A 114,816-nucleotide genomic window follows, 5' to 3' on the forward strand; every position below is an offset into this window, starting at 1 on the left:
CTTCAAGCAGTAGCTCTTCTATTGTAGTAGTAGCTGACGGAACGGGTTGTGTGCTGTGTGTTATCTTCCAGATAATCAGCCAATTGCAATGTAAACATGCGAAACACCCTCTTAGTTCATCATATGTACCAAGAATATAGAATGATTCAGCAAACGTGGAATGAAAACTATTAATACTGAAACAGGCATTACAAAAGCTAAATAAATGCATGAGTAAAGTTGCAAACTATTTTAAAGGTATTGATAATTAATTGATAACGCATGAGATGAATATGAAAACAAAGAAACGCAAAGAAACTCAACAAGAAATTTAGCTTATACAGTCTTGTTGAATATTAAAAAGTAAGCAAATAAAGGGCGGTTTTATAAGAACAATACTGGCTAAATAATAACTATAGTATAGAAAGAGCTGTGGTGAGTAAGGTTATTGATGAAACCTTTTTACTTTCAAAATCCCCATCCTCCGAAGAAAGTGAGTGTCAAGATATTTTTGGTCGTTTCGAATAACATATATAAATTCAGCCTAGCCGCGCTCTCTATAGGATGAGCTGAGTTTTTTCGTTTGACTTTATGGAAGATTACGTATCTGAGAAAGTATTTAAAAAGAAGTTTCACCTTGTGAGTTTCTGACTTGGACAATAATTGCCAATTCTAAGTATGGTCTAATTTTGATAGAATTTGGTACATACTTGTCACTTATGAATATCACAATCAGTTATGAATTTAATGTTGTGTGAATGACTAAATACCATGAAATTCGTCATGAAGCTTTAAGTTGTGGTCTATGGCTGTTACTGAAACAATAGTTTGACTTTGCCAAAATCGTAAGTTTTGTCAATGAGAGCTCTTTAGACTTTAACAAACATTTCACCACAAAAATAGTAATAAAACAACCCAAAATCCCGATAGAATCATTCATTATAAAATGGAAATATTTATATGTTGTCTAAAATTTAATTCATACATATTCAGACTTATATTACCCTCCAAACAGAAGTAAAAAGTAATTAATTCTTCTGAAATATTTAGTAAGAGCGCTTTTATTAACAACTTTGGTAGTATTCGTAGAATGTATACATATCATGCGTTTTCAGTTTAAAAAATACAACTAAATATAAAGCTATTTCATAGTGACAATTGGTTTTATGAGTTCAACGTTGGAAGGCAGTTTGCCTATTTAGACTCTTCCATTTAATCATTTAAACATTTTACTTATAAACATATTTAAACAAAATATCATATAAATATGTAAAAATGCAATAATTGTAAGTTAAATTTTAAATAAGGCGTTATCCATTTCTTGTTATATTAATGCATGATTATCTCGAAGAGGTCTTTTTTACGATCAATGTAATGGATTTAAAAATTTCAGTTTTCACTTCTTATACTTTTTTGTTCGCTGTGTCATTCAAAGTGTACATTTTTTACTACATTCTTTTACAAAGAATGTGGATGACGAGGGCACTCCCCGAAGAAAAAAGAATTTCACATGGTTGAAATCACGTCTCGGCCATTGTTGTTCCTCACGGCTCTCTAAACACCCTTAGGGCTCACCCCCACGTTAGTCTACCATTGTCGGCAACCTGTCAGTCCTTGCACGTGCAGCTACATCATCTCCTGTGTCACAAATAGCGAACTTTCAGGTGATACTGATCTGTACAGGTGTCGTAGAAACAAATATTTTCTTTATTCACACTGCGCGCGTCTTCAACGATGGTGTGTCGTGAAAAATCACTATAGTTCAGCAATTACACTTAACGACATTTTGCGAGTATTTTATCGCAGACTCATGATAATATTTATCGTTTTCTATCGCAGTTTATATGGAAGACGATATGATAAGCTCGCGATACTAATACGTTGTTATCAATTCGGAAAACTACCACGACACCAATGAAGAAAATGAACCAGCATTTCTTACGAATTTGCACCAGGGACGATTGGAGTAAATTTTAATTTAGATAATCACTCAAGTTCCATATTATATATTGTTGAAGTCATCGTTCAATATGATACACATAATTCCTAACCTATTATATGACATGACCTCGATAATGAGAGACGTAAAAGTCACTTTTGAATACTTTGCCAATGTTGTTTCTTGCGTCCTTTTCACCTTTTTAATTCTGATTCTCGAAAGCACTTTTCATTTTCATAAACAAGAGTACTGGTAACAGAATACTTTAGAGTCCTTACGATATTTCACGGGCGAATATTAGTCAAATATAAGGTGGTAGCTTTTCATTTCATAAAAATGGTGGTCAGTCAACGATTGGAGCTGCGAGATAAGATTTGAGCGCTAGCCACACACAGACATGCGCAATGATCAAAGTAATCAACACCGAGCAACCAGAATGTTGTTTGTTACTGTACAAACAAGGTGCAGCTACCGAAATGTTCTTTTTAATATCAAAACAGATCCCCACTCGATCACACTTCACGATGAACTACTTCATGTCCGCTTATCTTTATAATGAATCTCTATAAATATTAGACACCACGCCTTCTATTGTCAGGGGTGTAATTATGTGGTAGTCATAAAATGTGATACTGTAGTTCTGAACAGTCTTTAGTCACAGCCAGTGGTGCAGCTAAGGTAACTGACACTCTTCGCCAGACTTAAAAGTGGCCTTTTGATTAAAAGAGACGGGAAATTCAGCAACTTAAAAAATGTAAATCTGGCCAAACTGATTTTTATTGTCGAATAAATTAACTGTAAATAAAATAAGGATTGAAACTGTGTTTAAGACTTTACAAGCACAAGACGTGTAGCATTCTTAAGTTAGGTTCTAGGTACCTATATTTTTATTTAAGAATCCTTCGCAGATGGTTACAAATACGGGTACTCGAATTAAATAAAATCAGATTTATAAAAAAATAAGCACATCTACAGTTAATATATATGACTTGAAATTTAACTTCATAAATTTCAATGTGTACGAGAATGCTTTGGATTTGTATAGTCTCAAACAAATATTGATGGGGAAAAAGCCAGTAAAATTGATTAGTTCTGCTTGAAAAATCACATTCCTACATAAAATAATGAGAAAACACACTGAATGTAAAATGTTATATATTACACAGCAGCTGCAGAAATTTAACTAAAAGTTCACAAGAAAAAGAAACTTACACATTTTGCTAAGACACATATAATAAAGAACAGCATATATTTTTGTGTAACATCAAATATTCACTTAACTATATTTTATCTGGCTTTAACTGACGCGAAATCATTGACTAGCACATATAAGTCCAATTTTCTTACTTATCCCTGTTCAGTCGCGAATATCTCAAGATTTCTCCAACGATCTTGTCCCATTAAAGATATCAAATAATGTTTTATCAATTTTAATTTGCTGAAATTAGTTCACTGTAACCGAAGATAATGACTGTTCAATTTAAACATGGGGAAAGAGTTTAGCAAGCTGTGCTTCCCACAGTACGTAAATTACAGCTGGAAGTTGATTACTGTAAGGATAAAGCTGTTGACAACATTGTTATTCCTACTCCTCCACATACCACTGATAAAAACTTACCGGATGAGAATCCAATTCTAGAATTTTTTTATCAATTCTATAACAATTATTTATATAAAAATATCTCCAATCACATCTTCTATTGCATCTTTAAAATAAACATTTTAAAAACAAAATTATTTAATATTTTATAAATAATTAAGGAATTAGTTTAAACCAAAATTTAATCATTTACACCGCATTAGACATATTTAAATCTGCGTAATACTTAGATTCAGTGTTCTGCACTACAATATAATGAAAACCAAGTCATTTATAATGATAACTAAGAGAAACCCCTTTATTAATAAAATTATGAAAATGTGAGGCAAAATATTTACTTTACAAAAAAATGCTACGGTTCGGCTGGTAAAGGCATAATTACCAACGAGTTTTTAACAACCGAAAGTATAACATTTCAATAAAATATGTTTATTGTTCAGTAACAAATTATAAGAAGACAAGGTTTACAGATTGCCTCTTTTGTTAGACTTAATGAGGTATTATTAAGAATTTAATTGGCCATGAATTACTTATAAAATGTCAGTTAACAAATCATTTAAACTCGCATAATCAATTACAATATTATCAAACTGAATGGTAAGATTAACTGATAACGAACAGAACGTGCGTGTACGTATTGCGTACAACTTTCCACTAGATTGAAATGTGAAATTTGGAACTCGGGTGAGCTTTGGATTAGAGCCATGGGATGGTAAAATTGTGTCTATTTTATTTGTGAAGCTGAAATACAAAATATGTGATTACTATATAAAAAAGTAAAAAATGCGCCCAATGCTTGGAAAAACGTACTGAAATATGGTATATCAAATCACATAGAAAACATAACTTCTGAATTTGAATTTGCCTTTATTAAAATAAGACTCAAAAAGTGCGTTTCCACGGTTCAAATATGTAAAATAATATTGAAAACAAGTCGTGCACAATTTAATATGGAGGAAAATAACATTTATCAGTTAATCAAGGCGTAGACAGGAAAACATATCTGGCTGACTATCTTGTAAGCTTTAATATTTTCTATTCTGTTAAGAACAATTGTAAATTTGTTTACCAATCGAAGTGGTTCCTTTTATTTATTATTAACACGAGGCCCTAGATCGTGTTATTATTGGATACAAATACTTTTGAGATTGTAAATAGACTTTGAATATTGGTGAAAAACTCAACAACAATGCAATGAAATAAAATTTTAAAGAATTTATTACCGAATATTTAGTCCCTTTGTGTGGTACCGGGCGTTGCCGTGAAGCTAGCAAATAGAAGTGAGAATCACGAGTTAACAAGCGTGCTAGTATTCGCTTTTATTTGTAACGCCCTTCTTCCGATCCCAGTCCCAAATAGCAGTATGCCACGGCCGGATACTAAAGATTTAAGTAGCGCATTATACCAAAAGTAAACAAGGAAATTGAATGGACAGAGAGAGGAAGATCGTTCTCTTTGTGTTTAAAACTATTGTCGGATGTCGTACCAGGACTTATAAAGCATTTAGTTATAGTTTGGTGTGATTCCAACCACTTACCGAAGACTGCGAGATGTCGAAGTGCTGTACGAGAAAGGAAGCTCACACAGTCGAACGGGAAACTTTCACTATTCTGCGGAGAGAGGAAGTGTGGTCCGCTCGCCTAGACCAACGTACTGGGACTGACAGCTCTGTAGTCTGTACAGTGTTCACCGTTGGTCGGCCCGACACGTCACACAAAGAGGTTCACTCGACAGTACCTGCCCAGGTGTGAGGAGCAAAGAGGTCTCGTCTACACCAGCGCGCTCTAGCGGCAACACGACTCTGAGTCAACGACCGCGCTTCACGCATTTCCCATCCAAATGGGTACTTTGTATGAGTAAAATGATTCCATCACTGCTACTGCTATCCGGGTGTACGATGAATATGCTATTGTTTTGAACATTGTTTAGAAGAGATTCTTAAATTTGTCAGGGATATGTTTAAAAGAAAGCATAAGTGGTGTGTTGTATACTAAACAAACTATGTTCACTGAACATTTTGATTTCTTTCTACATGTTTACAAAAGTTTTCCCAGATACACTACTCATTTATTTTATATAACTATTACCTGTGGATGTATTCACATTAAATTCATGTTACCCATGAAATTTAAACTATAAACTGAAATAATAAAAACAACATTTTGCTATCAAACTGCATGGTTCTTGCATTCCCCCCTGGGTTGTAAAAATTCCATTAAAATCAGGAAAAAATATGTAAAATTTTAATACATAACTTATTGCTGTTTAGTAACCTTTATTGCAGATATGGTCAACAACAAACGAGCATTTAGTTTTGTTTGGTTTAGTCCACAAACTTCAATCTCCTCCTCAGCTGTTATTTAAATTTCTTGATTTCTAGTTGAATAGTTTGTATTTTCCTTCACCCTCATGAAGTTGACTGAATAGTACAAAAGTACAAACAAAAAGGTACTGCTATCTATATTGAAAGTGCATTTTAAGGAATAAAATAAAATTTCATTTTCAGACGTCAGATGTCCTAAACTTTCCAAGGTACCCCTGAACCTCTATTTTCTATTCCACACTCCCAACCCCCAGTATTTTGTAGGCTGTATCGTTTTTTGGTGGTATCATTGTCCATCTTGTATCCAAAAAAGAAGTCCTATATTGTCCTTGATCCATTATATTCAAATAAGTTTATCAAGGATTTTGTATGTTATTTGAAAACTACACGAATATTAATATAAATGGCTGTGAATTAATAGTCTATCACATGAGGGGATGAAAAACATTTTATTTTTGTTTGTCTGTTCACATGATATCTCGAGAACAAACTGGCCTATAGACTAGAAATTTTGCGTGATGTTTCATATCTATATAGGTAACATTAAATTCAATGATAGTGTATGTCACTCCATCGGATGGGATTTAGCTGAGTATTAGCAAACATGTTTATATTTACATTATGGGTAAACAGTAACCACTATGGCAATGGAAAAATCATTGAATAAACAAATTTATAAACAGAGTATAGTAATTTAACATTTTAACATGTGACTTAGAAACGTATGTAGCTTAAGTATCCAAAAAATATTTCGAGAAAAATTTCATCTGTAGACTTTGCATAAAACTTCATTTCTACATAAACAAAAATGAGTTAATACTTACTGGTGTAATGTTCATCCATGGGATTTTGCTGAGAGTCATTGAAGCCTTATGCATGCAACTTCAGTGAAGCCTGTTATGCAACATGTGGTATGGTGTACTCCTACTTTGTTAATAATAATTATCAAAACAAAAGATAAACTATCCTTTCCGATGAAAGAAAGCCAGATTTCATATATGGCTGCCAGTTCCAAATATCAAACTGACAATGCATTATTAGTTTTGAAGGTCCAATAATTTTTACTCTAAATCGTTGGCATTTTTCAATGTAGCTTTCTTGCTGAGCTTTTTATTATTTCAAAACAAAACAAAATTCTGGTGGACTTCTTAAGAAATGTACTGTATTTCCTTTTTATTTTAACAATGTTTATCTATGTTAATAAAAGGAAACTTAACAACCATGCTCTTAACGATGTGCTACATTTCCCATGAAATTCAAGGCAGACATTATGATAATACCATAATTATACTTTACATAGGAAAATCCTCCAATATGCAGGGACATCAGATTTTGATAAATATTTAAGGGACCTTTTACCAGGTTTCCCCAGTACAGTTAGGGAATTACCAGCAAAGATAAAACAGTGTTGGTTTGATAAAATGTGGTTAACATTATTTATGACCTAATATACTCAATTAAAATAACACTGCGTTACATATCCTCTACACCTTGAAAACCTTATAATATTTTTCAAATATACTAGTATTACATGATTTATTGAAATTTATGACGATTTTATTCAACCAATATAAAATATTAATGTAATTAGTTAATTTTTTTCAGTCAGGATGTAATTACTGTACTAAATCTTATTCATCACCAATCTATGATCCATTACCAAAAACAGTACATGAATATCGCATAAAACTTAGCATTAAACTAAACACTGACAATGGATATCATTATGCAGTTCTTAAATTAATGTTTCCAATCTTATATTTTGAGATCCCAATGGCCACATATAGGTCCTAAATCCTTAATACTCAAATTTCAATATTTCTAATCCAGCCAAACCCTGTGTTCCTATATGGTTTATTGTTCTTAAAAGCTGTGTTAATGTTCGAGGAAAAGTGGAGCAAAATATTATTATTATTTCAAAGCAGCTTTTATAGCAATATCATGAGGGGCTTTTGACTACCCTAAAACCAAAATACAAAAATAGAACATGTATTCCTCCTTTGTTTGAAGGTTATTTTTGACGATGGAAGGATTGTGAAGGAAACAGGATTTTTCCGGACATTTGCCATTGTTCAGTGAAACAAGAAATCAGTAACACTACGTTTTGAGTTCTGCTGTCTGATTTCTTCTTCAGGTAAAGAATTAAGCTAATACATAATTACAAACTAGGTTAAAATAAACAAATCATACCAAAGTGTTGTGGTACGCCTAAGTCAGGAATCACAACCACCATGTTTTTTGTTAACTTCACTATAACTCTAAAAACATGTATTTCTGTATGTTACTGTTACAAGTCTAGTTCAGAACTCCTCTCGGCTGGATGATCTTGGTTCTTTAATGAATGAATTTGGACACTAACAATGACCAAGGGACATTACTTTCTGCTTTAATCACCGACCATGGCTCTCTCTTTTAATCAAATTTTGGCAATCCAAATTTTATTTACTTAAAGTCCTGTAAGCAATATCTAATTTGAAGTGTCTTAAACATCTCCAACAATGATATTAAAGTTCAAGGTTCATATCTAGATTTGGAATTAAACTGCAAGATATGTGATTGTACAGTTAAAACTTCTTTTCAGTAAATATAAACCCAAAATCTTGATTTTCAAATGTCCTTCAATTATTAAATAAGAGAAAATGAAGATAGGTGATTTTGATAACAACAAAGTAAACAATGTGTCCCTGTAGTAAGACTACTTTTCTAGGGTTACTTTTTCATGGCCTTGCCATGGGAGTACAAAATCAAGGGAGGGTTCATTTTGGCTGGTTTATACCCGACTCTGGGTGCAACAAAACCAATGTTGCTTACATTTGGGCAACCCAATGAATGTTCAGGAGTGGCACATCATTAACCTTAATGTTAAGAAATCAAAATAAAAGAGTTGATCGATAGGATGACTGTTGTATAGGGTTGAGCTCCCTCAGTGTTAAAGGTTTACTGCAAAAGTAAACATGAGGGACTACTGACCCTTGCTCACATTGATGAGGAGAGGTTGGATTAGAGCTAGTATCCCCTTCTTCCAAGAGAACATATATAACATGGGATCTTGACAGGAGATGATCTCAACCCCCAACCTTACCCATCCTGTCTCTCTGGAAGCAGAAAATACAAGGATTAGGGGATTGTTGATACCATGAGTTTAAAACAAACATAACAATATTATTGTCAAGATAGAACCGTCATAAGACCCTTTTCTTGAGTCATTTGCCCAAAGCCTTGACATGGGAGTACATTTGAAAAAAAAAAAAAGTTCCATGCTTATGCGATGATCTAAGTTTACACTTTAAAAGAAAGATTAGATGGGAGCCTGGCCAAGTAATTTAGTCCAGACATGTTAAAGCTTCTGCTCTCCTGTATCAAAGTAAGTTTCATGGTTTTTAAGAACAATTAAATTGGTTTCTTGAATTCTCCATTTCATTACATATTGTTACAAAGTTAGCCTATTAATAGGGTTCGGGCCAAACTAATACCAATGGGTTTCGGTTGCATTCTCAATCAGGAGCTTGAAATTTATCTTGGGTGAAGTTGTGATAATTTATTCCTAGAAGTCTGTTACTAGATTCTAACTATTCATAGAATGTAAATGGCATGATTAAGAGTGATGCCTCAAAACTGTGTGTAATTCAGTCTGTAAACTTTTAAAAGTAATAAGTGTCCATATTGCAAGGAGATTAATTGTATATTATTTTTTTCTAGAATTATGCAGTAAGAAAAAGTATCAGGAGATGGTTAAAAATGCAACTTTTGGATTTCACTGGAAATATTTGTTTGGGACTCTTTCTCCCTGAAGTAAAGGAGTCTATTTTGTAAAATATTTGTTTGTGTCTACTCACAAGTATGAATGTTGAAGGGGCTTCTAGCCTGGATTACAAATAGCAAGGAAATCTTTTGTAAATTAATGACTGAAAGTGCTTTTAGAGTATTTAGGCATATTAGAGTAACTGACGTTAAATTTAAATAAATTACTTCTATGTGTGAAAAATCTTATTGATGATTACAATATGATAAAAAGGTTTTCTGTTTGAGTTTATACATTTCAAGCATACTGCATTTGTTAAGTATCCTTACTGTATTAAACTATTACTTAGGTACTATTTAATTCAAATAAATCGTTTTGGTAAATGAATTAAAAGTATTGTACGTACAATAAGTTATTTTCCCAAACATATATTTTTCTATTACATTATTAGCTTGCATGTAGCTATTCAGGGCCAATTCAGAATACAGCATTAATTGCATTAATATTTACACTCTAAAACTGGCACAGCGAAATAAACACATATGTTCCTACCGATTGTACCTTAAGTATAATAATACTATCAAAAGTTGCACTACCAGTCAACCGTGCATGCTGCATATACATATTTTGCTCAGTTCTGTTCAAAATAATGCTAGTGAGGTTTTTGTCCCAAACTCATATAACAAAAGCATAGGAGTTATTTGCCTCACCCTCATTGTTCAAGAGCTATTGCCATTTATTTACATTGAAGCCTTGGGGCTACTCTGAGAGCATCCATCAACATTGTAATGGAAACGCTGACTTTAAATGTTTTGCTATTGACATTTTGTTGATTGGAATTGATTCTTATAGACTCTTTTTCATTTTATAAAGTTGGTTTATTATTAATAGTTTTATTTATTGTTTTTACTGGAAGAGGAGGGCTTTGCTCCTGGAGCCCTTATAAACAAGCTGCCACTGATTTGTATGCAGGTGACTTTTAATTCCTACAAGTCCCAGGATATATAACACAATATTGTAAGGGGCACGTTTCTCGTCTTTTTGTAATATTTCACTGCAAGACATAATCTCCTATACATAGTTAGTGTATGCTGTGCATTACTCAGTTATTTTTTAAAATTCAGTTTGTTTATCAGGACTATTTTCACATCAATGGCATTTGTGAACTATTTTGAAGGGGGGAATGTCTACAGTCAAAAGGAATTTAAATGGATCAACTAACTTATTGATAAGAGTCATCTTCAAAGTGGAAACAACATTTTTGTAATATTAGTTACAGTACAAATGATTTTGAGTTGTTACTGAATCTGACTGGATCTTGGATTATAAAAAAAACCATTACATTTTGAGGACCACTTCTACTTTAGAAATGATGGTGGCACCCAACTGTTTCCTGGCAGTGATGACAGCTAGAGTTCTATAATATACCTAACAGTGTTCCTATATAAAGTCACCTGTCTCAATGTTCATACCCGTGGTATGTTTTCTGTATTGGTCGGGTACGTTTTAATGTAACATTTTTATTCATACAACACTTTTGTATACAAAAGAATCAATTTTCAATTTTCCAAAAAAATTATAAACAGTGAGTGCACATATTTTTTTTAAGATTGGGTAACAATTTGGAAGTACTAATTTTCAAGCAACATTTTGATTAGTTTATAAAAAAAAACATTTTGTATGATGGAAGCTTACTGACTGAAGTGTGATGAAACATACAATATTTAGATTTAAAATTGCTGACAATTCAACAACATGCTTAGGAACATGAAAATCACAAGTGTGAAAATTAATTAAAAAATTCAAAATTTTATTTAGAAAAACAAAAGGCTAGAACTAAAAAATAACATGGTGTTGAAATAAGGGGACCAAGTTAAACCTTTAACATTGTGAAAGGTGTATGGTTAAAACATGGGGTATGACAAATTGCACCCAAACGTTGTTAAAGTGTATTTAACATGTTGCCTGCAGCAGAGCCAGGTTTATAGTAGCCAGTCTCACTCAGTATACACCAGCTGTGAAGGTGTCTATTCAATTTAATTAACACAGCTTGAAATGTATTAACACTGTATAACTAATTAGACAGATATAGGGGGGGGGAGGGTTACAACTACAAATTTGGAATATTTTAAATGCTAATAACATTAAAAATGGTAAGTTTAACAGCTGTTTGATATTATATTATTCTTATTTAGGTTAGAATCCTAAAGAGTAGAGGATGTTTTTTAGTGGGTAAACCCGTTTTTAGGGGAGTCCCATACTACAGGCTGGCCACCTGCATGCGTAATTGCATTTTTCCTGCCTCTCCCTCAAAAAAAAAAAAATTTGTGCTATACATAAAACGGCTGTAACTTAAAAATAAATTTAACGTTTTGAAGAATGCCCAATAACACAAAATAATTTCAAGAAAACAACGCTTTAATAAAGAGAATAACAAAGGCTCGGGAAAATAGCTATAATCTTTAAGAACAAAAAGACACATCTGCCACCTTTTACCTAGAATTTATACATTCTAAAATGGGCTTCCAGGATATATATCCTTTACTTGAAAATTATAGGCATAAATTTGTATTACTTAAGTAATAAGTATTTCACATTTTAATGCTTCTTAATTTCAAACCATGTCATTCTTGATAAAAAATGTTGGGATATAAATCAACAAGTATTTTTATTGAGGATATATTTACCATGTATATCACTACACAAATTTTGAAACATGAAATTAGTAATTGTATTTTTATCGCCACTGAGCTGTAGATGTCCACTGCGTGCATTGCGCAGAGACGCAGCAAACGCTCGGTGGTAAACAAAATATATCAACTTCAAGTTACTTATTATTTAAAAAATATATTTGTTTACTTTTGTTATCTAATTTTTTATTTACATATACAACATGTGGCAGAAACACGTTATAGTGGTCGGTAAAAACTTATCGTAGTAATTAATGAATATAAATTGACAAAAAGTAAATCTATTTTGTTTGTTGGGAATTTTAATGTCATCCTACTAGTCATAACATAGGCTCTAATGCCATATTAGATTTGTTTTTGGTTACAGTTTTAGACAAACTGTTACAGGCATCAATAAGAGATCTGATAGGAGTGGCATGGTATACAAACATTTTTCTTAATCTTTCACATAAAAAATTAGCTTTTTATTTAGCAGTTTCTTAGAAGCAAGTATGCGTTAAACCTGAAAAAACTGATAATTTTTAGTAAGAAAACTATGGAAAAATATTGAAATATGGAAATTGGAGGAGTGTTTTTAACTAAAGAGATGTTAAATGACAGTTCATTAGTTTTTTAAAGATACTTTTAGAGACTATTCAAACAAAGCATTTCCTTTAATTCACTAAACAAAATCAGTTTATAAGATGCCAAAGTAGTTTAATCATAAAATTAGAAACAACAGACAAGAACTTCAAGATGCCGGACAATTATTAGTCATTTTAATTTATAATCTAATTTTATTTACAACACTGGTACATTAAAATCTAAATCCTTTATTTACAATGAACCACTTTTAACCTAAATCTTCACACTTTCCTATTATAAATATATTTAATTAAATTTTACTTCCACAAATTACAGTTATTTTAATATCTAGATGCATTCAGCTCTCTTAAAAAGTATATTACAAATGATTTTTTTTTCTTTCTCAATAGTCAAACAATGTTTTAGAATTATTCTCTTACTTGAATGTTTTGTTCAAACTATAAACAAATATTTGAGAAAATGGTACATGTCTGCATAACGTAAAATCAACTGTACATTACTTAAGTTCATTACCGTACTATACTACTTTCTTGAAACAAATAATACAATATGTTCATCTCAATCACAATCTCTCCACAATTTCTGACGTTTCTTTATTTGTTTGGAAAGCAGTGACATCTAATGAGTAAATGAGCACAATTTTATTATCTTTTTTGATTTAATTACGTCTTTTGACATTGTTGACCACGGGCTGTCAGTGTAGCTTATTTGAATCTAGGCATTCTCTTCAGAATTTAGGTTTCACATGGATTTGCACTGCAGTCTCAGATTGCAAAAGAGATTCAGAGAATATTTTCTGTCAAATAGCATCTTAAAACTCCTTAATTTATAATTTATAATAGCATTGATTTAGTTTTGAATAACGACAATTTGTTTAAAATTCCAGAACATCGCTCCAGCAATAGAAATTAAAATTAGTTAAACATAGAGAAATCAATGTTACACATTTATAAAAATTCAGTTCTTGACTTAGGTCCTTAATTATTTATTTAACTCTTCAAAATTAGGATGTTATCTGGTCTAACAATAGAATGCATTTTACTGTTTGCATGAGGTTTTTGAGTTTATTTTAATATGAGCTTAACATTTACTATTTAATAATATTTTATTATTATTATTATTATTTATTTCTATTTTATTTGTGAAACTGATGTAACAAAACATGTTCTAGTGTATAAAATAAAACATAAAAAAATAACATTGAATCATATGCCAATTAAAAGACCACAATATTTCTTTCCTTTCGCATTGGACTTACAGTTTTTGTGAACATTTTACTAAAATATGTTATAAAATAAATTAAATGGGTTATTTCATAATCTCATATCATAAGTTCACCACCAAAGGGTTCAAAGTTAATTATTTTATTTTTATAGTTAGGTCAACTATAAAACATGTTTTGATAAGCATCTAATTTTGTATGCGTCTTACACAATTTTGGTTGTAACAACCGGAGAAGGGTAACAGTAACAGCGAGTGAAATTTAATCACTTTAAAGAAATAAAATACTTTCAAGCAATAAAACCAGTAAAATGTTACTGGTATTATTCATTATTAACACAAGTCACAAACACAATAACAAAAGCGATGAGAACTATGTTAAGACTATTATAAATTAGCAGGTCAAAGAGAAGAGCGGTAGGTATTCATGGCCATTACGCGCGGTCTCTTTCGCCCGAAGTGCAGGAAGTGTGGAACAGTGGCTGTATTATATTTGTCAACCCCTACATGTCACAAACGGACTCATCATTCTGAAAAATTACTAGGCATGAGTCGTGTGTTTTACTATATGCCAGCAGTTATAGTTAAAATATAAACAATTAAAAACAAAACTGAACCATGATACATGGTTCGACCACAAGTATACTTTCCATTTAACGGAAGTTAAAATATACCTTGAATATTTGGATCAATGGGCGGGTTACAACCTCCTGGATATGCCTATGTATTTACTTGAAATATTGTATGAACCTTAATTTCTATATAGGCAACATCTGAGAGTTTTATGATGTTGTATATCACACTCTATGTGAATGTTTTCAAGTTGCTTAAACAGGTAACAATGATGGCAATGATAAAATCACAGAATAAGTAAATTTGTAAACAAACTGACATTTTAATATGTGACATACTAACACATAAGCTATAGACTTAAAGTTTTGCATGCCACTTCAGAGAAGCCTGTTACATGACAAATAGTGTGGTATACTCCTGCCTTGTAAATTACATAGTACGTTATTGTATAGCAAACAATAGGATTAGCATTTGAATAATGTTTGGTTAATGTTCTTTATATCCATTATTCCCAGAAATAAAATAATGCTTCAAGTTGAAACTATCTTCTGTGAGGAGCAGCTTACTTATGTTTGCAATAAACAATATGAAAACTGATCAATACTTTGGGGGGAAGTAGGATATACTTACTGTGTGAGTAAAATCAACAGCCGAGGACTGAAAGACTTACGTCTGAATGAAGTTTTGTACAACTGATTTGAAGGAATCAGAAGACAGTCTTATAAACTAGAGATGCTAAAGTAATATTTTTACTAAGTTGAAAAGAATAATAAATAACATTTTGGACATTTATCATTGTTATATGTTATGGAACAGAAATAAAACACTGTTTTGAGGGCTGGAATCTAAACTCTTCTTCATGTGTCGATAAAACTTACGACATGAAGTTACAAAGCAGTGAAATTACCTTGCCTTTTGTTTAATAAGAGCAATGTTTAGTCTGCATCTGTTAAACTCTAACTATTGATTATAGATTCATAGGAAATGTCTCATTTAAAAGATATGACTAACACACATACAAACGCTTTGAGATTTACTTTAACGAATATCTAAAATGAATATGGAAAAATCTGAAAGTGATGGGGTGTGGGATAATTATATCATTATAATGAGAAATCAATAACAATATGACCAAAAATATGAGTTAGAACTGTCTGAAGTTTAATTTTTCTTTCAATGGGGCTAAAATCAAGATGACAACTAGTACAGCTGTCTCTCATATAAGCAGTAATCAATATATAACAGTGAAATTGTCTAACAACAGAACACGTTTACACTAAAAAATTCAGTATATAACTTTAGAATACAGAGCGATCAGAGGAAGCACAATAATCATATTTTCTTACATTTACATGTACTTTCAATGGCCTGAGTAGTAAAAATGCGTATTATTGGACACCTCAAAAAGAAATAGTAGTATGTAGCTTGTCAAGTCTGTACAGACGCCAAATTAGGATAAGTGAATTTTTTTAAATTTGGAGATAAATCATACAAGGTTTTGTTGCACTACACCTACTTGTTTCGTACAAAAGTTCTTGTTTTCATTTCATTATTTCAAAAGGAACTAGATGAGTTGGCCTTGTAACCAATGGTTAATTAGGGCTTATGCTAAGACATAATAATTTAGGTATATCCTTGAAATTAATTCTATACATTTTCAAAGCATTAGGTAAGAAAAATATCAGGTCTGTATGGGATTTCTCCCTTTTCCTTACACCAGTCCAGGAAGTTCCATTCCTTTATTTTCCATTTTCTTTTTATAGCATTGTCATTGTCATACTCTGAAAGAAAACCTTTAGCAGAAGAGTGCACGATTAATGGAGATGTTTTCTTTTAAAAAATTGTGTGTATAAGTATAAATTAATGTAGGTGAGATTTAACCAGAGAATATTATACAATACTTATGAGATATAATAATTTATTTTATAAGACACAAATTTATTGTAAAAAATTTAGAATCTTTAGGTGTGAGAGGTTTCACAAAACATGGTTCAAAAGCTATCTAAAGGAGAGAAAAAAACGTATCGAACTTAGGTATGTAATAAAACAAGTCACCACAGAAATAAGACCAAATTTTCACCAATTTAGAGAGTAGAGCGACAAGTCTGTTGTAGGATCAGTTATTTTTATTTAGTTTACAAATAACATGCACTAACACCTACAAGATAGTTGTATTTCCATAATGTATACAGATTATACCATCCTGCTGCTGTATGAGAAACCAGAAGATAGGCTAGTAATGACGACTGTCTAAATTATAGTAGAGAATTTATAGCATGACCGGTGACTTCGAGATGCGCCGTAGGCAAAGACGGAACTAAAGTGGTGGGGGGTGGAGCGGCTCAGTCTCTTGCCGTATTTAGCCTTGTGAACTTCGGTCTCCAGTCTTCTATACATGCCGCCCAAAAAACATTCGCTTGTGCCAATTCACAAGTTGTAATACAATTTGTGAATTAATTGCGTTGTGCTCATAACGTTTTAAGTAAAGAGTTTGAGATGGATCATAATGTAAAAAGTAAAATTGGAGGTAGAAAGGTTATACACGGCCAAGCAATAGAAGTGCTTCCCATTTTATGAAACGGGAAGCAGAAACCAACACACTTCTAAATTTGAAGAAAGTTCAACAGCGTGTCGTAGAGGCAACTGGAATTTCTAAAAGTACGCTGAGACGAATTTTGAAGGAGGAAAAAAATAAGTCCAATTGGCAATTCTTTTAGTACGCCCAACAAAGTAAGAAAACGCAAACATACTAAACTTAATCTGGACAATCTAGATTTGGGTGTAGTTCGAAGAACAATAAATAATTTTCATTGACAACGGGGTTTTGTTATGTTAACTATTGCGTGTGGATCGTTGGCGTTATTGTTATTTTAAGTATACATCATTAAATTAACTTGATACAAGTTAGTAGATAAAACTGAGTTTTTTCTTATTCTACTGTGTATATTGACAAATTAGTTTAACCAGTTTTATATTAATTTTTAATTTAGCAGCTAGGCTATGTCAGTTGAAAATTTTGTAGTGTATAATTGTATTTACTATCGTAAATCCTGAAGCTTACACGGTTAGTATATGATAAATTGAATTTTAATGGCTAACAAAGCGTAACAATTACAATTCTGAACTGTTGTCGTCGTTGGAGATCAAGAATAATATAAATTCCTACCCTTTCCCAATTTATGAGAACCCTTTCTTACCACCAGGTACCTCTACTGCGAACTCATTAAGAAGGGTGAGCTATGAATTTCGGCAGAACATAGTCATTGTTAAGATCACGTACATCCGGTCCCAATATTTCCAAGATTTCCTGTATTGAATTCCCCATCATAAAAGTCCGTCGCCGTAACTTCAAAAGAGTCTAGAAATGTTCAAATATTCTCAAGGTCTCCTATATTAAATTGCTCATCATAAAAGACCACCGTGGTAAGAACATAAGGGTCTAGAAATATTGGCAAACACTACAATATTCGGCTCCCGCCACCACTATGAGCCGGGAGCCGAAAACTCTCAGTAGGGTTAGTAGCACCGTACTCACTCCCCTACTTTAGATTGTGCCCCCACGCGCTCAACTCCTCCACTCCTCACGCGCATCCCACCGGTCATGCTATAACTTCCCTAGAGTACCTTTACACAACATTTTAATTCTGACATGGAAATGACCTGGAAGTAAATCTATCAAGAACTGGCCAGGTAGCATTTGGAAGAAGAGCTACATAGTTTCCTGTCATTCCAGAAATCGATATGGAATGAAAGCCAAATTTCTGGGCATTACAATTGATCAAGATATTATATGAACTTTGCATATTAACAAACAGTAAAAAAATCTAGTCTAATAAAATAAATTTAATCACTCAGTAACAAAAAAAGAGCATACTTTGCCTTCTTTCAGTCTCATCTTAAATATTGCATGTGTGGGATAGACATACAATGATAGTACATTTATTGTAAAAACTCCTGTAAGGATTTTGGCTAATTTTTGGAGTGCTGTAGAAAAGCTTTCATGAACATAATATTCACAGTATTTCACTCTACATCCAAGAAGCTATAATATATATTGATGGTCATATTCAGACGAATATATATATATATATATATATATATATATATATATATACATATCAGCATAATAAATCGTGTATTAGTCTCTAAAACCTGCCAACTCACCATCTGAGGATTAATAAGAAAAAAATTGGCAAGAAATTCATACGATGACTTAAACTACAACAAAGACTGGAAAATGAGGACAGCACTGAATTACAGGCTCACTGCTTATTTTTTGTACTATCTTGAGGAATTCAGAAAACTCTATAAATATAACAGTTAAATTACACTTAAATTTTTGTATGTTAAAAATATATGTATTTAATATGGTATTCCACTTCTGCTAATACAATGTGTCACTGTAATACATAAAAATGATATTTATTTCATTTGAGTAAAAATTAAATAGGTTAATTGTAATTTTAAGCATTTGACAGCAACATAAAAAAATTTTTAATTCCTTCATCAAATTTAATTTTTATGGCAATTTAAGTTAACTTAGTGTTGCAGCATGCTGAAATGCAAGTAGACCCTACGAGATATAACAACTACACTAATATATAGTAATCTTCATCCTGCCCTAGAGTTTGTCTTTAGGTCTAAATCTCTTAACTGGCATTGATAATAGATTCACACACACAAGTGCTAAACCAGGAAAAATAAATAATCCATTTGAATCTATAATTCGTTTTATTATTTACATTATTACTTTTTAACATACCTAAGTACCAACAAGTAAGCTCACCAAGTCATGTGCTAACTTACACTTAAAAAACTGTTTTTTTAGCAAAAGATATAAAATTACAGGAACCACAATTCCTTTGCATGTTAACTAGTTATTTGTAAAGCGAACTATTGAAATACACAAAAGAACTGATCTGGCAGGACAGATGTCAATCTTGGTGCGACTTTCGCGACGGGGGAGCGGGAAAGACATCCTCTGCTAGCTGCTTGGCCAAGAAGTATATTTCTGCTAGGGCGATGATGAGAGCACACATGACTCCAAGCAAGAGCCGGAACCCAAAATCCAGGTCACCAACGATAAGTTCTACTCCGATGAAACCAAAAGCAAACCCTGCACCGACTGACACAACAAACTGTAGCACAGCAATCATTTGCCTATTGATCTCTTTCACTGTAACAGAAATATACACGTGTAAGCTCTAAATATTCCACATTACAAGAGATCTCATAAAATGAACTAACATTATAATGTTATATTTAAAATTTTGCTTTTACAGATTCTTTGATCTAGTTTTAATCATTATAAAAATTACATTAATATGCAAATACATATAGTTACGATTTATTACAAGTATCTTATCTGTAACTAAGTGCCAGAGACAACCATTTTACTGCTCTACATACACATGTCATGGCACTGAGATGGCTAAAATATTACTAAAACTTCTACATTACTCTGTTAATAATATAGAAGGAAAAAAATTCCTCTCAATGGTAAGTTTACTTATCAAATTGACAACTTCAATGTATAATCATTGTATCAATATTTAATTCTTCAATAAGTTTTCCAAATATTTAGGAAAATACGTACAAGGGAGTACAAAGAACTGGAATAGTTTTTTAAAAGACTTATCACGTTACATTAAGGGTCACGTGAATAATATTCACGTTGCAACATATGTCGGACTGAGTTCGTCCTTAGACCGGAACAGCTGAGAAAGTGATGTTGGACTGAGTTTGCCTATGGACCCCAAAAGTTAATAATATTTTGTAAAGTGTGTACAAAATTACAATGAGGATACCAGGTTTTTTTTATGTTTGAGGTTGCAAAACATTACTCTGTTTGCATGGTTATACTCGCTGTTGTTAGTTTTAATAACAGCGGAACCGGATAAGAATGCACCTATTAGTTGCATCCGGGTACTGTCATATTTACTTATTATCCAATGAAAACATTGAGGAGTGGTTGAATGCAGTCCACATTACCAGATTATAGACGAGGATATTACTGATATGGTTAACATCAACAAAATGAAGAAGACAGATGATATCGTTCCTAATATTTTTCAAAATGGCAAAAACAGTTCATAGGCCATGACAAAGTGTTTTTCAGTATTTTTGCTAACTTTATGATGAAGACTTTTTGGGCATGTACAAATTGTGTTTATGATTTGTATTCTATGTAAAAGACAGTAATACAATAGTTTATTATATAAATAAAACATTTTTATTTATCATCGTTGATATTTTGTAAATTAAGATAATATATTGCAATCTCTGTATTATCCTAATTTTTCCGTATCTGAGATAGTTCTGGTGATGTTTAGCTCGTTTGATCGGATTTCTAAAGTAATAAAAAATATACATACATATAATTGTTACCTTGTGAGGCTATAGATTCATCCGGATATCTGGACCGTATTGTATCGACATTCCTGGTCATGTTTTGATAGTCCCGTTCTTGCTGCTCCAGCTTGAGCCGTTGTATTCTTGCCTCCAGTTCTGGACTGCGTGGGATCACTGGAGGTTCTGGAAGCTCAATCTTACACTTCTCCAGCCACTCATGCAGAGGAATATCTAACTCTACGTTCTCTCTGACCCATCGAACTTCACTCACTGTCAGTTTTAACACATCTTTACTTTCCTTTAACTTCTTCCATAAACTATCTGAGATTTTTTCTTTTGTTATTGCTTTTATCTTTCTTTTCAAAATGCCAACCTCGTGTCGAGGCACACAAATAAAGATTTCTGGTTCTTCAATGGAACCAAGCATCTTGAATAATTATTATTCTATCCTGGAAATGGGTGTATCGTCAAGGTGTAACTTTTTCTTCAAATCACTGTAGAATTCAGATAATTCTTCCTCCTTCTCATTAAAAGTGTGATCTACATTGGAATATTTCACTTTCATTTCAGATTGGAACCTCTCCCAGTCACCTTCTCGAATTTCTCTTTTTAATTCCAAATTTGCATCCTGCAAAATTAATATCGGTTAAGACACTATAACCACAGTAACTCAACTGTTTTTAAAATCTCATGTAACATATTTGCCATTCAACAATACATATTATAGAGAGAGAACTATCCTAAGTAATTAAAGAAACTAAACAATCTGTTTCCCTAAAAAGGAACAGTTAAACTTTTATACAAGATATTGTTATTTTACTTTGTCAATTGTAAAGAGCAAAAACTTGCCCAATTTCATGATTCTTATTTTTGTATTCAAATTTTTATTGTAAATCCTATATTGTTGTTTTTTTTTACTATAGGTTGTTAATTTCACCTGACAATGCCTTTTAACAAGTACAGACCGTAGCACCGTGCTTGGCGCGTAGGGAGGGAAGCGAGCGAGAGACTCAGACTTCTCCCCCTACATTTCCCCTCCCGTGCCGTCGCGGTAAGACGTATGTACAGTCCACTCTGTTCTTTGCCCGTTCCAAACTCCTTATAGTCAAGCTTATGCATGAATTCTGACAACTGCGATAATTTAATATAATTTGACGTTATACTGTTGTTTACTCCACATACTATTAGATACGGGGATTTACAGCCATAATTCTAGAAATAGTTTCAATTACATAAAAGGTTTTTTTTTTAGCCTACCGGTTTTCATTAGCAAACCCTTGTAATTATTTAAAGTTTTAACCATGTATTTTACAGCACATTTAATGATTTTAAATTTATTTAAATGTGATTAAATGTGATATTTAAAAACAATAAAACATCAAACAAAAACTTATAAAAGTGTAAATTAAGCGTTTTACTTAATCGCTTACATTTACAGTTATTTATGTGATACAATAATAAAATCATACCATGTAATGTAATCGCCCAGCTCTTCGATTCCGGACATATTTCCATCTGCGGCATTGCTGTCCTCAGATTCCAGGAAGTCGTCTTCTTCACTTGAATCCTCACCAAGATTGATAACGAAAGAATTCGATAACATTTTCAATTGGTCCTTGATTCCCTATAAATTCTAATTCCTTTTGCTTTACATGTTCACATATTTTTTTCCATGTATCAACCGTTATAGACTCAAACTTATCATTTTACCAATTTTATGACTTCATCCATTTTAAAACGTACATTGTGAGCACCAACCCAATTTTTTACTTCAGCCCAGATACATTCGATGGCATTTAGTTCTGGATGATAAGGAGGTAGTCTAAGGACTACATGTCCTTTTTCACACCTAAAAGCTCGTCAATAACAAATATCTTTTGTAGGCTGGTTTGTTAGCTTTTATAATCTCATAAAGTTCCTTTAACATAGTGTGTGAATATGGAATATTTTTTTTTCAAGTAACCATGCTTGCATATCACATTTCCTTGAATTTGAAGTAGGACTTTTGTCAATTTCCACGTTGTGATAGGAAGCGTTGTCAATTATTAGAACGCTCCTAGGCGGTAAGTTTGGAATTAATTTTTCTGTCACCATTTTATACAATTTTTCATGATTCATATTATCATGGTAGTCTCCTTTTTTGTGATTTGCCTGCCGCAAAACTAAGCAGTCTTTTATAAAACCCATCTCACCCCCGGCATGTAAAAATATCAGGCGGTTTCCTTTGCTTAACGGGACAGCTAAACCCCGCTGTGGAATCATCCGACCAGCCTTTTTTGGAGACGTGTGTTGAATCAATATATGATTCATCTGTATAAATAATTGCACGTTCCTCAGCTCTGTATTGAGAAATCTCTTTCAAAAACACAAATCTTTTGTAAGAAATATCTTGAGTCTCCATTAATATCTTTTTGTTTGTTTTGCTTTTCCTCCACTTGTAGCCCATTCGTCGCAAGATGCGGCTTACACTGCTTTTAGATCCTGTAAAATTAATTTCTGAGCGCATTTTTTTTCTTGTATACCTTTTAAAGTAGGAAGTTGTTTTTCAATGAGGTAAAAATTATCCACAATACGCCTGACAACACCCAAATTAAAGTCGTCTAACCCCCGTCACTCTTTTAGGTAAGATTCTATTTTTATTTGGCGTTTCGAAAGATGTGCCAGATTCTTCTGAAACTCCAGTGGCAGCACTTACTCTCGCATTAACTTTCTTAACGTCAATCAAAAAACCGGTCAGCATCGGCTTCGGCTTTCATAAATTTTGCTACATTAGGCACTATTTCTCGAGTTTAGCTCTTTTTAACCTTATTCACTAATTTTGAACTAAATAGTTCGTTGCCTTGATCAGCCATCACTAATTGCTAAAATAATACAAACGTACTGTCGCACATAAACAAAACAATCACAATTGTCAGATACTACTAAACAGAACGAGCATCAGAAGACTGAACGAAACGAATGCGACCTGTGACTGTACTGCACCACGTGGCCCGGGCAAAGAGGGGGATATGCTTCTCTGCGCATGCGTCAGCCGCACGCCATCCACCAAGCGGCTATCTATAATATTCCAGATCAACCAGCTTAAACTGCTTAAGGCAAGCAATGCCTTCATTTACACTGTCACAGCACCACTAGCCTATGTATATAAAACACATCCATCATAAAGTCGTGGAGGAGTGAGCTCAGTTAATCAAAATGAGTGTTTGATAAACACATATTTAATTGCAACAACTTAATTGTTTGAGCTCATTTTCAGGATATAGTAGTAATTTTTCACCCCCATTACATAGTTAGGTGTTCTTGGGTATTGCAACGTTTGGGTTGTAATTGCAGATACAGAATAATAAATAAAACTGTAATGGCCAGTAAAATTAGTGTACAATTTGAATTACATGAATATCATAAAACTAAAATAAGACTCATGTCTACTTACAATGTTGTATTTTTGTTCTTCATTCAATATGGTTTCACAACTGGACAGAGCAGCTGAGAGTTTTGTTTGACAACCAGATAGATCAGTCTCACTCAAAGTCTTCACTTTATCAATCTGAGAGTCTCGTATCTCTGTTACATACTCTAACACTTCAAACAATTTTGTTATCTCACGATCACTTCGCTTTACCTGAAAAAATTTTTTTTAACAACAATTAACAAAGAAAAAACAATAAAGTAACAATAATAGAATCAAGAAACTCTACAGCTGAATTAAAGTTCAGGTTCGATCATAGACGTATCCAGGGGGGTTTTGGGGGTTGAGAAATACAGACCTCACCTCCTGCGCTTCAGGCAAGAGAGACAACGAGCAGTGAACATCTACAGTCTTAACGCAATTCTCATTGCTTTCGTTGTTGGTGCTAGTAGTTTATTAGTAACTTGTGTTATTAATGAATACCGATAGCGATAGTACTAAAACAATAAAATAAAAGTACAAAACCTCTAGATTGCTGAATTTATCATTTAAAAATATTATAATTCTTAAAGGTGATTAAATTTTACTCAATGTTACTGTTATGCTTCTCTGATATTGTTTCAACCAAAATTGTGTAAGACGTATAAAAACTTAGATGCTTATCAAACATTTTTTATAGTTGACTTAACTATGAAAATAAAATAATGAACTTTCAACCCTTTGGTGGTGAATTTATGATATATGTGAGCTTATGGAATAATCCAGTTAATTTATTTTATAACATATTTTAATCAAATTTTCACCAAAACTGTAAGTTCGCAATCAAAGTAAGTAAATATCGTGGCCATTTAAATAATATCTAACTTGAAGTTCGTAACTTTTTAATGTTTAATTTTACACACTATAACATGTTTCGTTTACATCAATTTCAGAAATAAAATATAGATAATAATAACAAACTAGTATTGGTGATAATTTTCTAGGTTGCCAACAACAATGAAACTCCTGGCATGGTCAAATTGCACTATTAGCAATCAGTTTTACATTCAAACTTCTTTAATTTATAATAACTATTAATTTCTGGTGGGCCATTAATATATAAAATAGAAGTCTCTTAAAGTTCTTATCTGTTAATTTCTAATTTTTATATTAAAAAACTTTGGCTATAAAAAATTATTGATTTGTCTGTCAACATTTCTTTCATTGGATACTTTATTCTAATGTTTCATGTTGTTTTTAAATACTTTTAATACAAAACATTATTAGTTTTATTTTTTCAGGTTCACCATTCTTGCTTCTAAGAAACTGCTAAATAACAGGCTAATTTACTATGTAAAAGGTTTAACAAAAATGTTGCCTATACTGTGCCTCCCCAATCAGATTTCAGGTTGACGTCTGTAATAGTTGATCTAAAACTCTAACCTAAAAGAATGTCTAATATAGCAATAGTCTTTGTTATCATGCGTATGATGACATTAAAATCTCAAAAAAACCAAAACAGGTTTATTTTCTGTTGATTTATTCATGTACGCTCATTAATTATTACATTAGATATTAACCGCTCACTATAACATGTTTCTGTCAAACTTTGTTTTTTAAAAATTCAAAATTATACAACCAAAGTAACCTTTTCTTTGTAAACAATATTTAACTTTAAAGTTCATATTTTGCATGTCTATATTTGTTCATTGCCAAGCGTCATCCGCATATATGCGCAATGCACACAATGGATGTCAACTGCTCAGCGATGGTAAACAATTTTTCATGCTTTGTTATGACATCATTACTTTATTGCAATATTGCACTTTCACTCACTTATTCTATACACTATTCTAACCAGGAATTTCCAGTAGATTTTTGCCTTTTCTCAGGTTATGGCTCCCACAACTTGTGGCTTTGTTTTGTGCTTTTGGTACCTGATATTCTCATACAATGTTTGCATGTGCAAGTACCATTATCATTTTATAAGTGTACTTGAATCCATCTCAACAGTTATTCCAAAAATTCATATAAGTCATAATAAATTTATTTAAAGATTTTGTTGCGATTAAATTAGTAAACATTTTTTATTTGGTCTTTGCTTTTAAAGTAACATTGTAAACTTAAATACTATTACATCACAGAATACTGATTTGGAAGCTCTATTTCAGAGTCCTATCATTTTTACACGTTGTGAAAAATAGTAACCAGATGTATGTTTCAGGGATGTCTTATACTAAGTTCACTATATACTTTTATGGACTGAAAATCAAATATACATAAAAAATACGACATTAACTAGTATATGTAAAAATAGACTACTATACCTCAAACTCCTCTTGGAAGTACAAAATCTCACCATTTAAAAATGGCCTGTGATCAAACAATCTATTCCAAATCTCTCCACAATCTGAAAAGTATAAAAATGGCTTTTAGCTTTAATAGAAAGTAAATATAATTGAGGACAATCTTTTAAAGCTTCCAACTACTGGGTGTATTACCCCAGCCTTGTTTGATATCTAATAATACTTGGTTTAGAACCTTTAAATCCTGCATTCATCAGAAAACAAAAATTTATAAAAATTACAAAGTAAAAATAGCAGGATTTTTTTGGAAATTTGCCATCGTTCAGTGATACAAAAAATCATATTCATTGATTTTATTGATATATTGATCTTCTGAATCACTGAATGATGGCAAATGTCCGGATAATTCCTGTTTCCTTCGCTGTTTTAACCTTCACAAAAAAAAAAAAACTTCACCATAGAGGAATAAACTATGGATAAAATTATGAAACATGAGAGAGTAAAGAAAATTAAAAAAATAACCCTCAAATGCAGTTGATAGACCTAGGCTAATTTGCCCGTTCTTATTTAACAAAATTGTTGATAGCCCTGTTATCTCCTCTCTTATACCTACCCCTCCTTAGTTTGTTATCCCCCTACCAAGAAATCCTAATTACCACCGGTCTTCTAACTTGATGGACTAGCCTATTTGGAATATAACATTTTAAACACGTTAATAATTTTTGTACAATACATGGTTTGTCAGTTTCTAAAACTTACTTGTGGAGATAAATGTATACTATTTTAATTCTTTGAAAACTGGACCAATATATTCATGCTAAGAAAAATATGATGTTCATTTATGAGCTAAGTTTGTCTATAAACCACAGGTAACAGGATAAAAATGATGATTTTCTGACGTTTAAAAAATCCATATCTTAAGTTCCATAAAAGATATTATAAAGTTTTTGGTGTAAAAACGTTTGGAATAGATCCCTATCATAAGAAAAAATTATAAAAATAAACTTACAATACCTGGGCAGAGTAAGATAAGGGGACCTGCTTTTACATAATATTCCTATATCAAATACGAAACTATCTATAAATATAATAATTATCGTGTTTGAAATTAAAATAATTAGTTTTTAATAAAAACAGTGACAATATCATATATAATAAAGGAAGCATGATGATCAATCAAACAATTAGAACAGAAGATATAAAAGTTGCACACTATTTAAATATGTGTTCTTCTGAGAAGAAATGATTAACCATTTTCAAGAAGTCTGGAAGAAGAACCAACTAAAATTGATGTAATTACTAATTTCTCAACCGATCTGAACAAATTTGGTAATTTTTTAGTTTTGCAATAAATAGTTATTTTTGTAATTATTACGTGGGATTAACAGTTTTTGGGATATCAAAGTTTGAAAATTTGTAATGCCACCATTTTGAAAATAAAAAAAAACATATGGATAGACACCAAACGAAGCGATATAAGACATATGTTCAGAGAACTTTTTTAATTGTTTTTGTAATTACTATCACAGTCTAAAGTTGTGCCAACCTCTCGCAAAACACCCTGTACATTAATATTATACTATATAACATCAAAATAATGAATGCATACACGTGAACACATGAACAAAATCAATAGTTCTGTTGCAAAATACAATACAAGCTAATACCTTGTAAACAAACAATTGGAATTACAAGCAAACTCTGAAAAAATATAGAAGAAACCCACTAAGTGAACGTCATGATAACAATCCATAGAGTATAAATTTTGTTCAATCTATGTTGCCTAGATACAGTGTGCAAGATTTGATTGTGTTTGGCCGAAAATTATAATTACGCAATAAGAAAAACCAGACGTGCTCCTGGAGTGCATGTCGGCATTACTCTGTCTGTGTACTCGCGGCGTACATTGACATTAATACTAATGCCTCTGGCCATTACTGCTTTATAATAAATGCTGCTTGAAAAAAATCAACAAATATTGTAAGTACACCTAACCATAACTTCATCTTGCAAGAAAAGTAGTTCCACTTTTAATGATCTAAAATTCATTACTTGTCTTTTTCACATCCTAAAACTTTATACTATTTTGTTCAGTAGGACAATAGCAATAAGATGAGATGTGAAAATCTCATTTCCGGTGTTGTTAAAATAAATTTGAAAATAAAACATAGAATTTGAACTATATGAATAAATAGCGTAAAAAACAAACAAGTTTAATAAATACTAAAAACTAGCATAACTAACGTAAACACTGTTTGGTATGTAAGTACTATCTGCTTACGTACCAGTGGTATCTTATGATCACATAAAAATAGCCTTACTTGTATAAAAATAACACACGATTACACAATGAACTCTTCTCTTACTCTGAAAAAAACACTATGACCAATTAAAAAGGAATAAATTAATTTACTAATATTTAAATGCTCATGTAATCCACAAACACGTCAATAAATTAAAAAAAACTAATTGATGGTATTAAAGCAGCACAAGTAATGAACACCATTGTAATCTAAGAGGCAGTGAAGGCTACTGCATTGGACTCTTGTTGATGCTCTACTGAGCTGTTCTGACCACTAAACACTTGGATAAACTATCTGGAGCAGATAATGCTGAAAATTATAGATAACAAGAAGTACAGCATATAAATATAACCACAAATTGACATTTACATTTTAATTATTAAAAAGCAAAGTTATTTGTGGTTTCTATCCCTTAAACAATATATATATTATATTATATATTATTGTTCAGGAGGAAGAGCCTAATATGTTAATAAAGTTGAAATTTTGATTGGCTACTTCAGCCGTTAACCTCACTGATACCCAAAATATATATTTTACATACAATATTTTTTACCATGGAGACATTCTTTTTTGAAATCTATGTATTATAAAACAGAAGTACATAAAGTTTCAGACAAATTGAACAAAAATAATGTTTCTATGGATTTTTCCATAGCACGTCAGCAGATGAATCCGCGTGCTCCGCCAGGAGTGAGTGAACTTCAAACAAAGAGAAATAAAGATTCACTAGCCATCCATAAACTTTATTTGCACAAAGAATACATTATCGAACTTATAATAAATTGTCGAACTTCACGGCCTGAAACATAAACAAGACATGATATATGTATCATTTCATTATACATCATGTTAACTAGGCTACATAAAGCCAGCTGGTCTTTTTCACATGGAAATCGATCAACTATACATAGATGGCCAGTTTTTTCACGTAATTACCTAACGGCAATATACAGTCGGCTGGTATCCAAAGGATTAAGAAATTGTTAAAAATGATTTTAGACTGATGTATGTAGGTAATGTGGATATAGTAAATAAGACACCATCCAAATTCTTATATACTCTTCTAGTGCTAATAAAATAGAACGGCTGATAATATCTATAATTCAGATGTTTTTGTATTCAATAATTATATATTTGAAATTGATTATTTGGTTTAATGATCAGGTAGACTTTAATATGCGGCCTACACTCGTTATTCGGTTGTTTTAACGAATTGTTCGTTGTTTTAATCCGAAGGCATAATTCAATATTACAATTTATTTAACTTAGCATATGAATTCACCTTATTACTTATAGCAGTTTTAATGTAAACAATAAACAGCAAGAAGTAACTAATATTTTAAGACAGAAAATAGTGATGAATATGAGGGAAATATGTGAGATATTTCTCACAAGTGATGCGATTTGTTTAAGTGGCTTTAATATGTACGTTTGGCTCCTGGTAACCCATGGGGAGTATTCTTTCCTCTATTTCACAAAAGCTGTTAGTTATTGCTATCAAGCTCAAGTTATAAATAGTGTAAGGTTTCTTTGAACTGTAAGTCTAGGCCTTAGTTGGTTTTGATGTTTTGTAATGTTAGTGTTAAATTTATGTTTTTAAAATTGTAATTAAATGAGATTCTTCTTGTTACGTAATTTATTATATCTCTTGTGTACTTTTTTCATATCGAAGTTGGATAATATATCGAACAGTTCGATAAAAACAACCGAATAATGAGTGTAGGCCGTGTCTTAACATCTCCCCTAATGATTTGATTGTTTTGGTGGCCGTTTATTATACTGCGGCCTTTAACATTATGAGATCAATAATTTCATTGATACCAAAGTAATTGAATGTACATATTTTGACAGGTACAACTTGGAAGAGATTATGGACATAACTTGACCCCGTTTTGGAAATTGTCTCGTATTTTGACTGAAACCTGAACAGAAAGTTATCTAACATTCTTATGTAGTAGTGAAGAATATAATATACAAATTTAAAGTAATAGGTTCAGAAAAGAGAAGGGTTGTTAGTATTTTAGCTTACCTCTGATAATGTTGTTCATTAGTACAGTTCATGGACAATCTAACTGATCATTTCTCACCTTCTTCTGATTCTTATTTGATTTAATGTCTTTTTGTAGTCTCAAAATGAATAATTAAAAGTTTTACAATTTATATAAAAATTACTATAATATTAAAAGGTTAGGGCGAGCACTAAATATCAGAATTCAGAACGCCAGGATGAGAACAGACGTCCAGTCACATGATAAAGTAATTATTATCTCTGTATTCAGAGGAGTATAATCTGTGACCAGACAAGTTGCAAAGATCTTGCATTCGTGAGATTTTTTAAAACAATATTTTAATTACAATACGTTACAACAAACATTAAGTAAACACTTTTATAGCTAAATTATTACATGACGTTATAAAAAGTTAACAATCTTGATGCACAATAGCATAAATGATTAAATTATGTCGGTTGTTTGTATCAAAACCGGTTAGTGATTGGAGAATCGAATATTATTCGAATACTGAGTATTGCTTGTGTATTCACGTATTCGAAAATTAGTTCGAATACTTTTGAAATGAATACAATTTCTCTGGAGGAATTGAATTCAACCATTCGTTTATTCGGACTAGTGGAATTGAAATAAAATAATATTCAAGAACTGTATTCGACAGAATGTCCCATGGGTAACCCGACAACCTCTCATCATAATAATGAAAAAGTTCATATAAGCATATATGTCCGGAACCGTTTTGTTAGCGAGCTAAGGCTAGCAAAATATTTCGCCCGATTTTTTTTTTTGAAAAGACTGAAATAAAGCGAAACAGCTAATGTTTTAATGGTGCAAAGATAGTTGTTAAATTTATTGGATTTTGTGTAAAATGAACTAGCAAACTGAATAAAATACACCTCAGTAACACTACCCATTTCTAAGATACCAGACAAAATATGCAAAGTTCGGTCCTAAAAACATGCTTTGTTTGGATTTGAAGTTCATTAACTTCATGAAATGGGTAATAAACATGCAAACTTTTTAACCAAAACTGTTAGAGAATTTAATTCCCAAGAGAATATTGTAAAATAGGCAAAAAATAAAAAAAAACACAAAGTTAAAAAAATAATGCTTGATGAATTGGGATTTTTTGCCAAGAAGCCAGTTCAACTTACGAGATTTTAGATTTAGTTTATGTCTTTTGGTCCATACGTGATAATGCAAATTCAGTCTTCTATGAAGGTACAGTCCTCCTCCTAGATATTTAATACTATGAGCTTTTGGAATTACAACTCTATTGAGGCTGACTTGTAGACACTTTTCATGTCTTAACAAGAATGTAGCATGGGTTTATTTATTTTTACATATAATCTTCGCTATTTGAACCACAAGGCAATAACATCAAGAACATTTTGTAGATTTTTAGAAGCAGTTGCAGCATGTGTATGGCATAAAAGTATAGCAGTGTCGTCTGCAAAAGTAGCCGTCATTGTCTTAATCGAAGTTGGTACGTCTGCTGTAAATAAGGAATAAAGAAACAGGCCTAAAACGCTTCGTTGAAGAAAGCCGAACTCAATTTAGCTTTTTATGGTCCTCCAAATTCATGCTAACCCCATCAAATTTAATTTTAAAATGTCTGTCACTTATATATGATTTCAGAATGGCATACATTGAGTGTGGTGAAAAGCGTTTCAATTTAAATAGTGTGCTAGGGTGTCACACCTTATTAAAAGCTTGACTTATGTCAAAAAGCTGACGAACAAAATCACTTCAAGTGTTTTCCTGGTATGTAATAAATTCTACGGATTTATTCTAAAGTAGAATGCTACTTTCGGAAATCAAACCGGTGATCCGGAAAAAACACTGGTATTGACTAATGTATTAATAAAAAGCTTCTCTAATAAGTTTGAAAAAATTGGCTAAAGGTTATTGGCATGTACGATGATACAATATTGGCAGGTTTACCTGGTTTAGTTAACACTACAATTTGTGCCAATTTCTATAATTTTGGAAAATATTCAAGATGTAATATTGTATTGAGTATCAAGGTAATGAAAACACCCGTTCTAGGGAGTTCGTTGTAATTGTAATCATACACAAGAGTCTTTTGTGGATATATCCCGAATTATCCAATCTCTGACTTTAGCTGGCGTAAAAGATAGAACAGGTAATGTCATATGATGAGGTAGTCTAAAAACTCAAATATTTCATTGTCATTATTTTGAAGGTCTAATTTTGGGCATGGTTTAAACACATTGTCAAAGTGACGTAAAAAGGTACACGCTTTTACATTGCTGTGTTTTGCCTATGAGACATCTCCACTCGTATAGTTATTGGTATTTTTAAGTAATTGGTGGCTTTCTACAGAGAATAGTCAGTCGCGTTACCTAGTCGCACCAAGATCATTAGTATATTGGTTAAACCAATCATTCCTTGAGCTTATGAAGTTTTGAGTAAGATTCCATGAAACTTGGTTATGCCATGTACTCTGACTTCATGTACTCTGCCAAAGGCCCCTAAGCCTCTACTTTTATAATACAAGTCTCCTTATGTAAACAGGATAAATTATAATATTGGCCAGTTGTTTCTAAGATACTTCAGGTGTTGATACCCAAGTGTCGTTCTGAATAATTTTGTTGAGTTGATTAACTGCTTCTTCCAAGTCACCAGGAGATTTCAATGGAATATGCAGTTTAATATTGAATTAATTTCTTCATAAAGTTGTTCTAATCTGGACATATTATATAAAACATGTGGTCTTAGGTTAGTTAGGGCTTGAGCACTTAGACTTAATAACTGGAGAAAGACCAGAAGACAAATCTAAAGCAAGGATATACTGACAGATTTCGTAGCGAAGTACCTTTCACAATGATAATGTCCAAAAGGTTAGGTATTTTATTCTTGCCAGTTAGCCTCACAAGAAGGCTCACCACTTGACAGCCACCTAACAGGTTCTCATATAGCTTCATACAATTCTCGACCTCTTGATGTCGATAATATGGAACTATAGGCGTGTGCAGGACTTAAGTAGTGGTGGTGTAATTAAGATAAATTGAGTCTTTTGATGTATACTTAGTATACTTAATCAAGTATAATGATATTAGGCTTACTAACCAGTTTGCATAATAAATGTAAACAACTTTGGATTTTAGGCTTTTATTTACATCCAAGTACAACAAAACAATATTAGTAGAAACACATTGTAAATTTCATCAATGTGTACTGTAAACAGATCAAGATAAAAAATCAGAGTTTATTATTTTATTTTTTAGTTTTAGTTTAACATTTCTAAGTTTATTATCTGAGCTTGGATTTCATGGTGCGGAGTTTTGAGAAGACTTTGTAAACCTCGTTGAACTTCAATAACCAGTCAATCCATTTCGGAACACTTTTAAACGGAAAATATGTACAAGTTTTTCCACGCTTCTTTGATTTCAACAACTTAAATTCTCCCGCTATACCTGCAATATTGGCATTGAGTTGTTTGAAAGAATTTCAAAATCTTCATTTTCACACTTGAAAAAGTAGTTAAGATGTAGTTCCATCAATTTTCCTAAAACACGGTAATAAGTAAATATGTGCAATTCTTATTTTTGTGTGTGTACAAAAGGGGAAGAAGAGAAACTAGTGTCTTCTAACAGAAATCATAATTTCCTTTACTGAAAATTTGCAATGTTCATATCTAGTGTCTTACACATTTGCTTTGTTTTGATAAAGATGTCCTCAAACTGTGTCTCATTTCTACCAAAGCATCATCTAGACTTTCAACATCATGAACTGATCGAAAAAGGTCTATATTATGGCTTTCCAGACCTTTACTCACTTTAGCAACAAGCTAAAATACGGGATGCATAATTTGCAAAGATGAAATAAAATTAAAAGATTTCACTTGTATCAAAAACCTTTACCGGTGTCTCTATTACAGCTTTTGAACTGGTACTAGACTCCATACGCTCTTCAATACCTTTTACAATTTCATTTATGTGAACATAAATTACAGACATCGCCTCTGAACGACAGGCCAGTCTAGTGTCTGAAAGGGATTTCAGAGGCTTAGTTTAATATTACAGGTTGCTTGATGATGTCCACTGAGACTGCATGCCTCTTTGTTCTATCTTCAATAAGTTAAAAATAACAATACTTGGAAGCCTGCATATATCTCTGTTGCAAGTTCGGAAGTTTATAATATTTAATTTCTTTATTGATTAGAACAGCTGGCCTCCACGTGCTCTATCGTTCGGATGGTTTTTAGAGTATAGAATACAGTTTGAACATTGAAATAACTTCTAGAAGTAAAATGTGGTTCAGAAATTAGCAAAATATCTATTCTATGTCGAGTTAGAGAGAATTTGGTATCTTGTTAATGTCTAATTAAACAGATAGTATTACACAAACCAATTTTAAACGTTCAATTCATTAGCTGTTTGGAATTTGGAAATGGGTGTTCTTATCATTTTCCGCTATTTCTAGTGAATTACAATTGAAAACCTATCCGCATCACTTCAATCCTCAAAGTAACCAAACCCTCATCCAATATATTTTATCCCCAATGAGTGTTGATACGTTTACAAGAATGCCAATTTGCTATGACTATTGCATGAGCATATCTTCAAATATATCAAAGGAAACTGACTATTAGGGGTTTGAGGGGTCACTTGGTTTGCAGTAGCATTAGTATAGCTTTTGACTTAGTATAGCAGTACTTGACAGTTTGTCTTATACTCAGGTATTATGTGCTGTGCTCTAACTGGTTGTTGAGTAAGAGTGCTGACGGTTTTGGTCACAGAATGATTAATATTACCAGGTTGATGTAGTTTCTTTTGTCTAGGTTGAGGGAATTCCTATTCTTGTACACGGAACACCCTCTGAAGTTAGCAGCATGACTGCCAGAGCAAAGAGCACAAGTTGCAGATGTTTTATTAGGCTTGGCACACATACCTGAGTCACGGCTTTGTCCACAGTTGACACAACGAAACGGCTGTTAACGGGTAAATAGGTTACGTTTTTGTGGGCCCATATTGTCAACAGTGCTTGCATTAAACGATTTCTTTTTTTGAAATGTGGAGGCTCAAAATTCAATTGAAGATTAAGCAAATTTTGGACTTAAAAATTTCTTTGTTGGACATGTTAGGCTCATGATCTCTGCAGAACAACGACAATGATTCTTTAGTCTTAAAATGTCTACCATTGCCAATATTTATAGCTTTAAATCCAATATTTTTAGTGAATAATTAATACCAGTGATGTCAGTAGAGAGATGGAAATTGTTAGTACTACCCTCTGGGCCTTATCTTGTTTTAATTGATAGGTATGAAAGTCTACCTGTTTATAATTGAAGAATTTCACAACGCGTCTTTTATAAATCTTTATAAATCCGGGGATTTGGGAAGAATTTTGATTATGTTCTGATTAATGCATTGTAAGAGTCTTCGATGATTCAATTTTCAATAAATTGCTCCATAGACTTTATGCTCTTAACATTGGGGGTAAATATTGGATGAGGGTTTGGTTACTTTGAGGTTTGAAGTGATGCAAATCGGTTTTCAATTGCAATTCACTAGAAATAGAGGAAAATGATAAGAATTACATTAATAATGTAAGGTAATAATAATAATGAAGAAAAATATCGTACACGATCTCCAAGAAATTTTTACAGAATTACTTTATCGACATCAATTCTAGAACATTAAATCTAAATCATCTTCTTCCAGAAAACAGCCAAGTCTAACCACCGTTAAATTTATAAGAATCTGAGTTTGAAAAATGTACCATTATTAATTAATATACTGCATTAAATTTATTTTCACAAAGTCCAGTTCTTTGAACATATGGACGTGTTTTATACTCTTAAAAAGAAAATATTAGAACAGATTTTATTAATTTCATGTGAATGTATAAGCTCTTAAATAGTCACAATATCAACAGTTTAAACACAATCATACTCTAAATGTTATGTTGGATGGACACTGGACAGTGTGCTGTTTTCAGTCAGATAAATTTTCTTAGACTATTTTATTGGAGCAAAAATCTATGTAAAATCTGTGTAAAAACGTAACAGATTAATGTAAAAGACTTTAAAACATTCAAGAATGCAAACCCATTCGTGAACAGTTATAATTTTGACTATGGAAATCTTTGCTACATTTTAGACTCAAAACTTGTTTTTCAACTGTAATAAATTAAAACAACTATAAACCTTACACATTTTTATATACATCTCATTGTTTTTCTTTAGAGAAATCTTTCTCTCATCACTTACTCTATTTCCATTCCCCTTTTTCAAAAATTGGTAGCTGTCATAAGACTTTCATTTGTTTGGGATATTTCCATCTTAACATTTCTGGACAATAGTATCTTGATTTTGCGGCCTAGACAAAAGAAATTCTATGAACAGCTGAATTACCTAATTCAGGTTTGTCAAAAGTTCAGTTCAATTCTGTAAACAAGACTAGATTGAAAACAATTTATTGTTGACTCAAGTTTTAAATTTCAAAGCCAGCTATAACCAAAGGATTAACTAAAAAGTCAACAGACAACCAATAACATTGTTAAATACGGGCTATAAAAGTGTTAAAACTGCATTCCACTGCCAAGAGTAACACCGTTAAGTAAAGGACCTTAGCGGCAAGAACCTTACCGCTAGTTACCAAATCCCAGACAAAGGACAACAGGAAAAATCACTTCTGCAATCAAGATCTGGGAATGTCCTTTATTACGTCACGTCGGTAGCAAAGCCTGTTACGCGACGCTGGGTCTGCTTTATTTACACTGTGTTCAATGATTCTGTTTTCCATAACTTTTACTAACTAATTATACTATACAATATTTACCGTAATATATATATATATATATATATATATATATATATATATATATATATATATATATATATATATATATATATATATATATATATATATAAAACACTATGTTGTTAACCAAGTTATAAAAATCAAACGGACTAAGCTGATGTAAATTATACAATCATCAACAGAACATTAAATGTTACCTTAATACCACTTTTTCCTGGCCGACTTTTAAAGTTTTATCCAAGTCGGTGCAATAATTTGCCTAGCCTTCATCTGTTGTTGTCTATCTGCCCTGTTATTAATGTGACAAGTAAAACCAGTAAATTTTCAAATAAAAAAAATCACCATATAATTGTATATAAACTGCATTCAGAACACATCGATTAATAGTATTGTACTTTTCAATATTAATACAGTTGGTATAATAAGACTATAAGGCAATTCATCTATAATTTGAATCTTACAATGAAATTTATTTCTTATCTCTACAATAAGAATATCTATGGAAACTAATGAAAAGAAATTAAAAGGAAATTGTAACATGACAATTTGTATCCAAGGATACGAGTGTCTTTTTATTAAAGAACTTGCTGTGCACTGACGTACTTAGTCAAGTTCTCTCAAGTTATCTCAGTTTTCAAGCTTTCAGAAGAGCAACTGCATTTTGTATTCAACTCATATCCAGTAAATCTCTCAGTTTACGAGCAATCAGATCGAATAAACGAGTAAAGGAAGATCTACCTGTTTTAGTTAGAGAAAATCAAAAAGTTCTAGTTCACTTTTCCGAAGAAGTTACGTACTACCACTCGACCACTCGAGAGCGAAGGCAGCAGAAACATCGTCAGTAGAAGACGACCATTTCTAAACACCTATCAGCTCTTCACCTTAGATTGACAGAAGAATGTCCGAAGCTGCGGTTTCCAAAGTGATGCTCGGAGTGTTGAAATTAATAATCAACGCGTATTTTGACATGGTATTCTTATACGACATATTCCATTTAAGACTTTAATGAAAAATAACCCTAAATAGTCATCAATCATTCATGTAAAATACATCTAAAGTTGCAAATTATAGTATGGGAATAATACAACGAATTTGTGTTTATAACATGATAACTTTAGTATACTTTTAAGTCATTTGTGATTTTAATGAATCAATCAATTATTAATTTGGACACGTTTTTATTGAACATCTAAATAATTTTCCTCTCCAAGAAAAAAGAGGGTGAGGAAAGTCAACAATTGGAAAGGGATAATACGATGAGTTACTTCAAATTAATGGTTCAGATGAGAAAATCCAACAACTTACAGATACGGCAGGTCCTGAGCACACTGTTAAGAATGGGTACAGTTTAGACTATAGGGTCAATTCTAAATTATATATACACTTTGTTGGATGAAGACATTAAAATTCAACGACCTCTAGTTTTTTAAAGTTGTTCTTTTATGAAGACCATTATAATAAAGTGCCACATGACCATGTTACCGTGTAAAACGATTAAGCCCTCATTAAAAAACAAATGTTTTGCAGTTGAAAATAAAACGTTTTAGGTGGTTATAGGTGGGACCTAAAGTACTCTACATCTCACCCCCCCCCCTACAAATAGTAGCTTTTCCATATGATTTGGACAGAAATAAATCTCACTAGATATATTTAACCTATTACTCGAAAAGCAATGCCCATATCCAGCATGTTTAATATAATTTTAATTCGATTTATGAAACTCAATTCTAAAAAGTATAAATGTTCATTACAAAATATGTTGATACTGAAATTTTGGGTATGTCTCACATTATATCATGAATGCGCATTTAAGATGAACTTCATTGGTTATTAATGCAACTAATCGCCCTCACTCACCATCACTTGGTTATCATGCACTTTGCAGTCCATGTACTTTGCACTGTGTAAAGTACATGTAGGTTTACACAGCATTATAACTTGCAGCTAATCAATGTTTCACAGGTAATTATTTGCATAGTAAGGACATGTTTGAATTTTCTCGGAAAGAGGACATAAAATGTCAATAAAGTAAAGACTGAGGCTTAACGTACGATGCAAAGTATTAGCCAAAGCCAAGGTTTTTCGCATAGAAACATACATAAGAACGGTGTTATTAAATCTTTATACTATAGCTAAGTTAATATATATTTGTAATTATAATGCAATTAATACAATTGAACATTAAAAACGTATTCGAGTCTTTTATTATAAATATCTTTAAAATATGCTTGTGCTTATATCACTTACTATCAATTGTTTACAGTATTCTTTTTTTGAAAAATAATTATTGTAATTCGATTCTTAGTTTGATAAAATATTTCATTTTAAGGCCACTGTGCATGCAGCTGTAGTATATTTATTTGTGAAACCCAAAAATGAACATTTGATATATTTTTTGGATTGACACGTGCAACTAAATCACAAAATCACTGCTAATTTACATGGGATTGTATACTGAGATTGTTGCTGACAAAACATTTTCTCAAAAAGGTTTTAACATATTATTCTAAACAACTTTCAGTTTTTCATATTTACAAAGATACTGTAATGCAAACTATCTTGGATACATATTTAAAAAATAATTTTCACAATGCTGTTACCTTTTTTTACTTGTATTCGCTGTTACTTCAACAAAATAATTCATATATTATCAAAATTAATAAATACCTGAACTTGCTATAATATAAAATACCTGCAGAATTATTTATTTGGAAGATGCTATACCAAATCAAGATATTAGCCAAAATACAACCTGGGTTATCTACACTTAATTCGATTTATCTCAATCACAAGGTCAACGGAGGATTTAAGGTCACTTGCTGCAATTTTTGCACACCTAGAATTTCTAGAGGAACATCCAAACATATGTTGACCTTCGATCGATCCCGGTTACAAAATCTAATGTTCTCGTAGTAGTCTTCTGCTATTTGGATCTAGCAACAAGTTGCTGGTTAACCAGAATTCATATTACGAGCTTTCATTAGTGTGAAAAAACATCATTTGTGTTTTTCTTGATAAATATTGAGTAGTGCATTTATATTTGATGTTGCATTTAATAGAAATATTTACAATTTGGTTAACAGTTACAATTCATTATTAATCCCTCAGGTATCATAGCTTCATTAACATTGCTACAACTTATTCATAGTATTATTTATTAGTTGAACATGGCTTATCAACAATGAAGGTTAAATAAAATCATCCATTAAAATTTCTCCCTTCATAGGAATATATCCTATACGGTAAAGAAGTTACTAGATTTTATATTATTCTATCAATATCATACACTTTAATTACAAGATACATTATCATACAATTTCTAGCTAACAGTCAATAATCAGTACACTAATGAAAACATGCCAAATCTCAACGCAAAATTATTGAGAGGACAATATTAATGCAAATAATGAAATAAATGTTTTTTTTTACACAGTTAAATAATTATTGTCATTTATATTGTTCTTACAACTGTTAAACCTGTAATGACTTAATTAGTACATGTAATAATCCTTAAAAATATTTTTAATTACCGGTAAATTATGTATTGAAATCATCAAATTTTATATAAAGTGTTTACCAACAATAACCGATAATTTTTTACGATTATCACATAAATATATTATGAAATGTTTCATTACACTATCATGTATCACCCCTTCAAGATTACAATAACTGCAAAGTACCCTGATAAGTCTTCCTGGGTTCAGATGTTAATTATTAACTTACTATACTCCACATCAAATATTAGCCCTCCAGTCCACATTCTCCACGATCGTGGCTGCTACACACCGTACCTCGACTGCGACTCACTGACCTGACTCTGAGGGGTCACACAGTCACCCTCCTCTCTACTTCAGACGCTGCGGAAGATGGGCCCCGTAGTCACACACCTATGAGACATGGTCCGGCTACGAGTATAATTACAGTTTAAAACAATTACAAATATTCTTAGAATATTTTTATAAATGGTGGGGGGGGTTGCTCCCCCGACCCCCGCTGGATACGCCTATGCGTGTAGATGTCAAGAGAAATAAATATTTATTAATACTAGCACATACCTTCGGCTTCGACTGCAATTTATATACAACATTTCATGTATTTGATTAAATAGCTCCCACGATTTCAGTAACAGTTGAACTATTTTAGACCAACATACAGGAACTCCAAAGGCGAAGTTCATACCTTTTTAAGTGATAGGACTTATGATTTAATACGATAGGGTCCTATGATATTTTTGAAATAGAATTAGTCATATACATATACATACAGTCATATACATCAGGTTGCTAATGTTTAAGAAGACCAGAGGGCAAAAGCACGAGTAGGTACAGTAATTCTTGTTACAGGTTTTGCGCTTCTAGTTAAAATTAATGACATTTCCAACACAAAGTTGGAGTTTGCTATTTTTCCCCAAGAAACTAGATATACAGGGTGTATATTATGTCTGGAAACACCCAAATATATCCTTTAATAATTTAAATATAAATTTGAAACCTCTTACAATCGTGATAGAGATTGGGCATCTACTTTTTGGAACAATGTTTTGTTATGTCACACCAACGGGGGACGTCCTGCCGAGGGTATCGTGAATATTCTTAATGGAAGCCTATACCTTGTGATACATAATTTTAAAGGTAATAGCTTACTGAATTGAATGCCACAAACCGCATCTCAAGGGAATTATTCTATCAGAAAATAGAGCATTTTTTAGTATTGAAAATTTACTAATGTTCAACAATGTAATTTTAACATGGTTCTTGCCACAAAATGTGTTACACTAATTTTTTAGCATTTTTTAAATGTTCAATTAAAATAAAATAAACAATTTATTTTTAAGCTGGTTTCATTAGTACAAATTTACCAGTTTTTATTACAATGAATAAAACTTATGAGTCACTTTTCTCTGATTACTTATGAATCTGTACTTGGTGTTTTCCAGTCAGCAGGAAGGTTTAAAGAGACAAAGGTCACTAGCCTATGAGAAACATTATTGTGTTTATTAATCATCTGGTCTACAGGTTTCAGTTTGTTGAGCATGGAGCTTTCACTAGACAGGTCTAAGCTTGGGAATTACAAATGGACAAAGGTCATATCATTCCTGTCGAGTTAATCAGTGTCTCTGAAGCATTGCTGTCAACAAGTTATCTAATTACAGTAGTTCAGTTTTTATTTGGCATTTTAATGGAATTGTCTGAAAGAGAACGAATTACTCTGTTGATGATGCTAGGATATGGCGATCGTCAAAGATCTTATCGGGAAGTTTGTTATTTGTTTTAATGACACTTTCCCAGAAAGGAATCCCATAAGTGTTTCAACAATATCAAAAACTATTGAGCGTTTTGAAATGACAGGGAGTGTACGTAATCGGCCAAAGTCGGGTAGGATACAATCTGCAACAGATGAAGAACATGCACTAGATGTTTTGCAAACATTTATTGAAGACCCACATACATCGCTCAGAAAAGCTGCACAGCAACATGATATGCACCCTATGTCTGTGAGTAAGATTTTGAAAATTAATAAATACAAACCATTTAAAGTTCATTTAGTCCAACAGTTAAGTGAGGATGATTACGACAGAAGAGTTGAGTTTTTGTGAACTTGTGATGCGCAAATGTGATGACAATAGAGATTTTCTGACCAACATACTATTTTCTGATGAGGCAAACTTTTTTTCCTAAATGGCAATGTTAACAGGCACAATTGCCGTTACTGGGCTAGTGAAAACCCACATTGGATTACTGAGTCCCATTCACAGCAACCACAAAAACTGAACGTATGGTGTGGAATTTTAGGTAAACAAAATTGTTGGGACCCTTTTTCATCAATGGAAATTTAAATGCCGAACTTTACTACAATATGCTCCAAAATGAAATAATCCCAGCTATTCAAATTGAATCAGGAGAATACTTTGATAATGTATGGTTTTCAGCAGGATGGTGCTCCACCCCATTATGGGAGACAGGTAAGAGAGTATTTGGATTTAAGGTTTCCTCATAAATGGATTGGCCGAAGAGGAGAAATCGAATGGCCTCCAAGATCTCCGGATTTGTCACCAATCGATTATTTCCTATGGGGTCATTTAAAATCCAATGTTTATAGAAGAAATCCTCATAATTTGGAAGACCTAAGAAACAGGATTATAGAGGAGATTGCTTTGATAACTGAAGAAATGTCAGGCAACTCTGTCGAATCATTTTACACAAGATTGGCTCATTGTCAAACCGTAGAAGGAACACAGTTCGAACAATTGCTTTGACACCAAATGCAGGTAAAACGTTTGTTGTAAGACTTTTCTAACAGCATGCATTATTTTTTTATTTGTAATCAAGAAATCAATAACATAAGTATTTCCATAGTTGTACTGTAATAAAAACTGGCAAATTTGTGCTAATAGAACCAGCTTAAAAATAAATTGTTTATTTTATTTTAATTGAACATTTAAAAAAAAATGCTAAAAAATTAGTGTAACACATTTTGTGGCAAGAACCATGTTAAAATTACATTGTTGAACATCAGTAAATTTTCAATACTAAAAATGCTCTATTTTCTGATAGAATAATTCCCCTTGAGATGCGGTTTGTGGCATTCAATTCAGTAAGCTATTACCTTTAAAATTATGTATCACAAGGTATAGGCTTCCATTAAGAATATTCACGATACCCTCCGGCAGGACGTCCCCCCGTTGGTGTGACATAACAAAACATTGTTCCAAAAGTAGATGCCCAATCTCTATCACGATTGTAAGAGGTTTCAAATTTATATTTAAATTATTAAAGGATATATTTGGGTGTTTCCAGACATAATATACACCCTGTATATATTATAATTATATATATGTATATACCTATATATACTTTTATAGTGAGATTGGATTCAAAAGAGTACAGTTTTCTGAATTGTATGGATATAGACTTTGTTATTGAAAATTAAAAACTAAAACCACCATCAATAAATAGTACTAATACATTCAATATAACAGGTTTACATCCATACTACGATGAAGTATTTAAGTGTTCAAAGTAACCAGTTACAATAATAATAAACGAATGGATAGCATAAACAATAAAACTATAGCTGTTATGTATAATATTTTAAAGTCTTCTCTAAGAAATAACATTTTAGAGGAGGAAACAGATTTACCTGTTATTTAAACCATCTGATTGCCTAGATTTTAAAATTAGCTGATGTACGATTACGACGAGCTGATTGGCTTATTCCATGATAAGCCTAGGCTTAAACTAAATTTTGTAATATTTTTCTTATTGGTTTGACTGAATATGTTTCTTCGAAATTTAAATTATGCATCAGGCTATGTGGATAATCGGTGCTACGTTTGTATATGCCTTTCATTCTCGTTCTTAAAGAATTTAATATAAAGCTAATTTATTCTTTGCATTGAATATGATAAATCATGTTTTTTTTATATTCACAGGATGTCTTTAAATATTCTGTAGGACTTGCGTGTAAGACTACGGGTACTTAACATCGGGGTGTGTTGCAAGGACGTGATCCGAGTGTTTTCAGGTAATATTGGACGTGATAAAATATCTCTCAAAATTGGTATTTTATAAATATTATTTTTTAAGTATATTTGAAAATGGTCTTAGTTGAAACAGAGCTTTCAATAAACTGTATGCTACTCTAAGAATATTTCACATTCATAAGGTCCTGGGTGGAAAGTTGTTAAAATCTTTGGATCTCTTGTGTTAAGTGATAGGTATTAGAAGGAAATACTATGTTTGCACTTTATGCTATCACATTGTTCCAGGACGAACAATAGTTAACCTCCAAAATGGAGGTCACTGTGAACCACACACAAATAATAATAAAATACTTTTCCTTACGTAATTTTTTGAATTTTATTGAAACATATCCATCTATGGGGAGAAACCCCGGACCTGAAAGTATTAAAGCTAAATGTTTCCTAGCATATATAATTTATGGGATGGACGATGGTCCATCTGGGAAAATTTCATAAAATCTAAAATGTTTCTTAGCATCTGGTAGTAATTGACAGACAGTGCAAGAAAACACCTCCACCCAATGGTGGTCACTTGGGCGTAACATACCTTGTGAATAATGTTCTACTATCCGAAAGAGAATTTTTTAAATGATATAGAAAGACCCGTCTTCATAATCCATTCTATATTACTGTTTTAAGATGTATTACACCTTGACTTCATAAGATAGGTTTCCGGGAGCCATAAAATTAACAGCGAAATGTTTTTCCTAGCATACCTATGGTAAGTAAGGAACATTGTAAAAAGTTCATCTTGGTACTTGCGTGCACATAGACTCTCATTACTTATCTCTGTGCTTATTTACGGAATACAGTCTTCAAAAGTAGGCTATCCTGAAATTCTATCTTAAAGTAGGCTATCCTATTGTTTCTGTATCAAACATAACTATAGATAGTGTTTTGTTTTGCATAGGATTTGTTACGGAATGCTTTGTAAATATGATTTTTTGTAGTACCAACATGATTTTTTTTCTACAAATTAAAATTATAAATATCTGTCTTACGTATTATAAAGTATATCCTATTATGTTGAACAGTTTGTATGTTACATTATAAATAAATACAATATAATTGTATAAAGGAAACATATTTTGGAGTAAACTTGTGTCATTGATATGTAATTCAATGTACCTCTCACGTTTTAATACAGTGGTAAGAGGTAATCGTAAAAATTTAGTTAGTACGATTTAGGCTGTAATATTTTCTGAAGAGATGAGGCCCAAGGACGACTGGAACGACCATGAATTTCTGATGATTTAGAAGAGATTTTAATCTAAAAAATTAGATAAGGAAAATTAACTAGGAATTTTAATTGGATAAAATGTACGTTTAGGATGGACTCTAAATAATAATCAATTTTATCATTGTTTAAGTTGCGTTTATTTTGTGAAATATATACAGTACCATAATCTTGCATTTCTGTTTAAGTAGAAAAAAATAAAAAACGTCTTACAGAATTTATGGTTTGCAATATTGCATATTTACGACTGTATACAATCATATTTTGCTCGGTCATATAGTCTCTTTTATTAAATTCCTACAGATATAATGGACAAACAAAATTAGATCTATTATTAGTAGTTTTATCTCTGATTTTACTTATCAAGCATATTCTTAGGAACGTAGGCTATATTGAATGTTTATAGTTACATCAAATTCATTTCACAATGTTGCAAAATTATCATTCTGTTATTCACTTAAAGTTACAATTATTGCTATACATAACGTTTTTCGCATTCATATACAATATTAAGGCACGTATTAATGAGATAATTCTAGAAGTGCACATCTACAAACTTATGCTGGCTGAACTGGTATACCTATAGTATTGAAAAAGGGTACAAGAATAGGTCCAAAAAGATCTCTTAATCCTCCTAACTCAACGTCTTCATCAGGAACTGGTAGAGCGGATGATACCTGCAATTAAAGGTTTTATCAGTTAAATAAATGGCTCTTTAGTATGAATTCAAACCCTCAAAAAGAACTTAGCGCACAAACGCAAATGAATAAACAAGTTCAAAAGGTCCTTCACATTTAGTCCTACTATCAGAAATACCAAAGTTTAGATGTTTAGACCTCTATAGCTCAAAACTAGTTAAGTGGGAAGTTCTAATGGACTTCATTTAATAACTGAAAAAAACAAGTAGGCCGTTTTGGTTTAACTCCGACCAAGTCTTGTTCTATCTGTCATACAAGATAAATGGGAGCACTCACAATGTTCGGTTTTGTTTAAACATACTACTGTTTTTACAACGATTAAAATAATTTTGTTTATTCATATGAAAGTTAAATGTTATTTATTTTTTCAGAGGTGACATATTTTTCTAAATGTAACCGATTTCCTTTTAAATTGTGCATTAGAAACTCAAAACTTATTTATTTAAACAATTAAAACACATTACATGAAGATTATATCTATAGCTACTCTTTCATGTGTATAAGTTAAAAATAGATTTTTTACATTAAAATTTTTAAGTTTAATTTATTTTGCTTTGTAATACATTTTATGCAATATTTAACAAACAGTAAAAACAATGTAAACAAAAATACACCGTATAGATAAAATTTGATTTTTTTTAACAAATGATCCGTCCTTTGGTTTCACCAGCTTCTAAAAAAATCTGTCTATTATGAAACAGAATTATTCATTCCTTCATCAGAATCAGGTATGAATAATCATTAGTAAATTTTGTCTTGGTTTGTAATATGCCACTAAATTACACGTGGTGATAAATTTGGTAGTACAACTACTATGCATTTGTGGAAAAGTAACAGAGTAAGATGAGCAACAAATGGTAAAGTAATAAAAAACTGTATCAGCCAACGGCCGATTTTTTTTAGTACTACATTATCTTGACACTGCAACAGCTGACTGGTGAGTATTGTATACGTAATGATCCCTTATTGCATGATTCATCAAGCCAATAGCCATCTTTACACAATTCATATACTCGTATTACTAAATTGGATTCTGATGGTATTTTTAAAACAGATTTTATAGTATCGATATATTGTTACATCAAGAAAACCGTCAAGAAATGTAAAACATTTATTTTACATAATATACTGTATATTCTTTGGGTAATTAAATTAAAGGAAATAATTGTAAATAACAATACCATACCAAGTTACTACTTGTTATATACCTGTTAATATGTTTTATATTTGTATTGGGAAATGGTGGGCCTCTCTAAGGATGTATTCAATCTTATACAGTTGCGGAGCTGAAAATTTTATACGAACTGAGACTGGAAAAGTTACGATTTTGTAGTCAATGATAATTGCGCCACCTAAGATGTTGTTTTGGACGTTCTCGAGGTTACATTTTCTTACATCATGAATACGTTGTGGACGTTGAATTAAGGATTAGGACTGCACATAGTGCCTGTGATACAGTCTTCGAATGGGCAGATCTCTGGCAGGTGTAAAAGAAAAATTATTGCTGAGTGGCAATATTTTTTCTTTTCCCTTTGTACCATCATTATATGTATACTGTTTATTATATTTGTATTTGTTATTATAATATTTATTTGTTGTTATTGTTTTGTCTAGTTATTTACTTACTGTTATATTTAATTATTGTCAGACTGATATTATACATAGTTCTTTTACTACTTCATTTTAAGATTTATTTTTGTAATATTTATTGTTTTGTATTCAATATTTAAATTTATACTCAAGTCCTACTTTATTGTTGTTATACGTATACGATTTAGGGTTAACCATTTAAGGTTTATAATTAAAAGTATTATTATATAATTTGTATTCACGTTGTTCTCATATGTTCAGAAGAAGCAACGTCTTGGCTGAGGTTTGTCTCCGCAAAGATAATTATGTCAGGTTCATCGTTGGCTCTTCTGTGAGAACCTGGGTATGGGTCATGTCTTGTCTGCTCTAATACTCAGTTATTTATTATTCAATTTAAATAATTTCGATGTCGTTAACTCTGTAAATAAAATCCACAAAAAATTTACTCTTATAATTTTTTAGTAAATTACTGGTTTTAAGATATAAAAAGTTACAAAGTTTTAATAGCCGCCATTATAATATGTTTGTAGTAACTGACCTTCAGAGGTACTCGCATTCATACGGCTTCACTCCCAGATTTCAGCGTCCCACCTTCAACTTAAAACTAAATGCGTTCAAGAGATTGGAATGACTTTTAGTGCCTATGATTCATCAGGATTGTTTGAAATGACATTTAAAAATAACATGCTCATGGTGTCCCTGTTTTTCAAAATGAAATTGCGTGCGATGCCGCGGGTAAACTGCTAGTATATAACAGTTGTTTCAACCTGTTAGTAACTAGTAACTTTATCTCTTTTAAAACATCCACATTACTATTTTAATAGTAGAAAATAAGTGAGAATTTATTTATATAAAGTGAATATTCATACCTTTAGTAAGACACTTACAGACACCAGAAGCATATACACTGAAGCAAACGGTACATTGAATCATTACGAGGAAGTGAAAGTGAAATACAAATACGGTTCATTGATACGATATGGTGCTCGACAGTGGTAGATGTACGAGTAACTCAATGGTACCTTTGCAAACTCAGGTCACGGCGAAGCCGTATTTACCAACTATTGGTTATCAGTACTGATATATTTTACTTTTCTTACATCTGAATTTATTGTTAGCACTTCTTCGATACAACACGGTGTTTTATGACAGTAGTACAACATACTTACTCTTGTTCAATGTACTGTTTAATAGAAATAATAGTTGTAAAGATCATTAAACTTAAACAAATTACTTTTATTTTTATGTTTAATACACTACATGAATGTGTATCAATTGAAAATATTACATAAATTAAGATAATTAAATAATAAAGGCTTGAGTTTTCAATAATAAATTAATTGGCGAAAAGAACACACGTATTTGCGCCTTAGGCGATGCTCATAAACGCAAAGAAGAAAGTACACCAATATGACAATCCTTACTTTATTAGAAAAATTACGGTTTTTGTATACATCAAATATAACTTTTTGTAACAATCATTTCCCATGACTGTACTGCATTTCACATGGTCATTCTTAGAATTTCTGGTTAACATATAGGCCTATTCCTATTTCGCCAATCCCTCCGGACAACGCCTCACCGTTCTTCGCCTCTAATAAAGTCATTTTTCATATAATAATCATTTCCCATGACTGTACTGCATTTCACATGGTCATTCTTAGAATTTCTGGTTAACATGTAGGCCTATTCCTATTTCGCCAATCCCTCCGGACAACGCCTCACCGTTCTTCGCCTCTAATAAAGTCATTTTTCATTTAATTTCTGGACAACTTCCCTTTGGCTTAATCAGCAGATAATGTGCTTAATGTGCCAGAGTTATTATATGTATATACTCATATATATATATATATATATATATATATATATATATATATATATATAAATATAATAACTCTGGCTCTTTATTCTAGATATACGCTAGACCAGTTAAGTGAAACCTGATTAACTAAATTTAAATTTATAAATTTGGCAAATGTATCCTGAAAAATAATTTGTAATTCACTTACACAACTAAATAATGACCTTACAATAAAATGTAGCCTCGTGCGCTGCTGACACAAATTGATGACTCCAAGGCTAGTTAGCCTCTCACACAGGCCCTAGTCCTTTTTGAGTGGCCACGGCCACTGAGGTGGTGACCGCCGCTTGATAGTACAAGTAAATGAGACTTTATGAAAATTGTCTTATAAATTTAGTTTGTTTTAAATTATTTGCTATATTATTTCTGTACACAGCAATGTAAAGGCCGATTATATAGGTGAGCAAAGTAGGAATTAAAATTTTCAATTAAAATTTAATCGCAACGTGAGTAGTTTTCATTTACCTGAAAAAAACCTTTAGAAGTTCAGATTTTATTTAATAAAGTGTGTTTAGTGAAGTTCACACATCCAACAATGAGTTTCGTACATTTTCTTTCTAATCAGCATCGTTCATGTCTTTATATTTCATCCCCGGTGTCGTTGCCCCCAGGGACAATGGTACGTATTCTTCGCAGGGTTCGCATGTCATAAGAGTGTAGAATTGTCAAGTTTATGTTCATCTGATGTGATGGGCTTTTATTAGTATTTCCTCTGTAGTTTATCGTGTTTTTAATTTAAGGCTTTGTTATAAAATATTGTGTATAAATTGTCTAATTTTTGTCCATGATGTTAATATTACTCTGGCTGAAGAATATTACATATTACGACCAACGTTACAGCAGTCCTCCTCCGTAGACTAATGGTTATAGTCTCGGCTCTCTAACCGAGAGATCACGGGTTCAAATCCCGGGGAGGTCCAATCATGTACTTTGTACTTTAATAAAAAGCCAGTGCACTTCGAAGCCGGAAAAGCTGACGCTGAGGTTTAAATGAGATAAAAAAAAATAAACACGTTACAGCATATTCATAAAGAGTCAGTCATAATAATTTGCCTGTTTAACTACAACCGCATCGATGAAAACAGCATCGAAGGTAAAAGGAAATAAATATTTATAGTACTACCAGCTGATTTACCATGCACAAATCCCTGTCATGTAACAATCACCTGTTTGTTAATCATAAAACAAGGCAATATGGTTATTGTAGCAGTTTTCAACTGATTTTAACTTTGAAATCTGCTTTTAAACTGTATAATAATATAATTTGTTATAATAGAAGCATATAATTTATTTCATTTCTTTTTAGTAACATTACTATACACAACTGTATTATACAGCCTATTTCAAAAGGAATCGTAAAATCGGAGCTTAACTGAAGATGCGTTTGGACAAATATAGCCTAAGTATCAAATCGTTTGAGACGAGGTGCAATTTTCTAAGTTTTAACTAAGTAACTTAAACAAATTTTTATAGTAATGGTTTAACTGATTTAACTAAATTAATTCAGTGTGACACTCATTGTAAATATTTTATTCTCTGTATTAATGCAGAATTTTAAATATATAAATTAGTTGAAGAGAGAATGATGCCCACAAATTATTGAATAATAAAGATATAATGTGGAAACATAATTTATAAAATAGATAATCATATAATTTCATATAATAGAAGCATAGAAGTTATTGTATATATCAACAAAACTTATTATACAGAACTTCTATTATATATGAAAATCAGATAGTTAGTTAATCATTGTTCAATAAATTTTAATGAATATTGAAATTTTTGTGTGTAAAAAGATTGAATATTTCAATCAGAATCACTTTGTTCGTTATGTCCTGTATTTATCTCTTACCTACGCGTACCAGCCGCCACTGTTGAAAAAATAAATGTTTAGTGTTTTTCATATTCCATCATCTGTAAAGTGTCTCAGTCAGCTGTAGACTGATTCTAAGCAAATAAACAACTATCACAAAAGTACACTTTGTTCATTTGCCTTACGAATTTCCACAATCGCTACTAAGGTAATCTCTATAATATATCTGAACAGTCATCACTAACCTTCAATTTGTTACGGGTCTCGTTAAATATATACACATTTATTTCTCGTATCACAACAGTGTTCACCCACAACAATTATGTGTGTGAACATTAAAATGTGTAGGGATAAAAAGGGATGTAACAGAAAAAGTGTAACACACCTCTGAATGTAAAGATGATATTATAAATTTTTAATCGAGCATAATTATTATGTTGGATTGGTTGAGTCGTACACCGTATCGTTGACCAATATTATAATCCATAGATCTGTAATATAAAGGCTAGGAGTCAAGTATCATTTACTGACAAAATTAGAAGATTGATAATGGAAGATTGAGAAAACATTGTGAACACATTAAATTGACACAATATTGAATATTAAAGATTACTCTAATGAAACCAACCAAATCTTAAAAATTACAAACGAAAACTATTCTAATCAAACCAATTTAAAAATTACACATTTTTAAATTAATTGCAATTTAGTACCCATAAAATAATAATTTCGAACATTATTATTTTCAAATTTATATAGTAGTTATGTACAGTAACTTTGTTGTTATAAATATCATAATATTTCTTTTCTTATAAGTAACAATTATATATTTAACTAATTTACAAATCAGGTTTTAAAATTATAATCGATTGAATTAAAAAAAAAAACAATTAATTTGGCCATACATGCTAATATCCATCGGATAAATTTTGCAAACTTTTCCGACATATTTAGCCTTAAATACACACCCATTCCTTTTATAATATGCATACCCCAACTAACATGCATTTGATAATAATGTACTGTATGTGTTGTCACCTGAAGCATTTTAATAACTATTGCGCTGAGAACTGGCTAGAGTATTAATAACGAATTAAAACTATTGTGAACAATAAAACGAACATATAAACTGATTTAGTATACAAACGCCTGGAAAGAAAATATATCTTAAAAGAAAAGTCTATGTTGATTGTAAAGTATTCTACTAACTTCCATTCTCTCGGAGTTAATATACTATTTTGAACATCGGCTTGATTCCAAAACATGTCAGTATTAAAAATTTTAATACGTAAATGTTATATCGTTTGTATTGTGTTTATAGATGACGACCATCTCGAAGAAAATAACTCCACAAAGTTTTTAGGAATGATTCTGGACAAAGGACTGACCTGGAGCGATCATGTTGACAGGATCTGAGCTAGAGTTACCTCAGGTATCTATGCTCTGCGCAATATAGCAAAATTTTGTTCCCCAGAAGTTTTAAAAATGGCCTATTATGGCCTAATCCATCCTCGTTTTGCGTATGGAATAAGACTTTGGGGAAGTTATGCAAAAAACAAAATGGAGCGCGTCTTTAGATTCCAGAAAAAGGCTGTCAGAATCATTAAAAATTTGAATTACATAGAGTCGTGTGGGGAATCTTTCAGGTAGTTGAGATTGCTGACTGTCTTGCCTCTATATTTTTGAGGTGATCATGTACTGCAGATCAAGGTGCACCTTGATTCGTGGCAGGAATGTTCATCCATATGAAACTAGATGCAGGGACAACTTTCGAACTCGTCAACGCAGATTGACATTAGCGCAACATCTACCACAAGAAGTTGGTGTCAGATTAATCAACAGGCTCCCTGAAGAAATCAAAATTTCCAATAATCAAAATCAATTTTAAACGCGTCACAAAGTCCTTTTGGAGTACAAGGCTTTCTACTCTGTTCATGAATTCATGTCAAGCCGCTGGGATATTAGAGATTGCTGGATCTGTGGTCAAAGCGATTGTGTCATGAATGATTGTATTAATTGTGAGTATGAGGTTGTGTGAATGTGTAGATGAAATCGTGTAAATTGACTTAAACTATTGACGATTGCGATACGATGTAAAAATTTTTAAAAGAATGCAATAAAGAGATTATTATTATTATTGTTTCATTAAATATTATTTTTTAAGTATAATGTGCCTATTGAGTGGACTTACAATCACTCCATATACATTTTATATCGCTTTCTGATGTGGTGTTTTTATTTTATGTGACCAATGATCGGTGAAAATTTCCAAATTTTTCCGGGAGTTCCGTTGTAGACAGAATTATCTGAATATAGTGAGGATTACAATAAACAAATATTATAGGAATGGACAATTAATTGTGGTAAATAAAGTTTTAATATAACTGGAAAATATAAGTTACCAGTCTCAGATGTTCCCACATATATTTTACTAGGTAACCCATCTTCAGGAGTTACAGTTACCAGATACTGGGTGAACGGAAGCAGTGGGCTCAGGGTGATCTTGGGATTTTCTTGGATCAGCTGTCTTTCAAGGTCATCCTTACAGCCAGGAGAGCAAGCTAGCTTGTTCACACACTGCGCACACCAATTGATGAACAACTTAAGATCACTAATAAACTAACTGTTCTACAAAGATTCCTTGCAATGAGAGAACTAACTAGCCCAGATATCTGAACTCGATTCAATATATAAAATAACTCTAAAACATATTCTTTATTATATTTTTATCATTTTACATAGAGTATTAACTGTAAATATTCACTGATTTCAAAATAATACTTAATCAATATTTTTCTAAAACGTAAAATAAAATATTGTCCGTTGTAAATGATCTTGGATGATCAAAAGGCTGTGCTTAAGCTTGAACTCAAACGGAGGATCCATTTTAAAAGCTGCGGTGATTAAAAATGTATTTAGTAAAATAATAAAACACGTGCAACTGTAAAAATATTTTAAATAAGACCAATATTGTACAGTGCAACATATGGCACTATGTTTATGTTATAGATCTGCTGGTGCCCTGTGGAGTCGTATGAAGTGTCCTGGGAAGAGGACTGGCTATGGCTAACGGTCAATACTCAGGACACAATTTATACTCTAATAGACCATTCCGGATTGTGCAATTACATTTAAAGTACGAGCAACTGCTAATGGCGACCACTCGTTATAAAATATTTGACCGTTAACCATAGCCAGTCCTCTTCCCAGGACACTTCATACGACTCCACAGGGCACCAGCAGATCTATAACATAAACATTGTGCCATATGTTGCACTGTACAATATTGGTCTTATTTAAAATATTTTTACAGTTGCACGTGTTTTATTATTTTACTAAATACATTTTTAATCACCGCAGCTTTTAAAATGGATTCTCCATTTGAATTCAAGCTTAAGCACAGCCTTTTGATCATCCAAGATCATTTACAACGGACAATATTTTATTTTACGTTTTAGAAAAATATTGATTAAGTATTATTTTGAAATCAGTGAATATTTACAGTTAATACTCTATGTAAAATGATAAAAATATAATAAAGAATATGTTTTAGAGTTATTTTATATATTGAATCGAGTTCAGATATCTGGGCTAGTTAGTTCTCTCATTGCAAGGAATCTTTGTAGAACAGTTAGTTTATTAGTGATCTTAAGTTGTTCATCAATTGGTGTGCGCAGTGTGTGAACAAGCTAGCTTGCTCTCCTGGCTGTAAGGATGACCTTGAAAGACAGCTGATCCAAGAAAATCCCAAGATCACCCTGAGCCCACTGCTTCCGTTCACCCAGTATCTGGTAACTGTAACTCCTGAAGATGGGTTACCTAGTAAAATATATGTGGGAACATCTGAGACTGGTAACTTATATTTTCCAGTTATATTAAAACTTTATTTACCACAATTAATTGTCCATTCCTATAATATTTGTTTATTGTAATCCTCACTATATTCAGATAATTCTGTCTACAACGGAACTCCCGGAAAAATTTGGAAATTTTCACCGATCATTGGTCACATAAAATAAAAACACCACATCAGAAAGCGATATAAAATGTATATGGAGTGATTGTAAAGCCACACAATAGGTATACTATACATTACAAATAATGTTTAGTGAAACAAAATAACATTAACGAATAACATTTTTAATACTGACATGTTTTATAACCAAGCCGATGAACTAAGTAGTATATTAGCTCCGAGAGAATGGAATTTAGTAGAATACTTATACAATCAACATAGGCTTTTCTTTTAAGATATATTTTTCTACCTAGGTGTTTCTATACTAAATCAATTAAAGTCTTCGTTTTATTGTTCGCAATAGTTTTTAATTCATTATTAATACTCGAGCCAGTTCTCAGCGCAATAGTTATTAAAATGTTTCAGGTGACAAAACATATATTGTTATCAAATGCATGTTAGTTGCGGTATGCATATTATAAAAGGAATGGGTGTGTATTTAAGGCTAAATATGTCGGAAAAGTTTGCGAAATTTATCCGATGGATATTGGCATGTATGGCCAAATCAATTGTTTCTTTCTTTTTGTAATTCAATCGATTTTAATGTTAAAACCTGATTTGTAAATTAGTTAAACATATAATTTTATGTATAGGAAAAGAAATATTATGATATGTATAACAACAAAGTTACTGTACATAACTTCCATTTTATATTTGAAAATAAAATTGGTGTTAGTTATTATGTGGATATTAAATTGCAATGCATTTAGAAATGTTTAATTTTCAAATTGGTTAATTAGTTCGATTATAATCGTTTTTTGTTTGTAGTTTTGAAATTTGGTTTATTAGTAGAGTCAGAGTAACTTACTCTTCAATATTCAATATTGTGTCAATTTACTGTGTTCACAAGGATTTCTCAAACTTCAATTATAAATATTCTAATTTTATCAGTAAATAATAATTTACACCTAGCTTTAATATTATACATATATATGTCAACAACCTAACCAACATAAAACATTTTTAAATGTAGAGATGTGTTAAATTTGTTCTTACATGACATGTCTTTATCGCTATGCTATTTTATATCCACACAAATAACGTTTTGGGCGATTTCTGTTGTGACACATACTTGTGTATATATTTAACGAGACCTGTGCAAAGTTGAATGTTAGAAATTAGAATTAAGTGACATAGACACTACTTTAGAAGCAATAGTAGATCTTTTAAAGGCAATTGAACAATATCTACTTGTTACAGTTGTTTATTTGTCTAGTATCAGTCTGCAGCTGATTGTGAGACATTGCAGATGATTGAATATAAGTTGTAGACTAAGAAAATAATTGAATATAAATTAATTTTTTACAGTGGCTGCATAGCTGCGATGCCGATGGGAGGCGGTGACGGATAGTTCAGAGATAAATACCAGGCATAGCGAAAGTAGTGCTTCTGCTCAAATGATTTAAACTATTTCAAAATAAAAATTTCAAAATTCATTGCAAAATATTGACAAAAAATGCTACTTTACATTCTCATTTTCAAATATAATACACAAGAACATACGCTCGACTTTGCCAGCAATTTATTTACAACATTCCGTGTATTTGATTCAACAGATCCCAAGATTTCAGTGACAGTTGAACGATTTTAGATCAATATACAGAATATCCATGTCGACGTTCTTAGTGAAAGCACTTGTGATGTAGTTCGATATAGTTTTATGATATTTTGAAATGGAATTCGTCATGTATCATGCATCTGGTACTCATTTTGAGTGTTCATGATTAAGAGGACTAGTGGTTAAGCAAAGTTTTAAGTAATTCTTATTTCAGGTTTTGCACTTCTAATTTAAATATAATATAATTCCAACGCAAAACCGGATTTTGCTATTTTGTATGGTTATCTAAATTGTTCGAATATAGATATAGTTATTGAAAACTAAAAACTAAAATAAACATCAATAATACTTACGTTATGACAGTTTTCATTCACATATAAAGATGATACATGATACAGTGAAGTACATATTGTTCTTGTATCTCAATATCATAGCATTGTTCATATCGAAGTTTGCAATAACATAGTATTTCCTCAGTTCAGTGTAGGAATTATATCAGTATTTATATGTATATTAGTAATCAGCAACGTATACCTCATCCGTGGGAAATGAACAGACACGGTGTGTTCTGTTAGTACATATACTTTTATCATTTTTATACTGTTACATATTTATCTCATTGTTACATTCTAACATATCTATATCGTTGCATGTTTTTATATATTTATCTCATTGTTAAGTTATTATTATCATAATTGTTACATTGTTCTGTCTCTCTTTACTAGTTGCTCCTGCATTATTTGTTATGATTGCTATGTATTGTTATTAATTATTGCATAATGTCTTCCTTGTGTTATCTGTTATCATTACTAGTTTTGTTATGTTATTGGATTGTTGTTACCACAGTTATTAGTGTCATTGTATGCCATATTGATTAGTTTATCCTTAGTTAAGTCAACTCATGTATAAATGGATGGAACCGTTGGAAATAAATAAATGCGATGTCCACTCGACGTGGACTGACAATTGTCTGTCATAAAAATTGCACTTACTGTCTCGTGTTTTGCTTTGTGATTCCACTTACTATAATCACGGACTCACTGCACTCGCTTGTTTCCTTAAAAATTGTAGTCACGGAGCGAATGGTTTGTTGGATCAGGCTAATGCCCAGTCCCTCCGTTTTTTGGTCCTTCAGCTGCTGTATATTTATACCGTCCCATAATATCTCCAAATTCAAAACCTAACATGAACACCTTCCAAATTTAGTTAATTAATTAAAATGCAGAATAATTTAATTCGTTTTGCCTTGTTGCCACGATGTTGAAATAAGTGTTGTAATTTTTGTTATGCTTTCACTCTATAAATGTAAACAAATTTAAAATATTGGTTAAATGAATTAAACATATATCATCGTGTTGTAATAATGCAATGTTTACACAGAAAAATTGATTAAATGTTGCAGAATTGAAACATTTGGTATCGTGAGGCGTTCAGTAATTACCATCCTCAATGTTAGATCATTCAGTGTTCAGGAGCTGCATGATTTCCTGAACAGAGGAGAGGACGTGAACCTCATAATGTTCAGTAGGCGTGGGCCGAGAATGTTTAAGTTATTTGATCAAGTTGTGATCATGCTTTCGCATAAAATGTGCAGAGAGGAAAGGGTTGCTGGCAGTAATGTCACGCTGCATGGTTTTAAGAGGTTCAGTATGCTTATAGAACGGGTTACAAAAGCACGCATAGACTGGATAGCTACCTTCATGTAACTCACTAGGAAGGTCTAGTACGTGATACAGACAGACACAAATATTTAAGCTTAGTTACACTGGGTAAACTAGGAGTGGAGATCCGTCAAAGTTTTTCGGATCTAATTTGAGCAGCTAAATTAGAACTGAATATCACAGGTATATCATGCTGACCCTCGGAATGTACAGAGATAATCAGCTGTAGGCTCTATAAGCACTTCAATTTCACTATAGACCTGTACAAAGAAGTCATTAATTTGCTCCACATCCTGAGAGAGTCCTGGACTGTCCGTGTTCTCGTCACATTCAAGAAGACGGTTTCAGAGTCACTGCGCCTTTTAGAGATCTCCAGATTGCAACTCCTAAGAGTGCACTTGAGTGAGGGGAGGCGCTGTGTTCAATTTTTAACCAACTTTCACTTTTTTATCAAGTCGCATCCTACTAGAGTCTGTATAGTTAGTGAGACTCAAGTTTAAGTTCACGAGGCATGGTGAACAATATTTAGTATAACATAACACAATAAAAATAAAATAAAGTTAAACCGTGATTAACAGAGCAGTAATAATTGAGACACTTTATAAGGCAGGCCGGTATACCTATAATAAACAATGATAATACCTGTAAAGAATGATTTAACGCAATATATTCCAAATATCACTAGAAATATGCCTGAGGTATGAAGCCAGTAGAGAAATAAATAATAATTAGTAGGCTAATAAAGAGTAAAAATAGACTTTCAAATTCAGTTTGAAAAATCAACTTTGATGCATACGTAACAAAGAATTAATTGACCTCAATAGTAAGTTTGAGTGGCAATAAGATGCAACTATTGCAATTAAACAGACTATAATACACTGTAACAAGCTATAACAGACAAGATAAAAGATTAATAAATGTGCCCGAATGCTGTAGGCTCTAATACATATTTTAAACTACAAACAAGCAAATAAACTGTTTGTATAATAAATGAATAAATTATTAAAAGTACAGCATACATAACACGTTATTTTTATCTTGTATGTGGTCTGGTTAAACAGAGTTAATTAAACACTATTCTAAGAACAAAACACCTGTAAAGGCATGTACTAACTCTCCGCACATAAGAGTAAACAATAGAATATAGGTAAACAATCAAATCAGCTGTTTTAGAGAACACTATCTTCAAAAAAAGGTAGGTTAATACTAACAACAAAACATAAGCACAGTTACAAATTATCAATTATAAAGGAATACAACCCTTAAATGTAGAGCTTAAATATAGTTTAATACATTTGATACCAACAAGTAAATATAGAGATTACAATAATGTATTTGATGTTTAATAAATACAGATGTAGTAAAATATTTTTGTACATTTCAAAGAACCAAATGTACGTTTGAAATAACAAATATTATAGCCAAATATATTCTAACACTGTTTGGAATATAAAACTATATAAAAACAGTAGAGAACAATACAAGTTAACATTTTAGAAGTGAATTACAATTACAAATAAAAGAGCTCCACGAGACGAGCACCCGGTAGAAGAAACGACCGATATAGGAACAGACTGCCTCGAACAAGAGACCCACCACGCACTTGGTTACATTTTTGAAGACGTGATCTCAGGTGATGTGGTATATCGAATGGTCTTAGCCAATGTGGTAGTAATCATCTTTATAGTGCAGTGCAGCCAACCTATTGATTATTAGATAGAAAATGCGAATATAAACCAATATATAACCAATATATAAACTAAATTTAAACAATGAAATTAAATCTTATAGAATAAGAATAAGAAATATTTATTCCATTTGAAAATAAATACAGATATAAATCATAATTAAAAACTCGGAATTCTAGCCATCTAGACAGGTGGCGATGGCAAGCAAAGTTATCAAACAACTAAATTGGCATACCAACAGTCTATATTTGACACTTAAACTGGCGGTCCACTGCAGCGCCTACTATATACACACAAAGTATTTACACAAAACTATTAAGTCAAAACTAAGAATTATAGATTATTTCTTGTTAAAATTAATACCCCAGTAAGTACATATTTTCAAATTTTTACGAAACAGAAATAAAATATTATATATTCTAAACTTAATGCTACCATTTTCAATGTTTCATCCACAACATAACATTTAATGGAAATTAAAAATACTCCCCAAGATGAAGTATTACATCATTGTATAATACAATTTTAATTTACATCGAGTTTATAATATATCACTGAATGATGCCTGTTAATTCAGTAATTTCATCCTTTTCCAGCAACCAAATTCTAATTTTTTTTTTAAATAAATGTTTTTTTTACAAATAATTTTGATTTGGTTTGGTAGCAGGTTAAACAATTTTGGACCTAAAAAATACAAATGACTTTCTAAAGAATGACTTATACACTTTTGGTCTTTTGAAAAGAACCTTCTGAAGCAGCTTGCGTATAATATTTTAAACTGTTTTATTATTGTCATCACCACTTCGCATATAAAACGTTTTTAATACTTTAAATACAAATAGATATTTTAATGGTAGTATTTTCAACTGTCTGAACAGAGGAAGGGACGGCTCACGTTTACATTTAAATGTTACTATTCTAATAAAGTGCTTCTGTATTATCTCCAGTGGGTTTAAAGCTTTATTACTAGCTCCCCCCCAAATTTCTATCCATAAATAAATCTGGAGTGAATTAGTGCAAAGTAAAGGGTGCGCATTACAGCCTCAGGTAGCAAGTTCCTCAAAAAGTAAAATTTTCTGACGTTTCTTCTTAATTGTGACTGTAGATTGTCTGTATGTGGTTTTCCAGGATAATGATTCGTCGATTATTATGCCAAGGTATTTGATTTGATTCACTTGCTCTATAACTGGACATTTACATTTTATTGTCATTCTCGCAGTTAATATTTACGTGAAATTTCAAGTTGTTGTCGAAAGAAAAACGTTTAAGACCAAAATTTATAAATTTAGTTTTTTCGGCGTTTACTATCATGTTATTATTTTCACACCACGCTTTTAATGACCGAATGTCGAATTTCATTTCCTCTAAAATGTTAGTCCAGTGTGTATTATTATATTGAAGAGCAATGTCGTCAGCAAAAGCTGTGGCTCTTCCCTTGAAGGGAACGCATAGTAAAATCATTCACGAATATTAAAAACATAGTTGCACTAAGCACAGAGCCTTGAGGGACGCCCCGGATACAGGTTTTGAGTTACTGGTAATATTAGCTATATTCACTTTTTGAGTTCTGTTCGTTAAATAATTTTCAAACCAGTCCAGCGCAACTCCCCTTACTCCAGCAGCCTTAAGTTTTTCTAAAAGTAATTCCGTGATCTACTAAATCGAAAGCCTTTGAAAAGTCTATGAAAATACCGGAAGATTTATTATTGTTATTAATACTGTGTAAAAACATTTTCCATAAGAGTTGTAATTGCGGTCCTCAGTACTCTTTCCTTCAGTAAATCCGGATTGATAGGGCGAGAAAAATTTTACTTTATTTAAAAAAGACAACAACCTTGCTTTCATACATCTCTCAAAAACTTTTAGAGAATACACATAATAGAGCGATTGGTCTGTGGTTCTGTAAAAGTTCCCTATCAACCTTTCTTAAATATTGGAACCACAGTTGCTTGCTTGAATTTAGTAGGGAACTTTCCACTTAAGAAACTTAAATTCACAATAAATGCTAAAAACTTTGGAGATTTCAGGTTCAATGAATTTTACTATACATCTTATACTAACTATACAGAGTTGTAAATATTGTAAAATTACAATTGAACAGGATATAGTGGCTAATCAGCCTGTAGTAAGCTATAAGAGAATAGTTAAAATATTAATATTAATAAGTCGACATAATTATTATAGGTTTTAATATTTTAGAATACAAGAGAATAAACTGTTTTATAATAAATATTCAATATTATAAAACAGTACAGCTTCACAATAACAATAAAAAGTTGTTATTCTGTATGGGGTCTGATTAGATATCTAACCCTGTATAAACAGGGTTAATTCAATACTGTTAAGAGACCAAACATCTGCGAAGGGATGTACGCACAAGAGCAAGTATAAACAATACAATGTAAACAATCAAATTAGCTGTTTAAGTGACAATATATCTCAGGTTATTATAAAGAACACAACAATAAGCATTGCTTCAAAATAGGATTTATGAGGGAATGCAACCCTTACTAAGAGATTGAATAGAGAAGCATTACTTAAACGTGTTTGGGAAGGGCAAGGGGTGTAAAGAGAAAGGGTTGAATAGACGCACATCTTCACTATCAGACGCACCGAACAGCATCCTCCTAAAGAGCTCCCACAGGGCCGACAGTGTCCATAGGAAGACGGGTACAAGATAGGCTAAGAGTACAAGTACAGTTCACACTGAGATTCACTGGCATCGGGCTGGATAAATGATTATAGGGGAATCCACATTTGTAAGGGATAAAAACTAAATCATAAAATTATTTCGGGGTTTTCAAAGGAGTTCTCGTGATAATACCCGCAACTTGTGTTTAAAGGGTTGTGATTACATTATACAAATAAATGAGCTTTTCGAGATAAGTGGCCGGCAAAAAAAACCAGAGAGAGGGGCCTACCTAGGTCATATTTTGTAACAGACTGCTGGCTTTAGCAACGTACAAAGGACGCCGCGCCGAGCCGTGCCGATTGACCAGGCCATGTCACGTGATCTCATGTGATTGGGTGTATTAAATTGTCTCAGCCAATGGGAAGCAATCATCTGATTCTCTGTCATCGTCTTTATAATGCAGTGCAATATTTGAATATTTGTAGCTCATTGGATATTTGTTAGGGAACACAAACATAAATCAAATTAATCTAAATAATGAAATAATATGTTATACTGATTAAACATAGTTTTATATATTATACGTACAGTTTTCCTCTCGTACTGCCATATGTCATCTTCTCCACTTACCTTGATCCTATCGCAGTCCAGTTGTTCTACTGTACTTAGTTCCTCCATAAATTTCCTTTCAGTAACCTCTTTACCATCTTCTACAATCTGACTCCTGAGTTCTTCCTGACCTTCAGTGTCCTCAAGTTCCTAGTCATATGTTAAAATTCCTTCTAATCCCTTGCAGGACTTCTTCTATGGTTTTCATGTAAATAAATCCCGTCACCCTTATCTAGGCACATAAAGAAGGTCCCTTTCTTCAACCTGCGTGAACACATTTCCCCAAGAGTCTTCTTCCATACTTCCAGGATATTCTGAAAACAGCCACTGAAAGATAGAATCTTTTACAAATTACTTTCACATCTGACGAAAAAACACGTTAAATATTCATCAAATAAATACTTAAAATGCAATTTTTATATATTATACTTATTGAAAACAAACAAGTAAGCGAAGTTGTAATTGTTACAGTTTGTGTATTGTAGCGGTAATCTTCCGGAACTGAAAATAATAATTTTTATTTATAACATATTTAAATGAAGTACAATGAATTTCAGTTTAAACATAACTTAAAATAACAAATGAGAGAAAGTAATAAAATTTTTTATGGTCCAAATATTAGTTGTGTACAACTATTAATTAATTATGCATGATAAAAACATTGTTAACTCTTTTTATCAGTTGCTCTAATCTTTAACAGTTGTTAAGTCAAACATTTCTCCTTTTGATCCTGAAAATATGAGGCCAGTTCAGTACAACATTTACAAACAAAATTCCAAACAAATAAAATAAATGAAATAATATAAATAAAAAACAAAATAAGTAAAATAAATTAATAATCTAAATAACACAACGTATAACTGGGTGTTGCTAAGTGTTAAAATCCGCCACGTAAGATTGAAGTTTATAATATTTGAAAGCTGTGAATTTTGAATTTAGCCACAGTTCACCTTTCTCTTAGTGTAGGCTTCTGATATACGACTCTGCCACAGACTGTTCGTCTGAAAAGATCCAAAAATAGTTGGCGACGAAGATGCTTAAAATAAACCCATCAGAGACACCTAGACTAGAAAATATAGTGTAATATTGGTGAATGGAAATTCTCATTAACTCATCAGGTGCACCTACGTTACTAGGGAACGTAACGTTCTCTGCGTTATTTGAAAGCTTATTGCTGATGATATTTTGCAGCTATTAACATGTTATTGCACATTTGCCATCTGAATAAAACATTAAATCCTGCGGTTGAACTTTTACTGAATATAACTGCGTAGTTACTGACTTGGAAACTTGGTAGTTATTATTTCGTTATATGCTTTCTTAGAATGCCTAAAGTCAAATCTAAATATGAAATCTGAAAATTTTAGATGATTAACGTTAAGCTAACCCATGTTAATTTATAAAAGTTAATTTATTAAACGTTCGCCTAGTGAAGATAGTATTGTGTATATAACAATCACTTAGTCACTGTAGATAAATTCAGTTATTTTGTGGTTTATTGATACTATATTGCTTTCTGGTCTATGAATGACTTACCGAGAATTGATGTAAATGTGGCTATGAAAACTACAGATTCTACTGCTGCAGACATCTCGCCAGCGCCAGCTACTGCTTGTAACTTTGCGCTATCTACGATTATATAGGAGGTGCTGACAACACATTGAACTTTCGGTCAATCTTTTATCAGCTGACCTTAATTATCTAATCTACACCAGACTATATTAAAGATTAATTAGCTTTGTTCCACGGCGTCAATGTTCGTATTCGAAGCAGTCATTGGGACATTTGTTTCAGAAGCTGCTCTGAGGGGAACCACCCCGTTTTCCACAGTTCAGTTCAGTTCAGTTCAGTATTGGAATATAAAATAACAGTCATTTGTTGTTTGTGATTAGTTTTTTATTTTTATTATTTTTTTAGAAGGAAAGGGGAAGCCAATCCCCTTTTGAGCCTTATTCTGTCCGTCCTCATGGGCCACTGGCCTGTGCGAGGATCTTATCAAACAGAATACAGGGGAGAGTCGATACAGTACAAGATAGATTGTACTGGTAAAACGTGCAACGGTTACAGACAATATTTTAACCTGCGCTATCTCTAGCTCAGACTCCAAGTTCAACTTTTTAGACCGCTCGATCATCGGCACTTCAAGTCAACTTAAGTCAACAACTTAAGCGCTTAATGAAAAAACAACCACCATGTAGAAAAATCACAAGTGCAGCATCTCTGATTTCTTGGTTTGCTCAATATTATTGGTTTATGTACAGATTCAAATGCAATTATATATTTATATAAAATAAGAATTATAACTATCTCAGATCCAAAGTTCATTTAATTTTTTACTAGATTTACGTATTTAGTAGTTGATATCTTTGGGGTTAAAACGTAAGTGCCATCTGACCCTAAATTCGCCTCTGAACTTCATGTCGAATAAAGAGATAATTCTTTCATTCGTCATTTAACTCAGCGTCAGCTAACTAACCGTATACAAATCCTGACAAGTGGCAAATTTCAGTCTCTATCTAATTGTCTGAAGGTAATAAAATCTATTGATGAATTATTTATGTTCTGACGGTCGGTTTAAGTGTATCAAGCAAAGGGAGATATAATATTCAAAAGATATTGTTCATATTTTTAACCCTTTAGATACACTCTCATTTCGATCTTCACCAAAAGTAACGTCACATACGATCGATATCTTTTTTTAATAAAAAACGTCTATTTCAATTTTAATATAAACCAGACTGCGTCATTTAAAAACACTCTTTATTATAAAAGCTTTCGTATTCTAAGCACGTGCCCAAAAAGTTTTAATTTTATATTTTATTTATGGACAAACAAATCTTATTGTCTTGTAGACTAACTGTTTATAATGTGTTACGGAAAACAATGAGCGTATTCCTAGTTTATGGTAAATGAAATTAAATGTAAAATGTCTTTATTTATAGAAGCGAAATTAGAACCTACGTCTTCTTTTCCACTTAACCCCTCATAGAAAAAGAAATACATTATAGTCATGTTTTATATTCATTTTACATATGGTCATACAATAATTATTATGAATAATATATAATTTTAAAAACATAATTACTGTAATATATAACTAAGCGTTTTGTTATTTTTTTCCAAATTTTCGATATTAAAAAAGCATAAATATGACAAGAAAAATTAAAAGGCTTTTGGATGTGTGGTTCTAAAATTTTTGAAATGAGACATCTCCTTAATTCTATGAATTAAGATAATGTTTTCTTATCTAATATCTGGTCAGGTCTAATATATTTCCATTGCCATAGTTAGGCTTGCCTCGTAATCCCGATGAAGGAAATAAATATACTTACCTACTTATGACTGAGAAGCCTACTTTGGCCAAAAAGTGTCTACTTCCGAGCGTTTAAGTTCATTTACGGTGCCAAAGTTTAGTTTGTTTTATTTTTCCGACCATGAAAATATATACATATGTAGGTCTCAGAAATCTACTTCTGTCAAAAAAGATCTACATAATTTTTTATGTAGATTTATAGTTTTTTTTGTAATTACATAGTTTCACTTGCTATTTTCTTTCGGTCTTTCGGAAAGATATTTCTAGTGTCATAGTTTAGTTTCCCTTGTTGTAACGATGATTGAAATATACACACTTATACACTAATATATTGAAATATACACTAATACACTTAGGACTGATGTCTATTATGGTCAAAAAACATCTACTCCAGTTATAAAGTGGGAAATATCTAGGAAGTTCATGCAACATTTCAAGTAATCGTTTATCATGAGTTTTTGAGTTGTAGAAGTCTAGTGTTTTTTCGGAGTGAAGTCTGGGTAAGAATGCTTAAAGGTAAAGATGTCGAGGTAGCAACGAGTCTTGAGTTTCTAGATATTATTGTACATAAAAATTCGTAGTATTCCTCAATAAGGTGGGTCTTATAACAGTGGTTTAATAGTATTTCTAAAAACAAACTTTAAATCAAGTATTTCATAATCATTAGATGTTTTTAATTCGTCACTGGGTCAATGTAGACTAAAGGTTATAGGGTATCATTGTCTTTGTTGGTCTGCATTACACAACTAATGAAACACGTTATTATAAAATTAAAAAGTAAAAATACGTGTCAGTCTCTTTGACGTACTTCAGCTGAAAGTTTAAGTGTTAACAGCTGTTTATTTTAATAAAATTTGAATGATGAAACATAATTATTATCATTAAAATATTAAGTAAACATATGGCTGTGCTGTCATAAAACAATGTTTAAACAAAACAGTTAATTACATTTAACAGGATCTTCCAATTTATTCCACAACTTTAGAGACCAAGATGAGGTTTTTCACTTACATATAAACAAGTGATGCCCGGAGAGATTTTCGATATAATAATCAGGGACCCTAAGAATATCTGTGTATAATTTCAGCACAAACGGTTGAATAGTTTACACATGAAAGCAAAACAAACAAAAGCACATTTGCATTTATTATATCATTAGGATTAGGATACGTGGGTAGAATTATATATTAAAGAGTGAATCAAATAATGGTTCTCGGGAAAACCATTAAAAAGCCATTTTAAAAAGATTAAAGTTAATAACGTTTTTCTCAATTATTTCATTCTTTATTATTTTTAAATGTTTTATTCGTTTAAATAATATTAAGTACACCATAAAGAAATTGGTTGAGGATTTAGATGGGTTCATTAGAAGGATTTAAGGTGAGTCTCATATAAAAGCTTTTTCAAAATATGTTATTTCTTGAAAAGTTCGTATATTTATGTTTTAACTATGATTTCTCAGCATCACTTTTTATGTAACAGTTGCTCTTGATTTGTAGTTGATTTTAACATGTACACATTTTGGGATGAGATGACGTTTAAAACATTTTTCATTCCAATGGTATGTTATGTATTTTAAACTTATTTCTTTGAACTTGTAGGCCAGTTTAGTTTAGTTTGCTTGATCCATATTAGTGGTGTAGCCTCCAAGAGTGTTTAATAGAATATATGTATATATATATATATATATATATATATATATACTTTTAACACTTTTATTGTTTTTTATTTGTACTATGTACATTTCGGATTCAGTGAACCCATTATCGGGTACAATAGCAGGTTAAGTTAAATATAAATAAAAACAATTTTCAACAAATTACCATGTTGTTAAAGCTATCTTCTAGGCTACATTTTATATTTCATTTTTGAGTGATTAATTTACACTGTTTAAAGTCTATAAAACAATTGTTCAACACCTTTGTCATTATATTATTTTCCTGCCCATTCAGTGGACCGAAACGAATTATTTGAGGGTACAACAAATGGTACAACACTGGGTACAACAGTTTATTGGTCAAATAGGGGGAAAACTGTTAAAAACTGTAAAAACAAAAAACTCAGTTAAAACTAATGGTGTTGTGTTTATTGAACGGATCGGAAACGCAATTTGAGACCCGGGTAATTTTATTGCCCAGTCTTATAATGTAATGATGAGTCAATGCTTCATTCATCACAGCAATTGAAGTAAGCAAAGTCCGAAATTTATATCCGGAAATAAGTGAAAATTTGACTCTTGGCATTCATGTCTGGAAAGTTTATATGGCAATATACTGAATTTAAGGTTTCTTCTTGGATGAACGCTGAAGAAATAGAAGAAATATGAACGTGGATTCCAATAGAAGATCGTGAGAATGATTTTGTGGATTAGTTGTTGGATTGTAGTATAGTTGTCGCTCTCTGACTTTATAAGTGCGAAAGAAAAACATTTTTCGTCACCAAATAATGCTCCTACTCAAGTTCAGGTAACCTCTGTTTTGGTATAACTTAAGCTGATTGTTTTTGGGATGTTAGGGAGTTGGGCACTAAGATGTTCCTGCTTTTTGGAGGATAAACCAAAACCGAGTAGTCTGTAGAGAAAGGATGCATTATTTGGTATGTTTCTCAAAACACAAACCTATAACAGGAGTAGTAGTGTATGTAATTACAATCTTAGTTTTCATTCTTGTTTATTCAAAACCAAAATCTGATTACAATTTGAGTAAGAGAGTTACAATCACGTGTGTATTATATTTCTCACTCCCTCCTTGCGATCATTCATCAAACTGTAACAACTCATTCATTCATTCATAATATACATCCAGCGAAAATACAATTTAATTCCTATAATATGGTATTTATTTTGTTTTAAAATTATATAAATTGCCGACTATACACTGTTTACAGTATTGCTGCCACTTCACTAAACTGAACTTCAGAGATGGTGAGTGATATTTAGTTGTGACATATTATGTAGTTACAAAATTGCCTTAACGATTGCTGGTAGTTTTTATTAGTAAATCCACAAATGGGTCTGTGATAGTCAGGAGAGAGTCGCAGAAACTTGCCTTCACGAATCGGTTATTTAATAGAGCCGGGTAACTATGTTTCTCCACATTTACATCTTGCCATAGAGTAAATGCCCTGAATTGTGTCGTTCATCTTTGCTCCGGTTCATAGAACCGCACTGCCCCATCTAAGGGGGAAATCTGAGATTTAAGAAATAAAGGTGTTTGATGTAAGTAGACACGTTTGTCTTCTATTGTGTGAAGAATCGCTCAGCTAATATATTGTAATCGTGTTTGCTTAATCTATGCTTTGTATTGGCTTCTAAATTGGTTATAATTAAAAAATGTGGATTCCAATAGAAATATCAGTTTTTAGTCCTCGGAATCAAAAATGATCATATCTCAAAAATGTCAGCCCAGACCTAGGTGGAAGAACGCTGGACTTTTTGTGAACGGACCGATTCTGACCAATAGGCGCATGGCATTGTAGTTTGTAAAAAGCAAATTAGTTTTTAAATTTGGTTATTAATTATCTAAATTATATTTTTATAAATGTGTCTAAACATTTTTTAATTATATAAAATAATTAAAATTATGACAGACTTTGTACTTTTGTATTAGAAAGTCACCTTTACAATGTAAATATTATGTTATAATTTATAGTTTTTGACCGCGTTGCAATGTTAAACACGACGAATTGTAATAGTCTAAACAGTTTTTTATAAACTGCTCAAACATCTTATTGACTTCAAAGAATGATAAACGAGTTAATTACTATTTTATTACTGGCCCCTTTTTTCCCCTTGGGACGGCCTACTGCCATGCACTTAAGCCTCAAGTGCTTTTTGCGCACCCCGGAAACACACCATGAGGCCCACCAGTCTACAATTTCAGCAGTTCCACAAACCGCCGAAAACAACCTATCAAGTCCTCCTGGGAAAATTCATCACCCCTGTCCAAACTACCAAAGATGGCATACCGCTCTCTTGCTATTGCAGGGCAATCAAAGAGCAGGTGCTCAGCAGTCTCCTCCTGCTCATTACACCTTCCACAGAGCGGATCCTCCTGAAGGATGCCGACTCTTGTGGAGTGCTTCCTCAGGTGACCATGCCCCGTAATGAGACCAATAACCTGACTTACTTTCGATTTAAAATAAACCGTATTTTATTATTATAAACCATTGTTATGGTTTCCATGGAATTGTTTCCTTAAATACAATTAAAACGTAATTTACAAAAATGTAACTCCAACTAATAAATCAACAAGTCAGGTATTTTTATGTCGGTGAGGGTGAAACTGGATGTGTCAAAGGTAAGATAAAAATTTAAACACCTCTAACACTAATTTTAGTAATTTCTTTCCATATTTGTTTCAAACCTTATGTTTCAATCGTTAATTAAATACTTTCAGTATTATTATAAATAATACAATTTTACGTTTCATTCTACAAACTGTTTCTTGGAATGAGTATTATTCCAAGCAATTGTTTTAAATTTTTAAAGAAAATTACCGACTTGCCTGTCCCATTAACTGTTAGAAAAATCTATTAGATGGGGAGTATGCCCACGATTCATCGGCAGGATCAAACTGGCTACCCTTCCCTTTTTCTGCCCGAAACACTTAACGTTGCTACTCCAGAGGGAATATGGTAAATTACAATGGAATTTAAATGAAATATAGTCTAACTTTGATGATTTAAACTTTCATTCCGATCCCTTAATATCCCTATACAATAATTATAATAGTCTGCATAGTTCAAAATGTTAGATAACTTGAATGTTTATTATTTATTTGAAATTCGAGGCGTCCAAGTTCCATTGTATTTATTTCACCACAAAGCAAGTAAACGTGTACTCCACTCCTGGTTGTAAACAGTCTGACCCTAGATTAGGTCTCGGAACGCTTCTAACGAGTGGTACGTTCCGGGTCATACATACCACAGGCTCCGGCTCCAGATTGATTTTCAGTCCGTTACTCTTCTTTACGCTCGATCCAAGGTCATTTTCCTTTTTGATGGTCGTTTCACGCACTGAACTTATACGTTCTATTGAATAGTATTTTTCCAGTTCGGCTTTGGAGGTGGGAAAATAATAGTCATACGTAATTGTTGTCCGTCATGGTACAAATGTACCATCGGTATGAGAAATACATACGCATGGTTCGTACGAATATATCATTACGGACAACAATAACGTATGACTAACACAAATGGATTTTCCTAAAACATACTGTCCGGTTGTCATAGGTTCGTCAAAATTACATTCCGTACAACACGTGTGTAAAAGCCGTAGATAGAGGTGTAAAACTGTTAACATGGCTGAATGGAATCATAATAACATATAACTAAATAACAAATAACATGACTAAATTTGAATACGTTGATTTCTCGATATTAAGAGAAATCGTTTAAGAAACTTATGAAACTAATAGCATTTAGTCTGAAATGATTGTATTCTTGTTGCCATTGTAGTTAAAGTTTAAAATTAATATTTTACTGAACAAATGAATAGTCTTGATTACAATTTTACTGCAAAAGAATATGCTTCACATATTCATTCAGATTTTCCTACAAATATCCATTTCATTCTGCCTACATGAAGACCTTTTTTGTTGGATAACAATTATTGTGATGAACACGCATATCTAGTTTGTTAAGTAAGTAAAAAATGATTTAGTATATGATAAGTATAACTGAATGCAATTTTCTCATTACAATTCTTTGTATTACCCATTATTATGAAACCTTTTGACGGTATTGCCAGTGGCGTAGCTACCTTGTGTGGCACCCGGTGCGGAAGTTGGTTGTGTCACACCATCGAAAGTAAAAAGCAATAAATTTTATATGATAAAAGTCATGGATATAATATATTTTTTCTTTTTATTATCTATCACTAAAATAATACACGTTTAACAATTCACGCCAAACAAAACACAACACACTTCACGAAGCAAATGAGAAATGTTGCGTCGGGCTCTTTTACGGGAATCCTCGAATTATACATAGAGCTGAGCTAGTGCTAGTGGAGGAATCCCCGAAAAAGAAATTTTTGTGCTAGCGATTTATTTTTTGTTTGTTTGTACATTGTTCTTAAAGTTGAGAGACCGGGTGGGTGTCACCCCAAAAAAGGTGACACCTGGTGCGGCCCGCCCTCGCTGTCCCCCCCCCTTGCTACGCCACTGGGTGTTGCGTATAACTGAGGCCTCGCACATATTCAATGAATCAATATTGACCGCCACTAATATTTTGGAATTCGGGGAGGAAGAAAAATAGAGAATAAGAACAAGACGCGATATAGAACTAATCTCCCGAAGATTAATAATCTCTACGGGCTTGAATTAGCATCCCCTGCATATAGTACCCGTCGTTCAAAATGACGTCACGAAAGGGGGTCCTTATTCAGAGCATTGACCGTGTCCATGTCCTGATTTAGCACCCTCTCGATTCTATGTGCAATATTCACGGGTTCGCTGCGTTCGCGGATTAGGTTATTGTCCGCCGGATATTCTTTTTATTCCTTCAGCTACTGTAAATATTTCGTGCCACAAAGTCCAGAAATCAAAATTTGTTTCATTGAATTATATTTCATAGCAATGTTTAAATAATATCCATAATACAATAAATGGCGCATATGTACTAAAAGTCAGCTAATAAAAATACATTGTCATTAAAATAGGTTGCTGTTTACAATACACTACTATCTCTCGAAATGTTTGGAATTTTCTGTTTCATTGGAAACTCTGAGATCTATACATACTTTCCATTTTCTCCCTAAAAACACTAATTTTGAATATTTTGAGCATTTAAAAAATAAAAATAGCCACATAGGTCTAGCCGTTCGTACAAATGAAACACATTTTATTTTAATTAATTCACATAAAATCGCAGGTAACTTATTTACTAGCTTAGTCAAGTAACCTAAACTTACTTAAGTTGTATGTGTTTTACATCTATGCGGCCGTGTGTTATAGCATTTTACTGCTAGCAATAATGCGCAAACCAAGCATATTATTTACGCCATTCCGCTATAGCATACTCAATAAATTACTCAGATAACGCCATGTTGCGACATGACTTTTTCTCTAATGCCAGTGGTGATATCATTTATTTAAGGCACTAACTCTTTTCATCCAAGTTAACTTACCAGTTACCACAGATTATAGGCAACATAGAAGAATTGGCCGTTATGGCTCATTATTAGTTTTTGTGGAAACAGATTTTAACAGCAAAGTGCACTTATTAACAGCGAAGTAGTAGCGGAGTTTAGACATTTCGTGAACTGATTAAAATTAATTGTTACTAATTTTTAACTTCATGACAGCCACTCCATAAACACACGAAAGGATGTTATCCCTTTACATTAAGCGTTTAATCTAAAATAACACATTAACTCAAATGTTCGTTTAACTAGGCTTTGAAATGTAATGCATATAATGTTCGCAGTAACAAATATGTTATTTATATCCTTAAAAATGTTTTTAGAAAATATATCGTATATTTTACGCAATATGACATCTTACAGGCTGGATCTTTTTAAAAATAGCTTTTATCCTACATGTTCCCATTAATATGTAAATAATTATATAGGTGTAAAGTTGTTTACCAGCCATCAGAAGGATTACTGTTATATCTAGCCGATGTTACATTTTTTATGGTTTACAATATTGAAAACATGTATGAATCTAAAAATCATTGTGCTAATTAACCCGTTTTAATAGCTATATTATCTTTAAAGATAAGAATTAATATTTTAAATGTCCTTATAAAAACATATATTAATCATAATTAAACAACTGAAATAAAAATGTGAAATATAGAATTGGAATGGGTTTGGGTAGTAAAAATTAATGTATACAAATAATAAATATATTTCATTTAAATATATCGAATTCAATAAATAGAATACAAAGTTGTTAAATGTTCACAAAAACTTCAACCTTTATCATAGTATGTGGACGAAACAATGGTTCTTTATTAAACTTTATTACTGATGAATAATAGTCTCTTGCAATCCAAGGAACAGTTTTTTTTATTTAAGTAACACACAATGAAAATATTCGAAAGAAGGTGGTAAATCAGCGCAGTTATTGTCCGTGCACTGAATAAGCACTCCCCAGGAGTGACGTCAAAGTCTAGGGGGGATACCTTTCCAGAAGGTGCTAAAGCAGTGTCCCCCGAAAAGGGTAACAAATGAAGGGGACATGTCGCGGAGCCGAGAGCGGCAGACGTGGGCACGTCCTCGCAATCTGGGGATAAATGCGGTTCTGACAAGTTCCGTGGAGACAAACGCTTACCAACAGAATACTTGTCTACAGGAACCAGAACGATTACGTGCAAATACACTGTGATATTGGGAAGTTTGCAAATTATGTTATATTGAAAGCTGATTGCGTTATTCCTGTCATTCTTGGGGGAGATTTGGCTAATAAACTGTTGGTAGATGTTAACCAAATACCTGTGGTTAAAAATCGTTCATCAGGACGAAAATCATGGTAATAGCGAGTTACATTTGTCAGTAAGAGTTCCAGTTATGAAGGAAAATGGTTCTGGTGGATGTGGAGGAATCAATCTATTGTAGATGAAACTTAATAATACAAGATTGATTTATTATTCAAATTTATACGTTTTTAGATAATTTTTGGAGTAAGATGCAAAAAAGAAAAATTAAAGAAAGACAAAACTATTCAGAACATTTTTAAACAAAAAGATTTAACTTTTGTAAATTCTTGAGAAGATATAGTTCCTTTAAGCGAATTTAAACCAAATCATTCAATCATTTTTGATGGTTGTATTTTAAATATTAATTTATTATTAAATCATCAACATAGTAAATATATAAATACATTTTCTCATATAAAACTTTGATAAAAATACATCTTTGGTAAATTACTGTTTAAGTTTACGTTTTGATGATTCACGCTTCATGTTTCACGTTTGTAACGTTCATGTTTTATGTGTCACGTTTAGGTTTTTAGTTTTTTTTTTACATTTTCTCGGTTTGTAAGTTTTACGTTTCAAAAAATATCTTAAATACGTAACTGGCGAATAACTTCTTAAAAAATAAAAAATCTTGTCATATCATTTGACCATAAAGAACAGAAATTAATCAAAGAATTATTAAAATAACAAACTAGATTTTATAAAAAAATAATATAAAAATTTATAAAAAAAGTTAATCAACGGTATTTTATTTCTGCTATTTAAAATTTTGAAAATAAAATTGAAATGTTCGAAATCAAAATATCATGAATTTGGTTCCAGTTGATCAATTAATTGCATATATTTCAATACCGCAATCAAGTTTTTATGAGGAACAACAATTCATCTGTCAGGAAAAAGCACATTTGAGGATCTCGTCAAGACAAGACGCTCGGTTCATGGAATCTGGCCACAGCGACTATGACTCTCATCTCGTCCGCGTGTGAACAGTCCAAGCCCAGAGTCTCTCGTCGACGAGGGAAGGAACCAGTCTATTGGTGGACACCTAAAATCGCGGAACTTCGGAGATGTCCTTGGTCTCTGAAGAGCTGCGCAGCGAGCCAGGAACCTACCCGACGCGAATGCCAGATCGGTTGAGCACAGGGCAGCAGGCGTGAACTCCGTAGAGTCATAAACCGGAGTAAGGTTAGGTGTTGGAAACAGCTGTGTCAGGATGCCGATAGTGACCCCTGGGGGATTGTACAAAATTGTAACACAGCAGCTAGGGATCCGTTCTCCACTTGCGGTCATGGAGTCTCAAGCCATAAACACGCTGTTTTTGTCTCACCCAGTGCGACTAGTTCGGGAGTTCGTAGATATTGGTGCCTTCTCAGCATTTCGGGAAGATAAGCTTATCGCCGCTGTCCGATCTCTCCGTAACAGAAGAGCGCTCGGCCCTGAAAGCATACCCTCTGAGGTCCTTAAGATCGTCTCGGAGGTAAATCTAAGACTTATTCTGGACCTTTTCAATGCGTATTTAGCAGATAGTGTCTTTTACTCTGCATGGAAAGTAGCCCGTGGCTACGACTGCACCGGGGACTCCTTCATTTTGCCCCTTGTGTATGCTCAAAACGGCGAGAAAGGTGATGGAGAAGCTCATTCGTGTCAGCCAGAACGAGGCAATAGTCTCTTTTGGTGACTTGCCATCGGAACAGAACGGTTTAATTCCACTCTACCATCGACGCCGTCCAGGAGATAGTGCAGGCAGTGCGAAGGGCGGAGGACCACAACCACTGGTCGAGCCGCGTGGTTCTCCTCGTGACGCTCGATGTGAAAAACGCTTTTAGTTCTGCCAGGTGGAGCGAAATGCTGTAAGCGCTAGACCACATTTCCACGTTCCTATTTATCTCCTGAATATCATCGAGTCGCACTTGACGGATCGCATTCTGCTGTATACCCACGAAGGTAAGCGCCAAGTCTCCATCACTTCCTAAGCTGCACAGGGTTCAGTTCTTGGGCCCGATATCTGGAATATGTCTTATGACAGCTTGCTGAGACTCTAGATGCCAGACTAGAGCCTGGCAATGCCGACGACGTTGCTGCGTTGATAACAGCGAAAAAAATTGAGCAGGCGACACTCAAGCTCGGCCTGGTTACGGCCAGAGTCAACTAATGCAGGCTCATGGTCTGTCTCTGGCGATCAGCAAAACAAAGATAATGCTCCTTACGAAGACGAATAGGAGAATTCCCATCGTATCACACCTAGGCAACGTCAAACTGGATACCAAGCTTGCTGCCAAGTACATCGGGGTGATGACTGACAGCTAGCTTTCCTTCGACAGACAGGTGCACTGCCGATAAAGCTGCCAAAGCTGTTGCAGTCCTGGGTAGGCTCATGCCCAATCTGGGAGGCCTGCTTCCTTGCAAACGCCGCTTATTGATGTCATCAGTTCAATCTGTCCTTCTGTACGTAGCTGAGGTCTGGAGAAGCACGTTCACGTCTTGGAGAAGCATGTTTACCGAAACTGACTCTCTCGTGTCCAACGCCGAGGAGGCCTGCGGATCGCATCAGCTTACTGCACGGTTCCCGAACCAGCAGTGATGGTGATCGCTGGTGACTGTCCCATCTATCATCTTGCGATGGAGAGACAGGCGATATACTGCCTCTCTCTACTGACATCTAGGGCTATGCTCAAGGGAGAGGACAGATGGAACTGTGTGAAGCACTATGTACCCAAAGTACACCAGTCTGAACTTTGGGCGAAAAAGGTCGACCTAGATTGGCTATAACTCTCTGATTCCCTCGACGAGGAAACCCCTAGTGGCGTAACTTCACAGACCTAGCCTTCTAAACAGTTCCAGGCTAGTGTTCTCAGTGATAAGGGGTTTTTAGCCGGTAGTCCGTAGGTCAATGAGCCTGCACAAGCTGGAACAACCTCCTCCCCCTCCCTGAACGTACATCAAGTTAATCGTTTCCACATTCAGTTATGTGGGTCTAATGATGTGTTCCTTGAGCACGAAAGGCCTCACAACAACAAAAAGAATATTATCGGAGTGATTGTTTTTTAATTTATAAATAATTCCAATAAGAAAAGAGCTTTTAAGATGTTACTATAATAATATTAATTATTTTCAGTAAGTTAGCAAAACCAATAGAAGGCTCTGATATATTAAGTTAAATCTCTTTGCAGATTCCAGTTACTGATAGCTTCACAGCCTTTGTTGTTGAGTACAATACTTTTTATTTCAATTTCAATTATGTCACTTGCGGCCTAGAAAGTGCCGTCTCAAGTCTCACTCTAATAATTACAAAATATTCGCCAACATTAATTACAATAAAATAATTATTTTGTATATTTATGTAGGTACTCCTGGAATATTTGAAAACAAAATTAAAGCATTTATAGGATTTCGCGTTTAAGAAAAGTTGGATTGTTATCAACCCAAAAAATTACAATTCAAATCCAATTCGGATTCTGGGCTAAACGTTTTTGAATTAGAGCATTTCGATATCCGATGATTGTGATATACCAATCAAAAATTCTCCAAGCTAATTAAGCAAAATGTATATGGTAATGATCAAATTGCATTAGAAATACCAAAGATTTACCCTGAGGTCATCTGAAATTTTCAAGATGCCTTTTTTTAATAAAGCATTAATTGTTCTACAAACCATTGCCTCCGGCTTAGCATTAGGTAGACAACTCGGCCAGATTTATAAAATCAACTTTATGCTAGTAGCATATTCAGTAGTATATTAGTAGCCTCAAGAGCCCTTAATAAACATAACCACAAAAAGAACGTACTTGAGCTCACGTGTTTGGCTATTGTATTCAGTCTTATGAAAGTATAATAATATTTAGAACATCTAGAAAGCACACTTCAGACCGACTATTCTGCACTTTCTTAGCTACTTACTTATTCAGTCAAACCGGTAGATTTGACGGTAGATTTATTTTCGTAAATTCATTTAACTTTAAAAAGCCGAACACATATTCCATCCTTAGGAAGACAAGACCACTGTAAATTGATTATGTTATATAATAAAAAATATATATTCTTAATTAGAAGCTTAATATTTAAAAACATTACATTAGGAATTTTAAACAATGGCAATAACAAATGTTTTTAGTAACAAGTTCCACAAACATGTGATACTAAGGAGAGAGGATGAGGAGACTTTGGATCCACAAACGCAAAGAAGAAAGCCACTCTCTTCTGATGATCTTTGGTTCCAAAGTCTCCACGAAAAGAGGAAAAGAGAGTGTAGTTCCAAGTAATCTTAGAAGGGAAGATGAAAGAGATATCAATATCTTCAAAAGTGAGATTAGGTTCTTGAACCAACTATATGGGGAGGACAGCGCTATAGTGCTCCTGACGGCAGTACGAAGAATAATTGCTTTTGATGTATAATATAAAATATATTTATAACTATAGATATAATATTTGTTGTTATTAATATGTATATCTAAAATTAGAATAAATAATATTTTAACTAACATGAATAAAAGATTCCATGGATAGTAAGAAGAGAGATAATTAAAAATTTTACGACCTACAGACCTTACGAAGAGAGCTCGTCTATTCTGATGATATTTGTTTCTAAAACCTCCAAGTAGAAATAGAGAAGAGAATGTAGTTCCGAAAGCCATTAGAAGAGAGTTGAAAGAGGTATCAAGATATTAAAAGTAAGGAGACAGTGCATTAAATCGGCGAGCCTTTAGAAGACAAGGCTGAAATAAATTGTTTATGTTATGTAAGTAATCTATTTATTAGTATTGGTATAATATTATATTGTTATATTTTAGTAAGACTAAAATAGGAATAGTAAATATATTTGACTAACATGTCCATGAATTCTAAGAAAGAAGTACAAGAAGACTTTGGGTCCACAGACCTACATCTTTTGATTATCTTTGGATCCAAAGACTTCATGAAGAAAGATAAGGTAGTTCGATCTTAAGTATCCTTAACAGAGAGGTGAAAGAAATGTGAAGATCTTCAAAACAGGACAAAATAGTCTATCCCATATCCCTCAGAAGACCAGAGGGAGATAAATCGATTTTATGTAAAATAAAAAATATATTTATAACAACAGTTACATTTTTGTTATATTAGTATCGATTAGAATAAGCAGTATTTTTAACTAACAAAAATAACAGAATGTTTTAATAAACGCCAACGGAAACGGAAGATTCTAAAAATTGTGAATAGACCATGGAGAAAACAGAACCACAATAAATGCTTTATGTTGTATAATAAAAATCTATATTTAAATACAAGTTTATTATTTTATTTTTAGATTATATTATGAATATTTAAAATGGAAATAAAAACTGTATTTGCTCAACACATTCCATGAATAATAAGGAAAGAGAATGAGGATACTTTGGACTAAGGAAAAAGAATGAGGAGACTGGATCCACAGACAATGAGAAGAGAGCCTCTCTCTTCTGATGGTCTTTGGTTCTAAAATCTCCAGGAGGAAACGGAAAAAATACTTTTGGTCCCAAGAACCCTTAGAAGAGTGTTGGAAGAGAAAGAACGTTCTTAAAATTGTGGATAGACCATGGAGAAGAACCCTTACTGAAGACAAGACCATAATAATTTGTTTATGTTGTATAATAAAACTCTATATTTAAAACCAAGTTTATTATTTTATTTTTAGATTATATTATGAATATCTACAATAGAAATAAAAACTGTGTTTGCTCAACACACTCCATGAATACTAAGGAAAGAGAATGAGGAGAATTTGGATCCACAGACAATGAGAAGAGAGCCTCTCTCTTCTGATGGTCTTTGGTTCTAAAATCTCCAGGAGGAAATGGAGAAGATACTTTTGGTCCCAAGAACCCTTAGAAGAGTGTTGGAAGAGAAATAAAGATCTTAAAATTGTGGATAGACCATGGAGAAGAACCCTTACTGGAGAAGACAGGACCACAGTAAATTGTTTATGTTGTATAATAAAACTCTATATTTAAAAACAAGTTTATTATTTTATTTTTAGATTATAATATGAATATCTACAATGGAAATAAAAACTGTGTTTGCTCAATACATTCCATGGATACTAGGAAAGAGAATGAGGAGACTTTGGATCCACAGACAATGAGAAGAGAGCTTCTCTCTTCTGATGGTCTTTGGTTCTAAAATCTCCAGGAGGAAATGGAGAAGATACTTTTGGTCCCAAGAACCCTTAGAAGAGTGTTGGAAGAGAAATAAATATCTTAAAATTGTGGATAGACCATGGAGAAGAACCCTTACTGGAGAAGACAGGACCACAGTAAATTGTTTATGTTGTATAATAAAACTCTATATTTAAAAACATGTTTATTATGTTATATTTTTAGATTATATTATGAATATCTACAATAGAAATAAAAACTGTGTTTGCTCAGCACACTCCATGAATACTAAGGAAAGAGAATGAGGAGAATTTGGATCCACAGACAATGAGTAGAGAGCCTCTCTCTTCTGATGGTCTTTGGTTCTAAAATCACCAGGAGGAAATGGAGAAGATACTTTTGGTCCCAAGAACCCCTAGAAGAGTGTTGGAAGAGAAATAAAGATCTTAAAATTGTGGATAGACCATGGAGAAGAACCCTTACCGGAGAAGAAATGACAACAGTAAATTGTTTATATTGTGTAATAAAACTGTATATTTAATAACAAGTTTATTATTTTATTTTTAGAATATATTATGAATATCTACAATGGAAATAAAAACTGTGTTTGCTCAATAAATTCCATGGATATAAGGAAAGAGAATGAGGAGACTGGATCCACAGACAATGAGAAAAGAGAGCTTCTCTCTTCTGATGGTCTTTGGTTCTAAAAGTTCTAGGAGGAAATGGAGAAGATACTTTTGGTCCCAAGAACCCTTAGAAGAGTGTTGGAAGAGAAAGAAAGTTCTTAAAATTGTGGATAGACCATGGAGAAGAACCCTTACTGGAGAAGACAGGACCACAGTAAATTGTTTATGTTGTATAATAAAACTCTATATTTAAAAACATGTTTATTATGTTATATTTTTAGATGAATATCTACAATAGAAATAAAAACTGTGTTTGCTCAGCACACTCCATGAATACTAAGGAAAGAGAATGAGGAGAATTTGGATCCACAGACAATGAGAAGAGAGCCTCTCTCTTCTGATGGTCTTTGGTTCTAAAATCACCAGGAGGAAATGGAGAAGATACTTTTGGTCCCAAGAACCCCTAGAAGAGTGTTGGAAGAGAAATAAAGATCTTAAAATTGTGGATAGACCATGGAGAAGAAGTCTTACTGGAGAAGACATGACAACAGTAAATTGTTTATGTTGTATAATAAAACTCTATATTTAAATACAAGTTTATTATTTTATTTTTAGATTATATTATGAATATCTACAATGGAAATAAAAACTGTGTTTGCTCAACATATTTTAATATGCATTACTAAGATTGTAACTACCCACTTCCTAAATAAACTGGTCCCAGTGAATAAGTAATTAACGTATACAAGTCGAGAGAGCTAGCTAGATATATCAGGATGATACAGTTTAGTACCTTGTTTTATAAATATTAAAGACTGTGTAGACTGTCTCCGCCATCTGTCGAATCTGACGGAACTCCCTTACTTGCTAAATCCATGCAAACTAAAAAAAAGAGATGACAATTTGTGAGAACCGTGATACTGAGGTAATATTCCTCTTTTTGAATATTTTGATAAATCATGCAAACTGCAACATAACTAATTAAACCCAGAAAGCAAAAGAACGAATATCCAGAACTATTTAATTTCTCATAACACGTTTTTTTTTATTTCGCCAGATGTGCAAGATTTTTTTAGACAATAGAACGAAACGTTTAGTATAAAATATATTGCTTCATCTAGCCTACTTTCTTTTTATCTCTGTGTTAGATTTTATCTACCCGAGGCAGAAATGACTCTAACAATGACGAATTTCAGATTAGTCCCTAGGCTAATGAATTTTAAGAATAATACGTGTCTGAGGAACCTCAGTCTTCTGCAGGTTAGGCAGAACAATTCTCAAACATACTTTCACTATTAAATGTTACTTATAGACTCGCTGGCGTGTTCTTTTTGTTTAACGGTGGTGTCCTTACAGTATGTTCAGCAGTGATCCGATATTTGAAACATTTAATCATTTACAAAATAAACTTGAAAATATCTCCGTTAAAAGGCCAGCTAATTACCCGTGCGTCTATAGAGCGAAATTACCGTGGTTTTTAGTAACTTTTTAGTAACGCAATAACATAAAATTTATTTGGCAATTTCATAGGTTCAAAGTTCATGATATTTCCAGAAACATTCCGCTTGCTTTATAGTTATTCTAAACTGTTTCGCTATGGCTCCAATTATCATATATCATATGGCAAAGGAAAATATAATATTAAATTGGAAGTTTGTACATATATCGTATTTTAAAAATGTGAAAATAATTATAGAACTGCAACATTGTGTAAAAGATGTTCATTCCAGCAAATAATAGAAAAGAGCAGGCCTAAATATATAGGTTTATTTCAGAAACATGTATCAAGTTGAAATTTACTTTTGGTTTTGGGTAAAGATTGGGTTTCCAAACATATTATCGATTAATTTTAATGGAAATTCAAACCAATAAAAGTTCATGTTACTAAATTTTAAAAAATCTCTTATATTTCCAGTTGAACTTTTTATGAGCGTTAACAAAGAATTTAAAATCGTTTTTATATTGGCATGATTTAGTTTCACGGTGCATGTCACTCAAAGGCATTTCACTTTTCTTTAGTAAACATATTTAATTTGGTTTCATATAACCATAATGGGAACGAGAACGTCGTAGATTAAACAAACTTTTAATCATACTGAGTATTCATTTGAAATTTTATCCATGCTCCAGGCTGGTGGACGTTGATGTTAACTAACGTCTAGGGAAGTTTTTTTTTTAAATAATCCCAATGTGCATAGGACCTGTAGTTCACTTGATTCTGTGGAGTAGAGCAAGTGAGAAGACTAACTTCTTGAAGATGTGCTTGGAGGAAGTAGTTCAATATTTAGCGTCATAGATTTAACGGATGGAGTGGGTAGCCGTTGGGTCAGTGGTGACTGGGGAGTAACGTTGCCGAGGGCGGATCGTCAAACATCGCCCTATTTATACACAGTATTCCGGGTGGATCAATATCCCACCCAACTCTCTGTTAGGTGTTCAGTCGCTGAATAGAGACGTTTAGACGTCCTTGACAAAGTTGGAAGAAGTATCATTGTGTTTTTTATGTACTATGGCGATCCTAGCGGGATGTCGTTGGTATACCACAGGTTATACTATCGACCTAGCGACTGATTCCTGTGGCATACCGACTGAGACTGTTCGGAGATTGAGATTGGCTCTCCCACTAACACGCCGTCCCGGGACTGTCTTGAAGATGCGATGGGGATACAACAGCTTGAATACAGATCAGGGGAGAGAACTGTATGAGAGCTTGAAGAGGAGTCCCGCGTGCCACACGTGGTGAAAGCCTTGCTCATGTAGATTGTCACCGCCGTGGCAACCATACCCATGTTCATTTAGTCCGTCACCACTATAATACCTTGGTAAGTTGAAGGGTGATGAATTTCCCTTTTGGAAAACAGTTTTGTTATCTTAGAGCAAAAGCTGGACGTCCTCCCGGAATCTAATTAGCTAAAGTTTCTTCAGAACTTCAGAACCTTGGATGCAAATCTCCGGCAGCATTACAATCTTCGCCGGCATGGGTATGAAGATTACCTTTACCGTCTTACTAAGGTCAGGGAAATGTCGGAGCTGTGAAAAACTATTAAACAGATATTTTCTGGATGGTCTAGACTGGGGAGTCGTTGAAAAGTAGGTCATCCACTGTTGTCTAGGTTTGGGACATTTTTTAACGAAGCTTAGGGTGGTCCATGCAACTTTATAGGAACTTTAGAGTTAATTTAGTTATAAAAATGTGTTCCATCTCGGCGATGGAATGATGATTAAAAGTTGCTTTGTCTCTAGGATACATCAAGTTATTTGCCAAAATTTTATCAGTTGTCGTCACTCTCTTACCATATTAAGAAGAGTATATGTTTAAGAAGTATATATATATATATATATATATATATATATATTAATAAGTATATGTTACACTGACCAGCTACTTGTTTTTGGTCAGTGACTTCCTAAGTTTTTCATTTATTTGTAAACATGAATGTAAATGTCGGAAAATATTTAAATATTTATTTAAGATGTTAAGGTACAAGAATGGTAGTCCCGCCAGCAACATCAACATTTCGGTTTTGTTTGGACGAACGGTCTGTGCGGTGTACCGAGTAGTTGGGAGCTGTGAAGGTTTTGTAAAGGGATCAGGTAGGTCTTCTGCAGTCAGTAACATCAATAGCTATCGTCGAGATATTGTGTAGGTTTCTAAAGACGTACATTATTGCTAGGCAGTTACTGTATAGTCGACTGCGGCAGTTCTTTAGGCGCAGAATCAGATTAAGAGCACTCAAAAATCATTCATTATAAAACCGCAGTGAAAGTGTTTTAACTGAGTGATAGGACACAGTCCAAAATGTTATGACTGAAAGAGCCACATTGTAAGATTTATTCTTGGAAAGCCTTGATAGCCTTTCAAATTCCAAGCCTTCTTAATCCGATCAGATCTTTTATCAACATTCATCATGAGGAGATAGACTAGTTGTTGTCTATCAGGATCTTCTTAGCCAGGAATGTTTAGTAGGTTGAGTTCATATCCTTCGCTGGATGGCATGGTTCTCGATGAGAGAGTAAACTCTCAATCATCAACTGAGAACGCTGTAGTACAGTGACAGCTGCAATCTGCTGGTCTATCTGTACCTGATGAGACGAAACAACGTCGAAAACAGCAACACAAATTAGCGAGACATCTGTCCCTACCTTCAACTAAGCTTTCGCAAAGTAAACAACTGCATAGCAGTGGTGGTGGTGCCAACACTACCTTAGCACTACGCTATTTGGCGGGCGCGACTCCCTTTGGTAAGCGGAGGGACATGCTGGTGTCTTTCAACCTAGCAGAACCGCTCGTGTATGCTGCAGAAGTACTACTTGAATTGCGGGTGGAATGGGAAACGTGAGAACGTTGAATCCCTACCTCTCCAGCGCGTAGCAAAACTGCAACTGGATACCGCCCAAGCAATTAGTTTATCCTAAAGGTTGTTAACTTCGGTTATCAACCCATGGAACTTGCCCTAAGGCGAAAGCTGGTGTGCCAAACGCCCAGATGGGTGGTCTGTAGTTACTTTTGCGTTTCGAGATGTCTGTCTCTCGTCAGGTGCACGAAGAAGTGCACGACGCTAGAATCACGGATGGATCATCCGAGTTTGATTCATGAGGAAATAGACTAGTTGTTGTCTATCAGGATCTTCTTAGCCAGGAATGTTTAGTAGTTGAGTTCATCTCCTACGCTGGCTGGGATGGTTTCTCGATGAGAGAGTAAACTTTCAATCATCAACTGAGAACGCGGGTCTCACGTTCCCATTCCACCCGCAAATTCAAGTAGTACTTCTGCAGCATACACGAGCGGTTCTGCTAGGTTGAAAGACACCAGCATGTCCTCCGCTTACCAAAGGGAGTCGCGCCAGCCAAATAGCGTAGTGCTAAGGTAGTGTTGGCACCACCACACTGCTATGCAGCTGTTCACTTTGCGAAAGCTTAGTTGAAGGTAGGGACAGATGTCTCGCTAAAAAAAATTGTGTTGCTGTTTCGACGTTGTTTCGTCTCATCAGGTACAGATAGACAGCAGATTGCAGCTGTCACTGTACTACAGCGTTCTCAGTTGATGATTGAGAGTTTACTCTCTCATCGAGAAACCATTCCAGCCAGCGTAGGAGGATGAACTCAACTACTTAAAAATTCATCATTTCAACACTCAGCCAAAACGAACTTTACAAAATACCAGTCTCCAAGTTTACAGAATGACTTCTTCAGTAATTTACCCAAATTAAAACTTTAGAACAAATAGTTTTTAGGAATTAAGATTATTTATCTCTTTCTCCCATAATTTATTAAAATAATTTAATAAAATATAATAATGGCCGGCCGCGATAAAACCACCCCTCATTATAAAAGTCTTTTGGCTCAACCCTTTTAGCTAGTATATTTTATTTGGAATAATTTCCTTTTATTAATACATTATTAAAATACTATTAAAGTTTTTACATTCCCAAACCTAACCTAATAAGAGATGCGAGTATTACACTGTTGGAAGGGTTACAAAAGGGACTGGCCTTATTTACATGTAACGATTTACAAAGGTGAGGTAACGATGTTATTGATGTGTATATCACCTTTGATTAATGCACGGCACCCATTTAACCACTTCCGATGATAATCGGTTAAAAATGTTAATAAAATGAAATATGTTCTTCGATATTTATCTCTTGACGAATAGTTTATATTAGATTTTAAATGGTTAATTTTAATCTAAATAGTCGGTAGGTAAAAGTAAGGATTATGATTTGCACTAAGGGTTCTTTTCTTAATTTTGAGGATTTTTAAGTTCTATTTCAATCTGTTCGTTTCAATATTAAAGTTCTCTTGAAAACTCGTACTAACATTAACAAAAAAAATCATAATTAATGAAATTAAAATACTATTTTCTGAAGATGAAATTAAATCCCTGCGAGTAATTAATCCTAAAGATTCATTAAATATTTCGTGACCTTCCAAAGTACACACATAACACCCCCACTAGGCCTTTTGTGGACTATACTTCTGCCCCCACTTTCAAGTCGCCAAAAAACTTGAAAAAGTTTCAAACGAACATATTTTCTCAGATCTCAGTTTTAGTCTGAAGAAACTCTTAAATTGGTAGAAAAACTCTTCTAAGCTTTAAAGGTTTTTGAATTTTAAATGTACACAATACTAAAAAACAAGAACAATGTTGCAGGTGGTTTATACTTATTAACTATACCTATTATTTACAACAAAAGCGGGATTGCCGATAATCAATCTGTCTAAGACATCGAACGTTGGATCTGAGTTCGAGATAGTGCAGGTTAGATCCTGTCTGTGACCTTACCGTTTTTATCAGTACCATAACTTTCTTCTGTATCGACTCTCCACTATATTCCTTTTCATATGATCCTCGTAAAAGCTATAGGCCCATGAAGCCGGAGAGAATAAGACAAAGGGAATCTGCGTTTCCGACAAAAGAAAAGAAAAAAATTTCTTAAAAAAACCTGATAAATATAATTATTGACTTATACACAACATAACAAACTATTTACGGATTGGTAGAAATGTTGAGGATCTCACCTTACAGCGTTCGACATATCTATTACGCTTGCAATCTTAGGTCAGTGTACATTCTACCCTGAGAGGTGCGTTCTATCATAAATGCTAGTATATATTTATATCATGTACAACATTCAAAAAGACTGCCTAATAGCATAGGAAAGTTACAATACAACATAAGCTGAGCCTGTTCACATAAAGTTGTTCAATGATACTTAATCAATATTCTGAAGTTTTCTGGTTGACCAAGTGATGTAGAATTTGCATGTAGATGCGGTCATATTCTACCAAGTATATAAATAAAAAAACACTATATCAGACATACAAAGAACATTTAGAGCAGTATCAAACAGAGAGACAACAGTCACATGTGGGAATACCAACAACAGTCTCAATACATGAGTGTTATTTTGTGAGAGTGAGTAGAATTATTTACTTGCACAAAAGAAGAAGGGGACGAAAGGAGGCGCTTAAGGAACTGAGTTACTAAAATGTATGGCGTAAATAAAAAAACGCATGAAAAAAAGCAGGGAAGAGATCCACGGATGTTGTGTTATTAAAGGCACATATAAAAATAAATAAAAAAAAGTCGAATGCACCAATAAAAAAACGGAAGAGTTTCTACATAGGCCACTAGTGTTCTAGTGGCCTATGTGTGAAATTAGACTATAAACAAGAAACTGCTGACTAATTCAAGCAGGTAACAGTGCCACGGAAGTAGAGTCACGCGGATATACGGTTACGGAAGTAGGTTTATCCATTTTTGGTAGTCATATTTATACCAAAATGTGAAATGTATGGAGGATAGACTAATTAGCATCATGCGGGTTTAGTGAAAGGGGAAATTATGCATCGGAAGGAAAAAATAAAATACATCAGAAATGTAAGGTAGTTAGAAGAGGTTTGAGACATCCACCTACACACAGAAATTTGGAAGTCACGTGGGTACGCATATAAGAGTATATTGTATGGAAATAACACGTAAAATAGCATATGTGAGTGCTAGATACAATTCAAAACAGGCAGAGGGTGAGTAAGTTAGATATTCAGAGTGTAGAATATGAGGCATATATACAGTATAATGTAGAGTAGAATATTTTAAGTTACATGAGTAAAACTACAAATAAATAATTTCAAAGAATATGGTGTCATCATTATCTTAAGTTAAGCAGAAACTAAACAATGATAACTAAACAACGAATAAAAAACTGTGTTAGTTACAAGTTGAGGTTCCTGTTTAGATTGCTTGCATTCTGTGCGTCACTCATAGTAAGTAATTGAGCTTCAACGGTAACTATATCAAATCCTCACATATTGTGTTTCCCAGCAAGCTATATAATGATATAAAGTATACTTCATGAAAATGAAACCTTTCATATCTTTCAATTTGCTTGCTGATTTATTTACAAAGAGATATTCTTTCATATTTACCAAACTAAGAATTTTAATAACAAAACAGTTTTGGTATCTTTTCATTAAATACACAAATTTGCTATACTGGTTTTTCTTCAAATAGATAATAGTTGACAGTTAGTTAAATAAAAAAATGTATAAATACAAATTTTAAACACATCATATTTTCTTGCAAAAATGAAGGACATAAACATTTATAATGTGAATACAATATTAAAATAATACTAAATTTTTAGGAGGGGAAACTGCTCTATAAGACTAAATATTGTATTTAACGCTATAGTATTTTTAGTTTTTAATTAAATACCTTCTTAATATTTTTAAAATAGTAATTTTCTTTTAAAACTTATACATTAAGGTACAGTTTCTACTAAACTGTTAGTTTTAACACAGTTATAAAGTATTATTAGGAACAGATAAAAATAAGGGTTATGTTGTCCTATACTTTTGTTTCCTCTACAAAATCTTTAAATTCTAAGTCTAAATGGAAATTCATTTAAATTTCTTGTCTTGAAAACTACTCACTGAACAAAGAATATGTATAAAATTTAAGTAAAAGGTTATAATACTTGCAAAGTATCCTACGTTTTTTCACTTGAGAAGCCATATCCCAAGTGATTAAAAACACCGGCTTTGCCGGTGATTCTATCAAATCACACCTGATCTTGCCTGGACCTGTAACTATCTTATTTTACAATTTAACTCAAAGGATTTCCTCGGCAGTAAAATTTTATACTTTACTATATAAAAAACAGTTTGTTAGAACTCGATTTTAAGAAAACGCCTGTAAGGGCCTTAGTAACACACAACTATTATTCAAGTTATCCGCTTCACACCTCAACTAGGTCCTAAAAAGTAAGAAGTCTCCATGTTTTTTCTTTTATTTTTAAGCCAATTATAACTTTATTGTTTACAATTTTAGACAAAGAATATTTATAATTTGTACGTTTCTTAAACGTTATAACAAACTGAATATCCGGATGAATTTTAACCGGATCTTTAAAATTGAGAATAGTTTTGGACCTCGTTAAAACCACTTTACCAACAAAATACTAAAATAAAAACTGTTTTGCAGTCTAGGAATTTATGATGTCGAAAGGATGCAAAGACCAATTTCTTTGTCGTCGATTTTAAAAAAGAATTCTTCAGACGGTTGTGAACTCCAGATTACAGGTGTCAAGTCTATGACAGTACCTGATGACAAAATGTTAGATTGATCACCTTAACTGTAAAATAGTTATATTACACCAATTATTGTTCTAACAAAAAAGTACTCAGTCATTTATTTTAAATGTTGCCATAATTATATTTGAAACATTGTTTTACTAACGTAAATTTATCATGAGAGATACATTTCAGTATTGAAGGTCATGCACTGGAGAGGGGACTCAACTTGACATGAAATGGACAATTTACTTATAATATTATGATGTTCACCTCTAAAAAACAATCGCATAACAACATTGCAAGGGGATTCATGATTTCATCATTAAAAGATGAAGTTAGATTTACAATTTAAACAATTAGTATAAAGGTACATGGGGTTGTGTTATGTGTGAAGACGGCAAGGCAACATAAAATTTGCCTACTTTTAAAAAGGCCGGATGATGGGTGACATGCTGTCACGCAGGCTAGGCCCAGGGTATGACATCTTAGCTCTGGTCAGGCCAGGGGATCCCTTATCGCATGTGGTGCACGATATTGAAGGTATGACTGAAGGCTTCACAGAGAACAATATTGTTATTATTGTAGAAGGTGCGAACGATATTGGGTGATGGGGGACAAACGGAACTTGGAGAAACCTTAAAGGTAGCTGTAAGAAATATTGTAAAACCTACTGTAGTTGTATCCACACTTCCATATCGCTATGATCATGCTAATCTAAATTACCACATAACTAGTGTAAATAGTGACATAAAATGTAACTTAAGAAATGCCAATGAAGTAATATTTGAAATAAATGAGGGTTTGAGCAGGCGGCACTACGCCGGGCACGGCCTGCACCTGAATAAGTTTGGTAAATCAAAGTTGTGCAGCAGGCTTGCCAAGTGTATTGCCGCTTGCCAAGTATGACTCCTAGTTCCTGTCGCATCAATGCCTGTATCGCCACTACCCACCGACCCAACTCCCATACACCTCACTCCCGTTCCAGTCCTGTCTCATTCATCTCCACTATCTCAAACCTTCCAATCACTCTTCTCCATCCAGTCCAACTCAAATTCGTAGCAGTTTTTTAGTACCCAAAATAAACAATTTTTCTCTGCGACAGGAGCTGGAGGTTTGTGCGGCTCGGGACAGCGACGACTCAGCCCTGGGCCTAGTAGAGAGAAACAGTTTATATGTTTAACTGTGGCTAGCTGTAATGTAAAGAAGTGTTAGTCATAAAATGCCTGAGTTAACAGTCTTCATGCATTCCCTCCCACAGCGTCCGGATGTGTTATGTCTCCAAGAGACATGGACTGATAGTGACAGTGCCGCTATTTTGAATACTTTGGTGGGTTGCACTTCAATGTTGATAAAAAACGAACTTCAATATAAAAATGTTCCTTTTCCAAATCATGTAAGCTGTTCAGAAGGCAGTTTCGAATTCACTACAATTGAAATGAGTAAACATGGTGCATCATACTATATCATATCTCTTTATAGAAATCCAAGTAGGTCCATAGACGAACTTTTTAAAAAAACTTGAAGAAATGATTACATTATTTCAGAAAAAATAAAAAATAAACACTTTATTTTAGCTGCGGATTTCAATATAGACATTCTATAAGGAAATAAGGATTCTATCGAGTTTAAGAATTTAATTACATCTTTTGGGCTAAGTATGGGTTTTAGTGAATGTATGAGTAACGAAACAATCTTCAACTGGAATTGACAACAGAGTAACAAATTTTGCTCCAGCTCAGACATAAACCCTTGAACCCAGTCTATCAGATCACAAAATGATTATTGTTTCATGTACCATTCCAATATTGCAGCAAACTCCTTGGAAGAAAACTCAGTTTAAGAGAACTTTTAGTAAAGAAAATTTTAGAGTATTTATTTCTCAACTTAATTTCTACTACTACTGGGTGTCACCACTTTCCTGACCTTTGCATGAGTGTTTGCACCTTGATGAGCTCGCTGTTGCAGACACACAGTGCAGACAGCAGGACTAGTTGTTAAATAGCTTCAACGCAATGCTCTCCATTTCAAAATAAATGACACTAGACTGAGTATAATACGAAATACTATGATGAAATACTTGGTACCGCTGGCCTGACGGCGCCGGCGGGCACACCAACTTCAAACGGTAACTTCGTCCCAAAGGTCCAGAGCTATCGACTGACTACTTGCGGGCGAATACTGTCGCGTCCCGGAACATTAAATATTTCATTAATGTTAGGACTACGAAATAAATGGAATATATTAAGCGAATGATTGTTTGAACAATTCCAATTTACAAACTGTTTATGTTTACAAATTTATTACAAGTAATATTTTCACATATTTTAAACTTTTGGAATAATTAATTTTTTTTACTTTTTTACCAAACTTTGCCGCCCCCTGAATTCTACAATCTTAATATTCAATGTTAATATTCATACTCATGAGAGTACGACTTGTTTTTTCTGAGTTAGTAATTTGATTATGTCTCCTGTTCTCCTAACTCTCGCCGCAATCGAAACCCTCAAACGATAACTCACATAATTTACTAATACTAATACTGGCTATGGATATTAAGCAATATTGTCTTCTCAGCGAGACTCGCGCCTTTTCATTTGTAGAGTAGGCAAGGGGCCAGATGGGTCTCGTGCAGTAGAGCGATACAAGTAATAAACTACTAGATAGTTACTGTACAGTAATGTACATAACGTGTTACAGCTAGGCAGTTATTGTACAGCAGTTTAACACGTCGAATGCGGCAGTCGCATTACAGTGCAGAATGAGATTGAGAGAACTCTATATACTCATTATAGTCACAATAAAGGTGTTATAACTGAGTAGTAGAACACAGTCCAGCATTTATTAAGCTGGAAGAGTAACAAAGTGAAATTTAACTTTTTGAAGCACCTGCATTATTGGTAAGATAAACTCTTATCAAAAGCTTGATCAATTGAACACTTTAACAAAATGGAGTGCCTAAAGTTTACTAGTCTCCAAATTTCAAGAACGATTTATCTTTTTTTTATTTCGGATCACATGAATCCAACAATTTGTAACTAAATTCTTCAGACTTTTTCATTTATTATAATTCAAATTTTAAATGTAATTTAAGCCGCGTTTACACTGGAAACAAAACATGTTTATAAACAGTATTTCGGAACAATGTTCCTCAAATCGAAGAATAACTACTTGGAATAATGTTTCAGAACAAAAATACGGTGTTTCTCCACATGTTTCTTGTTTCCCGTAGAAAGTGGTATGATCAAAGGGTGTTTATAAACATTGTGGAATGTTTCGGAAACACAAGACGTTTAGATATAGGAACATTGTTGACAAACATAAATCATCAGGTCTACCGATAATTATTTATGCGTTCTGTTGGTAGAACAAGTTGTCCGTATGTTTTGTTTCGATGGAATGAAAACAATGGTTTCATACAAAGTCAAGAATTACAAAAATGTTTTGCTTCTATCGACTTGTCATGAAAAGCCATCAATTGATAAGGACTCAAAAAAACCTTTATCATTGAGACATACAACGCAACCAAAGGTGCAGTTAATACTTTGGATCAAATGTGCCATCAAATGACGTGCAGCCGAAAGACGAGGCGGTGGCCATCATGTGTATTTTTTGGCATGATAAATATCATGCTAGTAAATTCTTATGTTATTTACACTAGTAACATGGTGAAAATGGGCCCGAAACCGCTTTCAAGGAAAAACTTTGCAATGTAAATCCAATATGACCTCATCACACCATGGCTTCAGCACCGTATGAACTACCCAAACTTGCCAACAAAACTTCGCCAATAAAATTGCTGAAATAATTAAGGCACCTCTTCAAACAAACAAAGTTAATGTCCCTCAACACCCCGGTCGAAACAATTTGTGGAATATGTCCATCAGCAAAACGGAGGATGACGTCAATCTTTTGCTGCCGATGTGCCAAGCCGATCGTGCCAAGCATCGCGGAAGATGCTGTGTCCATTGTATAGATGAGATTTAACCATAGACTTAGTTTTAAAAAGGTTTACTAAGCTGTATTATAAGTGTTTATACGCAATTAAATGGCATTTTTGTAAAATAAAATGTATTTGTACGTTTTTTGAATCCTGTCGTAATTTTTTACGATTCGTTAGCTTTAACGTAACTTTTTGAACACGTTAGCTCTCTAGGGTTAAGGTCGTTGAATAGGTCACTTCCACTATAAACACCTCGTGATGCAAGTGAAGGCCTTACCCAGAACTAACCTCCTGGGTTCTCTGTCACATAACAAAACACAGGTAGCGGCAGCTAGAAGAAGAACATCCTCCTCGTCAGACGACATCTTCAAGAGTGGCTGTCCTAAAATGTTTAGGAACATTGTGTGCAAAATGATAGTAGCAAAATATAAAACAAAAGTTCCAGAAACAATGTTTATAAACATGTTTTGTTTCCAGTGTAAACACGGCTTTACAATCACTATTATTATCCATTATTAGAAGAAAATATTTAATAATTAATTCAAGGTATGATGTTAATTATTAAAATGAGCATTATAAAAATTAAATAAAACAAATATTGTGACAATCTTCTAACATAAACCTCGTAAAAGGGGATTCAGTACTTTATCAATCACGCATACTGGATAAAATTAAATCTGGAATTATTTTAACAAAATTTAAGGATATTAGCTCTATTTTTATAAATATTGTGTTCATTGTTAACTTAAAAATGCTTAGCAACTATTGTGGGACAGTTTTTCAAACATCATAAAAGAGTGTGGCCAGTACTTCGGATTAAAATACTACGTAAAGATCTTCTGCCAGAATATTTTGATTGGTGAGTGCATCAGTCAATTAATACGTATGTTTTAATATACATTTAATTTATAACCACATAGTTTGTAAAGTCTCTTGAAAATTGTGTTTTTGGTCTTCTTTTGTGGAGGTTTTGAGTTTGTCTAAAGCTCAATTTAACACAAAATATACGGTTTGGTTCACTTGAAATTTTTGAAACTTGAAACAATGAAATTCGACCATGAAAAAATCTTGTAGCGACTGAATGTAGGCCACTTTTTAGTCAACATAAATTCTGAAACATCTTGGACATACACGAATTCTTTTAAATGTTCTTTAAACTAGTTTTATTAATTTACAGGCTAATCAAACATTGTATTTACTTCTTTAGTTAGTTATTTATAATATTTTCTTTAACTTTATCATCGTTAAGAGTTTCAAAGGCTAAATTAAACTTTTTAGTTGAGTCTTGACTTTTAGTTGTTTCGAGGGATGTGGTGGCTTTCATCACATGTTTCAAGGTCATCTATGAGTATTTCCATTCTCAATTCGCATGCGTCTTCTTTCTTGAAAACAAGAAGTCATCACATCCACCTTTTAGTAACAAACTTTTGGAACAAACAGCACACATTTTGAGGTTATGTTATGAAAACACCACTAATAATATACATTATTTTAACTTAATAATCAAGTCTGAATAGCTTAGCGTTAATATTTTAAAGTAGGCAATTCAGAATTAAATGCACATTCACGTTAAGTACTATTAAAACTTGTTTCTACAAAACAAAGCTCTATAGGTTTTCTTATCCTCAGCCACTAAATGATTGTTAATATGGTTATAACGTTACCATTATTGCATTTATGGATGAATGAAACATAACCAACACAGGTAACTCTCAATACTTAACCTATACATGTTTGTTAGGTTAACATACAAAAAAAACAAACAGGTTTAAAAATTTGTAGACAGAATATTTGTGGTCACGACGTATGAGTCATATTTATTTTTCTCTTATTACAAATATTATTCAAACTTGTTATAGTTCAGAACAGCTGTTGAAAATTATAAACATAAAGCTGCTGATTGCAGATGAAGTATAAAGTAAAGGAGATGTGTCTGCCTCTTGTCGACAGTGCGTAAAAGTTGTTAAGATTATTTTTAAATTTCTTAGTATTTTAATAGTCTGAGTACGCACATTTTAAAGTTCATATCAAGAAGGTTTTCTTATGTCATACCTTAGCCCTGAATGTTTATGTGTAATTCTGTCTGTATATTTGTCTTTCTATCACTAATCGGTTGTACATATCGATATAAAACATTCGCCATGCACAATATAACTTTGTCTGTCAATCAATCTGTTAGCAGCGGCCATTTTCTTCCCGATAAAGCTGAAAACTACCCTGTAAACTGCTCAGTCGTAAACGATCTTGTGGGTTTATCATAGTTCATTTAATACTCGCCTTATGGTTCTCTTGTTACGTAGATGATAGTCTAGTATTGCAATCTTAATATCTGATATAACGTTACGTTCGATACTTCTCGTGACTCAAAACTCACGTGTTTACATTCTCAAATTATCGAGATGTGTAGCGAAATTGTTAATAGTTTTTTAAATGCCTAAAACCTTCTTTAGATAAACCTGGACTCTTTCAATATTTAATGTTTCTGAGAACTCATTGTTATCAGGTCCATTTTAAATCTCCATTCATTGTTTAGATCTTTATGAATTCTTAAAGTTGGCTGTATTTGTACGGATCCAATCTTTATTGTATTCCAATTTATAGATCTACAAAGTCTCTGTTGTTATTAAAATTCTTGACGACTGTCTAGATTCTAGAGACTTTTGTGAAATGGGCTTCACTTATTTCTTTGGTAAATTGCAAGACTTGATATAAAATTTTCCCGTGACCTTTCCATTTTTCCATTTCCTTTTACAAAAAATAGCCCAATATTAGAAATTATCTAATCCTGACAACTTCGGACCTGTGATAGCTTATTAACCTCTGGAATATGCTTGTCTCTTTTCTCTTCGTGGGCTCTGTTTTCTGGAGTTCAGACATTCGGGTTTTCTGGATTTCTTAGATCTCTCAAGCCACTGAAGAAAGCAGTACAAGAATGGCACTGGCATATTAAAGAACCTAACTGCGTAAAGTTCTCAGACATCACAAAGTACAGGTATCTGATGCTCCTATTTCCATCCCACCCAGCGATTAAATATATTATTAGCCGGTTTAAGTTTTTTTTAATTTTTATCTGTAACTATCAGAAGTTATAGTGGACTCTAGGAATGTCAAGTTTTAAACCTGAAATCTAATGATATTCAATAATATTTCAATGATATTATTTCTTCCATACTTTTCCTATTGCAAACTAGATCAAACCCCTTTTGTCGCTAAAACATGCAGCGTAGTTATCCGGAAATGATTAAGATCCAAACAGTTTTCCTTGTTTTAAAAGAGGAACTACAAGATCAGTATAAATCGTACGTTTCCATGGCTGAAATTTGTTCAATTACTAGTACATTTTGACTGAAATGTATTGACCCAGTACAACTCCATTGTTGTGTATTAAGTATCGGTTTGATTCCTACAGTTCTACTCGTTGGTGGTTCCAATGGCCTCAACAAGAAACATACTTAAACTTTAATTTAAGTTGGAAACGCCTGTAGCATTTGCTACAATAGCCAACTAAAATTTAATTCATAAATAATTATGAAAGAAAATATGTGCGATAATAATTTAGAATATAAGTATATTTGTCAATAAATAGGTGGTAAATTAAAAATTTAATTTTTGAAGAAAGATCCACAAAGGTAGGAATGGTACAGAAAGACAGCGGTTTATTTAGAAGTCGACTACGATAACTGGTTACAATAGAGGTAGAACAGTTGACAATTTCTATAGCCTTGTAACTGGATACTCGAAGACCAAGTAAGGGCGTCGGTAATGAAGTACTTTAGGTCAGGAAAGAGGGTTGTATATAACTTCCGAATCGTGGATTTTGCCGCGAGTTTTCAGTGTTAGGCGTATTATTTAAGTGATGCGCTCTTTCTTTCATTTTTCCAAAGCCATGATGTGTGGCATTTTGCGTATGTAGAAATTTTATATCCGAATTACTATTTTCTTATGCTAAATTTGTTGTCAATTAATGTTAGCTCTCTTTTACAAAGAATATTGTATTATATTGATACAACTGGATTAAGAAAAAATTGGAGCATAATACAATATTAACGCAAAAATGAAGAAAGATCCACGAAGATCCATGAAGAAAAATGGTCTTCTAAGACATTAACATGAATAGAAGAAGTAGTTTTATTTTGAATTAAATTAGAAAATTTCATTTTATAAGAAAGTTTATTATTTAGATCGATTGTAATTTTGGGTCAAGAAGTTAACTTCAATTTATTTAGTTAAAAATCTTTTTTGGAGAAAACTTTAAAGAGAACTGTAAGCAATTGCTGATTAAATCTAAACTTTTGGAATATTGGATAAAGATAATTTTATTGAAGGCTTACATTAATTTTAATGAACTGTTGTTTAGTAAACTATTTTTAAAGTAATTCGTGAAAGTATTCTCTCGTTTATCTTTATCATTAACTATAGAATAGATCTTCAATAATTGTAGAACTGAAAAAGATGTGCAGATAAACCAATAAAAAAATATGTAAAGATATTTAGTGGGTTTTGTGAATCTCTCAACATTGAGCTGCGTGACTCTGCTAGTCTTATACTGCAACTTTGTTATCTGGTGGAGGAAGAATTTGAAATTTTTCATATAAGGTGTACTGGAGAACATAATAATATTTTGCAGTGTGCGGGTTTATTTCTGTTAATTGCAGTATCTAGAGGTTGATCGATATATCATAACTTGTTTCGAAAATGAGTAAAAATTATTTCGAAGAAAGTTTTTAATTTAATTCCTGAGATTTGTGAAAGTAAATATAAATTCAAACAAAAACGTATTAAAAGGAGACGTGCTATCGAAGGAGGAGCTGTTGTATGAGTTGTTGTTAAGAAAAATTGAGAAATCAAAGTAGGTCAAAGTTGTTAATTTAAGAAAAACTTTTAGACAAGTCTTGGGTTTTCAGATAAATGTTTTAAATTTGAGAATTAAATTAGACTGTGAGAATGAATCGCCAGTTATTAGTTGTTGACTATAATTTGTTGTTAGTTAAGTTATTCATTGTTATTTGTTGGTTAATACTTGATAAGTTTTATCATATTTATCATTTTATCATATTATTCTTTAACTATGGTAAAGAATAATATCTTGAATTATTTTATGTGCTTAAAGTGATAAAATAAATCTATTAACACCAAGAACTTTCTTCGAAACAATTTATAAATTTTATCAAGAAAAAATGGTGAATGTCACATTGACATGAATATGAACAAAGCTAATGTAATGAAGCATTTTTACAATCTAGAATTTAAGAACTTTATGAAAAGAGTTAAAATTGTGATGTTTGTTTTACAGATAAAGAACATCTACATACCAAATTCAGTGTACAGTCGATGCAGTAGATAGTTTGTCCTCTACCCAAGAGTTGGCGCCAACGAATACATCCTAGTGGCAGTTGATGGTTACTCAAAGTTAAACTGGTTGCTTCCATCGAAAAATTACGTCAGGTAAGATTTTACAACCATTAGAGAACAGTGTATTTAAAAATGTTGGGCTGTGTGAGATAAGAGTTTCGGATAGCGCGGCTTCTTTTAAGAGTAAAGAATTAAGGAATAAACTATGTCAGTGAGGAGTCAAACTCAGACGACTGTACCATAAAAGCCCCAAGGCAACAAATGTGAAAGATATATCCATATTTTAACGTGTTTGTATAACAGAAATAGGGAAAATGGGACGGAGAATTAATCAAAATATAGTAAAGTATAAATTCGTGTGTGAATATTACGGGCTACTCGAGTTTTGAACTTTTATTAAAGTACTATGAAATACCTCGGTGCTAGAATGGACACTAAATTATTTACAACAAAAAAACTCGGTTTTAATCAGTGCAAACTATTTGCTGATGTATTATTGAATTTAAGGAAGCAACATGGACGGATTTTTAATTAAAGGGATATAATAAAACTCAAAGTTTTTAAAGTAGAAGACATTGTTTATTGCAGGAATACAGGAAACAGACTTAAATTTCAAAATAAATATGAAAGACCATTTAAAACTATGGTGGTTTAACTGGTTGTAGTTTTATAGTGCAGCATACAAACGATTTAAGCAAAATAAAACATTGCCATGTCCAGGATGTGAAAGGAGTTTAATACTGAAACAATACAGTGGTATGTCTACAATCTATTCAAAGGAAGATGAACAATTAATTTTTCTCTTTAAGGAATTTTTCAGGTAGAATAAAATTGTTAAATAAAAAAATATAATGGAATTCATAATTATCAAGATATAAAACCAAGCCACGATTATTTGGTATTATTGTTTTTCTTTTACAGAAAATAATTTGAAGTAAATAACATGAATTGATGCAAGTGATTGTTTCACTATGTTTTGAGGTTATAAAAATAGTTTTATTTTATAAACTTACCTATTTCTTGTATACTCTTAGTTCCTCTGCAATATATTAGGTATTCACTGTGAATTATCTGTACCGACTGTGCATTGTCTCAGTACGTAGGGACCCACTTTATTTGTGCGGTATGTGAACATTATTTTCGCTTATTTTTGACTTCCGAAAATGAGTGCACGTCAGTACATTGATGTTACTATAAACTATTCTCAATCTGTCCCTCCGGGGAAGAAAAGGATGGCTGCTGTTCCTCTCGCTGACCCTCCTCGCCGTTCTCCTAGTCCCGCTTCGTACTTGACTTTGTCCGCTGAGATGGACACGATGCCTCCTACCCAACCCTGGATCCTGCCGCTTTACATTGATCACATTCCAGACCGGCATGTCCATGCTGCACTACATCGTCTGATGGTGGGGATTTCACCACCCGCTGTTAGAAGGGTGAGTTTATTGTTTCCACAACAAGCATCCCACGAAATTGTTTTTCTGGACTTCCCCTTTTGTTATCGCAGAAGAGGTTCAAGACGCGTTGTCGGAACAGCGGTTCTCTGTGTATTCCAAATCAGCACTAGGAAAGGGAAAACAAATCTTTAGATTGTCTTCCTTCACTGCAACTCTGAACGGGGGGCTGTGACAATACTAGGCAGGCCAAATAAATTTAAAATATAGACAAGTTATTCTATGTACGTGTTGCTGTTCTTCTCTGTAGAAAGCCGCCTGGTCCCGTCCAATGTCACCGATGCCAACAGTCTGGACATGACCTCAGATAATTGCGGTCGGCCTGCCAGATGTGTGAGATGTGGAGGACCGCATTCGTCCAGATATTGTGAAAATATCTACTGGGGCAGTAGGCCATTGATAGTTCCCCCAATACCTTATTTTGGAGTTGGACAACGGTCTGCTGAGCAGCGTTAGAGACGGTGTTCTGGCCTTTAAAAATGCACTTTTCATCACTTTAGTGAACTTCACAGGGCGAGCCGTAGAAGGTCTAAGCAGTTGGTGACAAGGTCGGGGAAGCTTCGAAGGGCGGTCCCATTGACGAGGTGACTGAGCCCAAACAGTCACAGGAGAGTCACGGCGAGATCAAGGTGAAGGAAGAGTTTTGACGGTTGAGCTGGTGATGCCGGGCGGGGGATCGTGAGATTGTCGGTCTCCCTCGAACAGCATTAGTCCGATTCTGGGAGGCGCGGCGGTCCTCTGTCTGATTAGCTGGATTCCGGGACTGTTGTCTCTGTTATCGTGGTGTCGGTCATCCTGTGAGCAGACTTGTTAGTTGTAACTTCATCGAAGGTGAGGCCGGCTGTGATGGCCGTGTAGCTTAGCCAATGAGAGGTCAGTATGAACGTTGCATTTAATAAGACCGTCATTTGCTGTCACGATATTTCGCCGGTTAGGTCCAAACTCCTGGTTTTTTCGTTTTGATAAACACGATACCCACGATAATTAGCATTGTGCACTTCCCCACAATTGCAACAATGACCTACTGCCCCAGTAGTTATTTGTACAATATCGGGACGAATGCGGTCCTCCACATCTCACACATCTGGCAGGCCGAACTCAATTATCCGAGGACCATGTCCAGACTGTTGGCATCGGTGACATTGAACGGGACCAAGTGGCTTTCTACAGGGGACCAGTCAGACGATCTAGGCAGCATGGACATGCCAGTCTGGAATGTGATCAATGTAAAGCGGAGGGATCCTGGGTTAGGTAGGAGGCATCGTGTCCGTCTTTAGCGGGCAAAGTCAAGGATGAGGCGGGACTAGGAGAACGGTGAGGAGGGCCAGCGCTCTCGCTGGCTCTCGCTTGCTCCTCTGAGCAGCAGCTTTCCTTTTCTTCCCCGGAGGGACAGATTGAGGAGTTTATAGAATCGTCAATGTACTGTGTAATGCATTCATTTTCGGAAGTCAAAAATAATAAACATAAAAAAATGGTTCCCTACGGTCAGAGACAATGCACAACCGGTATAGGAAACGGGACGCACAGTGAATACGTAATACATTGCAAAGGAACGAAGGGTATATAAGAAAAAGGTAAGTTTATAAAATTATTTGCTGTAAAAGAAAAATTAAATAGGTCCCTACGTACCCAGGAAATTAGGTTTCTGAGACCTACATCCTAACTAACAGTATAAATGCGTAAGTCAGATTGTTTGCTACGATTTTCACGCGTAAAATATTTAACCTATTGCAGTGAAATTTTACTTGGACATTCTTAAGATCCCTGGGTTTATATAGACCTGTTCTTATTTCAAAGAAAAGTTCCCCTATAACACTTTAGAATTGTTATAGTCCGACTATAGTCCGAAAACAACGAGACTTCAGTGACTCAAAAAAATTACAAACTATTATTTTAAAATCTTGCATGGACTTAGTAAGGATTTACCACTTTTACCGGGAATAGATAGATGTCTTTGACCGTAGTAGGCTTCTTAGTCCTAAGTATGTATGTATATTTTCTTTATCGAGACAATAATGGAAACTCGTAGATTAAAAGGGCTGGAAAATAACGGATTTTTTATCGAAGTAGTTTTGTGAAACCTATATATTTTCTTGGTTATGGCAACAATCTCAGATGTGGCGTTGAAAATATAATTCATTCGAAACCCAAATGCTCCTATACACACAAAACCTGGTATAAGAGTCTCCTCTGATTGTCTTAACCATGAAAACTGAAATAATATGTATCTGATGTATGCCTACTTACATTATTGTAAATTGTAATAGGGCACCATCATATTACATCATAAGCGCTTTGTCTCAGTAAGCAATTTTAAAACGTTAGTGTGAAGCCGCACGTAACAGCTAGTTGTAAACTTAAGAAAGTTTCCTCCACAACAGAAGCGGTTTTATCATTAGAATTCCAAAAACATAATATACAAACCGGTTTCTATATTAATCTTTCTATTGCATGTTTTCCAATATAAACCAAATGGCTCATTAACATTGGAAGTGTGTATTTAGACATGTATTAGTTTCTTTCTTGAGTTGTAAATTAGGTTCGGAAAGAGGCTAGTATGCTCAAAAACAAAGAATTAGATTATATCTAAGCAAAAGAAAATACAGGGGATGCTAACATTACTAACCCGAGTAAAGTGCATGGTATTTTTTGAAAAAAATAAGGTGCTTACGTAGAAAGCCTACATTACAAACCACCATCATGTTTTTATTTCAAAATTTCTTGTAACAATATTATAGTCATTTAAATACTTTGATCTTGTACCTCTCCGCAAATTCTGCACTCATCAGACTGGATTAAACCCACCTTCATCTGTTTTTGAAGAAAGTCATAACATATGTTGCTTTCCAAGCACTATTAAGATATAATTCTTGCTTGGTGTGTTGACTTTCTTTTAGTGTATGGAGAGATACAAATTTTTTATTGAATGAATTCTAAAGCGTTCCTCCAAATTTCAGCTATAATCATTTTTTCCAGACATTTAATAGAGCTATAATATAAAAGAAGGCTATTTCACAGCCCGGTTCGGACTCTACCAAAAGGCTTTCTCTTTTCTCTACCTTAGCCAGGTCATCTAATGTTTCATTCCTATAAATTTCTTTACATTCGGCACCCAGCTGAAAAAAATGTTTTCCTCTTTGCCAGTTCCATTAATGTATTCATGCGTTGTCTTACTACCTTTAAGTGAGAAGTGCAAATGTCAAGCGACTTGAAAGTTCAGCCCACTTGAAAAATTCAGCCCACAGAAGAAGAACGAAGTTAAATACCTTATGTGATAAAATAAAAAATCTAATAAGGAGTTCACGTATATTATTATTAATTGTGTTTTATATTGATAAGCCTAAAGAAGTCAAAATGGATTTAAATAACATTTGTGAGAAAATAAAACATGATATTAACCAGTTCAGGAAAGTTATTTTACTTAGCTAATATTATAGCCGTATAAAAATAATACAAATGTTTGTATAACAACCTTACTAGGTCAAGAATATACTAGGATAAGAGATTGAAGAGTGTAGTAGTGTTATTTAACTTCTCAGCTAATATTATAAATATTTAAAAATAAATATGTTTATCTATACAATTAACAGGTCCTAACAATCAATACTAAAAAGAGAGATTGAAGAACTTTAGATATAAATGCCTTGAGAAGAGAGTCCCTCTCTTCTGATGGTCTTTGGTTCCAAAGTCTTCATGGAGAAATGCACGAGGAAGTTGGAAGCCAAGAGTTCATAGAAGAAATATTGAAGGGGTATTAAAATGTTTTCGTTGAGAAGGGTCACAGAAGAAAGAATGTAATTAAATATTATTTGCAATATAATAAAATTATATTAACCAGTACAAGAATGGTATTTTACTTGTTGGCAAATAATATATCTATATAAAATTATAATGTTGAATATGTTTGTCTATACAATTCACAGGTCCCAAGGATACTAAAAAGAGAGATTGAAGAGACTTTAGAACTAAATACCCTGAGAAGAGAGTCCCTCTCTTCTGATGGTCTTTGGTTCCAAAGTCTCCATGGAGAGATGCACGAGGAAGTTGGAAGCCAAGAGTTCATAGAAGAAATATTGAAGGGGTATTAAAATTCTTTCGTTGAGAAGGGTCACAGAAGAAATAATGTAATTCAATATTATTTGCAATATAATCAAATTATATTAACCAGTTCAAGAATGTTATTTTACTTGTTGGCTAATAATATATTTATATAAAATTATAATGTTGAATATGTTTGTCTATACAATTCACAGGTCCCAAGGATACTAAAAAGAGAGATTGAAGAGACTTTAGATCTAAATACCCTGAGAAGAGAGTCCCTCTCTTCTGATGGTCTTTGGTTCCAAAGTCTCCATGGAGAGATGCACGAGGAAGTTGGAAGCCAAGAGTTCATAGAAGAAATATTGAAGGGGTATTAAAATTCTTTCGTTGAGAAGGGTCACAGAAGAAATAATGTAATTCAATATTATTTGCAATATAATCAAATTATATTAACCAGTTCAAGAATGTTATTTTACTTGTTGGCTAATAATATATCTATATAAAATTATAATGTTGAATATGTTTGTCTATACAATTCACAGGTCCCAAGGATACTAAAAAGAGACATTGAAGAGACTTTAGATCTAAATACCCTGAGAAGAGAGTCCCTCTCTTCTGATGGTCTTTGGTTCCAAAGTCTCCATGGAGAGATGCACGAGGGAGTTGGAAGCCAAGAGTTCTTAGAAGAAATATTGAACAGGTATTAACATTCTTTTGTTGAGAATTGTCACAGAAGAAAGAATGTAATTAAATATTATTTGTAATATAATAAAATTATATTAACCAGTTTACGAATGTTATTTTACTTCTTAGCTAATGTTGTATTTATATAAAAATACATGTGTTTGTCTTACACATTTAACAGGTCCCAAGGATACTAAGAATAGACTGGATCCAAATAGACTGAGAAGAGAGACCCTCTCTTCTAAACGTCTTTGGTTCCATTCTCCATTGAGATATACAGAAGAGTTCATAACCAAGAGTTCATATAAGAAATATTGAAGAGGTATCATGATTTTGATATATAGAAGCCAAGAGAAGACACAATGAATGTAAATAAAATTTGTGATTACTAAAATTCTATTGACCATTTTAGGAATGTTATTATATTTCTTAGCTAATATTATGCCTATATAAAAATACATGTGTTTGTCTCACACACTTAACAGATCCCAAGGATACTAAGGAGGGAGATGAAATTTAATATGGATCCATACATTCTGAGAAGAGAGCCCTCTCTTTTGATGATCTTTGGTTATTTAAAACACAGTGCCTAACAAGACAAACAGCATTACGGCTATCTCGGACCTTGAGCTGAGGCTGAGTAATAGAACAGATCAAGAGTAAACGGATCCCGAGACTTCTCTAACATTGGCAGCTAAGGCTGGTCCCCTACCTGAAAACTGTTAACTGGATAAAAAGGTTGAGGAGTTAAACATCCGATATTAAGCCCTAGAAGCTAAACTTGCCGAAATGAAGGCAAGAATTGAAAATCAAGCAGAAATGGAAGATAATATGTACACAAGATTGAAGCGTTACAAGACAAATTGCAAGACACTTTAGCTCAGGCTAAGAAGGAAAAAAACATGGAAAGAACTACAAAATCTTTACAAAGAGCGTGGTATAAGACAAAAACAATTATAGAAAATCTCAGAATTGGAAAATGTAATCCTTAACCACTATAAAACAAAACCAAATGTTCCGGAAACCTACGATTATATTCTAAAATGCCACAAATGTCAGAAACACAAACCTTATGTCACAGTCCACCCCCAGTTTTACTAACAACGACATCATTAGGCTCCTCACTAAAGTCGTAAGAGGTCATATTTTTAGAAAAGGGACTGGACAGTATGGAACACATAGTTATGTTACTTAAAGTCCAATTGAGAGAAAAGAGGTCCCAAGACGACCCTCTTAGACCAGTCGATAAACCCAGAAACCCAGAGCTTAACATGCGGGAAAAGAAATAGTTTTCTAAATCCAAGCAAGCCCCCAAAACTGATGAAGACCTATGCTCACAAACCAAAGTAAATACATGGAACCAACAACACTTTGAACAAAACAGACGCATCATGCAATTTGTAATCACAAAAATCAAATTCTGGTAGAAGCGCAGGTCCATCAACCTGACACTTACTCTTTACATAAACTATCTAATAAACTACTTTCACATGACCTAAAAAACAAAATGGGACCAATGAAGCCACCAGTCACGGTAGTGAAGCTTGAACATGGAGAAACATATGAAGAATTCTTTGTCAGACACATAGGAACAATAAAAAATTATTTAGAAAACTCTGACAAGACTCCTATGTCTATTAATAAAAAATCAGCCGGAATTCATTCAAACAATCCAATTGCCGCAGACATTTTTAGATCAGTCAACCGGGAAGTCAACCAAAATGAAACATTACAAAACATAGGTCTTCAAGAATTTCCTAAATTACTAATAAGCTGCAGGCAGCTTACAAACCTACACCAAAACATAAACCACCTCCAAAGGAAGACAAATAGACTTTGATTTACAAGAAACAAACTAACCCAGCTTAGTTTTATTGACGAAACACGGTCTTCGAAGTGAAGAGCCAGAATTAACAACTACACTCTTGCAGGAGATTTCTCAAAAGAAGTTAAAAAAAAGGTGGTGTGGCCGTTTACGTGAATGGGAGCCTTGAAAATAAAGTTGAAAAATAGAAGTTACAGATAACACAACTGAAAAATCCTGTGAACTCACTATGATCCGCATTAACTCTGGTAAAACTCAAACCTACCTTTTAGGAGTATACAGACCCCCAAACAGTAATCGAAACATAGCCCTTGATGACCTATCCAAGAAATTGGACATGACATCTACATGGAAATGTCCTACTGTTTTTATGGTGTACATAAATGTACATTATTTAACCGATAATATGGGTAATAAGCAATTAATAAACATGCTGGCTAGCCATAACATTCAAAGACTACTCCTCCCACCAACCAGAATCACACACAGCTCTTCAACTTCTATTGACTTTATATGTACTAAAATTCACAATGACGACATAAAGACAGAAATCTTAAAAACTGGCCTATCTGTTCACACTGCCCAGATCTGTCATTTAAACTTAGAAACTCAAAATAAAATACTCCCAATCTCAACAAGAGGATGTTTCTCCCAAACAATCCTTAACAATCTAAAACAAGTCCTGAAGGATGAATAATGGCAAACTGTCAATAACGCTTTACTGTTGACAAATCATATGACTATTTTAATCACATACTTAACTACTGGGCCCTGAATGTTACTACATGCTAAATACTACATGCTCCTTGATAAAATCTAGACCAAAAAGGTGATTCAGTTTCAAAAATACTATCGATCAAGAAGCATGCAGCTTAAAAATATTTACCTTCATGCATTGCAAAACGAGGTTCAAAGTGGGGAATTGGCTGACAAGGTGCCTACAGCTCAAGCAAAGCAGGACTATGACCTTAAACTGAAGCATTTAAGGAAAGAAACCACATGAAACTATATAACATTCAGAAAACAAACAAAAGGCTGTCGGGAATGTAATTAACCATGAGAGATGCAGAAACAGAGAGTATTCAACCCCCATAGAGTTGGTAATAGAGGTTAAAGATGCCTTGCTCAACGTCTAAATGGCCATTTCAGTACAGTTGGAGGTAACACCTAGAGTCACATAACAATTCCTAATTTAGAAACAGAACCATTTGAACTCCAAAATCTGGTTGAACCCATAATAAAACCAACCACAAGATGTGAAATTTCAAAAATTATCTCTGGCTGAAAATCAAAGTCATCATTAGGATTGAACGAGATCTCCTCAAACCACTTAAACATTGCACAGAGGAGATCACACCTCCGTTAGCACACATCATCAACCTACCATTTAAGGAAGGTATTTCCTCAAGAGCCCTGAAATCAACCAAAATACTTCCAAAATTTAAAAATGACTCAAAATCTCAATAGAAAACTACAGACCAACAAGTAAATTTCGGTAAAAGAACCACTGACTTGCCACGGCTACCAGACATTGAACTAGAAAGTGAAGCAAAATATCTCGGAGTTATAATTGACAGCAAACTCACTTGGGCTCCACATGTAGGCAACTTTTGTGGAAAATTAAATACCAGCCTCTATGCACTCAAAAGAATAAAAACTCCTGTGACCTTCAGACGGCAAAAGTAGTATAGCACTCGCTATTTGAGTCCCATATTCGGTTTGGACTTATAGTGTGGAGAAACTCTTTTTCCAGGAATGTAAGCCGACTCTTGGTACTACAAAAGAAAGCAGTGAGAACTTTAAAAGGCCTAAAGCAATATGACTCTTGTCAAAGGGCGTTCCAAGAACTTAAAATACTGATTGTCACATCACTTTACATTCTTGAAGTGGTCAAACATGCAGTAGACAGGAATCAACAGAAACTAGGAATAACACAAACTTTGCCATGCAGATTCACCACATGTCCCTCTACGAGAAGAAACCGTGCTACAAAGGAGCCAAGCTGCTCAACCTCCTACCTGAACAGTTAAAAGAATCCGTGAAGACAAAATTTCAACAAGCATCTCATGGAGTGGTTGCTGGAGCACACCTTCTACACTTTAGCAGAATTTATAAACTGGATGAACAACCAGACTAATCCTACTTGGTTTTAACTGTACATATATTTTAAGTAGACAAATTTTATCTAAAATTTCTTTTAACCAAAATATGTTTTATGTAAAACTGTTTACGCAATTACTGTTCTCAAAGAATATGTAAATTTGTCTATTGTCTACAGGATACCAAGAAGAGAGATTGGAGAGAATTTGGATCCAAATACACTGAGAAGACAGTCCCTCTCTTCCAATGGTTTTCGGTTCCAAAGACTCCATTGATAGATAAAGAAGAGGGTTCGTTTCCAAGAAGCTTAGAAGAATTTTTTACGATGTATCAAGAATTTTAAAATTCTAACCTTATATAACCTTCGATTTAACAGCCTACAAAAGGCAGGACAAAGTTAAATAACTTTTGTGATATAGTTTAAAACCTGTTGTTTTAAGGTATGATATTTTATTTCTTAACTAATTATATATCCACATGAAATATAATACACATATTTGTGAATACACTTAACAGTTCATAAGAATACTAAGAAGACACGTTGAAGAGAATTTGAGTCTCTCTCTTCTGATGGTTTTCGGTTCCAAAGTATTCATGGAGAGAGTTCGAAGCCAAAAGTTCTTATAAGGAATATTAAAGGTTTATCAAGATTTTTTCATTGAGAAGTTCACATAAGACAGAATGTAGTTAAATATAATTTGCAATATAATAAATTCTATTGACCAGTTCAAGAATATTATTTAACTTCTTGGATAATAGTATATCTATATAAAATAAAATTATTATATATGTTGGTGAAACCCATACGGTCCCAAGGATACTAAGAAGGGAGATTGAAGAGAGTATGGATACCTTGAGAAGAGAGTCCCTCTCTTCTGATGCTCTTTGGTTCCAAAGTCTCCATTGAGAGAAACAGAAGAGAGTTCGTTTCCAAGACTCCACAGAAGAAATATTGAAGTAGTATCAATATTTTTACATTGAGAAGCCCACAGAAGAAATGAATTAAAATAAAATGTTTCAAATAATAAAAATCTATTAGCCAGTTTATGGTAATTTCGATAAGAAATCATTCACATTTGAGAAACATATTACTTCATCGTTTTATCAGAAATTTCAACAAAACCTTAGATTTGTAGATTATAAGGCGTCACAAAAATCCAGATAAAAACTATTATATTGGCAATTAAATTAGATCTCTAAAAGACAAATCTGCTGCTTGAATGCTAGGGGTGGTAATTCAGTGACCGGCCCATGTCCATGTGCTGAATTTGGACCCCCTTGGAACAGGGATTTAAATTTAGAGCCTCGACCATGTCCATGCGCTGAATTAGCACCCCCCTGCCGTGACGTTAAAGCCCGAGGGGTGCTTATTCCAGGGGGTGCTAAAGCAGCGTCCCCATTCTAACCAGTGGATCAGCTTTAAAGTCGAGGGAGTGGAGCTGAAAATAAGGAGAATAAACATTATCTCTACGACAAGTTGAAAATTATGCATTCCCATTTTAGGACATCTTTAAGAAAGCCCCAGTTTTAACCATGTTTTATCTGGAAACGGCGGGCTACCTTTTCACACAGAATTAGGCGCAGGAAGGGCAAAACCTATCTATCATTGTTGATTATTTGTTGCTGTGTTACATAAAATAATTGACATAATATTACTCTTAATGTTTCGACAGAAAAAATAAGATAAATTGTGGGTTATTGATGTGACAGACACTTTACGTTAGGCGCAGAGCCAGATTACGTGTAGCTGGTCTCGCTTGGTGTACTCATACACAAGCAGTGAATGTGTAAATACTACTGCAGAACATTATGTGGTAAGTAGTACCTGGTTTAAATTATTTCTCTGAATAAAGGAAAGTTGATTACAGTACCTCATGTTCTTCAATAACTCTTAGATACTCGGTGCTTCCTGGACCAGCTCCAAGCGAGGCGATGAGAGGGTCAAGCATTAACGTAGATTGTGCCTTAGCTGGGGGGAGAATGTGCCTTTTATAGGGATAAGATGACTTATCCAACGGTGGTAATGGAGAACACACTTGTCACTGTCACTCATATTCACAACATGATTTTAAAAACAAAACAAAAGATACTTCTTCCAATAACTACATATCAAAATTGGCAGTTAAATAATAATTATTGGTTTTTATTGTTAGTAAAAAGAGAAAAACTATTCTAAACGTTAATTGGATCTTGAGTTAATACGGAGCTTAAATAATTCTAAGACACGGAGTTACCGTCTCAAAGTCTTCGCGGAACTAAGGAAAGTTTATTGCCTTTTAATAAATTCAATTTGGTATTTCAATAAAATCGAAAGATTTCTCCATTCATTGTTATACAGGTATTTATATGTTCACAGCTGGTCGTATTTTTCAGATGACAAGCAAACATAAATTACTAAAATTTTAGCTAAAAGTATGGAGAGGTTATAAGATTTACAGTACTATGGAAGTCAAACACATCATGTCACAAATCTGTAACTTTTTAGGAAAGCGCGCTTTATAAAATGTGCAAATAAATGTTTCCTTGAGTGTTAGGAGTTTTGTCATGCAATTTTTACTCACTATGTTTGGTAATTCTTCTATATATACAGGGTGATTCATGAAGTTCTCCCCCCACTTCTACAGCACATTGTACTAGTAAAAATAATGAAAAAATGTTATATAAACATAGGTCCGAAAACGCTTCGTTAGCGAGTTACAGCTAGCGAAAAATTTCGCCTGAATTCCTGGGTAAAGAGTAAAATAAAGCCATACTGAACTTTTGGAAAGGTTAATTAAGTAAGAAATATCGTGGATTCTTATGTATTTTTACCTGATAAAGCTAATAAAATAGGTTTCAGAACTGTACCTGTAGTAGTTTTTGAGGGATTCAGGGTTAAATGCAAAAAATTGGGGCACGAAACAATGTTTTTTTTTTAAGTTTGATGTACAATAACTTTGTTAAATTGGTAATAAATACATAAAATCAACAAACATTAATTGTAGAGAATTTAATTCTGAGAGAATTGATATAATCAAAGTCTAAAATAAAACAGAAATAAGTACCAAAAAATCGATTTTATTCTGTATAATACATTACTAGTTTTAAGCAAAATTAATCAGGTTGGGCCAACCGTACGCACCTTTTTATAATAGATGTTCGAAAATGAGGCCATCATTATCAATACATTTTACAGC

The 114,816-nt window shown here is 33.1% G+C and overlaps 2 protein-coding genes and 1 long non-coding RNA gene across 4 annotated transcripts; 1 reads left to right on the forward strand and 2 right to left on the reverse strand.

Moving 5' to 3' along the window:
• Nucleotides 1-19,364: 19,364 nt before the first annotated feature.
• LOC124362658 (transmembrane protein 199) lies at nucleotides 19,365-21,430 on the reverse strand. The gene is made up of 2 exons (XM_046817352.1): nucleotides 21,040-21,430; nucleotides 19,365-19,828 (listed from the first exon to the last, which is right to left on the reverse strand). The coding sequence occupies exons 1-2, from the start codon at nucleotides 21,428-21,430 to the stop codon at nucleotides 19,587-19,589; spliced, it is 633 nt and encodes a 210-aa protein (XP_046673308.1). The 3' UTR covers nucleotides 19,365-19,586.
• A 12-nt stretch (nucleotides 21,431-21,442) lies between these two features.
• LOC124362659 (biogenesis of lysosome-related organelles complex 1 subunit 5) lies at nucleotides 21,443-31,240 on the reverse strand. Its single transcript, XM_046817353.1, has 4 exons — nucleotides 31,033-31,240; nucleotides 26,719-26,801; nucleotides 24,437-24,625; nucleotides 21,443-21,631 (listed from the first exon to the last, which is right to left on the reverse strand). Exons 1-4 carry the CDS (start codon nucleotides 31,049-31,051, stop codon nucleotides 21,443-21,445), a joined length of 480 nt encoding a protein of 159 aa, XP_046673309.1. The 5' UTR covers nucleotides 31,052-31,240.
• Nucleotides 31,241-52,355: 21,115 nt separating this feature from the next.
• On the forward strand, nucleotides 52,356-112,371 carry LOC124362660. Of its 2 annotated transcripts, XR_006922487.1 has the most exons (5): nucleotides 52,356-52,738; nucleotides 101,481-101,632; nucleotides 106,914-107,444; nucleotides 107,574-107,731; nucleotides 111,819-112,371. It is a non-coding gene; the product is annotated as an uncharacterized LOC124362660 (long non-coding RNA). The 2 variants fall into 2 exon arrangements; XR_006922486.1 differs by having other exon boundaries at nucleotides 106,914-107,731.
• Nucleotides 112,372-114,816: the final 2,445 nt, after the last annotated feature.

Source organism: Homalodisca vitripennis, chromosome 5 (assembly GCF_021130785.1).
Source record: "Homalodisca vitripennis isolate AUS2020 chromosome 5, UT_GWSS_2.1, whole genome shotgun sequence".
In the NCBI taxonomy this organism is placed as follows: domain Eukaryota; kingdom Metazoa; phylum Arthropoda; class Insecta; order Hemiptera; family Cicadellidae; genus Homalodisca; species Homalodisca vitripennis.

Coding starts and splice junctions, on each gene's coding strand:
- LOC124362659 (XM_046817353.1), bottom strand. Junction 24,626..26,718: donor ACTTCCAAGAGGAGTTTGAG/GTATAGTAGTCT, acceptor AAATTTTTTCAG/GTAAAGCGAAGTGATCGTGA. Junction 21,632..24,436: donor AAGAACAAAAATACAACATT/GTAAGTAGACAT, acceptor TTAATTTTGCAG/GATGCAAATTTGGAATTAAA.
- LOC124362658 (XM_046817352.1), bottom strand. CDS start 21,430: ATGCTTGGTTCCATTGAAGAACCAGAAATCTTTATTTGTGTGCCTCGA. Junction 19,829..21,039: donor TGAATCTATAGCCTCACAAG/GTAACAATTATA, acceptor TTTCTGTTACAG/TGAAAGAGATCAATAGGCAA.